This window comes from Sparus aurata, chromosome 4, assembly GCF_900880675.1.
Source record: "Sparus aurata chromosome 4, fSpaAur1.1, whole genome shotgun sequence".
NCBI lineage: Eukaryota > Metazoa > Chordata > Actinopteri > Spariformes > Sparidae > Sparus > Sparus aurata.
The window spans coordinates 29,903,525-30,047,703 of NC_044190.1; the positions used below are offsets into that span (position 1 = coordinate 29,903,525).

The following is a 144,179-nucleotide window of genomic DNA, read 5'->3' on the forward strand; positions in this document are numbered from 1 at the left end:
TTAAAGTGAGATCCAAAGAAAGTCGCTTTTTTAAATAATAAGGCATAAGTAGCATTCACAGTGATACAATTTCCAGTGATTTGCTATATTTTGAGAATATTCCAATGCTTGTGTAAAATATGCGTTCATTTCTGAAAAAATATTGACTGGAGGCACTGTATAAAAACTAAACGTCAGCACACACTAATCTGTACAGCAATCATGAATCTCAATAGGAATAACCAAGTTAAAGGGAAATGCCACGGATTTTACACATTAAAGTGTGTTTAAGGGTTTTAGGGGGTACTGCTGCAAATCTAAAAAAATTCTGCGTGAAATCTGATAAATTGCATTTTGGGTAATGTATTTTTCCGGATCAGGTCTCGGGCTCTCCTGCTTTAATCATTTGTTTTGAAACTGTCTATGAGTCCAGCTTCGTTAGAAGGGTTCAATGCTCAAAATTGGGTGAAGGCGGGGGTAATGTTACTGGAAGACTTATTTGACGGGAAACATTTAATCTCCTTTGAACAATGTACATCTAAGTATAATATCCCCAGAAAAGATTTTTGGAAGTTCCTTCAGTTAAGGAGCTGTATCACAACAGCAGATAGAAAGGTCAAATTTTCACCTGTCTCTTGTATTCAAGAGCTATGGCGATCAGGCTGGAAACTTAGAGGAGGGACATCCAGATTTTATGACATGTTTAGAAAACATCAACCCCCAAACTACGAAGGTGTTAAACTAGCATGGGAAAAAGACCTTGGGGCACCTATTGATTGCGATGTCTGGAAGGAAACAATCAGGTCCTGGTACACTATAGCCCGAGACATGCAGACACGGCTTATTTCATTCAGGATATTAAATAGGAACTACTGGACTCCAGCAAAAATGTCCAGGTTGGGACTCAGGGAGAATGATAAGTGCTGGAATGTAAGAAGGAAAGGGGTACACTGGTACATATGTTTTACGAATGTGAGATGGTACACAGCCTCTGGGTGGCTGTTATCCAATGTATCAATAAAGTACTGAAGGTAGAGTTCAGGGAGGGGCCAGCTTTATGTATCCTGGGTATTTTGCCGAAGAAATCCGGCCTACACACACAAATACACATATGGGTGAAATTAGCTATCGCAACAGGAAACGGTAGTTTTGAGACACTGGAAGTCAGAAGAAAAGATTAGTGTTAAGGAATGGAGAGAGGAACTAACTAAGATAGCTTCTTTTGAACAACTTATTTATAAGATTAATAATAACTTGGATCTCTTCTCGAAGGTATGGGCTCCTTATTTGGAAATGATTGGAAAGTGATGATCATGATGGCTGATACCTGTACACCCCCCCAAGCACATTGTCATCCATGTAGGGCTAAGGAGTAGTCATACAACATTGGTTTGTGATGAATTTAACTGTCAAGGATGTGCAATTTATGAGTTATCATTTTATATTATTCATTTAATGACCATGATTATTATTATTAATTTTATTGGCTGTATTTTATTTTATTTTATTTAGTATTTTAAGTTTCTTTTACTCTTACCTGTGCTGGTTATTGTTACGCTTGTTTTATTTTCTTAAAATGTTGACTTTATCATTGACTGCCGTGTTTGTATTAGCACACTGGTTGTGCATTGACATGTGTAATGAAAAGTCAATAAAGAAGTTAAATCAAAAAAAGTTCAATGCTCGACCTGTGACAGCCAGCTCTCAGTCCGAACACGTCAAATACAGCAACCGAGTCAGTGGCCTTACGCTTCTGAGTTTGAACCTGTAGGTACCCCTCCAGCATCTCTTCTTGAAGCACCACTGTAGTGCAGTAGTATAGTCGGTTAGCAGTATTAACAAGTCAATCACTGGAGATTGTGACCAGTAGTCAAGAGTGATTTGTCTTGGAGTGTTGTAAGTAAATTACATATTTCTGTAAGTAACGTACGTAAATGACATAACTTTGTGATGTAGCTCACTTAAGTTAGTGTAAGTTATGAGACTGAGCACTATTATTATTATATTAAGTACGAAAAAAGTATTTTTGACAGTTTGATAATGTTAAGAACAGTTCAAATTTATAATATGTCACAATGAGTGAACTGTTTGTCAGCATGCTTTATTTTGAAAGTCTTATCGGACATTACCACTGACCAAGCTGCTATTTGCACGTTGGGACTGGTGCCCTACACTACCCACGCTGTAACATAACCACTAAGTGATGTCACTGGAGGCAATTTATCAGATTACATGCAGCTTCTTTCAGGAGCCACAAAAGGTTTTATACAACTGTTTTCACATATGCAGTAGAACTCCCCAAGACCTGTCATTACATATAATGTGTAAAATTAGTGCAGTTACCCTTTATATGTGGTTAATTAAATTAAAACTTGATTAAACTCTGTGTGCAGCTGCAATGCAATATTTCAAACTCACAAAGCTCCTTTCTTCTTGGCAGCATTTCTTCTAGTAGTTCACAAACCTCACACCAACACACTGATAGAAGGGAATATAAATCACTTCACCGGGCAGGATATTTGTTTGTAGCATTACCTCCATCTGGAATCACATCATCAGTCTTTTTTGCAAAATTAGCCTTGATTTATTCTCAGTCGTAATTGTTTAATGAATTACTAGAGCTGATGATAATGAATTACGAGCATTTTAATCTGACTGTTAAAACGACTGACAAGCTCACAGCCAGCAGTCAGCCTTGTTGCCTCTTCTCTCTATTTCTGGAAGAGGCCTTGAAAGCCAAGCTGAACCTCTTCAGAGGGAATCTGAGCCCCTCATAACAGTTATTTAGGATCTTCAAGGCAAAGGGCAAAAGAGAAAAAAACCTCTTTCACCTCTGTGCTGATAAACATCTGTTTCACTGCTTCTTACTCCTCAACCTCTCTCTCCCTCTAACTTCAGTTTGACTTCCATCCATCCATGCTCTAACACTACTGTAGGTAAGATAAACACACACAGTCCCTCTTCAGACCACCTCAGCGGGAGCAGCAATGAATAAATATGTGTGCGTGTCATACTTCAGGGACTCTTTGGAGGCTCGGCACAAAGTGCGTATTGATAGCATTTTCTAACTCTGCCTGTCGGGCATTTTGCTCTCTGGTCAAAAATCACATTTTGTCAGCGTTAAAATGGAACATGTCAGAGGCAGATTGAAGCACGCTGAACAGGAAGTGGACCTTTCAGCTTTGCAAAAGGTGTTCCAGCTGAGCACCGTCTCAGAGAGAGTGGATCCGACCGCCGCAGAACAGAGAAACATCTTTTTCAGCTTTCAAGTGTTTCAACGATGTCAGCTTGACTTTTTTTTCCCGCTGAACATTTGAGGATTTGTGAAAAATGATCCATCAAGTACAATTTGAGGCGACACTTGATGTTTCATCTTCTTTGTATCAGAGTTATTGGGTTTGATGGAACCCCGTGTCTGCTGCTTTTAAAGGCCCTCAAATCTTTATTGTTTTTAGACAGCCTCCTTTTAGAAATAGACACACACACACACACACACATTTTAAAAGATATTTTCTGTATTGTTGTTTTGACACTGGTTTGAAGTGGATGGGGGGGCATCAATTACAATCTAACAGCATTTGAATGGTGAATGTGTGGTTGTTTGCTCATGTTGCCACACAAGTGTCAATCAAATCTGATCAAAAGACACCCACAGTTCTGTCGGAGCAGAGTTTTATAAATAATACCCAGTTTACTTTGATGGGTATGTGTTCTGTAATGATATTCATATATAGTTGGTGCTCTAGAGCAATAATAATAGACCGTCTCATAAACTGTATAGTGTAAAGACATGTGGCACAAGTCATCTGGTTCAAGTCTCAAGAAATCTTAAGTCATTTTTTTCTTGGGCAAGTCCAGTCGTGTCGTATTAATACCTGTTTCGTAGTGGCCAGTGATGTATAACTAAGTAAATTTACTCGAGTACTGCACTTAAGTACAATTTTAGGTGCTTTTTCTTTAATTAAGCATTCCATTTTCTGCTATTTTACACTTCCACTTCACTACATTTAAGAGGCAAATATTGTACTTTTTACTGTACTTTTAGTGATAACTTTAGTTGCTAGTTACTTTGAGCACAGCATGCTGCATTAGAGCTATTGGAAGAAAGTTGAAGCTGTGTCAGTTGAACAAACAAACATGTCAATATATGTATATTTTACGTATACATAACAAATACTTTAAGACTCCGACTCCAGTACGATTCATATGAAGTAACTTTGTTTTTATTGGAGAGCCTCTCTGTCACATGAAGCCTGCTGTCAACCCTGTTTAAGAGACTGAATGCAGCTGACCGAGCTAAAACAGACCCATGCCCACTTCTGGTTTTACTGTACAGAGAGGTGCTGCAGTCACTAAGTCACTAATGGTGACTGTAAAAAATGATTGCATACCTATCACGACTTCCTGAACCTCAGGGTGACGTCATCAATCTCCGTGTTTTGTCTCTAGTACAAAACCAAAAGATACTAAATGAACCTTGAGAGGAGTTTGTTTTGTCAACTAACATTTTCCGAGATCAAGAGTCAACTTTCATTCTCAACAAGGTTGAAGTCCCTAAAAAGTGCTGAGTAACATGGCAAGCTGAACATCTCCAATCTGACTGCTTTTTGTTGAGGATGTTGATGTTGGTCATCAATTCATTCATGACGGAGTTGTTCTCTATGAATTAAACTCTCCTTTAATAAAAACGTAGGCCTGTTTTCAGGAAGGAGGGGACAAAGTGAGGAAGGAACAAAGGAAGGAACCATGGGGAATGGATAAGAAAGGAAAGGAAAGGAATGAAGTGGAAAGGAAAGGAAAGGAAAGGGAATGAAGGAAGGAAAGGAAAGGAAAGAGAGGGAAAGGAAAGGAAAGGAAAGGAAAGGAGAGGAAAGGGAAGGAGAGGAGAGGAGAGGAAAGGAAAGATGTGGAAAGGGAAGGAAAGAAGACAAATGGAATGGAAAGAAAGGAACCGGAAGGGAAAGGAAAGAATAGGAAAGGAATAGGAAGGAGAAGAAAAGAAAGAAGGAGAAAGAATGGGGAAAGGTAAGGAAAGGACAGGAAAGAAGGGAAACGGAAAGGAAAGGAGAGGAAAGTAAAGGAAAATTGAGGACAGAAAGGGAAAGGAAAGGAAAGGAAAGAAAGGGAAAGGAACGTAAAGAAGAGTAAAGGAAATGAAAGTGATTGGACAGCAGTAAATGAGAAGTTAAACGAAACCTTTGTTTCCTCTTATTTGACGGGTGTAAAGTGTCTCTGGCGCCTCCAGCGTCCCCTCGCAGCTGCTGCAGCTCGACGGCAGACAGTGAAATCATGTAGCATTATGATCACAGAGCGTCTCTCTCAGCTCGAAGACACACATAACTGAAATTTTACAACAACCATTTCCTACAGGGACTGTCCCCACCCCCTTCACTCGGCTTCAGCACGGTTCCGCACGGCACGGCTCGGCTCGACTCGCTGCCAGCCCCGGCCCTCCTCCAGGGCTGCCTGAGCCGGTGTTTGATTGGATTAGAGTCGGGTAGCCTTTGCCCTCTCACCCCGCTGATGTTGGCTGGCTGCTTCCTGCTCCCTCCGCTCCCCCTGACCGACTGACGAAGCCGCACGGCGAAGCGCCCTGCGCGGACACAGCCAACCGGGACAAGCCGCGACAGAAAGACCCGACGGTACCAGAGCCACGACGCACGGGGAGAGGCGGACGGAAAAACGAGGCAGCCATGCGGAGGAAATCGAGGATAATGTTATGCTTTGCCGTGCTGTGGGTGCTGGGGATAGCCTACTACTTCTACTCGGGGACAGCGCTGAGTCGAAAGGTAGGGCTTCCGTTCCTCGACTGCTTTTTTCGGGCTACACGGCGCGTCCGTGTCGTGCGGAGGTTTTTCTCCCAGGACAAAGCGAAGATGGAGCGGCGTGACTTGGCGTCGCGGTGCCTCTTTTTTTCCTGGGCTCTGTTCGGCGGCTGCACCGATGCTGTGAGGAATTTGATAAAGGGGCCTGCTAGTATCAGTGGACAGGCATTGATTCGGTGGAGATGAGTGTGGACAAGGGCAGCAGGGGTAGCGGTGGGCTGGCCGGGGCGGCGTGCACGGACCTCCCGCTGTGCCGGTGATCGCCTCTCCGTGGCGGTGGGAGCGAGGCACGTCCACACCGGGGGAGGGGGGGCGCGTGTTGTAATGTGGCGGCGCCGGTGAACGATAGAGCAGGATAAGAAAGGTGAAAGCATGCAGAGTGGTTGTTATTAATATTAGGCTGCTGGCCTGGCTCACAGGGCCGGGGTAAGCTGGGTGGGTGGGTGCTGGTGGTGGTGGGGGGTCGCCTATAGAGCACGTCAGCACAAGCTGCTGCTCCGAGAAATGAGCAGAGATCAGGAAGTGTGCAGATTAAAGCCGGGTTAAAGCTCTGATTCCACATGCTGTAGTGATGTAATTGTTTTCTTTTTTTAAGCCGGCTTTAGACATTAGTTCATTTTTATTTTAAAATCCAACTTGTGGGATCATCAACCTCTAGATCCACTTTAACCTGGCTGCTGTGACGCCCCATTTGTTTCTGATATACTGTCAGTCTGTTAGACACACCAGGCTACAACACCCCTGCAAACAAATCCTCTCGTATTGTTCAGTTTGAGTTGAAACTATGAGAGATTCAGTCTTATGTTTCTGATATCATGCCCCATTTTTACATTTATTTATTAATTAAATAAAAAACTAGAGCTGAAACAAGTGATTGATGTGTCAATTGGCAGAGAGTGACTACTCAGTTGAGTTATTTCTCAATCAATGATGTCTAATAGTTGATGGTCTCACCTTCTCAAATGTGAGTTAGCTGCCTTTACTTTTGTTAAATGACAGTGAGTTAAACATCTTCGGGTTTGTGCTCAGAAGTCGACCATTTGTCACCATGTTCATTGTTTTGTAGACCAAACCGTTCATTGGGAGAAATGACCTGGTAGATTGATCAGTGATGAAAATGATTGTAAGTTGCAACACATTTGGTTTCGACTCATAGTCTAACTCAACACGGCTCAACGGCAGCCTCCAAAATGGCCATACAGTTGAATCGACACCTCCTGAGAACAGTTTGAACAAAAACTTACCATGTGAATCTTTGTGATTGTCGAGGTTGATGCAAGGCTGCGCGTTAGGTTGCCTTGTACCGCTGTTTGTAAGTTATTTCTCCACCTTGTACTTTTCCTTACGCATAACGTATTTTTAACTGTGTAAGTCATGCAGTTGGTTTACAGCTGGTGGAGGCATGGATTCCATACATTATATGCCAGGCCCGTACATGCAACAGTATACCGTGCGTGAAGTATAAGTCAAATATCCTTAAGGTGTTCACATGTGAAAGAAGACACTGTACACACATATTCTTTGTGTGTGTGTGAGGGAGAGAAACTGAGCACAGTCACTTTCTTGTGTTGGGGGAAACATCCTGCGCGTGTGTATAGTGACTGTGTGTATGTCTGCCACTGTTAATGTAGGCCAGTGTATCCTGCTGTGTGTATGTATGACGTGAGCACAGTACGCTGCCTCTATTAGCCCTCAGGACTTGGTTGGAGTGTGTGTGTGCGTGTGTGTTTATGTGTGTGAACGTCCTGTGTGTATTCCACCTGTCTCTCGTCTCGTCCTATCTGTCTCTCTGTGTTTGCTTTGCTCCAGTCAACCAGAGCAGCCCTTTTACTTTTCCATTAGGCTGATAGCTCTGTGTGTGTGTGTGTGTGTGTGTGTGTGTGTGTGTGTGTGTGTGTGTGTGTTTGAGGTTGTTAAGGGGGTCAAAGTGGTGCTCCCTTGATAAGTAACTTTCTCTGGAGTTGGATTGCAGGCAGCATTAATATGGGGCCTGGATGATCAGCAGCACCTGGCTGGTGTCTGTACACAGAGATTTAATCCGTTTAAACAAAGGTGCTGCTGCACAGTCAAGGTGTTGTTTTCCATCTCATCCCCCTCCCCCCCTTTTTAAAGTGTCCTCGCATTTAATAACTTCTTGTGCGGTCAGGAAGTCAACTTTGTAGCTGTGGTTTAGTGCTGTTTTTCAAAAGCACCCAAGGCGTACACGTAAATACACTCGATTCTTTTCTGCACTGAGGGCCCATGAAATAACAACAACCTGCTGGTGATTGATTCAAAATGTTGAATGGTTTTGTTGTTTTTTGTTGTTGGTACAACTAACTGTTATTTTCATTATTGATTAATCTAGGAAAAAGTTATTAAATATGCTCGTAATTTTGTAGAGCCCAACAAGATGTTTTGAAATAAGCTTGTCCAAAAACAATAGAGAGGCTAGTCAAAATTCAATGTTATAAAACTTGAAAACAGTTGATTTGTACGAAGACTTTTTTGCATGTAAAAGGTCATGAAAGTTGAAAAAGCTCAAAGTCTGTGCCAACGGGAGCTCCTCTCTCCCACAGACAACACTGTTCCTGAAACGCCTCGTCATTAGTCCGGCCTTCAATTCTTCAATTCCATGTCACACATTTGCCAAATATATGCCTATGTCCATGAAAGAAGTGAAGCTGATCGGAAGCTTGAAACACGACAGAGCCAACTATAAACGCAGTGAGTGGTGCAGGTTCAGGCGTGTGTGAGCTGACCAATCAGAGCAGACTGGGTGTTCAGGAGGGGCAGCTTTAAAGAGATGGGAGCTAAAAGTTAGCATGGACAGTATGAAAAAACTGATGTTTTTTTAGCTTAAAGGCATGTAAACATATTCCAGTAATAAAACCTAAAATAAAGTTATAAACCTGAAAATTACCATAATATGTCTGCTTTAATAACCGAGAGGCTGGAACTGAAGAATGTTTAGAGGGTTTCTCAATAATTTACCTAAACCATTAGTCCATTCGGTACAAATTTTTGGGTCCTTATTTTATGTTCATCGAGTTTTTGCTTCATCAATTATTAGTTTCAGTGCTGGCACGCTTCCCGTCAAGTGTTTCCCTGCTGTCGTTTTACCTTTTCATCATCCTTCTTCTCTAGGCAACAAGAAGGTGAATTGAAAGGTTGCATACTCAGTGATGTAATAATGTTGAAGCTGTTTCCAAATATAGACAAATGCTCCTCCTTGGGACTTATGTTCAAAGTGTGATTCACAAGCTTGTACGTTCATTCATTCATTAGTCAGACTCGAGATAACTGCGACTTGCAGGTGTCTGGAGAGTGTTTCGCGCTCTGGAGAAAATCAGATAATTTTCAAAGGAACTATTCCAAGCTTCAGAAACTGAGGTTATTTATGTGCAGCACACAAATTCAGCCAGCACTCCATCGGCCTCCTCTTACTGTTCACAGATAGCGCCTGCATCCAACATTACACCTCACAAAGCTACATGGTGTTGTGTCATCGCTGCATGGAGGCACTGTGGTGATTTCAGACTCCAGCAGCTTCGTGCCTGCCAGCCTGAGTAGGACTCGCGCTGTCATGGCAGCTAAATCAAATGCCCACTCCTCAATAATCTGAAGAGGAATTAGTTCAACTTACTTCTCGGGCTCAGACACCCATGATACTGTGGCTGTTAAGATCAAAGCGCTCACCATACAGCTTTTCTATCAACAGTTCCCAAATACCCTATTTGGAAAAGTGTCCCTCTTGTGTGAGTCTGTATGCTGATTTAAAGACACTTTATGAGCACAGTATTCGTGCCTGTAAGCTATCACATCGCTAAAATGTCAGAGACGTTGCCATTTATTACAAATTCCGTGCAAGCTTTTTTTTTTTGTGGGTCTGGCAGTGAAAAAGCGACTGAAATGTCACCACGGCTCTATAGGTCGAGAGCAAACCTTTGGAGAAAATGTTCTTCATATCTTCAGTCATAAATTCAGGTGTGTCACTGCGGACGCTTGCCTTTCTTTTATTAGAAAGTGCACAGTCACACTGAGCATCTTGAGCATTTCTCAGGTTTACTGTCCTGAGTACACTGTTTTAGTGGCCCTGACACGGGAGGCTGAGGTCCGCCATTAGCCAGTTTCTGGGCCGTCGATGATCGTCAGTGGCCCACACAGGCTGTGGGCTGGTTGGATTGGTGGTGGAGTCCGTTGGTGGTACAAATCGCTCTGACTGGCTGTTCAGCCAAGCGATTCATGGCATGAGAATAGAAACAGAAGAAGAAAGGGAAAGCCCCTTGAGCCTGTTGCTGTAGCTCCTTTACCAATTCCAGATATGATCTGGATAATGACTACCTTTATCAGCGAGAGGTGTAAAATGATGGCAAATGCTGCTTTATCAACCCCAATGGTTTGTTTATTCTAATGTGGTCCTTCCAGTTTGTCCTTAAAACTGACTAATAACCACTACTGTTACCTGGTGGTATACTACTGTTATTTGTCTCACGCAGGCGCAGAATGTACAAGGAAGTTGTCAGTCAGCTGTAGTCTGCAGTTTGTTTATGTGCAACTTTTTGGCAGAGACACAGGCAACGCATTAGTCGACCTTTGTCACTACTACTTTTTTGATGTCGGTATGGTGTGTCATGGCCCCTACATTGTAAAATGAGAGGAGGTGAGACTTGTGCACCGGTCAACAACCTATTACCTTATTTTGGTGGCTCTAAAACTGAGGAAGTTTAGTTTCATGTTGTAATTCATGGAACATCTGAGAAATGTGAATAATGTAGAAATATAACGATATAATTGTCATGCTTAAGGCCCATGGTTTCTTATAAAACCATTAATATCATCTGTCTCTTGGCGTCTTTCTGCAGTCTTATGATAGATGTGAGAAATGTCTTCCTGCAGTGTGTAGATGGTGAGCTGAAGGGAAAGTTTCCACCTCCTTCCCTCTCCCGTACACATGAATACTCATACAAGCACACGCAGAACAGCTTCGGGAGACAGCGAGCCACTCACCTCGGTACAAACCTGTGTCTGTAAGAGCATTGTTGTACACAGAGGAGGGTAATGTTGCAAACATGAGGCTGTCGGCTCACCAGGATGCCCATTAAAGTCTCCCTCGTTGGACAGACCTCAGAGGGCTTTTCCTGCCAGCTCTTGAGAAAACCAACGTCCCACTGTTGAGTCTACTTTCCTGCTAATCAGCGGTGTGAGAGGGGAGCTAAGTGGCAGATAGAGGAGGGTGGCACCGAACCAACACAGACTTTATTAACAGAGTTATAAGCTGTTTGAGTAAAGCTGCACACTGACGGTAATTGGATTTCATCCAAGGGGTAGGCTAAGTTTGAGGTGTGTGGCATGTGTTAAGATATAACACGTCTCTCTTGTGGATCTCGTGTGGATCAGCACAAACGCATTTAGTCTTATCATATCCTTCAGTCACTGTATATACTTTGCCAGATATTTGGGGCAGAGGGAAGTATGAATCACATACACATGTGGTAAACACAGTCATGCCAGAGTGACTCATGCACACATTGTCCACTGTTGATATGGAGCTCAGCTCTCACCCAAAGGTGGATCACAGTATTGAATTGCAAGCATTTCTCAGCGTGTTATGATTAGCCAGAGGTTTGGATTAGTTTCCAGTTGGTGTCAGAGGATTCAGAAGTGAGTTCGGTGCTTTTTCTTCGAGCAAACTGTGGAGAGGAGAGGAACGCACATGAATCCGATCAGCAGGGACTCCGAGAGGTTTTAATGCTGGCTTGAGTGAAGTTACGGTCTCTGTTATCGGCAGCTCTAGGCGCTCAGCTCCTGCCTGTCTGTGCATGCCTCAAATTTTCAGCTTCATCAATACATCTGTCCGTCATCGTATAAAGTGTAGCTTCAGTGGCTCTGAGCTCTTTGCTGTTTTAAAGTGGAAAATGTTGGGAAAATGGGGCACTTGCACGCACATCACGCTGTCAGTGAGGGTGAAGATGATGATGGTAGTGGCAAATGGACTGTATTTATACAGCGCTTTTCTGGTCTTTCCAACCTGTCAAGGCGCTTTACATACAAGTCGGCATTCTCACACACACAGACTTGAGGCTACCATGCAAGATGCCACCTGCTCATCATGACCAATGACCTTTCATACACACTGATGGGAAGAGCCATGCGAGAGCAAAGTGGGGTTCGGTATCTTGGCCAAGGAGAGGGGCCAGGGATCGACACACTCACCCACTGATTGCCAGAAAACTTCTCTACCTCCCGAAACACAGCAGTGACGAGTGTGCTTCATCTTTGACCTGTTATTTAGTGGGTAGTACGCAGGATGAGGGGATCCCTGCTGCGAAACACTATCTGCTCGAGTACGACACACAGACCCTACAGTGTATGTTTAGTCTTTACAGGCAAGTCTTTGCTATATATGCCTTTCTACGCACACACGCATGCACACACACACACGCACACACAGCTTTCCTCATAATACTGATTACATGTTTAAGAGTTCCTGTTGCTGTCTCAGTGCAGAACAATCATCCAGCCAAAGGGATTGTGGCTTCAAAACCACTCGAGGCCTCAGCGGTTCAATATGTTTTATAATGCCAGACTGCATTGTTATTTCAGCCAGGGAGCAGATCCATTGTTGCTAACTAACTAAATGCAGCTCCGCAGAGCAAACACTGAATCGATGAAAGGCTCAAATTAAGCTGGGCATCCCCGAGTACTGAAACCTTCTCCCATATCCAGTTTTTGTTTGAAGTATCGATGTGTGTGTGTGTGTGTGTGTGTGTGTGTGTGTGTGTGTGTGTGTGTGTGTGTGTGTGTGTGTGTGTGTGTGTGTGTGTGTGTGTGTGTGTGTGTGTGTGTGCGTTTCTTTTAAGTAACGATCACCTCTCACAAACGCTTGGCTGTTTCAGAGTGTAGATAGAGATAAAAGAGAAGAAGTCACCGGCGCCTTTCAAGGATTTATCTTCAGTCGGCATTATTCTATTAAAATAATCACTGCGACACAGTCACATTAGAGTTACACAACTTCATAGCTGGGAGTCCCAAGAGAGAGACATTGTTGTTCTGCTTAAACGGCTCCACCTGTGTGTGTGTTGCTCAAGGGACATTTGACAGCGCATGTGTAATGAAAGAAGAAGCTGTTACTGTTTCAGCTGGCCCCCCTTCTTGTAGCCCTCGTCGACGCACGTGTGCTGACTTGGCTCGACTGGTTTTGACCTGGTGTGTCGGACCAGCACGTAAGGGAATCGCAGCACCATTACAACAGGTGTGTGTTTAACTGAGGATGCACTCGTCGTGAGTCGACGATGTTGAAAAGGCAGTGTAGCCGCGACTACAAACGAAAGGAGCGGCTGTAAAATGAAGTGTTTTTCCATCAGACAGCCCGACGGGTTAAAGAAGTTGTTTACCTGTCGGAGGTGAGCTGTTTGCATGGCCTGTTGTCTGCAGCTCTTTGGCAAACATATCACTGGCTGTCTCTGCTTGTACTTTTCCTCCCTGCAGCATTATTGAAGCGAGTTTTCCCAGGTGATGTCGCGTTTGCTAAACCACTTTTCCGCGCAGAGATTGTTCAATCATAGCTTAGCAACTTTAAATACTGTCCTGTCAAGCTTTATATCATTTCAAACATTGAAACTCGGCGCAAGGGGGCTGATTTAAGGATGATGCTACGCATTTAAACGGCTTTGAGAACTGCTTGGAGGGTCATATCTTGGTTTTTTTAGCCTTTCCAAAATCACAAACATGAGGGCATAATGTCAGGAAACTGGCTTCAGCTGCTCTAACGTAAGATGCAGTTGTTAGCATGTTTGGCTAACTGCCTTGCATGTATCACAAAAAACTATTTTTTTGTGATACTATTTATACCTTAAGCTGGTCCTGCATGCTATATCAGTGTCTAGGTTAATGTTCGCTTCTGTGTCCTGCTCTCTATTGGATTGAGGAAGGTTTACACTCAAGCAACCCCAGCCAAACTTGTTATCCATGATTGCATTAGTCTTTATCCCAAAAGCCCCTTTTCTTGTAACGTAGGCGACTGTTTGAAAACATGATAATTGATAGCTGTTGTCTTGTTCGTGTGATTATGTAAACTAAGCTAAGCCAAATATTGGTCACGTTACCGGCCTGACCTCATATTTTGTCCTTATCATACTAATAATAGGCTGTTATGACCCGGCTCAGGAGGTCATGGGGTTTGAGATCTGTGTGTGTCACCAGCTGGTCGCCAGGTCTTCCTGCTAAACGTTTTTATCCCAACTGGGGTGGATTAGTCAGCCCTGATGGGTTCATTTTTCTATGCTAACTTTGGGTTTTCCATTAGTGCCTTTTTCTGTGTTGCTCTTTCTCTCTCCCTCTTGATTTGCTTTGCAGTTCTGGTTGCTAAGCTGTGTGGAGGGGGCTGTAAGGTGCAAAAAAGTCATACACAGGCAATGCAAGGCAACATGCTTAACCAAAATATTGTAGGGAAAAAGGAGGCAGAGGCGTAAATGACCTGGGAATATACCGAGACCCTCAGGTGAATCCCCCAGGAAACTCAAGATGACAGTGGAGGTCATTACATAGGCCTACTATAACCTGCAATGCAAGAACGATGCTGCTTTCTTTATTTCCATGTTCTCTACATGGATCGTCAACTGATGAAGGCTCTGAGGACCATTGGCCTGAGACATGCAGCTTCAGTTTTTCGTGCAGTGTCACATGTAACCATCAAAAGAATTTTTATGACCATTTTACAAGGTTTATGTGTACAACAATTCAGCTATAGCCATTAAAAAAAATCAGCCGCAGACGATGGTTTCAAACATCTCATGGAGCCAACATTCGCTTCATTAGCGAGCTCGCTACAGCTGATAAAATCTGTCCCATAAACTGGAAGTGCCTCTGTCTGAAATGAATGACCCATTGTTTAAAAAAAATTACCAAACTTGAGTGGTAAATCTTCCACAGACATCACTTTAGGGGAGCATTTACATTGCCATGCAAGACTGGAAAGCTTGACTATCGGGGGGGGGGGGGGGTGGGGGGGGTGGGGGGGCAGGACTTGGCAAATGGTCAGTTATACCACTTACTGTAATTTATGCCCTGCAAGAAGGACAAAGATGGAGCGGTTGATGACGGAAAGATGAAGAAAGAGTGATGAGACAGAGGAAAACGGTAGTAAAAAATAAAGAGCAACTGGATCCAAAACAGGAGACTGGTTGTGTTGGTTTGGCAGCTTTCGTTTCCACCAGTCGGAGGGAGTTAGTCCGACCTGCAAGCCCGAAAACCCAATGACTGACTGGCTGTGCCGAACAGACAAACAGCTGTGGAGATACTAGGAGATAAAAAACTGAGACTGTGCCAAGAAGACAAAAAAGCAAATTGATGGTAGCAGAAAAGTAGATGTTTTCTGCTCGCCCATCCACTTCATCCTGAACTGATTTTTTATTTTCTTCATTAATTCTTCATCTCATTGTACCCTCCCCTCTCAGAAATGTGTGGGTTTGTTGTGGTTAAACACAACAGCATGTTGCATCTGAGTGTGTGCTCAAAAAGGGGATCATTTGCTTAAGATGAATTTCTCCCTTGGCAGACGACGGGCACTCATGGAAAAGTAGAAAGAAATGAGGATGTCCATTGTTCATGGGGCGGGTGCTGAGATGAGAGCTTTGCAAAGAACAGTTTTTTTATTTAAACATAAAGAGAAAAGGCCTCTTTTTATTTAATTCATCGCTGAGAGGCAAGCTGCTGTAGCTGTGTTTTATGACATTGACGCTGGTCAGGTCAGCAGTAATCTGTGTCCTGTTATCAGGCTAAACTATTCAAATGGGCCCGATAGGGAGCGCAGGTGGCTGTGATGGTTTGCCTGTGCCCGGTCTGTGGGAAGGGCATTCAAATCCTGCAAGAAATGACAAATGATAAAAGTATTACATGTCTAATCGCAAAAACCACCCATGACATTTAGCTGGGGCACTTCCAGTTGTGGCTGGAGTGTGTAAATGGGAACAGTGCTTTCTGTTTTTCGTATGACTAGTCATTTGCCAAAGAGAACAGAATGAAGAAAAATATTCTTTTCAAATGCACGTTTTTTGCCATTTCGCTACGGAGGTAGCTGCACTCGCAAACCAACTGAAATGTCTGAATTAGAATTCACATTTTGAATGTTGTTTTGATTATGAACCACATGAAGGACAACAAGCTGCACTTACATTATGCCAGATGACTCATAGAAGTTGTGTGAGCGAAATTTGCCATGCCGATTTAGAAAATTAGGGGAAAGCTCTACCAATCATGGGTTTTGAAAAAGTAAAGATAGTTGTGTGTGTAGTTGAATTGTCTGTATCCGTGTATATAATCCCCAAGCAAATAAAAGACAATCAGTTTTTTTAAGGATACAGAATCTCTGTCTAGACCTGCCATCTGCCCCTCTCAGCTGTTTGCTGCCGACTTGCAAAACAAATCTAACACAGGGCAGATTGAAGTACACGCACACAGGCATCCTGACCACCCACGTCATCCTCATCCTGAAACGTTCACAGTAGACGAGTGCGGATCTGTCACATTTGGGTCACAGGAGCCTGATGCTGATGTCGTGCATCAGCCTCAACCGTAAATGAACCGCAGATCCGTGTTTACTCTTTTCCGAACAGAATTTAGAAGATGAATCAGACGAAATAATCAGAATTTCTCATGAAATAACTGGAGGGGGTGATGAGGCTCTTTCCATTAGATGTGTTGTATGGAGAACAGCTAAAGTACAGAAGTACAGAAAAGGACCGCTCTGTGTTGAATCTCAGTAACTGACTTTTAAAATGGAAGTAATGTCCAAATGATGTCAGGCCATCTGCCAAAGCGGTGGGTAGATAGTTGTTTCAACACTGATCTGGTGGGAGGTGTTAATTTTTTCACCCTGCAATCACATCAAAGCCATTCCATAATGAACCGGCGTTCGCTTTCAGCTACTCAATAAAAATGTCCTGTCGCAACTGTGTGCGTTAATAACCAGCTACTGGTAATGTGTGTCGCCCTACAGGTCCTTTTTCAATTGACTCTGATGGTTTAATCTGGGTGTTATCTTAATGTTTTTACTGTTTTATTGCTATTTAATCTTGGTTTGGCAATGAGGGAATCCAGACCTGGAATGAACACCCATCCTGAGCAATCCAATCACAACCACTTCTTGATCCCATCTCATTGTGCAAATCAACATTTACATCACTGAATCACTCGGACACAAAAGAATGTCCTTGGGAATTACATTCAGTGAATTTACGAGAAGAAGGCCCTTAAAGTTAAGAATGTGATGTAAACAGTCTGAGGATTTAAGGGAAGTTGTCCATATTAGTTACTGTTTAGTGTATCTGTCACATTCGACATGTTTATAAAATGTCAATAAAATGTCGTTTCCTTTCATAAATTTAGTGTTAACGAGGAAATCTGTTGAAACAGTGAGTTCAAACGGCTGTTGGGAAGACAGGCTGGTACAGCGGTGTGTCGACAAACTGCCACAAGGAATGATTTTACAAGGAATGAATCAACTTAATGTTTTGCATTTAATGTCGAGTTTACAAGGAGGCTCGCATAATTTCAAAATTTGCTGTAGTAATTTGGCAGAGCGTGTTAAGATTCCCCTCTTTCAACAAACCTCAAATTTCGCAATTTATTAAGGAAGTCTGGAGATGTTGCAGTTCAGTGTTGAGCTGAAACAGACGGTGCGTTTACAAACATCTGCTGCTATCGTTGTTGGTTTGGTTGGAGCGGCCCACAAACTTCAGTTACCTTACTATGAGAATCAGATGGTGTGTAATCTGCTCTGCCTGTTGTTGTGGCATCTCTTCCGTGTTGTATGACCTCCTCTGAATGTGTTCAGAGTGATCAGATCTCATATGTCTCTTTAATCCGTATTGGGGATATTCACTCCAATGATCACCAGTCAGTGCACCTCGGACTCCAGGTTCTAATGTCGGCCTGTTATGATGATAATCGGGGCTTTCTCTCATGCCATGTCACTGATTACACGGAGGGAAGAACATGCGGTATAACCAATTTCTTCAGCACAGCAGCATCAATAGACCAGAGTGCAATGCAGTCATAAGACATGTATTAAATGTGAGGGCAACCTGCAGTTGACTGCTGCTGACATGCCGCCTGAAGGTTGCCTCCAGGAACTCTGGGAAGAGTCGGAAATATGCAATTCCAGTAAAGTGGAAATGCAGATTTAGGAGAATAGGTCGCAAAAAGGCAAATGGCAACACATGATATCTTAAACAACGATTCCCGTAGCTAGTAGATTTGAAGATTGAACTGATTTAAGTCCAACATATGTGTACTAAAGTGACAGACCCTTACTGCTGCGACCCATTTCCCCCCCACGCTTGTAAAGCCCACACACTGTCAGAGATCCTGCTGTCGTGCTCGAAATGAACAAACCACAACACACCCATAAAACGGTCCAAAGTCCACAGTAAACCCTGTAAGGTTATGGTCAATGCTAGTAAAGAAGAGCTTACAGTGTCTTTTTACCGCGTGTTGAAATTGGTTTTAGGAAGCAGAGGTGCTGACTCGGCTCCACCGGCTTCTAGGTTTCAGTTAGGAAAAACATTAACGACAAGAGTGAATGACTGATTGGCTGCTTGAGTAAGCTGTAAAGTAAAGTAAAGTGAGTTTTTCTACAGTCTGTGGGAGACTCTTCTGCTAGTTTGTGAAGAGTCACGACACAATGGATGAAAGTGGATTAAAGGAATAATAACAGCGCCTTGGTATGTGTGTGCGTGCGTGAGTTTGTCTTTGACCACATTTCCTGTGGGATCGTGTTTCCTCACAGGGACACGTCAGCAGACTTTGGAGGTTTAAGTCTCAGTTGTCTTCTGTTTCTTAACCAAACTACACAATATAGGAGACAAACCCCCCCCCCCCCCCAAAAAAAAAACACGGTCATCCCTTCAAGATAAGTTGCTGTGTCTGACCCGGATGATTTGGAAAAAGCAGTCAAAAGGTAGCTTGAATGCAGCATGAATAGGAGCCATCTGTCCGAGTGGTGGAAATTCTGAAGGAAGCCGCCTGAAAATCGTACCATTTACAGAAAAAGAAAAAAAAAGGGCTCCTGAGACCGCAAAGCAAGTCTGGTGTAAAAACAGACTTCTGTATGGCATATTCCTCCGGTGACAGGAGGCCCGGATGGTGGTTCTGTAAAAATAGACACATGCATTTATACGTTTGACTTGATTGTAAAGTATGCCGGTTTTAACATAAACCCTCCATTTGAACATACACGCCGGCCAAGGCCCCTATCAGCAGAGGTTTATGTGTAATGCATCTCCTCAACGCCACGCTAGTTCTGCTGCCTCGGGACTAAACAGCCTGTGCCAGTTGTAATTGTATGAGTTCATGTACAGTGATTTATGGTAGGAAATTCTGTGCTACTCCAAATAAGCCGGTGTACCCGTCAGTTCAAGTCGGGATTACCAGCGCTGCCAGCAAACCGTTATTTTGCAGCTCAGCGGCAAAACAGATTTGAGGCTTCCTTCTTTACTGCTATGGCATCATAGGCGACGCACCCTCGTACATAAACGCCTCAACAGGTCGATAACTCCCAAAACGACATATAATATGTCACTGTGCCTAAAACAACATGACCTTAGCAGCTACATACTTACTGGACCATTGATGTATGGTCGCAGTTTGATCATGTTTAGGCACTAAAACTACTTGGCCAGGTTCTGGAAAACATTGTGGTTTGGGTTAGAATCACTACGTTACTTCTGTAACTTCAGTACAAACGTGTACGTGTACATCACCTACGTTACCTACTATTAACTGCCAGCTTTACTGCGTTAGTAAGTTTAAAAGGACTCACTGATGACTTCTGGTTTCACACCAGAATAAAAGTCCTGTGCTTGTTGAACCCAACCATCACTATTTATATTACTTCTTCTCACTTCCTCTTTTCTTGCAAAAACAATTACTACAGATGCAAGAGGTCAGGGACCCACTGAGATATTACCCTGTAAATATATGTGTCTGGCTCTATCTTCTTAGTTAACTCGACTCTTTATTACTTATGATTGAATATATGCTGCAATAGTTTTGGTGGTTAAGGTTACATAGAAAAGCCGCTGTGTGGGAGCGGCTCAAATATATTATTTGTGACTTCAAGCAGCCCCTTCTCTTTTGAAGTTTACTCTCCACCCACCCCAACCAAACTATTCGTATGAAATAGCATTATGGTCTTCAAACACATTGATTAATAAACTAAAAGCCTTTGCTCTTTGAAAAATATCAATAATTCAGCATAGCTCTAACCTCTTTAGCCCACTGGTGTCCGAGTTATCATACGCATAACACCAGGGGTACTTACCTTTTAGAATGACTATTTCAATGTCTTCTAGTGACCTTTTTACCTTTTTTTCACCACCAAAATTCGACAGTTTTCGCAGACTAGAAATGAGAAATCTGCTTTTGTCCACCTCCTGTTTGAAGTCGAATACCCACTGGGTCTGAAAATTTCAAATGACCTTTCTGTAATTCTGCAACGGTTGGAGAAATATAGTTGAGTTTGACACTCGTAGACCTTACAGTAAGACAGATAGAGCTTAATGAATGGTCAGTTCTCCCAATATGATCTTAAAGATGGCTTTGACTCCGTGTGTGACTGTGTGATTGTCTGTGTCTGTGTTTAGCGATGCGTGTTCCCCTGACTCAGACGATATTTCAGTGTGCGATGATGTTTAACTCTCCAGTTCCCTTCCAGCAGACCATATGGTAATGCACTCACGTCCCTCTGTCCCTCCCACCTTGTCTCTTCCTGCTAGATTTGCTTTCTTTGTGTTTCGGTCTTGTGAAAATATACTTTTGTCTGTTCTCATGCATGCATGCTTGCTTACCATCCATCTTAGATATTCTTATTTAGTTTGTTTGTTCTTTTGAAGTAGGGCAGATGTTCAGTCGGTCACCCTGGGAGCCAATTATGGAAACACAAAATCGTCATGTACTGTCCTACTTTGTACTCTAGCTCACAGCTTTAGAGAACTCTCATAAAAACAGAGTTTCAGAACATTCTCAGCTCTCGGGCCAGAAGGCCTTATGCCTTTTCACTGCATCCATGCCTTAAAAGGTAGGTTTGATTTATCTGTGCTTTTTAGCTCAGTGGGGGTGGAGCAGATGTGATTGTGTCAGACCCCGTCAAGTCGGTGCTAAGAATAGCTAGAGCCATCTAACACCTTAGCTTGGCTTTGGTTTGAAATGGGATTGTTTAATGCTCTCTGTGCTGCTTGTTATTATCCTCCGGGGTCTGACGTCATTTTGGGGATGAGGCCAAGTCTGGTGCTAACGTACAGATGCAGGTACGGCCAGCTGAGGCCGGACTTTGGAAAGAGGAGGAGTAACTTATGCCACGGTAGGTATACTCTTCGTATGTCTGCTCACTAACAACGTGGTAGCCGCAAAGTTTCAGATGTTCTCAAAGGTCAGAGTTCACCGCCCCACCCCGCCATAAATAATTGACCCGACAGCGTTCAAGACCTGCAGCCATGAGCAGAGAGCAGAGATGGCTGCGTGCACAGCTCACGTCAGCCGCCTGATTAGAATGTATGAACGCAGCTAAATGAAATTACACTATAACGCAGGATTGAGATAAATGGTAGCACCAGGGAATTTGTATTCTGGTTGGACTGATGTCTTTGCCGTTTTCTGTTGTTGGCAGATTGCTGAGCTTTCTCTCCATTACTCACTGTTCTCGCAGTTCTTAAAAGAGCAGCACAATAGACATGAAATCAAAAATAGTCTGTATACACACTGCAACTGGGTCTGTTCGCTGTATAACTCTGTGGACGGTTCCTATATGGCCATAGCACTGTATCCTCTCTCAGCTTCTGGCACTTTCGATCGTTTCCTCTTGCAAATGAGCATTGGCGAGAAAAACATGTCAACAAGGGAAATATACCACAAGCATTCAGCCCAAAGGACACATTTAAAATGCATTGCTGAGTAGTTGCAGGTGTATGGTGTACGGTGTGGGGGGGAGAGAAAACCCCCTGTTGAATTTTTAATCAGTTCGGCCTCTGAAAATTGAACACTGTGGCGATCCGAGCGAGCGGGCATTATTGTCCTACTGTGACAACACATCAGTTACTTCAGCTGTGTTGTTGGAGAGTTTTCAGTTCGAATTCCACAATGATAGGATCAAGACAAAACAAACATGACACGAGAAGACACGGAATGTGATGAGGGAGTGTGCTCAAGTTCTGTTCTGTTCTGTGCGCTGTAAGCGCCTGTCGTCTTATAATTCGCTCCCTCCTCCACAGCACTACTTGCACGTTTTACGTTTAGCAGACGGGACCGCCTCTTCGTCGAGTTCTCTGCCCTGATTGGATCGAGTGGGGTGGGATACCTGAAAATTTCTCTATTACTGCATCAACAGGGGGAAGGAGAGACATGGGTTACTGAGCAAACACTCTTCAACAGTGATTACCGTTACTGAAAACCAGCGCTTTGTTCAATTTAACACTCTTTTAATAATAAGATAACACTTACAGCGGTTGTAACTGAACAAAATACCTCACATATCCTCTTCCATGACTTGATGAATGAGCCGGAGATGGATTATTTTTTTTTTCCTGCGATGGTTCTGTGTACTGCAATGCTCACATGCTTTACTTTTCTCTCGAATCATTAAGCAGTTCTGTTGTTTGCATGTCACAGATGTAACATGATGATAAGGACTTCATTTCAGCAGCCTTTCCAAACACACCCTAAATGTACACACAGCTGTTAAAGATGGCTTGATAAAGGTCTGTAATGTGTCGCTGTCTTGTTACTGAAACTATAGGTCATAACTCAAATGAGATGCATGCCTTTCCCCCCGGGGAGAGCCGCGTGATGAGAGCAGCAATTTGTTTCAGAGGGCCTGTGTCCCATTACGGGGAAAAAAAAAAAAGAACTCCTTTGTGTGCCAAAAAAGTTACAGAACGAGAGTTGGAGTGTGTAATTAGCCTTTATCAAACGTCTTACATCTGGTCCCTTTCAGCCTGTTCAACATATCTGAGAATTTAAACGTAATACAAGCTGAGACGATGTCATGATCCTGCAGCGATAAGACTGAAAAGGCTGCTCACTCCCGCTGTCGGAACAGACACAACAAACATGACCACACACACACACACACACACACACACACACACACGCACTCATCAACGCGGACCCATCGGGAGCCCACCAGCCCGTGAGAAGTTTCGTCATGTCTTCTTTGGCTCTCGAGGAGCCTTCTCAAGGCTGAGAAACTAACCTGATTATGTCAGAGATAGAAACCGGGCGTGTGGAGTTTGAAAGATGGAGTGTGTTTACCAGATTGGAAGGGTCTAATGAAAGAGGGGTTTGAGCTGCGTCATGGTAATTGCAGTATCTAGTGACTTTGTAGCTTGGCGCATAATAGGAAGTATGTCGAGGCATTGAACCATTTCCTTTTTTCAATTGCGAGTGAGAGCTGAGGGAAGGATTTTGGTAGAATTTTGAAATCTTGATCTTTTCTGGACACGGTGCCCCCATGTTCTGAAAAAAACCTCAAAGGGCTTTCCTGAATCCCCCCCATTGTAGATAAATCATGATAAATTGCCCTCCAGGTTGCCCTTCCAGTGAAAAAAACACAGTGAAGTCCCCTCTCCTCACTGTAGATATATTTCTGTGCTCTGGTGCCGCCCACATGTATGTGGTGCCCCCCTTTTTTTTCACCCCTGACCCTCAAACAGCCTCAGTCCACCACTGACCAGGGCATGAATTTGCACCAAATGCTGTTAAAATATTTAACTGGCTGGTGGATTAGTTTCTCTGACCAGCCAGAAGTCAAAAGGTAATCTGTTGAGTGGCTGGTAAAACTTGAACATGAACTCATCATTTTGCCAGTGGACCAAAAAAGTAAATTTCGCACTTTGGTTCTAACATTTGTAAGTTGACATCTTCGTACATTAGAGTTTGAATAACAGCCTCCTGCTGATGTCATCGCACTCGATCCATAGGATTGTGTCATAAGTGTGTGTAGTTACAGAGAGGCTGCTTTACTTATAGATGATGTTATTGGTGTCAGGCCAAGGACAGTAAGAGTCTGGTTCGTGTCCAAACCAGAAGTGTGTCTCTTAACACAGAACAGTGGGAGTTTCATTTAATAACAGTATAGAAAGGAGTAATGTGTCTGGAATCTATACGTTTATTCACAGGCACATTACAGCATAATGTCTCATGTTGAGGAATGACAGATTGTGAGGGTGTAGAAATCTTGTGTTTGCTTTCACACACACGCACAGCAACATACACACACATTCTCACATCCATACATGATGATACCTGCTGGCTTACAGAAAAAATATCTCCTTGTATGGGAAAGAAAATATTTATAGACTTAAACCTCCTTCCAAACACAAAACACACACACACACACACACACACACACACACACACACACACACACACACACACACACACTCCGGTGGTATGAGGTAACATGTGCTGTGTTGCCTTTTCAGCGCTGTAACATTGATGACCTCAGCATCGTTTGGAGGCGGGGGGTTTAACTGTAAATCCAACTACATCTTTCCTAAACTGTTGTCTGCAGCGTCCGTCCCCCCCCCCCCCCCCTTTTTTCTTTTTTTGCACTGGAGCTGCAACTCTCATAAATCCCAATGATTTCCACATAATTAACAATATAATGAAAGCACTTGCCGACATGCAGATTGTCTTCAAGCGAGAAAGAATCTTTTCGGCGGTGGTAATCACAGACCACCGCTGTGGTTCAGGAGGGGACAATCATTTACTGTTAGCAGGGAAGAGGAGGAGGAATTAAGGGAGGCAGTGAGGAGGGGGGTGCAGGGAAAGAAAAGAGAGGAAGCAAGTGGTTGATGAAAGAGTTTGTACGACTGAATTGGGGGGTTTTAACATTCCCACCCTCTGCTCCCCACCACCCTGGCCTACTTTCCCCCCCTCTGCTGACACACTCGGATGATTCAGCACTTCACTCCATCTCCCTCCCAGCTTCATCCTTCTCCCCTGCTCCTCTCTCCTTCTCCCTCTCGCCTCCTCTTGTTTTGCATTCCCTCTTTCGCTGTCTCCAGCAGCGCCTTCCCCTCTCTTCGGAAAATTGAATCTGAACTTTCCCCATTATCAGGAGCCATTTGTTCAAATTAATTCTCGAACTCCTGCCGACTAACAGCAGGTAATGAGCAGCTCTCACAATGCTGAATAGTCATTACCAACACGTGACAATCCGACATTAAAAAAAAAAGGAAATCAGAATTTTGAATTTAAAAGTTTTGCGTTCTGTCTTGTTTTTTGTTTTTTTTGGTTTTGATTTGACTGTACACTGTCTCTAGATGGGAGCGTGTTGTGACTCCCTCGAGTGCTTCTCAGTTAACGCTCACCGCTTATCTCCCATCGCTCTTCCTTTTCATTTGCTCCCTCTTGTTTCTCACCCTCGCAGATCTCCTCGCTGCTTCTGTCAACAGCCGTGAATCAGCTGTACTCACCGGCTTTCTTGTCCGCATTCTTTCTCACTTTTTATCTCCTGCTTTTTTTGATGCTCTTTCATGTCCCTCTGCAGTCCTGGACAGAAACACAGAAGGGTCCTGTCTCTGACCCTTCTCACTCAACATGAAAAGAGAGTGTGTGTGTGAGTGTGTGTGAGTGTGTGTCGTTACTACAGTGCCTCAACAAAAGATGTAACGGACACCACGAAACCGTGAACTGGAGCCTTTGTAGATTGTGTGTGTTGAAGCGTCACTGACAGGCCGGGAGACGAGATGAGAGACGGGCAGGCCAACCGTAAAGGAATACATTAGCAAGATTTGGGCAACATCTGTGCTAAATGTTCCGCAGGAAGTTAGCTCGATGTGTAATGAGGGGCTGTACAGTAGGTGTGCACTGATCCAGGAAGTTCGATTGTGATCAGCCTTCGTTAACTCCAACAGCATCAGCGATGTTGGAACTTTTTTCTTTAACAGAGATCCTTTCTCGATGTGTTTGTGAAGATGATTCACTCGGGACACATTTTGAGAAGCCAAACTTTCTAATGGATGGAATTTTTTTTTTATCTCTTCTCGGTGCATTTTTGGATCCCTGACGGGTGGTAATTTTCAGTTGAATATTATTTGAAGTTGTCAAATGCTAAACTGCAAAAAGCCACAACGACAATAATTTTTTTTTTTTTTTGTCAGGGCATAAAACCAATGATCTGTTGATGAGACTCGCAGTCGCACAGCTGTCGGTGCTGTAAAACACATTTTTTAATCAAATCCTGACCTTTAAAAATTGGGAGTGAAATCAAATCATGGGTTTGGTGAATCATGACACCCTTAGTTGCAAATACTGTTAAAAGTATACTCTGCTGGTGTGGAGGAGTATCCAGCAGTCCTCCACTTCCCTCCCCTGTTGGTGAGCCATAGCTGTGGAGAATCACTGCAGCAGAGAGCTCAAAAGCTTAAAACTCGATTTCCCCTCTGGGAAATATATTCCACTCGGTGCCTGGGTTTTTCTGACTATGCTCAGTTTGACAAAGCAGTGGGAGATGCAGAACTGTGTGTCCTACCAGCAAACAGTCTTTGTGTAAGCAACAGGTAGACGGCTGTGACGTTGTGGATGAAGTTGACCCGTTCACCGGTTTGCCCTCTGGACGGCAGGCTGAGCGCGTAAACTCGCATCCTGGACGTCTTCATTTGTGCTGATTCAGATGTCACCCACCTCAGCAGGTGGTGGTGAACTACAACCAGGAGCTGGAGATAATTAGGTAGATTTTTGGTTTATGTGCGTGGTCGGACCATTTCTTGGTGTAAGTGTGTGTGTGTGTGTGTGTGTGTGTGTGTGTGTGTGTGTGTGTGTGTGTGTGTGTGTGTGTGTGTAGGATGCAGATGGAGTTTTGGGAAAGGGGCCAGCCCACACAATTGCTCCATTGAGCTGTCTTACGCCCCCCCAAGTCTCTCTCATTCTCTCCGCCCTCTCTTTCACTCGCTCTGAAACACACACACACACACACCCTGGTGAGACTTGTCACAGTTTGCTCAGTGCCGTCTGAATTTTCATCCGACTGAAAGTTTAGGAGGCTTCAGGGTTGAAGTCTTGTGGATTTTACAAACAGCTCCCCCCCTCCTTTTGTTCTCTCTCTGTCTCTCTCTCTTCTGTGGAGGTTTCAATATAGAGTGACTTATTTAAAGTTATACGCAGCCTAATGAGCTCCTTTGTAGCAGAGCAGGCATAACCTGAAGCCATGCATCAGCAGGAGAGAGTGTGTGTGTGTGTGTGTGTGTGTGTGTGTGTGTGTGTGTGTGTGTGTGTGTGTGTGTGTGTCTGACACACTTTTGATACTTCAGCGATGTTTTGGATAACTTTCCCTCTCTGTCATGCCTGATTAAATGTCAGTGAGACAGACAGACAGAGAGCTGTACTGTTTGTCGTTCAGGGGGAGGCTGACTGAACAGCGCCAGGCTTCACTCTGCATATATTACATTACTGGGTGAAGACCCGGATAGATTTATACTCCACCTCCACGTATATCCGCTCTACGGACTGCACTTCCTTTTGCTTCTGGTGCCGATCTTAAAGTATACGCGTGTTGTTATCTCAGTAGTTCTTCATGCATATCTTAGTTAAAGTGATAATATGGTGGACAGTTTGTACGTGTCACACCTCTCAATGTGATATCTTACACACTGAAAACTTTCCCCAGGTTTTAAGATATTTCCTTTCTGGTCTAAGCTCCTCATCCTCCATCCTGCGAACGATAACTCAAGCAGCATTATTTACAACGCATCACCCAAGAAGGAGCAACGTGACAGAGGACTTTAAATACTGCGTGTCTGTGACTTGACTGAAAAGTAAATTGTGGATGCCTTCAAGATGGAGCGCGATCTAAAATTGACTTTCCTTGACACTTCCGGGCATATTTTTTTTTTAACCTCACGATGGATTGTTAATTATGTTTTTGCTCTCCAGCTCCTTCTGCGTTAATGCGGGCTTGTGTTACGCAGCGTTGAGCAAATAACCGGCTAAAATTCAAAATGCTAAGTTTGTGACTGAGGAAGAAAAACAGATGGAAGGGGGGAGTTAAAAGACTGAGATCAGAGCTGATCGGTGGAGGGAGGGAGGTAAGGGGGGAGACGGGAGGAGATGCCACCACATGACAAAGGAGTAGAAGGGAGATGAGATGCATTAAAATGAGATGAGGTTAGGAGGGACTGGAAGGAGGGGGGAGCTGGCAGGTGAAAAGTTCAGTCATATGTAATTTGACAGTTTTATCCTTAAGTTTGCTGCTGCAGAGGTACAAAAACAGTCAGTTTCAGCAGGTTGAACTTCAACACCATATTGCTGGAGAGTTCTGATGGGAGGCAAAACAAAACGACCACAAATGTCAAAATCCCATCCGTCTGCATCCTCCCCCTGCACATAACCTCGCTCTCCTCCTGTGTCTAATGACATCCCAGTCCACGGCTGCTTTTTAGGAGTTTAAGAAGGTCTCGGTAACAAGCGTCTTTCACTCCTTTCATGTTGAACCACTGCCAGATGATAGTGTGTGTGTGTGTGTGTGTGTGTGTGTGTGTGTGTGTGTGAGAAGCCTGAGGCACAGTGCTGTGATTAAAGTGGAGGAAAAAAGTGTGACTTGTTCTAGATCCTTTCTTCTCCTCGATAAACAACTTGCAGCGCGAGATGGGCGAGGATGGCATCACCGTAGGGAGCCTGCATCAGGCACGGTAACACGGTCACACAGTGAGCACATGCAGTCTCACGGATGAAGTCACATTTTTCTGAACAAAGTACATAACGTGTTTCCAATTTTGTTGTTGTTCCGCTGATACATTGAGAGAGTGGGGAGGATTGTTCTGAAGAAAGAATTGGAAGGATGCAACCTTTAGCGTTTTTAGTTGTCTTATAGCAAGCACGACGCCCTGATTTTTCTCTTGTCTGGCCATTTGGCGCTTACTCATTCACGTCTACGCTGCTTTATGAACTGAAGAACTTCAAAGCTCAAAAAACTGTCATAATCCCTTGAGCAAGTATTTTTTAACCGCTCCTCATGCACTTTAAAGATTAGATAAATTGGGAGGAATAATTTGAAAAAGTGGTGTTTTTATGGTCTTTTATGCTTCAGTAATGACTCCTTTTATCCCCACTCTTTGGTAAACTATGTCTTTTTTAGTTGTTAACCATGCTAACAGGACAGCATTTATCCTTGCCAAAAAATGTCATTGACATTCATGGAACTTGTCATCCGGTGCTGATTAATGATGTTCCTGTCAGCCTCAGGTATACTTTGTATTTTTTGCTAATAAGCAAATGCTAGCTAACATGTTAACATGTTCATCTAAGATGGTGAACACAGTAAACAGTATACCTGCTAAATATCAGCACGCTAGCATTGTCATTGTGAACATCATGTTAGCATTTAGCTCCAAACGCTGTGGTGCTACTGTGCTAGCATGGCCGTAGACTCACAAAGACATACACAAAGAGTTCTTGTGTGATAAATTCCTCCCTTAAATATGTCTCTGTTCTTCCTCCTTTCTTTTCATCTGTGGTCATTTATTGGTTGATCCCAGGGTCCGCTCTGGTTTCCTGAGGTTTAGCATCAGGGTGAGTTCATTTCCAGGTCAAGTATGAAGGAGTTAAAGGCAGTCTGCCTCACACAAGGCTTTGGGTGAAGTTATTCTTTTGACTTTTTTATGTTTAACTGACCGGACAGGCGGGTTATATATGGCTTTTACATTTGAAAACCTTCTCTCGTGTATCTGGAGACTGTGGTTTGGTCCCCCCTGGGAAAAACAGAGCTGTATGACATTTCTCTTCCCTCCTCAGGGAGGTCAAAGGTCAGGCTCAGCCTGCCGCTGATACGGATTCAGTATCTTGCTTAAGGACACGTCTGTAACACAGATGCTGTCTGTCACTGGGGCTTGAACCTGAGCCATCTACTTGAAGGACATTTTCTCTAATCAGTGACAGCACTTGCTGCTGCACGCTGCCCTGAGGGAGAAGGCTTGGACCAAGTGAAATTTCTTACATATTGCAACTTGAAAACCAGCAATAAAGCTCGATCCACTAACAAATGGGAAACATTTAATATACCTCTAAGTATCTGGGCTGAAGTGTGAGGTGAGGTGAAGTGTTGTGATGTATTTTGAGCTATGCTAGCAGCATGGCTCCAGGGATGACGGTCGACTGAAACATCTCAGTAACTGTTGGATTGATTCAGATCACAGTTTACACTCGGCTATGATCCCCAAATGGTGAAGCTTATTGACTTCGGTGGTCTCTTGACTTTTCCTCTTGTGCCGCCATGAGTCTGAGATGCTTCGTTTTTTGTGAGAAGTTTCAACAAATATCTAGTCGATTTTCGTCATCATTTAATTTGTCCAATAATTTGGTTTATAACACAATACCAGCTAAACTGTTGACATTACAATCTAAACGCTCTGTGAGGGGTTTAAAGCCTGCAGCTGCCCACCAGTTGGTTAGAACTGAAGAAGCCTCTTGGGTTAGAGGTGAAACGTCTTCAAGAATCTGAAATGAGTCCAGTTGCCCACGATGTAGTATTAGTAGTGAGCTAGGAAGAAGTGTTTGAATGCTACTGTTAACTGTTGTGTAACATAAATAAAGGGTTATCAAATACGTTGTTGTACCTTTTTAAATATGGCCTGATGTCACTCCAGATTTTAACCACGCATTGTTTTCAGTTGCTAATCAATCCTGAAGTGGTGAAATGATGACACTGTCAGACTGCATGAGTTTATATGACTTGAAACCTGGAACACAGCAGGACAACATTTGAGGTTTCCTCCCTGAGAGTGATGTCAGAGGGAAATGGCTCCTACATCCATTGAGCGAGGGCTTTAACCCCACCTGCACATCAGACTGTGTTTGTAGTGGGCAGTTTGCAGGTGTGAATGTGTAACTGTGTAAATATGATCAGGGAGAGAGGATTGTTGTCGGTGAACCCTCCCTGAATACATAAAGGTCACCGAAAAATGCTGATGTGAGCACGCAGCTCAAAGCGCCGCTGTGACAGCCTGACGGCTGCTAGCGTGGCTGTAGACTCTTAACCTTGTGAAGAGGTAAATTAGCTTAATTAAGAAGCTAATTTAGTTTTGTTCACCTCTCCCTGTTGACAAACAGAAGTGGAGCACAGGCCTGTTTTTTCAAGACAGTTCAGCAGTCCCTCGGGTGTACAACCAATATAAGATGTGGCAGCATCATACAAAACAGTGTAACAAATTCAATTCAAGCTGGTTTTCAGTAATCGCGACCTTCAGCAGCATATTGTGTCATCGCTGTGTGCTGCTGTCCATCACCGTGTTTCATCGCCTCCTCTCCCTGCTGCTCTCGGAGCCTGATGTACTGTACTGTTGTCTCTGGGAGGGATTTTGTGATGAATTAAGCTTACGGAGCGAATCGGAGCACTGGCACTGCCTGTTGTAAGACAAACATGGTTTAATCTGAATCTACACTGTGAAATCAAAACCAGTTGTGGCTGGAGTTTGAATTTTTTGCGGCGAAAAAAGTCCCAAATATCACAAATGGACTACAGTAAAGACTCTACACACACTTCTATGTATGTATGTACTTGAGAGCGGCGTGTCATTCATATTTCATTAACTCTACTTGGATAGATGTCTGGATTCATCCATGTTTCTGAGCGAACGCAGCCTGCAGGGTGCTCTACATGTGTGCTGGTGAACTCTTGGCTCCTATCTGAGGTAATCTATCAGTGGATGTGATCAGATTACTGTGGATTACACTCTTGACTATTAGAGGCTCGTCCAAGAACGGATCAAACACACGCACACACACACACACACACATTCACTCGCAGCCAGATAACCATCCGTGTAACCAGACTGACACACTAATGCATGTGAGCTCAAAAAAACCCCCACATACACAAATATGAGCTGACACACATTAACACACACATTCATGCTTGGGCTGGTCTGTCAGGGGCTTAAAGTCCATCCCATTATCACAGAGGCAGGTGTGAGAGCGCACATCCTTCTGTAGGACTCGCATTCGTTTAAAAAAAATGTCACTCTGATTTGACTGAAAATGTGAGGTCTGTCTATTCTTACTCTGCTTCTTCTCTATTTATGTGAATTCCTGAAATGTTTGTTTGTTTTGCCTTAACTGAAGGGAATCTCAGTATCTTTTAGACATTGCTCGGAGGAGAGGTTGAAGAAGGGCAAGCATGAAGTCACGACATGAAGAAGACAGAGATGCGTTCAGCACAATCAGCTGTAAAATGGAGGATTGGAATTTGTTTTTGATGTGTGCAACAGGCGGATTTATGCTCAAATCCAATACGCGGCTCTGACATTTGAGCATTAAAATTCATTCTGTAAGCCTCAGTGTGAATTCATACTTAACTGCTATTCTGCACAGCGTCTACTTTTCCTCATAACCTGTCAAATGTTATTTTCTCACTGGCCCTTTTAATTTCCTGTCACCCCGTGGAGCAGCATGATATAAAAATCAAATCATCCTTTCTTGATGACTATAAACTATAAATATATAAAGCCGCCCTACATAAACAAACAACAAAGCACGGAGAGAATACACACCACAGGTACACAGACACCCACGAGAGTTGTTAGGTGGCTCACGCCAGGAAAACAAACCCACCGCCCTCAGGAGGAAAATGTTGAAAAGGCAGATTAAACAAGTCTAGAATTTAACATAAATGCCTGAAAACGAAGTTATGGCTCATTTGGATGTTTAAAACCAGACGTGCCTTTGGAAAGAACTTCATCAGGCAATTCATTATTTTCATGAGATTGTCTTCAGCTCTTCTCCTGCTGACCAGAGAGCTGGACAGAAACGGGCCTAACACCACAGTGACAGACACAAATCAAGTGTGAATGAGCTGTGCGTGTACGTGTGCGTGTGTGTGTGTGTGTGTGCGTGCGTGTGTGTGTGTGTGTTTGAAATTCAGATTGTGTATGAAGTTTGTCTCTTTGCCTTGATGTGTCATGACCATCTGCCAGATGGCAGACCACGAAAATTGCTCTCACTGTGACACAGCAGAACAGAGAATTATGAAGAGTCTTTCTGAAAAACAGAAAAATGGAGGGAGAAGGATGCAGTCAGAGAAGAACTAAAGAGGGCAAAAGTGTAAAAACATTGATGATGATGATAATAATGATAATAATGATAATAATAATAATAATAATAGTAATAGTAATAGTAATAATAATAGTAATAGTAATAGTAATAATAATAGTAATAATAATAGTAATAGTAATAATAATAATAATAAGTGTTCCCCAGAACTCAAAAAGATGAATCCTCCATTGCGTCAAAAGGTCCTAACCTCAAAGTATCGAAATTCCTGTTATATGAAATAAACAAAACAACAACAAAAAAAGCTGGAACAACTCACTTCAGCTCTGAAGTGGATAGAAGAAATAATAATCAGTCATTTTCTGGTATGTTTAGAGAGGGTTAGCTGGCTAGCTTAGCTTAGCACAAATACTGGAAAAGGGGGGAAATAGCTAGCACGACTCTGTCCAAAGCAGTTAAATATGACAAACAAGATCTTGTAGATTAGCGAGGTTTCAAATTCTTAGTGGGTTTTGTTATTATTAAAGAGGGCTAGGCTAGCTTTCCCACCCGTTTCCAGTCCTTATGCTAAGCTAAGCTAAATGCCTGCTAACTGTAGCGAAGTGTTTTCCAAATTTATTGAGCCATTCCTTTAAACACCACTTACCTGGCGATGGATCAATCGTTACAAACTCTCAATTAATGTCGATTAAAAAATGTTAATATATTTTCACCTCTAATGTTTGAACGTGAAGGGTTCAACAGTCAGTTCTTTTCTTCTGTGACTTATATCTGTGGGTGTAGCTGCGACGTTGATGTATGCGTTGTTTGTGCTTTGCGCAGTGCGTGCACAGTTTGAATCAATTGTGTTTTTGTGTGGCGGAGAGGCAGATACAGGCCGGAGCCGTTTACGCCTGGAAGTTCTCGGAGCTATTCATGTGATGTGGGCGATAAAAATAGCTCTCCCAAACATCTGCTCTCTGTTTAACCTTTTAAATCATGTCCCAATCAGCCAGAAGTCATATTTATAGCAATCGTCGGTTGATAAATCATGTGTACTGGTCCTCAAAGCACTGCATTGTTCTCATCATCTCCTAATGCTTTCAGTCTTCAAGCTATCTGTGATATACTGCAATTCCCGTAAATCACGTGCAGTTGTTTTTCAGGCTGCACAGCTGCAGCTGCGAGCTCCGTACTTTCTCCCCCATTACATTTCTCCCATTAACTTTTTTTTTATTAAGTTTCACTTTTCTCATTTCTTTCTCCTGTGTCTTTCTCTATTTTGCTCCCTCTCCTTTGCCCTTCTGTGACCTCATTCTCATCACCCCTCTAATTAAAAAAAAAAAGTTTTAAGAAGTAAGAGTGGACACAGAACTGCAGCGACAAAATAACTATTTGGTATTTACAGGCGCAGCAGGAAGAGACACTTGCTGATCTGTTCTCAGCACTGTAGCTATTCATGAGTGTGTACACAGTATACAAAGGCTTTGGGCTTGAAACAGACTTTTGAGTTTCCAAAATAAAACATGGAACTTTTTAACATATTAAAAACAATGTTGTAAATCTGCCCACTCAAGTGGAAGTAGAAGAGAGAGTGATGCATTCCCTACAGGAGACACTTTATTTTGATAGGCTCTCAACACTCAATAAAATACTTGATGTCCGACAGACTGTCAAGAAAATCATTGCTGTTTTTTTTTTTATCTTATTCAACCAGCTGTGTGTCATTTAAAAGGTCTACTCATAAACTGATCTTAAATTGAGAACAGCTGCTCAAACTATCGTACGTTTCCTGTTGGTAGCCTGTCAGCAGCTCGGAGTTATACACTGCTCAAACCAGTAACTTTAACTACATTTTCCATCTAGTTATATCATAAAAGTTCAATTTAAAGGGTCATGTTCAATGCAAAGTATTTCTATCATGTTGAGATAATTCTCTTAACTTTATATGTTATAATAGAATAAACACACAAGATTTATGTATGAGGAACTTAATCGATTCATTCACATTGAATTAAGATAATAGAAAAACTCAAATTTGAAATTTGAACTGGAACTTGTGTAAAAAAACAAACAGTTTCAGGACATTTATTGTGTGCACAGAGGTGGTACAATGGAAGTAAACTTAGGTTGATACTGTACTAGCCCTTTAGTCACAGTGTGAAATAATATTGTAGCTTATAACGAGAAACAACATACAACCACATATATTTAAAAAAAACTTAATTCTAACCCATACAGGTGCAGTTTGCCAGCAGTGTATATGTTAGTTTTCGGACTTGTTTTTGTGTTTATAGCTGCGTTTCACGTCCTTCCCACCGGTTAGGCTGTACCTCAGTTCTTAATACACAAATATTATTCAACAAACGTGTCAACAGACGTGAGTTTTTGTCGCTTATAGCCACAGGGTTATTCCACAAGGTGAATGGAGATGTTTCGGCTCCAGGAACTTGGGCCATTACGTTTGATCCTTGACCAAACCTGACAGCAGATGTGGGTCACTCAGTCACTGCAGGTTAGATTGTTTACATTAAAGATAATCTGTGTTCTGCTGGCAAACTGTTAAAGTGGGTGGAGGAAGGTATCCGTATGATCCATGCTGCTGATCTTGGTGCTCACACCTGACAGCTAGTAGCTACTGATGAGCTGTCACTTTCTGCCAACAGTTCTGCGTAACCTCCAAGACACATCATCGGTGTATCCCAGACATAAAATAAGTCTATATTTCAAGCCAAACTGTGATAATGGCTTTACTGTCATCTCAGACTTTAATGTTAAATTCAACTGCTACACTTTATGCTTCAAATTCGACTTTTGACACAGAGGACTTGTCAAACACAGGTGTTACTGCTAATATTAATATCATCTGTGTTACATGTAAGTGTTGCCAATATTGTTCTTCTATCAGGTCACAGTAGGAAAATCACAGGTGGAAATTATAAAATGAATGGTGGCTGAATCCCGTTTAGCTGCTTCAGTTTCAGGGTCCTGGTGCTGTTTGTGCTGGCTCGTGTCACATTGTCATGACTTCACTGGGACACTTGAACAGAAGAGAAACATTGTGAACGTTATTTGTGACATCTGTTCTTTTCGTACGCTGCTGTGTAAAAGATGCTGGCTTCACTGGTATAACGTACTGACACACCTGCACGGGCCAGAGCCTTTATTGGTGTAATGCTCTGCAGCTGTGACACACTTTCAGATGCCAAAGAAAGTCTGTAGGATGTGATGTCACTTCTGTTCCACAGAGCTGATGTCTGGGTCATATATTTAACACAACTTCAGTCTCACTGAGAAGTCGGATGATGAAACCATTAATATTTCAGTGCTCATGACAGTCTGTTCTTCTATCAGGGCTTTAGACCTCGTCTATAATATGCTCTCAGAAGTGTGTGTGTTTGTGTGTGTTTGTGCGCCTGGGCATTAAAGTACACATCCCTTAGCATCCTCGATGTCTTTATCCGTTTGCCCATGTCTACATTGCACATTTGTTGTGGCATATGAGCACAGGTGCTTAGGGGAGGTCAGTCCTCATGAGATGCAGAGTTTCCACAACACTTTTTCTAGACGTTTCTGCAGAGGCCCTGAACTGTGGAGCACGAGGCAGCCAGGCATGACGAGAGGCAGCTGAACATTAGCTTGATGACGCGCAAAAAAAAAGGTGGACGTCACGACAGACGTGATCACCCTGATCTGAGAAATGCACACTTTAGCTGACTTCAGTTAATGTGAGTTCGTTAAAGGAACAGTTCGCCCGAAAATGAAAATTCAGCCATGATCTGCTCATCCACGTGTCAATGGAAAGTCGGAAGAAGTTGTGCAGTCCACAGAGCATTTCTGAAGCCTCGCAGCAAGACAGCGGTGCAGCATTCTCCTCAACGGCTGAAGTAGATAGGGACTTGTTTTAAACATTATTGATTGATTAATATGAAATGACTCCATACAGCTCGTCTGGTTTAATCCAAGTGTCTGAAAGCTCCAAGGTCCCAAGTTGATGTGCAAAGACTTTATTTACCCCTCATTCATATTGTTATATATTAGTGGAAATCCTCACTGTAGCGTCTCAGTTTAAAATGTTAGCATGCATCCCATCTGAAGTTAGTGCACGACTTTTGCCGAGGGTGTATATAGCATCCTTCAAAATCAATTTGAGCTTTATCAATCTTGGTATACTGAGTGTACTTGCTGCATGTTTATTGAAACGCTGTTCCTCTGGTTTATAATCGGCACACGATAGAGCTGGGCACAAAATCTTCCACCTTTACGGCTTAAGTGCAGCACCATGGAACATTTCAGTCTGAGCTGACCGTAAAATGTCAGCAAGACAAAACAGGCCATCGAAGCGAGAGTCTGAAGCCAATTTGGAGCTTTATTTTACCTGAGAATATGTCCCGCTTCCCCCCCGAGAGCCTGTCAAAATGTATTTCTGCAGCGTGTACGCTGCCAGCTTTGGTTTTCATCCTACACTGAGCATTGCCATCTGAGTGTGCACACACACAGCTGTCATGAACACTTATAGAAATTGATTTTATGTAGAATTTTTTTTTCAGTAGTTGTGGGTGTTGGATGGTCTAATCTTTTCCCAGGCATGAAAAATGAGTATAGTTTGAGGACGGATTGACACGCTCTCTGCAGTGAGATGAATAGAAAACGCTGGCACAGAGTGAAATCATGGCTGAGAGGCAAAGAAAACAACAGCGGCTATTTCGTTGCTCAAAATGCAAAGGCCTAAAAAGCATAAAACATAAAACTGTGACAATCCTTTTTCTACACTTTACCACTTCTCCGAAGTGTAGAAATAAACTGTTGAATGCTGTTCGTGTTCGTCCCCGACGTCACACTGTCATTGGTTGCTCTGAGGCCCTAAAGAAAACAGATCGATAAAGCATTTTAGAGGGGCTGAAGGTGAATGGGAACTACAGAGCAAATAAGACAGCTGGACAAAAGTTTTCAAAAGTCAAGGGCAAAGGTCTGGACAGGGAATGAATGGTGCTAATTGCTGTGCCTGCCTGCGTATTGATCCAGTGGGTTTTAATGGTAACGTAGATGGACAGAAGCTGGGATGGCTCGGTCATCTGTCCATTTGTGTAAGTGGTGGAGGGCACTGATATGACTGTGGCTCTCAGTACACTGATGAAGTCGATTATATGTGATTGAATGGGATGAAACACGTGTATTAATTGATTTATTCATTGAGTGCTTTGCTACAAGACTGTTTTGATTTAGTTTTCTGGAAATCCTGACGACTAAATGGAGATGGAGCATGTTCCCTTACACTAGGAGAATATAATCTGTGGGTCAGGGTCTCTTTGTAGCACCACAGTGCTTTACTTATAATGGTATGATGTCACTCATCTCACCTTTGCTAAACCTGAATGGACTGCTTACTACTATGGATTTGATATCTTAAGTTGAAAGTTCAAGTGGATGAAGATCTCAAAAGTTTGGTATGAAATGTGTAGATGCAGCTGTACTTGTTCTTCGTGTCCCACTCAAGTCTTTATTGTTTTGTGAGATTACACAACGTCTTTCGTCTCCCTGCTCATATATATAATCTGTATTATAAGAATAAAGGTATATAGACCGTATTCAACACTCACCTTCAATCAGGGCCTGTCTTAAGAGAGCCACAGCGAGTTACCTATGCATCAGTTTCCCTTTAATGTGCCTTTCAGTTTGTTTTCCTTTTTAATCAGGATTTTTCTCCTAAAGTTGACGCCATGGCATACTTCTCATTTGCATAAAGAAGCAGAAATTCATAAAGAAAAAATACTCTTAGTAGCATTAGTATAAAATTAATACGGGTAAACAAATGAAATGCGAAGGGAAACTAAGAAATTGAAAATAAATGGGAAAGGCAAGAGATAAGAGAATTAATTCAAAGGTGCAGAATACAGGAGATAAATGAATTAACTCTCTCTCGCTCTGCCCTCCTGTTTACTGATTTTTAGAATAACTGTGTGCATCCATTCTAATGTGTGTCTCATTATCCGGTTTGTTTCAGGATGATTGGGGCTCCAGTGACTCATCAAGTCGGAGCAAAGCTCACAGCTCTGACGACAATTCTCACAGCATGGAGACTCTGCCTCCAGGTAGGAAACTTCCATACCCATCATGCACTGTAATCACGCTAAGCCTTATGTACGGGGATGTTTGATGAGGGTGGGAATGGTTAACATGCTGCGGGTAATGACATTCATTTGAAGGAGAAGGAGTGATGTGTTTTTACCAAGCTGTCGCATGTATCTCTGTCAGAGCTCAGTTTCCCATTGTTACATCCCAGCTGTGAAGCATGTGCAGCGCAGACACAGTGCACCACTGACATGTATCCAGAAAGTCTTCCACATCCTTTTCCCACAACCCCCAACCACTGTGAAATGTGGTACAACAGTGGCACAGTTTGGAGTTTATTACCAGCAGAACATGAACATCCTCTGCCACTTCAACCTAACCGTGTTAAAACAACCGCAGAGAAAGAGAAGACAGTCCAATGCGGCCTGCAGGGTGACACAACCTTTAAAGAATTAGAGCTGCAAATGTATCCAAAGTAATTCAGGGATCCATTTTTAATCTCGCCACAAAAACCCAGCTATGCGTCTCCACCCAGGCTTTGAGAAACATTGTTCCCTACATTGTGGAGCCAAGCAATAAAGTCGCAGCAGAAGGAGCATCCGAGCAGCGAGGATTTCTCATGCAGCTCTCATCCTCAGCCCGGCTCAAAGCAGCCGCCCCTCCTTCACAAGCCCATGACCTGCGAAAGCTGAACACACGCTCTCTTATCTGATCCGGCGGTGGAAATGGAATCCAATTTGAATGTTGAAGTGGGGGCATTTCAACTTCAGGGTGACTTTACACGATTACAACAGCGGCTGGCGCGGCAGGCGCAAACTCACAGAAGAAGAGAGACAGTGGTGGAAAAAGAAAAGAGAGGAAATGGGAGGTGGAGAGAAGAAGAGTAAAAAATTTAATAGAAGATGGACGATAAAGTCATGAAAGAATGAGAAGAAGAGGGGAGTTAGAGTTGTTCTGGAGTGTTTGAGTGCTCTTTCCGATTTAAAGTAGTCGCAAGAATAGGAGCCCGTCTCTGTCGCCGTGTGCATTTTAAACACGGCGATGCCCCGACTGAAGCTTATTACAGTGAATATCAGATGGGCTTTGTTTGACTGTTTGCTTTTTTCCCATGCTGTTTTTTAAAGTTGTGCCCGCAGTGTAAACACAAAAACTCCCCCGTTGCTCCGAGCCGGTCAGCTAATAGGGCCAGTAGCTCCACGGCGAACTGCCAAAGACAAAGATTCGGCCAAAGATAGCTGCAGCGATGAGCACACCGGGCAGCAGTTGGCAGTTAATTCTGGTGATATGGTGCCTCCTATTTGTTTTGGAGTAACTTTCGACAGGTGGCCACATCTTACACGCTGCACCTTTTTTTGAGATTGAAAAATGAATCCACTTTACTGTAACTGCACCCCTTGAAAATGATTCTGCTCATCTCCAGCGGTGTAAGGTCTCGCTCTGCTGCAGTGATGATGTAGAGGCGTACCTCAGGACCCCCTGAAAACAAAGCACATATTGAGGGATGCTGCTTTTCGGCCTAGTGTTGAATTCTTCTTAAAAAGTTGTATTTGGATCATCTTCAGGAAGTGAATCAAATAAGAATGTGTCTGTGAGTGTGTGTGTGTGCACAATGAGCGTCGGCGTTCTCCAGTTCTCTGAGCTGGTAGGCGGAGAGGGTTCATGGTTCAGTACAGATCGCGGGAACAGTTCCGAGTGCCGGAGTTACCGTTCGTCGAAAAACAGCGTCGAGGGATTTTCAGAAAATTATTCCAACAAACAACAACAAGCAGTCAGCGGCCGCTGCAGGGGGGGCGAACAGCTTCGTGACAAGAGGCTGAGGTCGAGCGAGAAAGTGTTTCAAACCAACAAGCCGCACGAATCACCAATATACAGACCCAGAAGCAGCAAAACCACCAGCTCAGTCACGAAGGGTGGACCTGCTGAAGTGGCCTGAGAGAGTATTGGAAAAATGTCAAGCGAATGAGTAAATCCCGGTGAGAGAGACAGTTGGATCTGCTCTGGATGTGTGTGTGTGCAGCGTACAAAGAAACCAGGAGGACTGAAAAAATGATCCTCTGTCTCCCGCGAGTCTGAGCTGAAGACTCGCGAAAGGTTGAAACATTAATTTTCTCCACATTAATTACTTGCTGCCACTAAACAGAGATATCAGCGAGGACATCACGCGCTCTGACACATGCGGCAGTGTCTCGGAGGCGCCGTTATACAGTCGCAGGCGGATCATTGTGCGCTTCAGCTAATTAGCATGCCAGACACTTTCACATGCTGTCAGGGTAGACGCACGCACACATACACATACACACACACGCGCACATACAGACACACAATCACTGGCTTCCTCCTCATCGTCAGGCTCAGTTTCTCTCTGACTGTCTGTCCGTCTGTCTGTCTGTCATGCACACACTCATCCATACTGAGAGATAGTGTAATCTCACGGTGCCATATGCTTAACACAAGTCATTAGCATAGCAGCTGCACCCGGCTAATTAGTTGCATTATTATTCGTGAGTGTGTGTGTGTGTGTGTGTGTGTGTGTCAGTAGTCAGAGATAAACTGTGAAATTAAACATGACAACTCTCTGTGTTTAGCGAGCAGTGATCTCTGTAATCTGGCCAGACAGACACAGTGTGCTCCCGCTGTGTGTAGGCTTTAATAATGTTGAATATTGTGTTTTCCAAACTTCTGTTTCAGGCTGCAGTAAATGACTGAAGTCAGTAGGATTGATTTTGTGCATAATAAATGTGTTTTTTTCCAGCTTTTGCTGAAGTGCTCTCACCTCGTTTTCTGTCTGTTGTTTGGATTCTGTTCTGCACGGTTTCGCATATGAGCAGAATAAATCTCGTGTCAGCTTTCCTCAGTGCCGTGTTGCCGCCTTGTCAAGCAGCAGCTCGACGCGGCGAGGTTTCCTTTCCCGTCAGGCGTGAGGGATTCTTGCATCAGCCGGGCTGCTGCCTACATTTCATATTCCCACTGATGTATAATCCCATTCATTCCTGAGACACATTTTCAGCCTTTTGTGGGGGTTTAACTTAGTCGTTGGTGGCTGCTTTTATTTTTGGATATGCCGTGTTTATTTAACACATATTTAATGTGTTATTTAACCGGTCGCATTGAGAATCTGCTTCTAATTAAAAACCTGGACATACAATGTGTTCTCTGGTGGTTTGGTGTTTATCCGGTCGTTGGAACATTTAGAGGACTGATTTTTTCCCTCTTTGTCATCATAATTTAACATCCAGATCTTGTTACAGGGTTAAGTAGTGTGTTTTGTGCACTAACACCCAGTTTACTTTTTCCCAAAATGCCCTCTATTGCTCATGGAGGCTGGATTTTGTGTATTTTCAACAATGTTCAGCCTTTCCCTCCATCTTTTTCACTTTCCATTACAGTTAAACCACAAATCTGGTGAATACCACAAACAAATAACACTGGTGTATCTTTCCAGCTTGCCATGTTTATTGGCTGTGTGTCTAAAATGCATCTTGTGTGTGTCTCCAGGTAAGGTGCGCTGGCAGGATTTCGACCAGGATCTGTACGTTGGAGCCACGGTCGTCCGACCGGGTCAGGATCCGTACGCCAGGAACAAATTCAACCAGGTGGAGAGCGACAAACTCCGAATGGACAGAGCCGTGCCTGACACAAGACATGACCAGTATGTTTCTCTTTTAATTCTTCCATCAGCACACATGCACCGTCAGATGATGTGATGGGACCACAGTTCAGTCCCTCTTAACGTTCATGGTTGCATGTGAAGCTGCAGTGGATTGTGTGCGTTCATGCTGTCCTTTGCCGTCTGTGTGGTTGACTAATTGGTACATGACTGGATAACATCTCTTGGAAACTCCCTCTATTGTGGACTATCAGATGAAACCAGGAAGTAGTCGCAGAATAGACACGCACTGTTCACTGTTGGCTCCATTCAGAACACAGACCACTGCTAATAGCTGCCCATTGTTCTGCTAGGCAAACTGGTGAGGAGGCAAAAAAAAATAAAAAACCCGGGGCACAAAATCTCACCATAACTGATATTATTCAAATAAAAGGGATCCAAAAGATAGACTCCTCTGTCTGCCAAATGTTCTTGTTGTCTTACTAATTATTATGCAGGATATCAGTCATACCCAAAGAAATCAAGCTGCCTTTTTCGATCCTCGATGCTATCTCAGTTCTTATCCGTTGAAGTTAGATTTGATGAACTTTTTAAAGCTCCCTGATGTCAGCAGTGACCTGGTTTGATCTTTGATCAGAGTGTGAGTTTTGTCACATGCCACAGCTCCTTCTCTCACTCATTTTTCTCGTAACTTCACGCTGTCATATTTTGTATTTAAAACATTAAGCCCTGCAACTAAAGATAACATGGCCCTTAAGAGAATGAACTGAACCTTCACCTATTTCCTATCAGGAACTCTTTCCAAAAGTTGCTGAAAGTGACTGAAGTGGATGTATGATTCAGTGTGTGACACCTGCTCTGTGTTGATTCTTGTGGTGTAGTCTCTGTTTCAGTGGTGTCAAGTGGTCCCAGCGGTTAACCCAACCCGGACGCTCTGAAACACCCTGAACCTGTCCTCACAGGATATTAATTCTCACACACTTGAGTCAAAGGAACATGTCCTCACTGCAGTGGGCTTTTTATTCTTAGCTGGAGGAGAAGGGGGCCTGCACTCCCTTCTCCTCCATGGAGAGGGATGGACCGCCAAAAGGTGCGGTGGGCAGTGATTGTCTGCTGCGTTTAATCCAAAACCTGTGCTTTCCTCTCCTGTGCTAAGGAATCTATTTCTGCTGTTGGCTTTACGTGTTTCAACAACAAAAGCCACAAATGAAAAAGAGCACAAAAAAGCAAAACTGTGGCTAAACTGAAGGAGCTACTGGCCACAGCATTTGCACGCCGTCAAATTCCAGAAGATTTTCTGGTACTTTTATTTTTCGAATGGGTTTGAATGACATTCACAAGCCTTATACAGACAATCTGCCTTTCTTTACAGATGGAAAAAACACATTTCTGTCTTGAAATCTTAATTAATTCGGAGTTTAATTTTGCACTGATTTAAAGTGTTCTTTTTACGCTTAATTAACATTGACAACTGAAACCTGCCCTCTGACGGAGCGGAGCTGCCGGCACTGTCATGTTAAGACAGCACGTCATCGTATTCAGCCAGTTTAATTCAAAAACTATTCCTATAAAGGCAGCGGTGTGGCCTCGCTGATGTATTGACCTAACAGAGACAGCTAGAGCCATTAGCCCACTAAAAGAGCGGGGATGTGTCTCCTATTGATCGGGTAGTGATGTGTCATTTGCACAGCTTGCAGCAGCACTGATTGTGACCGGTTGACCAGAAATAAAGAGCCTGGCTGAGGGGCTGGGGGGGTTTCAAACCAGGACTGCTTCATCAGGGCTTCAGCACAGGATCAAAAGAATGTGTAGGCTTATTCAGCTTTTAATAACACACACACACACACACACACACACACTGCCAGCACAAGAAATGTACATGTTGATCCAAGATTGATGCAGCTGCAATATTGACTGTTTCAAGGCTTTTTAAGGTGGTGCTGCTTTGACAGGCATGGTACTGGGACAAAAGGACTGCACACATCATGCACACACACACACACACACACACAAACAGCAGAGTGTACTGTGCATTCACTATTTATGTGCTTTTGTACACTACATACTGTACATCTGGTATGTGTTGTAACTCGGTAGAGAAGCAGTCCCACAGTGATAAATGCCCCATTTTCTCCTCTTCATCCTCTGCTTGGCACACCGTCTCATGCAGAGTCACCCATGTTCCTCACTTTTAATTCGCGGTGAGGATTTGTCTCTGCTGGACACACACACATACACGGTCTCATGGGATTTTTACCCTGCGGTCTGTAAAACCCACTGTCAATCCCAGCTTCAGCAGAGCATTACACTGTGTGTGTGTGTGTGTGTGTGTGTGTGTCTGTCTCTTCATGTAAACGTGTGTGCCGGCGTGCACTGGATCCTATTTACTGTGTATTCAGAATCTGTGCAGGGAGTGGTTCCAGCTCGCAGCTTTGCTCACACGTTCTGCTGTGTGCTTACTTGCGTAGGAGTGTTTGTGCGCATTCATACACGTGCAGGCATTTACGTTTTCGCTGTTTGATTTTTTTCTACTTTCTCTTCATTCCTAATTAATGTGGTTTCTTCTTTTGTTTAGTTGCAGACACAAACAATGGAAGTCAGAACTGCCGGCCTCCAGCGTCGTCATCACCTTCCACAATGAAGCTCGCTCGGCGCTGCTGCGGACTGTGGTCAGGTAGGTTAATGGTGTGTGTGCTATACACTTCAAAAACTTTCAACTTTGATGTGTAGGCTTATGTTCTCCTCTTTAATACCTCCTATCTATTCCCTCTCTCTTTCCTTTCATTTAGTGTCCTGAAGAAAAGTCCTTCTCACTTGGTCAAAGAGATCATTTTGGTTGACGACTACAGTGACAACCGTGAGTAATGCACGCAGACGAACCTGACAAGATCAGCATGTAAATGCGATATGTGCATCATCAGTGTGGTATCTGCTTTTGCGTGCGTTTCAGCGGAGGACGGAGCGCTGCTGGGGAAGATCGAAAAAGTGCGAGTGTTGAGAAACGATCGCAGAGAAGGTCAGTAGGAGAAGGACGTTTTCTGTCATTTTCATCTCAGTGCAGTTATTTATCCGGTCTTTATGTGTTGAGGGGGGAAATCCTCCTGATGGGTTGCAAAAATGGTTTTATCTGACTTCCTGTTTTTTTGTTTTTTTGCAACTGGTGCCGGCCTCAGGACTGATGCGTTCGAGGGTTCGTGGTGCAGACGCCGCCACAGCACCAGTCCTCACCTTCTTAGACTCTCACTGTGAATGTAATGATCACTGGCTCGAGCCACTACTGGAGAGGGTGGCTGAGGTACAAACACACACACACACACGCACGCACACACACACACACAGGTCAATAGATATTTCTGTGTTGTGCAGTTGAGAGAGACACACTTTCGGTCAAAAGTTTAATAGTTCCGCTTCCCTCTCTCTATAAAAAACTTACCTCAAGTCATTAATATATATCTGTTTAATTTTTGTGGTTTTCTCAGTCTCCATCAGCAGGGTTCGTGTACTTGCACAAAAAGTTGCACTTTAACTCTATTGTAAGTGGACCCAATTAGCAAAATGCGAAAGAAATGCCAATAAAACAGCGGAAAGGATTCACAGTGGAAGGATCCCGAAGAGGCTGTCTCGGTGTTGTAGAAGCCTGCTTGTAATTGCTCCACAGTAGTGATAATGTTATTCATATCTGCAGAGGGATTTGTTTTTCCTTCTCTCTTTCACATGGAGGTCAGAGGTCTGCTACACAGCGGCACCCCTGGAGCGTGTAGTCAGTCATTGTCTTGTTAACAATCATGTGAAAAACAAAGGAGCGCGTGACAAAGCTTCAATAACGCAGGGACTTTTTGACTCTCTTGGTCTTAAAGCACATTTTTACAGCTGCAGAAAATCCCATTTCGCTTTTCTGATCCGACATGGTGCAAAGAATATTGCTCAATCTGAATTAAAATGTGATGTTGTAAACAGTAAGCATGTAAGACAGTTATTCGGTTGATCAGAACTTTTATTTAGGTGTCTAATAGAAAACATTTATATACATTAATGTTGAGAAAAGATGTTATTTTTCCCATATTTTCCAATGCTGCAACACTGTTTTAGCTCCTGTCTCTTTAAGGCCCACTCTTTTCTAATTGGCCAGCTCTCACAGGCCTGAGCAATCACCACCATGTTTAATGCATCTTCTCTGCTGCCGTTTTCGCAACCATGGCCAGGCTGAGAGTGGTGACTGTATAGTTGTGACATCACAACCTTACAAATGTCCTGACAGCTTGTTTGAAAACAGTTTCTGACTACTGACTATCTGCATTTCTTGGTGGATTGAGCGTATAGATACTTTCACTGTATTTATAGCTGCTTTCTAATCAGAATACACAAGGAAATCTATATTTCTTCAACAGGGGGCCTTTAAAAAGACCAAAATCTCACATGTTCCTTACTTTCTAGCCCCATCGAGCTGTAAAAGGAAAAAGCGAATCAACGCAAACCGAGCTCTATCACACATTAACAGTGCAGTGATGAGTGAAGTGAAGTCTTTCAGTAATGACTGGCAAGGGAACAAACGTCCTGATCAAATGTAATCTCAGAGTGAAATGGGACACTGTGTCTAAAATGGAGGTCACTCCTTAAATATTCATGTGATATGAGTGAAAATGGTCTGATTCTGCATTTGATCCTCCCAAACGCAGTGTTTTGTCATTCCCAAGTTAATAAATGCCTGCATGCCAGCTCTAAAGCATTTTGCTGTCAGAGTAATTGACTTTGCTTTCCTTTGCTGTAGTTGCACTTTTTGAATAATGAATCACTCGATGCAGAAGAAGAGAGCGAGAGAGAGAGAGAGAGAGAGAGAAGGAGAAATGAGCTCTGTGTGGGTGAAGCCCTCTCGTGTCATTTCAGACCATCTCAACCCAAAATAAACAAACTCTCTCAGCACCTGGAAGCTTGTTTCTGTCATCGTTTCATACAGGCCATTTGAGCAGTCGTTGCTCTGAACTGCTGTGTGTTGTGGCTCTGTGGGTTTGCGCTCAGGGTTGGATTTGGTGTGGAGGAGATGGAGCTCTGTAAACAGTGATAAACTAAACATATGAATCACTGCTGTTAAGGGCAATATCAACTTCTCAGTCGTCTGTAGCTGCTTACGTGGGTCCTTCTGTTTGACGAGACTTACAGTGAATATTTATCCATGAGCCAGATATCCTGTTGCTCTGAAGAAGTCCTAATTAATAATTGTGTCTCTGCCCTTCCCTCCCAGGACAAGACCAGGGTTGTGTCTCCAATCATCGACGTCATCAACATGGACAACTTCCAGTACGTAGGAGCCTCGGCCGATCTGAAAGGAGGTACAGAACACAAGTAGAACACACATGTGACGTCCCGTGTAGGTCAGTGAGAAGAGCTCCACAATAAGGCTGTGTGTTAGTTAGATTTTTAAGACAATTGGCTTTTTTGTAACAGTTCTAATGGCTCCGCTGTTGTGTCACCAGCAACATTAACACCCATTGTTTTGGCATCCAGCGCTGTATTTCATAAACAGCTTTCCCTTAAGGCTGCTGTCGCTGTTTCTCACAAGTATACACTTAGCATGTTTAGTCTAACAGCTAACTGGGTATAAACTGTCTGCCATACTGCAGGTCTGACTGGATGGTTTGACAATGTGGTGCTTTCATAAAGAGACCAGGTTAAATATCCTCTCCACACATGTATACAGGCACGCAGCAACTTTCTAATGTGTGACTGACATGGTTTTCAAAAGAAAAGTAATCACCCCTGCATTAAAGTCTTTAAAATCACTTCTCCTAACTCCCTGTAGGCTCAGTTCTCTATGTTTGTGCAACAGAGGCTTGAAGTTTTTTATGTGTGCTGAATTTTGGACCAGGATCCGTGTACACTCTATCTGTGATCTCACAAATCACACTCATAGGCTGAGAAAAGGTTGTTCTACGGTCAAATATGTCAGTAAACATTTTAAATTTGCTGTACGTATGGACACTATCATCCCACAATGCAATGCTCAGCTTTAATGGAGGAACTGGTCAAAGGAGGGAAGAATGAAAATGACTTGTAACATCCACAACGAAAACGTACTGCCATAATCTGTTGTGGAGCACGTAGCAGCTAAATAGCCAGATATTTCCCTCAGTTGTTGGAGGGGATGTAGCGTTCAGGTCCTGTTTGATTGACACCTGACGACACAAGTAGTATTGTTTTTGGTTGGTACAGTACTGTAAAGTACATGAATTTGTACACACCCAATAAATTCACAACGCATACTGACACTTCATTCACAGCTACATTCAACTTCAGCATGTTCATGAGCTTTCCAGTTAAATGATGTGATCACAACATGGAGGCTGCAAGATGTGTTGTTGCTCCGAGCATTTAAACAACATGTTGATATCTGTTTGAATGTTGAGTCTTTACATTACAAAGTGCTTTTGTCCAGGTTTTGTTGCAGCACCAGTATATTACTTCAAACCACCAAAATATTGCTGTACCTAACTTGTTTTAGGGTTACCACTGATCAATAACGTTACTAACTGATCAAGCTCTCTCTACATGTACAAAAACATGTGAATAAAACACTCAGAAAAAGGCGAAAGGCCTCAGCAAAACATTTGCTTTTATCCACCATGTCACAAGACAAGTCGTGTTCCAAAAATTCGGCAAGTTTTCAAGTTGTTCTTCCAACGGTTGAATTTACTCAGTCAGGAACACATTTTCCAATTTTTTCCGACACCACCTGAATGCAGCACAGTGTCTGTCCTCTAAGGTGACTATCCCGTACTATTTCCTTTGCTTTATGGTACTAGTATATGAAAGTGTGACAGAGCTCCATATACTGTCAGGCTCGACGGTTGGACTCTGCTGACACAGTAAAACATGCAGACAGTAGCTCAGCCAATGGCAGATACATCCAGACAAATCTAATTATATAACCAAACTGCTGCTTAATCCCAACTAATGTTCATAATTGTGTGTATGTCTGTGTGTGTGTGTGTGTGTGTGTGTGTGTGTGTGTGTGTGTGTTTGTGTGTGTGCGTTTTTCTATCGATAGGTTTCGACTGGAATTTGGTGTTTAAATGGGATTACATGACTCTGGATCAGAGACGAGCCCGACAAGGCAACCCAATTGCCCCCATTAAGTAAGACTGACACTGTCTGAGATAAAAAGCACTCACACACACGAGTGACACACTTTTGTTTGCCAGTTTCTACCAACTGTTAATCTCACTCTTTCCCCCGCTCCATCCCCCTGCTGCCCCCTTTTCTCTCTCTCTCTCTGCCCCCGCAGGACTCCGATGATAGCAGGTGGTCTATTTGTCATGGATAAGGAATACTTTGAGCTACTGGGAAAATACGACATGATGATGGATGTTTGGGGAGGAGAAAACTTGGGTGAGTGCCGCTACGGTGGAAATGCGGGCGGAGCATGAAGTCAGTAGAATCGCAGCAGACAGATGATGGTGGTTAGGAGATGACATATGACACAATAATGGACGTCAGAGGAATAGGAAGTCTGGGTCAGTGAGAGAAGCAAAATTAAAGAGTGTGTTAAGGAGGAGAAAGTAAAATGGTAGCGACAGAAAATAAACTGCTGTCAGCGTTTATCTTTAATACACTCGGATGCTGTGATGTGTCGCACCCTGACTAAGCAGCCTCTAAATATGACGGATGTGTCAGAGGTTTTATTAGAGGCATTAAAGGCCTCATATTATGCAAATTTTCAGGTGGATACTTTTATTTTGGCAGTCTACAAGAAAATGTTAACAGGCTTCAATGTTCAAACAACACACATTCATCTTTCTTGCGAGAGTTTAGATGAGATTGATAGCAGAGATCTCTCTCTCTCTCTACAGGTTCATTTCAAGTCGCTTAAATTAAGAGAGATGCAAGATGAGATAAGACGTACATTTATCGATCCCTTGAGGGAAAATTCAATTTGACACAGCAGCACAGGAAAAGAAGAAGCAGTAAGGGAGTAGAAATGTAAAAAAAAAAAAAAAAAGATGAAAACAGACCCAAAATGATCTGCAATTTCCGTGTAAATGTGCAATTTTCAAGTGTTCCTGGGATAAAAGAAAAGTGGAAATGTTTTTCATGAGTAATTGGGCGTCCTTCGCACTGAAGAGTCATGTGGAACAACATCTACCATCTTGTTTGAGTGGGCCAGTTGTTTGTACAGCTGAAAGTCTTCCTGGAATACTGCTCTTGTTTATCCACACTAATTTATTTTATTTGTCTTACTTATTTGACCTTTATTTAACAAGGCAAGTCATTAAGAGCAAATTCTTATTAACAGTGGTGGCCAGGCATGGAGGGGAAAAAGATCAGTAATTAACACTAAGCAAAAGTTTGAATCTAAAGATAATGATCTGTTGTTGTTTTTATTAACATGGAGCTATGCGTTGGAAAGAGTCGGAGCTGCTCCACCCGGCGGGCAGTCTTTATGCTAAGCTAAGCTAACAAACTACTGGCAGCTTTATATCTAACAATCAGAAAAGTGATATCGATCTCCTCATCTAACTCTCAGCAAGAAAACAAATGAGCACATTTCAAAAGTCTTTGCAATTTCTTTCCATCGTAACGGCTTTTGGCTCAAAACATTTTTAAAAATCACTTATAGAATCTGCACCTCTCTTGAGACTTGATGCTGAAATGGCACAGATGATCCGTCTCACACTGTGATTAACTCATGAACTCATCTTTGGTCTCCATGCCAAGAAAGTGATCAAGAAGAGAAAACCGTTGAGTACTTTAGTGGTCATATCTGGGGGAACGACTCCTCCAGACTTCAGTTGATCTCAGAAAATTACAGTGTTAATGTGATAATGATTATAGTCAGTATTTAGGGGAAAATAACCACAGTGTACACAATGGAGATCATTTGCAAACAGTAGAAATGATATAATAACAGTCTCCACGATGCTTTTGTCTGAATGCAGTTGGGAAATCGCCGAGTATAAACAGAATGATTCACGCTCCTCTGGAGACGGCACAATGATTCAGAACTGCATCGACACTTCAGATACTGGTGTCTTTGTGTGCTCATTTAGACGACACTCATGCAAATGCCGACAATGAAACCTGACAATATGAACACACCAAAAACATTTATGAGGTGCAGGTGTCCTGAGTTAGCTTTAGCACAAGACCTCTCTTCTCACATCCTGCTTATAAAAATGAACTGTGACATTTTTTCAGAAACAGTTTGTTGTAAGTCTTATGATCTGTGTGCACGTGTGTGTGTCGGTGTGTGTGTGTGTTTGTGTGTTTCAGAGATCTCATTTCGTGTGTGGCAGTGTGGTGGCAGTCTGGAGATCATCCCCTGCAGCAGAGTTGGCCACGTCTTCAGAAAGCAGCATCCATACACCTTCCCTGGTGGCAGCGGGACTGTGTTTGCAAGGTAATGCACGCATGCACGCTCACACACACACACACACACACACACACACACACACACACACACACACACACACACACAGAGGAGCAGGGTGGAGCAGTCAGTCACCATTCAGGTTCAACACATCACATTCATTCATTTAACTGCAGGATAACGATATTTCTCATTTAGACCTTTTGTTGAGTCTATACTGGAAATCTGGTGCTTCTCATAAAATAGTGATTAAATCATGACTACGCCTCTAATGTGTGTGATGTTAGTGGGCGGCTGTTCAGCAGGCCTTCTACTAATTGGAGGGTTGGTGGTTCAATCCCCAGCCCCACCCATCCACATCAAGGCTACTAATCGAATTTCCCAAAATGTCTGATTAGCTCAGTTGGTAGAATGGGCGTCCCACGCACAGAGACTTTGTCCTCGCTGCAGCGGACCTAGGATTGAGTCTTGGCCTATTTTCTCAAAGTATTGGTCATCCCTTCAACATTGTCACAAAATCACTTATATATATTAAGGTATTAGGGGAAAATGTATTGATGTTTTGTTTTGTTGCCCAGTGTTTTTGCATTTATGAAATGCTTTTGAGAAGGTTTCAAATTATCGAGATATACTCTGTGTACCGCTATACAACCAAAAATACACCGAAACTATTTAAAGGGAATGTTTTTTCATTTCAGTGATTACATCTAGGGCTACACAATACCTTGAAATATAATGGAAATCAAAATGTGGCCCAGTGCAACATCCAAATCATAGAAGCTACTATTCTTTTTTTTAAAAGATAAAGCATGTGACAAAACAGCTTTATAATGAGGTACTGTAGAGCTGCAGAGATGCAGCAATCAACTTATGTCAAATCATTAGGATGAGTTTTCAGTGGAAATGAAAACTATGTCTCAAAGATGATCATAACAACTGATCGTGCATCACATGGTAATCGTTATATGTCTTTTAAAATAATTGCAATATGATTTTATTTTATTTTTTTATGTTTTACCGTAACACGCAGCCCAAATGACTTTCCCTCCGTGCAAAACTATTAAGACGTTTCCTTTTACCTCAGTTATTTCTGATTTTGGTAGCCTCGTCCCTTGTACCAAGTGCTGTTGCGTACACTGGAACATAAATAATTAATTTTACTACAGCTTTGAGAATTAAACCGGTGTTGGATAATTAAAACCAAGCACTAACAATTAAAAAGCAATTAAAAAGTAATTACAGGGAAAAAAATTGTCTTCAGATTTTGAAAGAATGCTCTTATTAAATATAGAAGATGTGTTTTTGTCTCTCTCTGTGTCTCTGTGTGTGTGTGTGTGTGTGTGTGTGTGTGTGTGTGTGTGTGTGTGTGTGTGTGTGTGTGTGTGTGTGTGTGTTGCCCTCTAGTTCTGATACATGTGACAACATAATCACTTAACATCAGTCCTTGGGAACATGATACGTGGAGAGATACGGATCTCCCTCCTTGAAACTGTCTCTAACCACAAGTATCCACCCCTGGAAACGAGCCCAAGAAACCCACACGGCCCTGATTAAGAGCATCAACAACCCTGATAACAGGGAACAGGGAATTTAAAGTGCTTATGGTTTCTCTGGAATAACAACATGAAGCCAAGGGGTGGAATAAACCAATACGTGGAGTATCTTGAGTATCAGCTTATCGCTGTCTTAAGTATGTGTTTGAAACAGGCTTTCTGAGATGCTTACAGATAATTGTGATGCCTCTTTTAATAGGGGTGTCACAAATGTTTGACTCTAAATGAAATATGAAAATGACTAAATGTTTCCTGACAGCTGTGACCAACAGAGATGCTCAAGATGTAGAAACGAATCCAACAGCACGCAAGAAAAGAGCACGAACAACTTAACACTACTTGACTGGGCCCTCAGCCGGATGAAACCAAAAAGAAAAGACTGAGTTTGAACTTCAAGATTAGATTAAACAGTGTCAGGGCCTTTAAAGCGTGTTCACTCTGGATATGACTCAGCTCCAACGCCTCCTGTTGACCAAGGTCCCAGTATATTCTTATCAAACCGTGTCTCAAAAGTAGTTGCATAATCCTTTTCCAGCACTTCAAGATATCGTTCATTAATTGGTTGGGTGCGGTGATGTCCTCAAGCATCAGCCTCAACAATGCAGAGCAGCTTGTCGGCGCTTTCAGGGTGCTTCAGTTGAATGTCTCACCCTTCAGTCTGAATAAAGCGGCAGACACCCTCTCTGTGTCTGCCGCCAGAGACCCTGGGGAGCTGCCAGACAGCGCATGGTTTGTCTGCTTGGACGACTTTATAATTGTTGTGGGAGTTGCATTTCCCAAATATACAGCTTAAGAACATTGGACATGTGGAAATGGGACCAAAGTGAAGAAAGGCCCCTCCAGACCTCTTATAAAGCTCCCAGTAGAGCACATTGCCTCTGTTGATGGGGCACAGGTGGATCAGGATGAAATGCAGAGATTCACAGCTGGTTTCATGTTGAAAGCAGTTGTTGTAAAAAGTACTGAAACAGCATCTGGTGTCACCTCCAATGAATTTTTAAGTTCTCTGATGTACAGACGTCAGTGTCCGTGGTTTGGGGGATTTTTATTCCACTAAATGGTTTCCAGCAAAAGCAAGTCTGCGGCGTTTGAAACTGAGATATTGTCTATAGCAGAAGTTCACTGTGTTGACATATTATATATTTATTGTTGCAAAAAGCTCCCAAAAGGCATACTATAGTAAAAGTAAAGATATTTTGTTAAGATAATACTTTTTTAAAAGTGAAAAGTCACCCATACGACTAATACTTGAGTAAAACTCTTTTTGAATTAAAGGCTGCATATTGTAGAAAGTGAGATCCCTGTCTCTTTAGATAAAACGGGAAAGTGTCAAAATCCCCAATCGTAAGGAAAAGCAGCTCTGCCTTTAAAGGAGCTGCCAGGACTCAACAATCCAGCATCACCTTCAGCCCCCAACACAACCTTTGTTGCAAAACTACTGGCAGACCTGAAGCGGAAAGTCGGTGGGTGGTTGCTGCTCAGGCCTGTTGGAGTTGACCAATCAGAGTAGACTGGGCTTCTGAGGAGGGGGTTCTTAAAGAGACAGGTGTGACAGTATGTGGAAAAAAAACCCAATTTATTTTCTAAGCAGTTTAAGTGTGAACCTGAAAATGAGCATGGCCCTTTAATTTAATAGTGCACTACTTTTGCTCGAATGCAATTTATGTAATAAATGAAGTAGAGTAATATTACAATATTTGTTTTTAAAGTTAGGTGGACTAGGAATATAAAGTACCTGAAAAATGAAATATTTAAGTACAAGTTTGGTCTGAGCACCAAAACACAGTGTTCTGTCTGGCTTGTCTGTAAGAATTTATATTTCCTCCAGTACAAAACGGCGAATCGCAACACTGTGGTTAGTAATTTGTTCCAGAAGTGAAGGCAGCTTTCTGGACACATCTGCAAATACAAGTTCTGTACCTGTCTGGAGCTGGATACGTTTTAGCTGTGTTTGATGACTCGAAAGATCTTTTCCAGCAAACCTGTCATCTAGAAAATAATATATGGGCATGTCGTGTTCGGCTCCAGCTGACACGCAGTCTGACACCACTGTGTTAGATCATCAGAAAAAAAAAGGAAAATTCAACAAAATGTTATTGGACTTCATCTCAACACCTTGCTGTGCTTGGCAGTGTGCTCGCACACACACACACACACACACACACACACACACACACACACACACTTAAACGCACACTGTTGACCAATGTCTGCAGTAACTGGAAAAATAAACACACCTTTGTCTGTTTAACCAGTGGAACTCTGCCCTCTAATGGCTGCAGAGATTTATTAAAAAACTATCAAGCGACAGCAGGACTGCTTTGTTCCAGATCCCATACTTTTTCTTTGTACCTTTTAACTTGTGCTGCAGCAATCAGGACAATGTACTTTGTCATAACATCAGGCCCCCTTGCTCATACATCATCTCAGTCTGACGTAGTGTATTGATGAATTAATTACGCGCGCCAGACACAATAAATGTTTCGCACTTTCACTTGAGTGCAGTGTCATCTGTCACTGTGGCGTCTGCCATCTGTCAATGAGCTGTCATCTGTCTCTGCTCTCTCAGCGGGCTCAGTCAATGTGACCTCTCGTTCACTGCGTGTAGGATTGTGGGTCAGAATATCCAGAAAAGGATGCCGGCTTGCATAATGGAAAATGCGACCGGATGCAGTGGGACATCCCGGTAGTTTTACCTCCGCCAAGGATGTTATCTTTTCTACCGTGTCCTTTTGTTGGCGGGTTGGTGTGTCAGCAGGATTACACAAAAATCTACAGAATGGATTTCCATGAGACTTGGATAGAGGATGTGTCTCAGCCCAGAATAGATCCCATTAACATTGAGGCGTATCTTTTGACATTTTTGTTAATGATGAAAAAAAAAAATCAGGTGGCTGGTATCTCCATTTTCTCCCCGTCACTCACTCATCTTTCATTTCTCTCCTCTCACCTCTATCTCAGGAACACGAGGAGAGCAGCAGAGGTCTGGATGGACGAGTTCAAAAACTTCTACTACGCTGCCGTCCCCTCAGCGCGAAACGTCCCCTACGGAAAGTGAGTACCATGAAGTGTGAGCCCCACAGGAGTCAGACAGCATGATATAACTAGATCATAAAATCAAAAAGGCTTCCACATGAATGGGCATATTAATTGGATTGCCAATTAGCAGCAGTGTCGGCTGTAAACGAAAGTCAGTTACCCTTTTTATACATGTGACACCAGGAAGTTAATGTGGTTTGAAAGAGAGCAAGAAGTCGGAGCTTGATTTGCACCGATCAAAAGACTGCCATATTATTTGACACGCTTTAGGGATTAGGCAGTTAATTATGACACGATATGCCAAAGCGGAGGAACATGATGGACACAAATGGCGCTGCTGAGGAGTAGCGAGAATCAGATGGCAAAGCTCCATGAAAAAGTGGTAGATGGATATTAAACTGGCTTGTTAGAGGTTTGAGGGCTTATGAATATCGACATTTTTGCACGGCCATACATGGTTCTCAGAGGAGGAATCTGATTTGATTCGGGTATATAAAAAGGCTTATATCCAATGTGCAGCTCATCAGACTTACTGTGTTACTGGATCAGTCGATTTTCTATGGTTGATTTCAGTTACTTTGCTGCTCCGTGCCCATTTCCACTTTTTGCACTTTTCTCAGCTGAGGCTACAATAGAGTAGGTGCTCTCACATTCATACAGTGCATAAGTGCATGTCCATAGCTAGACAAAGATTAAAATGCTTATTATGTGACCTTTTGGGAGCACACTTGGCATCTCACTCCAGTGCCAACCTAAGCTGTTATTTTCCCCCCAGAGGATGCAGCCTCAGACGTGCCCTCGGCCTCCACCGAGTAGGAGGGCTATAATTCAATCAGTGTCGTTTTGAAAACCTTAAGCGATCAAACCTCTAATTCTCTCGGTGCGTCACCGTCTCTTTCTCTCTCTCTCTCTCAGTATCCAGAGTCGTTTGGAGATGAAGAAGAGATTAGGCTGCAAGCCATTCAAATGGTACCTGGAAAACGTCTACCCTGAACTGCGGTAAGAAAATTAGAGACTTTGCTGGAATATGATGGGGTACACAGTGTGACACAATATATAATCTTGTGTAAGCAGACCGAAATGACATGTAGGAAACCGTCTCACCTGAACTGAATCTGCAGTGTTACGAGGACGCGGTTTGTAGGAGGTCACAGCTGTGCCAGGAGTAGCACTGTGACTGTGATCTCCTCTGTGCTAATGCTTTACACTGTGGTGACACTAATGACTAACCCATGCTAGCAATTATGACTCAGGCACGTTATTAGATGTTGGCAGGTTTGCAATTTGTCACCTACATGAATGAGATTATTAGTGTCTGAACGTAGCACATCTAAATATGAATAATCTCAAATGTGATAACATAAAGGTTGTATCGTCCAATTTATCAGACGGAAATCGAACATTAACTTTCTATTGCTTTTTCTTCATCACTTGGCTTTCTTCATTTCCTGTTCAACAATTAAGTGTGTGTCTGTGTGTGCTTCAGAGTCCCAGATCACCAGGACATAGCGTTTGGAGCACTGCAGCAGGGAGGAAACTGTCTGGACACCCTGGGTCATTTTGCAGACGGGGTGGTGGGCGTCTATGAATGCCACAACGCTGGGGGAAACCAGGTAGCGTTACAGCGACAACACACACAGGTCAGCTTGTCAAACCTTACTCTCAAGACACCCGGGGGGCACTTGGTGGTGGTGAGAGCCCACGGGTGGTTAAAGGATTCAGCAATTAAAGGTTAAACACTACACAGACTGTAGGACCTATAAAGAGGAAATGTGTCTATATGTATATCTATAGAGAATAGTCTATATGTCAGTCCACCTGCAAACATAGCATGAGTGCTGAAAACTCGGCTTACATTCAAAATTGGATTTTAACATGATTCTTGGAGGAAGTGTATATTTCTTGGAACACTTTGAATAGGAGGGTGTACAGCACTGTGTGTGTGTGTGTGCGTGTGCATGTGTCCGTGCATGTGTGCAGTTTCTCAAATAGTTTGTACCTTGAAATAGAATGACAGGTGTGTACTTACTGGGAAAACTGCCATGAAGAGTTAAAGTCCATCAGCTTTACACGTCTGGTTCTCCCCTGTGCAGTTTTTCTCATTTTAGGAGCCAAACATGAGAAAATCTAGCTCGAAATCAACTGTAGCAGACAAAGATGCTTCATTAAATTCAGGTCGCATGTCTTGATGGACAATAACAACTGTCTTCTTGGGTGTTTGTTATGCTGAATTGAAACAAATTCACTGATCCGCACCACTATTATCTAGCTAATAATAGAGCAGCAGTATTCTGCTTGATTAGATCATGTGAAGAGGACAGGGCAGGTCTTAGTAATGGTAATTGTCTATTTTCCAATTTTTACAACTCTTCATATTCCATCAGCTGCTTCAAAACAAACTTAAGACAGCAATGCAGTTTTGCCCGTAGTGTAGTTCCTTCAACTGTCCTTTCATTCTCCTCAGATGCTGCTTCAAACAGATTAAAGCCAGCCGTGTAGTTGAGCATCAGCTTTTCAACAAACCTTGAAATGTTCCACATCTTCCAGACATTCCAGACAGATATTACTCAACTTTTGAAGGCAGCCGTGCAGTTAAACATCAGCTCTTCTACTTCGAGCATTCACAACACAATTTCTTCAGACACTGCCTTCTCTACTTGCAACCTGTCAATCTCATTATAATTAATTAGCACAAACAACATGTTTTCGACACACTCAAATTTGTGTTCTACAGAAGACCAGAGAACTTATAGAGAACGTATCTGTCACTATATTATGTTATGAAATAGAAAATCAGTCCCAGAACATAACATTGAGACTCCACATAAAACGACTTGGATTATCTCTCGCTCATAACATCCATAACCCCAGTGTGTTGGCATGCAGATGTGTGGGTGCAGTTATACTAATGTTTTGGCATCTTCTTTTGTAAAGGAGTGGGCCCTGACCAAAGACAAGTCAGTCAAACACATGGACTTGTGCCTGACTGTGGTGGACAGGACGGCTAGTTCGCTCATCAAACTACAAGGCTGTCGAGAGAATGACAGCAGACAGGTAAAGTTTGGTTGGACTGGGACTGAACTGAACTAAAAGCATTTAGCATAGTTACCCTTTACACTTTGTTTACGTCATGACATTGTTGTGTCTCACCAGAAATGGGAGCAGATCGAGTCCAACTCAAAGCTTCGCCACGTGGGCAGTAACCTCTGTCTCGACAGCCGCAGTGCCAGGATGGGCGGACTCACCGTGGAAGTCTGCAGCCCGAGCCTCAACCAACAGTGGAAGTTCACCCTGAATTTACAATCATAGGGGGCGCTAGAGACCCTGGGAAGAGTTGGATATTGGATAGAGACACAGACAGACTCTGAGGCCCGGATAAAGAGATGGAAACGGACTTGAGGAGAAAAGACAAAACTTGATGGATTAACGGATCCCTCTCGCTCTTCCTCAGAGATGCAGCCAGGCAGGTCTATACACCTCTCCCCCTCTGCAAAATAAACAAGACAAAGAGCCACACCCAGTGGGGGAGGGGCTTGTAGACCAAAATGGAGTAAACAGGAAACTGACTGTATTTGGTGGATGGGTGTAGACGGTGATGATCATGATGAGGAAAGAAGCTTTCCATCCAAACTACATACCTCAGTGTTTTTTCATTGATGGTTCCAGGTGAAAATGGCGAGTGAAATCTTTTCTGTTCTTTAACTTTCTTTAATGCTGGTGAAAAAATGTTTTTACTTTGTAATTATTTTATTTTCCTATTAATATTTTTTATTTCTTGCTGTTGATTCTCTATGGAGGTTTGCAGGAGCTCTTTTTTTTTTTTTTTTTTTTTGATCTCAAGAAAGAATTGGATTTCGGTGTGGTCGCTCCCCTCCGGTGCTCTCTCTGTTTTTCACCACACCTCTGTTGTGGTTTTCGTTGAGTTTTGGGCGTAGAGTGACGTGAAGGGAGGAAATGGACTTGATTCCTTGAGCTTTTCCTCTCGTTTTACTCTCATTGGTTTACAGGATCAACAGAGAAAAAATCAGCCGAGGTGGAGGGAATTAAAGCTGTGTGTTCTGCTTTGTTTTCTATACAGTCTTTCCTACAGATTGTGTCTTGGGGTGGGAGGGGAAGGGGCTTCAGGGAGGAGCTTCTCTAATTAGGATGGGGCCTGACACCGGATTGGCCGGAAGTGCAGTTCCTGAAACCAGGAAGTGTCTTGAAGCCCGCCCTCAGGGTTTACTGTTTGTCTTCACGCTGTGGCACTGGCTGCTGCAGCATCGTCACTTCTACACCGTTATGTCTCTAAACGAAACAAGAAAAAAAATCTCTCCTGTCTTTTTTGTTTACTTCTGTCAAAAGAATTATGGAACCAAAATTTCAGAAGGATGTTTTGTGTTTCAGGAACAAGAGAAGCGATTAAAGGAGTTCTCCTTCACATGATCGCTGCTCTCTGACGCTGCAGTTCAGTTTGTACATCTCCTTTTCCTGCACAGATAATTTTTCCATTTGCCTGTCTGTATTGGCTTAGTAGGAAGGGTCAACGTCTTATAATCACACTCAAACGGCATTGAAAGTTGCAGCTTTTTCCCTCGAGCCGACGGGTGTAGGCTGTAGGATCATATGCTCTCGCACGGCAACAGAAGGAAACACTGGTGCTCGTACGTGGCCAATATTGATATCCCTCTTTTTGTTGACAAAGTAAAGCCTTGATTATTCCAGCCTGAGAACAGATGTCATGCAAAAAAGAAAAAAGCACTGACTTTAGTCAAACTGTATGAAATGTGCATGCACATGTGTTCTGAAAAGCTGCATGTATCACCAAAAGGTTCCCACAGTTTCTCACAGTCAGTAGTCGTGTTTTCCATCCACGTGTTTTTCTTCCTCTTCTCTTAGTTGTGCCTGTTAGATGAGCCATCTGTTCAGAAGTGTGAAACTGCAATAAACAAGGTTTTACTGTTTGTCCTCGCTCTGTTTCTGACGGAGGTGAGCAGATTTCTTTTTGATTGCACACGCAGGACCGCTCGGAAAACTGAGAACGCGTCTTGTTTATTTTAGCGAGCCACTTTATTCTCATAATGATATTTCAGTGTCGCCAAACAGCATTGTGCCAGTTTTTTTCTGTTACCCCATAGTATTACTGATACTATTCACAGCGCACATGTCTGTTTACAACGCTAGTCTTTCCTTGGTTTCTGTGATCCTCTGTGCTGTTAGTCACTGATGAGTAACGATGGTGCCATTTGGGGAAATTGTTTTTGATTACATTTTGGAGCGACTCATCACTTGGCAGCTTCAAGGCAACTGGATTAACATAAAACGTCTTTTGAGCTGATTTACTGTACGACAGAAATCACATGTTGCAGCCTCAAGTGTCCTCTAATTTTAAATGTCCTCACACGATCCTTACTCATAAATACTCCTTTTATCTTTCTGGGGTTTTTTTTTTGTTTCGCTGTATCGTCTGACACTTTTCTACCCCCCTGATCCATCACCTGCCTTTTTTCTTTCTTCCCTTTTGTTCTTTGGACTTGTTATATACGCCTTGTCTTACACATTCATCCACCTGTAATGCATAGTGAGCAGTGTGGAGGGAGGTGCGGCTGAGACGGCAGCTGGTTGAATGGCCTATCCTGTGACTTGATAGGTTGCTGCATTGTGGGCCTGCGGGTACGAGGCCAAAGGACCCGAAGGTGAACCTAGATGTGAGGGAGAGTGTTGTGTTGCTGTGGTGACCAGACTCGTGGGGCCCCAAAGCGGATTTAGGGTGGTTTCGGTTTGAATTTAGTGCTAATCATGCGGTGAATTTACTGAGAAATAGTGGAAAAGGGTTTGTTTTTGCCATTCTGTTTTGGAAAAAAAAAAGAAAAAGTTGTCTTATCTTATAAAAATGTTGCAAATCAATAATTGTAATACTGAAGAGCTGATTGGAATTGAAGTGTGCGTTGGTAGAGTACACTGCACTACCACACATTATTAATGCTGCCATCTTTCCACACATTTTTTAAAAAAATGTTTGCGGTTTTGCTTTGGAGTTTGATTTCTTCTGATGCGTTGGGTGCAGGCACTATCATCTTAGTTAGTTGTTCCTTTACATCTCTTTCATATATATGATGTCAGATGTTGATCTGGTCATGAGGGTCAGTGGTGTCATTCTGACACTCCAGTATTAACTTTTGATTCTGAAACTTATTGTGAGAACCTCGTGTAGGTCAAAGGATCTGACCCCATGGTCCTCATCAGTGAGGATAACATGTTTTTATTGGTGTACAGCGCCCCCTGTTGTCACACTTCTTGTGGGGAACAAGTAGAAAACCAAAAAAGAAACAAAAAAAGGGACTCAAGATACATTTTTGATGAGTTTCAGACTTTTTTTATTAATCACATTCTTTTTTTGTCCTTAGTTTTGTTGATTAAAATCTGATTCAGCCCTTTTTTTAAAACAAACAGGCGGTGGGGACTGAACAGTCACACCTGAGTGGCCAACAGTTCACATGTGTTGTTTGAAGCCTTTCCTTTTTTCAAAAAATTGGTCTTATTCTTGTAACGATGAAAATATTGCTTTTTTAAATTTTTTATTCTTTTTATGTTCGACACAGAGGAAATGACTGTAGCCTCATTTTGGTTGGATGATTAAATGTTTACATCTTTAGCACAGTGTGCCAAAGCTTCCTTCCTATTTTTCTCTGTATGAGGACGAATGAAAGAGAGCGACGTCTCCGGAATTAATGAATGAGTGGCAGAGGACTCATTCGGCTACAGTTTGTTGTGGATTTCATCGTTCTTCCCAGTCTCAGTTCGACCTGTAGGACACACCTGGTGGCAGGACGACGCTCACTAGCTGATCTGGTGTCAGTTATAAAATGGACACACTAAATTTATGTCTTTAAATTAGACTGCAAAATGTCTTTTTAGGCACTTTGGAAATGGCTAATAGTATTATTTTAAAGAGAGGAAGAATATTGCCAATCCTGCAGAAGAGCATCATAATCAACACTAAGATGGAGCGTCTAACTGAACACCAGTCAGCGAACAAGAGCGTCTTCCCCACCGCACCAGTAGGACTTCATTCATACTCACTGTGTATTTGGAGGGAAACGATCAATGGTTTGATTTGATGGACTTTAACGACAGAGGATTTGTGAAGGTCAAGCTTTGTGTTCTCCCAGCTTTTTTCCTTGAAACAAGGAGAAGAGTAATGTCATAGTTTGAAGGATGTCTTTCCCCTTCAGACCACCTCAAATCCTCTTAGGACTGAAAGAAGACGAGTCCCCCCCCCCCCCTCTGATGTGTGAGAAGCCCCGCTGAGACATCCAGTTCAGGACTGCTTGAGCTTCTCCATCTTTTGCTACGAGGGACAGTAACGTGTGATCGAGGGACACAAGAGGGGCTTAACATGCACATAAGACACTATACTGTACGAGTCTCATCAACCAGTAATGACTGATAACATTTGAATCAACAGGGAGGGACATGATGTTAACGTGGCTTCACTGAATGATATGGCACGAGGGGTCGCACATGTAAAAGTGTATATTTTTGTATATACCTACATCCGTGTGTGTACAGTATGTACATATATACACAGTGTACTCAGCTGCGGTTCCTAGTTTTGTTGTCAGACTGTACAGCGCTTCTAACTGTTTCCTGTTTTATAGATACTGCAGAAATTCAACTTTGAATGAGGAGAAATGATTAACTTAAATAAAAGCATTTATATATATAAACTAAGCGGTGTCGAGTCTTTTGGTCTGCCTCAGCGGGTTGATGTTGCAACAGAAACATATGCACCAACACAAGAAATGTGGAGTTACAGAGAATATTGATGTTTCTGTTTTTGTCAGTTGCAGTTTTTACAGTTATGCAACAATAAATCTGGACCTCTATCTGCAAAATGCTCTGTTGTTCAGGAAAAGGAAGATGTGGCAGCTAAACGAGAAATTAATGTTTTTTCTGAGATGTTAATGTTTAAAGAAGGAACTTTCTCCATCCATCAGTCAAATGCTGTCACTCTGGGTAAGATGTTATATTGTAACAAAAGCAGACTGACCTCCAACCAGCCAGATGCTGTAACGGAACGTAACGAAGTACATTCACTTATTGTACTTAAATTTTCGATGTTTTGAAGGCAAATATTGTACTTTTTTTCCCAGTCCATTTATTTGATAACTTTAGTTTATAGTTACTTTACAGGCTGCTGCAATAGAACCAAAGTATAACCCTTTTAAATTATTTTATTGTATCTGCAACTGGATTAAACACTGAGAACACTGAGTCTGATTGTCAGATGCTGAATATCCGATTGGATCATCTGACAGGCTGATAATGTTCGACCCATTGTACAGTGGCTATTTTAGAATGGTCATCATAATGGATTGTCTTTACTGATGCATTCATGTGTAATAGTACAACATATGTTTTTATATTACATTTTGCATTGTTAATCTGGAGGGGATGAGAAACTGTTATTGTTTTTTATTAACTGTTATTAATAAATGTAGTGGAGTAAGAAGTATTCTGAATTGTAGTGGAGCAACAAAAGATGAAATATAATTACCTCAGAATTGTACTAAAGTAAATGTAGTTCATTATTTTGCACCTCTAAAGTACTCTATGTCATAAAATAATTTGTATCAGATATTCTGTCAGTGCAATTTGTAAACTGTGACAGTTTTGCAGTCCTATACTGGCGACATCTTTTGCATGTCTGCAGAGGGATCTCCCTCCTGTGTGGCTCTTCATGAGGTTTCTTCCATCCTTTTTTATCTCTCTGTTAAAATGTTGTTTTTTTAATCAATTTGGCAAGTTTTTCCTCACTTGAACCAAGTGTCTAAGGACACCGGATGTTGTTCACTGTGCAGATTGTAAAGCCCGCTGAGGCAATGTGAAGGGGATTGTGGGCTATATGAATACAATTAATTTTATCTGATAAATAAAACACACAACATGTAAGACAGGAGAAAGCAGGCTAAATTATTAAGGAATCAAAGGAGTGAGTAAAGTAGGACACGTACAATGCAGAGAATTAATACAAAACAATGTTAAGAAGACACAAAGTCCAGGTAGTTTAAACATGACAACGTATGTAGTACATTACAATATGTAGCATTCAAAATCAAGCTTTAATATTTTTATTAATATTTATTTTATTTTAATCTTATTTTTTTAACATACAAACATATTTTTAGCAATTACATACAACCTCATGCATGGATTTATGTCTCAAATGTGAGGAAAATTTGCTAAATTTTTTAAATGCATAATTTTCACATTTTGCACCCCACAAGCAGAGACACATGCAGGATAAAACCGGTCCAGAGGGGACGTGGTCTGACCAACAGAGACATAAAATCCAGGCAGAGCACACAAGCATACAGTGATTATGTGTGTTGGCATGTCTGGTCGCTTTTTGTATTGGGGCAGACAATGGTTGATTAAACGATTGGTGAATTGTAAGAAAGTTAATCACCAACTATTTTGAGAATGGATTAATTGTTTCAATCACTTTTCAAGCAAAAATGTCAAACGTTTGCTGGTTCCAGCTTCAGGATTTGCTGCTTTTCTTTCTCAAATTGGATATTAAATGAAGAATCTTAACATTTTAGAAAGGCTATTTAATGTTTTATTTGTTTTTTAACATGATGTAGCGGAATAATTATTAATAGAAATCATTATTAGTTGCAGCCCCAGTGCAGTCAGAGCCTGCATGCACTGATTGGATCGTGTCGTCGCGCGGCCAGCAGGGGGCGTTGAGAGCCGCACCGCGCGCACACGGGGAGCGCAGAAGAAGAAGCGGCAGCAGCTCGGACAGAAGCTGATTAGAGCAGTCAGCAGACACAGGTGGTGGTCGGTACTATCTGCCGGAAGAACCGTGAACAGAATAAAACCATGAAGAACGAAGGTATAGAAGGCACGGAGAGGTTCCTGAGCCCGGACAAAAACCGAGGCCTGCGGGCGGTGAGGCACTTCGCGGTGGGGGAGCTGGTCTTCGCCTGCCCTGCCTACTCCTACGTGCTGACAGTGAATGAGAGAGGAGCGCACTGTGAGAACTGCTTCACCAGGTAACATCCTACCTCTGGACAACTAGAAAACACACTTCTGTCACAGTCAGCCTCGGGCTTTCTTTCAGCCTAGCTTAATTAAAGCAGCAGCAGCAGCAGCAGCAGAGAGAAGTGATGTGTCCGGTCCAGAGCGCTGGCTAACCTCAGTACCTAAGCTAGGTTAGCTTGTGAACCTCTGGACACCTACCGAGCTGGTGCAGACTGAAATGGGTCAGTGCGGTGAGGCAGCTCACCTGACTGACACTGCAGCACTGTGTTAGGAGCACTGCAGAGTCCAGAGAGTCTCAAAAAGATGTCAGCATTCACGCACAGCAAGCTTAACGTGGTCGAAATGAGGCCATTAACATGCTAGTACAATCTTATCACATGTTCAAGTTGTTTACTCCACTAAAGGAACACTTCACTGATTTTAAGCCTTTTGTTTATGTACGATCTGTTGCTTTTTATGCACCTAGCAGTAGAAAGACTGCAGCTAGCCTTTATGATGTCAAGTCTGCCTCTATTTCAAGTTAAGAGTTCTGCTCATTCATGATAACAACATAATTATAACCCGAATTTGATCCGTGTGTGTAGTTCAAACAGTGTACGATGTTAAGTGGTTGAAAGGCCTGCCTACAACATCCAGAGAGTATTGACATGTGTAGGTGTGTGTAGGCACAATTAGTTCAAAACATACAGAAAGGTTAAACTGGTGCTTGTTGAGATCGCACTCTTTTGAGCCATTATGGCATCAAATGAACTCCCTCTCACACACTCAGCCACTCGCTTTCATACATGCACATGCGTCCTACCCAGGCTGCCATTCAGGTTTGTGGAGCAGTAAAAGGTTAGGGAGCTAAATATAGTTGTCCATGTGTCCTACGAGCGTAGAGGAGATGAGAAGGCCAGGGGTGCATGTGTGAATTGAGGGGGGTGGACGTCTTTGTGACTCCCGTAATCCTTTGTGGTTTTCAAAATGGCCCTTTTGTTTTATTAAGATGTTCTGTAAATGTTTATAGAGCTGGTGTGGAACTGATTTGGAGCTTCTTATTCAAAAGTATATCAAGCCATCATGAATAAATTCAAAGTTTTGGAAACAAACTAACTTCTGAAAGTGTTTGAAAACAAAACTGCAAGACTGTCTTATTCACCATCATGATAAAAACGACTGTGCAAAGTTCTTGTAAATGTGGGAAAAGAACGTTTTAATTTAATCCCACGTCAACCAACCGGAAAGCGTCCAGACAAAACGTCTCTCCAGATATTACTGCGGTGTTTCATGTTGGTGACCCAGTCCACTTCTGACAGCCGTTGAGGAGTAAAATGTTGTGTCTTAATGTCATTACAGGAGAGAAGATCTTTTTAAATGTGGCAAGTGTAAGCAAGCCTACTACTGCAATGTCGACTGTCAGGTAAGAGGGCTTGCTGCTTTTTTTTCGTGTGATGATGTGTGCCAGGTTCCACAAATAACTAAAGGAGCGGACTACATGTTACTGCTCCAGTAAACAGCCTTTTCCCTAGGTTTGTGGAAGGCATTCATGCAAGTATTAGTGATGAGAGGTTTGGAGGTCCAAATGTAGCTTCATGCACATTTCAGCTGTCTGTTTTCAAATAACACAAAAGGATAAGAATAGGCAGAGATAATGTTATTATTAATATAGCATTAATACAGTCTGTGCATGCACACACTTCATGCCTACTGTGTTCATTTAATTCTCTCTCTCTTTTACCCTCAACTTCTTGCCTGTTCTGTTTAAAGCAGTTGTTTCATGTATTGTCCTGCTGTAAGAACGGAGAGTTGCTAACTGTTGTTATTTCTGTCTTTTTGTGTTTATGTGTTTATGCAGAGAAGCGATTGGCCTATGCATAAACTGGAGTGTGTAGCTATGGTTGCCTACGGGGAAAACTGGTGCCCGTCTGAGACAGTCAGACTGGTCGCTAGACTAATCATGAAACAGGTAAAATAAGAAGCAGGTGTGAAAATGTTTCAGTGTTCAGATAATGGACAACATGTATGTCTATGTAGTTTCAGACAAAGAGAGAAAATATTAATTCAATACTGTGCCCTTTTTTTAGGAAAGCACATTTTAAACTTTTAAGAGTAGCACACTGAAAACGAAACAAAATCAAAGACTAAAGAGAAAAACAACTGGAAATGGAAAGTTATGTTTTGTTGTTGTTGTTGTTGTTGTTGTTGTTGTTTCATTTAAAGAGTATTCTTTGCTCTTTTAGCCTTTATATTGATAGGACAGCTATGAGAGTCAAACAATATTGTAATATTATGAATAATGTTAGTAGTTATACCTGTGAGGTTCATGTAATCATGAATGTAACGAAACTTAAAACTGCCAGCCTGTATTTGAAAGCTGCTGGCTGAAAGAAGTTATGTGAAATTCTTTAGAACCTTTAAACAAACTTTAAAGAAGATAAAAAGTCAAATAAAATAAGTGGTTGCTTGATAATAAGTTAATCTTCTGAGCGTAACCATATTTTATGCAAGCGAACAGCGATGTAATGACTTAACTCATCTTAGGTTCATTTGAATACCTTTGTGTGAATATCAAAGTCTTATCATGGTTGTCATATCATTGCTACTCACTTATTGGACTCCAGAAAGGACACATGTTAGATTGGACCTTTGAGCCACTTGATACAAACAGTTCATTAACACAAACTAACATAAGCTTGTTGTGTTGTGATGATTCCTCAGTTTGAATTAAAGTATAGTGCTTACCTGCTGTTGTTTTGTTATAGTGTATTCATTATTTCTTAATTGATCTTAAATTTGGTTATTTTGTATTTGATTTTGTGTGATTTGCGGTCTTGCCTTAACTGATCTCATGTGTTTGACTTTTCAGAGAGTCACAACAGATCGAACCCCTTCAGAAAGACTGCTGCTGCTCAAAGAGTTTGAATCTCGTAAGTATGTCTGTGTGTGTATGAATACATGAGCGTGCATGTTTAGTTACATTTGCGTGCACTTTTAGTTACATGGTGCAGTGTGTGTGTGTGTGTATGTGCGCAATCTTTCTGTGTCTCTGCAGTTGTAGCAGTGTGTCTATTAATATCCTCTGCTGTAGCCTCCAGTCCTCGTTCTGTCTCTTTTTATTCACTCCGATTCTGCAGAGCTCTGGGGACTCAAATCCCAAGCTTCTGGGTTCTGTAATTTCCATTTTCCCCTTCTTTAAAAATCACTGCCACTGTGCCCTTGAGCAATGTACTCAACCCTCTTCTCTGGGAGACTGTGATTGTACTGTGAAGCTCTTAGGTGATGTATTTGATCCATATTTATTATGTCAGCCCATAACTACAGTAAAGAATTGTAGAAAGGAAACTAAATCAGACAGCCAGATTTATAACATTATTACAGTGTTTTCTGTTTTGTTTCTATGGTGCCTTTTTAACCAGTGGCTCACTCAACTGTGGTATTCAGATTACAAAAAATATTAGACCTGAAAATACATGTTAGGCTGCTCCTAATAATCCTAATCATAAACTGTCAATTGATTAGATGTATGTATTTGTCAAACACAAACAAAAACAAGACTGTTGTTTGTCTAAGTGCCCACAAACTGTTTTCTCTGCTCCATTTGGTATTATCATTTAGTGTTAGCTGGCTCAGATGTGTCATCAGAGGATTGTCACAGAATTAACCTTCACACCTGTCTCTCATGCTCACAAAGCAAATCAGTGACCAGCTGCTGCCTGCTGCCAGCAGACTGCAAGTGTGTGTGACTGACAATGACACATGGCCTATAGCAACAGCATATCCCACGCGTTACGAACACTGAGTGGTTGTACTATATGCTATATGATTATGCTACACTAAATTATTATGATAGTGGTGACAAAACATATATAGATATAATTGTGGAGTAACATTTATATTTTGTCCTATTACATTTATCACCTGCCTTTTGAGTTATCCCATTTCCCCATTGATGGTCCTGGTGGGTCCTTGAAATCCTGTGTTTGAATTTCAGGCAACTTGGCCTAGAATATTTGTTAAGATAGACATTTCACCATTAAAAGTTCTTAAAATGTATATTACGCTAGAATAGAGTTTGAAGCTCTTTTGATATTTCATCACTGTAACTCAGCAGCACAGTTGAGAAGCATCTCTCTCTCCGTTTGTTGTCTGTGAGCTTCAGTAAAGCCTGCTAGTTCTCATTATATCCATGTCTCAGTGTTGTAACATCTTTCAGCATTGATCCTTGTCAAGCTATGCTGTGTTGAATTTTAGCAAATGGAAAGTCCTTAATTTGTCTCTTTCTTTGTCATCTCCTCTGACTCTGTTTTTCTGTCTGTCCATTGTCTTTTCCAGATTTAGATAAGATGGACAGTGAGAAGGATGAGATGAACCAAACAGACATTGCAGCTCTGCACCACTTCTACTCCAGACACATCAGTGACCTCCCCGACGATCAGGCTCTCACTGAACTCTTTGCACAGGTAAAAAAAAACTTGACAACACACCAGTGTAATCTCTATAGAACAATGTTCGCCAAATAACAACTTGTTTAAAACCTGTTCCAACAAGGATCCAGGATCCTGGGTGTGTTTTTCTTACTGTCATGTGATTGGTCAGGAGAGCATCAAAGGCTTTGGCTGACAGACAGACAGGTGTTGACCTCTCTTGGTCTGTGAAAGGACTTGCAAGGTTGCAAAATACACAAAAAACATTTAGACCCACAGTGTGCAAATATAACATGTATTCATGTGCACACTGCTCTTACTCTGTCTGCCCTTACATCATCCCCAGCTGTCCCTGCAGTTGCTGGCAGATATACATTTAAGCACATGTTGAAGTCAAACCAGGATTTACGTCACACACACACACACACACGGTCATCTGGTCAGTTTAATTCTGCAGTGTTTAGCTCTTTTAATTTGATCGGTCTGTCAGAGCTGCTGTCTCCTTTCTGTCCATGCTACACCATCAGCCTCTTCTTATCTCACAGCTTCATTCAGTCTCTTACTACCGGATTTCCTCCTCCTCTGTGGTGGGGATGTTACAACATAAGTGAATAAAAGGTGATGCAAGTTGTATCATCATGTTACTCACCCATCTTTCTTTCTTGCCACATCCCTCCTTCTCTTTCTGGCCTTTATTCTGTCTTCAGGTTAACTGTAATGGTTTTACCATAGAGGATGAGGAGCTCTCCCATCTGGGATCAGCTGTTTTTCCAGAGTAAGTATTCAGTGTTAACAACAGTTCATCCATTCATCAGTGTATTGCACTACTGATAGAATTGGAAGGAGCTGTATTTGACAATTTTAAATCCCCTCCTCAGTGCTTTATTTAATTTGCTTACAAAGGATGACTGATAGTTTCATGATTAGGGATGTCAATGGTTAACCATTAGTTCAGTAGTACTATGCTGTACAAGATTAGGAGCAAGCACTCTGCTGCCATGTCTGAGGCTCGCAGCCAAAGACCAAGTTGCTGCTGGCATAGAAAGTGTGCAAGCTAGCCAGAGCTAACGTTAGCTCCGAGAGGCAGCTGTTTTCTACATTTACACACTCAGTCTGACGGCTGGGCAGCATACTGACACTTCTTTTTCATCTTTGGGAGGAGGTTGTGGTCCAAGTGTGTCAAACTAGGTGAATGGGGCTTGTTGGCCAGTTTACATTTGCATTCTTAGATGGCAGCCATTGCCAATGTGGGTGTCTGGGCTTGTCCATTTTCTCAGACAGTGCTTTGATTGAAGGAGAAATACCACAAAACTTGTTAAATTAAAACCGTCTGTGTGATCACTCCATTGACCATAGAACAAGAGTTGTATAACTCATCTCCTTCTTTCTTAGGCCGTGAACTTATCAATCACCTCTTGTGTAAGACATCGACATCTGATTTGTTTCATTGTTTCAGTCAGCGTAGCATATACATAAACCATCATGTAGGCCCGCCTTTATTACAGTTCTGTGATTTCACAAACCCATCTTAAGCTATTGCGCCTCTCCTCTTTCCTCTCTTCCCTACAGTGTAGCGCTGATGAATCACAGCTGTAGCCCGAATGTCATAGTGACCTACAAAGGCACGGTGGCTGAGGTCCGAGCTGTTCAAGAGATAAACCCTGGAGATGAGGTAAGTAAACACTGTCACAAAGATGCTTCTCAGTGACAGCCAGTTTGAGACCACAAACATCAGGAAGAACTACAGATTCTTATACATTTGTAATTTTTGTTTCTGTCTTTCACCTCCTTCTCTCTCTGTGCACTGTAGATCTTCAACAGTTACATCGACCTGCTCTATCCGACAGAGGACAGGAAAGAGAGGTTGTTAGATTCTTACTTCTTCACATGCCAGTGTACTGAATGCACCTCCAAGTCAAAGGTACCTTTCACTTGTCAGACTCATACACCTTTATAATGTTTTTAATCATTGATATCTAGAATGTAAATGTGGCAGAAACTTTTTTGCTCCATGGAAGTGAGAAATATCAGTGTCTCATGTGCCTTCCTTTGTTTGAAATTTGACCTTATACTCTCAAACGAACTGATTAGCTGTGTCCAGATCCCATACTACATAAGCTAACATGCTAATATACTGTATATATTACGACTGTAGAAACCAGATGCTTCCAATTCAGCCCAAAATTGGGACAGAAAATAAAACCTGGGTGTTTTGAAGGATGTAGAGAATCAAAATACACCTTTAGAGTATCTTCTGTATTATATGTTACTACACACATTCCTAATCTGTTTCCTACTCTTCATGATTTCTTTTCATCCATTTCCAGGATAAAGAAAAAATGGAGATCAGGAAGCTGAGTTCTCCACCAGAGCCGGAGGAAATCCGATCTATGGTCCTTTATGCCAAAAATGTAATCGAGGAATTCAGGAGAGCCAAGCACTACAAGAATATCCTCTTCCTCAGCTCATAACTGTATTTCCTTTTCACACTCCTGTTTCCATTTTTTTTCTGATTCCCTTCCTCCTCTGCAACTTCTGTCTTTATCAAGGACAGCCTTTTACATCCCAACATCCTCTTCATTTAGCTACATTGTTTGTGTCATTGTGTCCTTGACTCTATGGCACCCCCCAGTGAGCTGCTGGAGATGTGTGAGCTCAGCCTCGAGAAGATGGGAGCGATATTTGCTGACACCAACGTCTACATGCTGCACATGATGTATCAGGCCATGGGTGTCTGTCTCTATATGCAGGACTGGGATGGAGCTATGAGCTACGGAGAAAAGATTGTTCAGCCATACAGGTAAAGTGATCTGTGAGGGATCTGGTGAAGATACATTAGGTCCTGTAAGATAAGTCAATCAGTTGTACAGCAACACTCTTGACAGTCACCCCATTTGTAAGAATTTGATCTCAATACAGATCTCTGACTTCTTTACACTTGATCCATTAAAATCAGAATAGATGAGCCTCTTTGCACTAGAAATGTAAACTAAGTATATTTCTGGAGGCAGTGTGATTTGATTAATGGTCCAGATGAATATTCAGAATTCAATCATTCCGGGCTTCAAGCTCTGTGCTTGTGGCTGAACCACAGTGGTTTGGACCAGTCAGCGTCCTATGAGGAACTACTTGCAGCTACGGATTTTTGTTGGTTGTGACAACCAGTGAGAGAAGCAACTGTTTGTTGGAAAAAAAACAGTAGCGGCTCTATTATGCCTGGGTCCCGATGCACAACTTTCGAAGTTGTGCTGCTCATAGTAACAACTATCTGTCTTGTTATCTCTAGTCTTGGAGTCTTGCTTCGCACAGTTCATGACTGATCAGTGGCAGGGGGGTTACACATTACAAGATCAGACACACGAGATGTGACACAGGAATGACGCAGTCCAATTAGTTTTTCATGTTGATTTGCAGCGAGAAAAAGAAAGAATAAGAAAAGAATATGAGTGAGAGGATGGATTAGGATGATGGGCAGCAAGGATTATTTTGGCAATGAAACCAAGAAACTGTCTGCAGAAACTGTGGTTCAGCAAGAAGTCACAGCTACAAATACTAACAGCATGTGTGTTGATATTGTCAAAACTATAAAGATCGTCATTGCGCAGAGCAGCCTCTGATCTTGGGCTTTTTGTTGGCAAACTGAACAAGATCAGGGTTTAAATTCTGTAGAGTGAACTTGGCATTAGAGGTTAGTGTAGCAGTGATATCAGAACTGGATTTTCTTTATTAAAAGAAGAGCAAAGAACAGCACTGAAGACTTTTTCTCAAAAACATGTTTACGCCCTTCTCTCGACTGACTTCGGCAAGAGTATGATTTACCACCTGGCTCTCTCCTACTGTTTGATTGGTTGAAGTTGGGCTGTAATAGAAAGCGATAAACAGATGGTTCAGCCAATCACCTGCTATGTTTTTTTTAATTTATTTTTAATGTGCCTGCCCTTTTCCTGACCGTTTCTAAGAACTGGTTCTGTTTCACAAACCATCTGGCTCCTCTGGTTACAGTTCCTCACTTCACCCCAGTTATGTAATGAGATTTGCTGCAGACCTCTATGAGGTTTAATTCTCTTTAATAATCTTTTTTAAACTGCACTTTGCAGCTCAGAATGATGTTGTTCATGTTTTACTGACATTTATATACTTATATGCAGCATAACCTATTTTCTCATTATTTGTTCTTAGTCCTACCTACAATATACACACTATGACAACGCTAAACACATTGTCCCTCTGTGGTACACAGCTTTCAGCCACATCTGGTACATCTTTTATCTTTTACTGCTGAACTCTCTCCGCTTGATATGTTCTAAATTTTTGTTGCACTACAACTAAACTAGATGTAGCATTAATTATAGATCTTATCTTGTTTCCTCTGGTATTCACTGTTAAGCTTGATGCATAAATTATATTCTCTCTACAGTGTTCACTACCCAGCCTACTCTCTAAATGTGGCGTCTATGTATCTGAAACTGGGACGTCTGTATTTGGGGCTTGAGAAGAAGACACACGGAATCAGAGCTCTGAAGAAGGTACATTTACACATATCTGGTCTGCTGGTGTATTAATAAAGACAAAGTGAAGATGGAGACATATGTAAATGTGACAGTTAGTCTTTGAAATGATTGTAAATTCAGTTTTCTTTCTGTCTACAGGCAGTTGCCATCATGGAGGTGGCTCATGGGAAAGATCACCATTATGTAGCTGAAGTCAAACGAGAAATTGAGGAGCAGAAGTAAACGAGGTGGAGCAGGAGGAGCAAAAAAGATTACGAAGAGAGATGCTTAACTGAGGAACCTCTCTGAAGACAACAAAATCACAACTGCATGCCACACATCTTATACCTCTGCCTTTCTGTCGCCCGCTCCAGTGTTTGTCATGCCTCTCTCTGGAGGGGTCTCTTTCTTTTCTCAAGTGTATTGTCAACATATTCTGGCTGAGGATGACCACGTTCTGTTTCCGTCTATAATACTCACAGTTCTAACCTTGAATTTCACATGTTGTTTTCTGTGTGCTGAAGCTCATTAAATCCATTCAACAGCTATATTCATATTTTCAAAAAATGTGATCACATCTGTGGAAAAAGAAGAAAAACCTAAATACTTCCTCTAAAGCTGCCTTTTGGACGAAACAAAGCTTTCATGTGACGGCTACAGAAACTATGTTCTGCAGTTTTCCTGGAATATTGCCCTTTTTTTGCGAGTCTGAAATCATTTAGTCCGTTCTGCGACCCATCAACAGAATGTGTTTCACTATTTTTCATGACTTTGGCAGCAGTTTTGGCCATACTGCTTTGCTCTATAGCAGTTGTTTAATGGTTTGGACTTCTGTACAAACTGGTTCATAGTTGTTACAGAGGGCATTACTACTTAGTTGCATCCTCTGCATTTTAATTTTATCAGATATTCAGCAACAGAGTTTCCAGCTTCATTGATTCATGTTTAAACTGTGAAAAAAAGACGACTGACCATGCATCAGGTACTCTGTAGCAACGGAGAGGAGAATGCAAAGAACTATATTCCTGACTGAATAACCAGTGTTTCGATGGGCTTGTCTTACAGTATGTTTTGCTTGTTTTAAGAACATGAAGAAGTGTTGCATGTTTTATTATTATTATTGTATTTTATTTTTTTCATATGAGGCTTGTTGACCAAAAGGGCCACGGGTTTGATTGACAAGGAACCAGCTATAATTCTCTATTCACAGTGTATCCTTAATCAAGGGTGCTGATTTGAGACCAGATTACCTCAGAGTGAAGATGTCGCGACTACGACATAACCACTGATCCTGGATCAGAGCCCCTTTGCTCTCAGGAAGAAAAGGCGCAACACTGTAGCTTTTGTTGCCTTTTATCAAGAGATGCATTATTGAACCTTTTTTAGTTTTTTTTCTCAGAAGCATCATTAAACCTGGGCATGAAGTCATCTTAGCATCAGTGGACAGAATATTGACATACAGTATGACTTTGCAGGATATGTATTTGACTATTCACACAAGTGATAATGAGGGGGGATATCATCCTCTTCAAACACTTAAATCTTTATGGTCAACAAGTGCATCTCCCTTTAATCTCTGGTTTAGTGCAGAGTTCATGTTTGCACTCTGAGATGATCTTAATATTTGACAAATTGTACCAACATGGCAACTTTTAAAGGAAGCGTTACCTCTGGCCGAAATAGACGCACATAAAATGTGTGTCAGTTAAATTAAGAAAATCATGTTGATCGCATGGTTGGTCATAAATGATAGAAATGTTGCCCGTGTTTAATGGTTTCACAAGACCCCGACCCTGAAATTATGATCAGGAGGAGGAGCACCTTTAAAGGCAACAGGACTTACTCTTTGTTGTTGCTGTTGTGAATCTAAAGAGTAGGCATGCAGTGTGTGAAGGAGGCCTTAAAAAGTTGAAGGTTAAGGCAATGCAAAGATCATCACCTGGGCCTTACTTAAAGGTTCTTGTTGCACTAAAATTTTGTACAATTTTTTGTGACAAAATGATGTCAAAATGGAAAACCAGTAAGCACATTTTGTTTCATTTTTATAAGTTTCTGAGACCCGACAGTTGGCCTGCCTCTAGTGACACAAGTCACAGATGTGATTATTTTATTCTTTATAATACCTGTAGCTTCTCCCTCTTTAAAGGAAAAGTTCACCACAAAATGAAAATGTAGTCATTATCTACTTGCCTTCGTGCTGACAGAAAGTTGGGTGAAGTGTCGTAGTCCAAAAACCCATTCATGGTCTTCACAGCAAAACAGCCTGGCAGCATTCTCCCTAAAAACTGAAGTAGATGTGGACTTGAAATGACCCCACACAGCATGTCTGGCATTCTCCAAGTCTCCAGAAGCCCTGAGATCCCAAATCGATTTGAAAAATACTTTATTTACACCTTTGATCAGTTCATGCACCCACTTTAGACATAGTGAGCTGTGATGCACACTGCAACTACAGTGAAGACTTCGGCTTTATAAAGGATGTAAATAAGGTCTTTAGAAATCAGTTGCCAGTGGTATGGAGCCATCTTATGTTTTTTTTAGAAGTTCCCGTCTACTTCAGTTGTGTAGGAGAATGTTGATATGATGTTTTGCTGTGAAGCTTGTGGACAACCAAACTCCTCCTGACTGTCCATCTATCTGAGGGTGAGTAGATGATGGTTAAATTTAAACTTTTGGCTGAACTGTGCCTTTAATATGGATGCAATTTTTATGCACCACATGAATGTGGGTTACTGCGGGTTGGAAACGGCCCGTCGTTACGAGTTGCCTGTGGTCACATTTGTAGCAACTCCTGAGCTGGCGACTCTTTGTGTCACCTGTAACTAAGAACTTGTCTGCCTTACAGCTTTTCATAGGTAATCCAAAAGCACCAATCAGCAGCTCTGTTCCACATGTTTACTTTCTGTGGATGTTTTTAAACAAAGGAAAGACACAAGGAAAAGACGTTTTGTAGGCTGGTTTGCAGAAACCAAAAAAAAACATCTTAACCTTCTGTTTGCCAGACTTGAGCACACATTTAATTTCTGGCCGTACTCTTAAGAACATGCATTTGATTTGTTTGACTTTTTTCTGTGTTGTCATGAAAGATGAAAACCTGTGGCACAAGGGTTAAAACAGTAGAAATCCATACTCATGCTGCATGTATGAAACCAGATGGAAGGAAAAACCCAGATGATGTTTTCTGCCATTTCTGTAACAAACTGTTTCTTTATCAGGCATGAATGTTGTGTTAGTGGAATGCAAAACAACAATGTGAGCCTCTGATTCTTTCTGTACCATGTCAGTGGATCTCAATAAATGACAGAATGACACATGCTTTGCTATGTGTACTTTTTTAAATCCAATACAGTTTTTCTTGATTGCTTTGACCTGTTTAAACAAACTGGAATCCACTCGGTTTTCATCATCACTGTCTCAGCAGAGCCCAAGACACCTCTTGCAAATGTGTTAACCCTTTGTCATTCAATTGACACATTTTCCCCACTCTTTTGCAGAACAGTTAACACGGATGTCATTTGAGCAGTCCAAACTCCATTGTTTTAGCTATGGTAACCAAACAGAAACCATCTGTTCCTAACTATTATAAACTACCTACATCAGTATGAAATCACTAAAGCACCTGTTTGACACTCCTTCACACAAATCTTCAATGAGCAATCAGTCTACAGGCCTTACAGTTTTTCTTGATTGCTTTGATGCAGCAGTCAATTCAAACCCAAAATGACTCATTTTGTTTGCAAAAGGCTCTAACTGCGCCAAAACATTTAAAATATGCAACAAAAGCTAATTTTGTCTTCAAATAACACAACTTGCAAACAAGTGTATGAGCTCTTCCAATCAACCATTACAAAGTGGACAACAAAATACAAAATACAGCACTCAGTGCGAATCGGTGCACCATTGCTTGTCATTGTGGCCTATTACTCTACGTAACTTTCATGCCAGTGCCATTTGTTGTCAAATTTGCCTTCTTGCAAAGAATTGAATCCAGAATCAGAAATGCTTTGATGCATTTTTTTCGAACTGTGGCTGAAAACTGAAATACTGTAATTATTACACAAAATACATGGAAACCAAAATAAAATCTATTAGAGTATAAGAAAATAAGAAAGCTGGTAGTCTCATAGTTCACAAAACATTTCTGCAGCTTCACAGCAAGCATTTTCCTGAACAACTGACCTGTTTTAAAACATAGAAAAGAAGTTAAAGATATAAAATATTACAGTAAAGTATAACAATCTATTACTGTAGAGTATAAGAAATAGCCACTATTTATACTCAGGATCTTCTGTCTTGATGATGGGGCCACATGGCCTCATCCACATCACATTCATTATCCTCTCTTGCAATGAACCAAGGGAAAAATCTTCTTGCATGCCATCCAACCTTGACATTCCTCTGCACCTATTTCTCGCTCTCATCTGCCTTAGACCTCTTCAATCCATGTTGGCAAAGAACAACACAGCCGCTGCACTTTTTAAGGCCTGCAGACTGATTGCTCATTGAAGATTTGTGTGAAGGAGTGTCAAACAGGTGCTTTAGTGATTTCATACTGATGTAGGTAGTTTCTAATAGTTAGGAACAGATGGTTTCTGTTTGGTTACCATAGCTAAAACAATGGAGTTTGGACTGCTTGAATGACATCCGTGTTAACTGTTCTGCAAAAGGGTGGGGAAAATGTGTCAATTCAATGACAAAGGGTTAACACATTTGCAAGAGGTGTCTTGGGCTCTGCTGAGACAGTGATGATGAAAACCAAGTGGATTCCAGTTTGTTTAGACAGTTCAAAGCAATCAAGAAAAACTGTAATAAGTGCAGCGGCTGTGTTGTTCTTTGCCAACATGGATTGAAGAGGTCTAAGGCAGATGAGAGTGAGAAACAGGTGCAGATGAATGTCAAGGTTGGATGGCATGCAAGAAGATTTTTCCCTTGGTTCATTGCAAGAGAGGATAATGAATGTGATGTGGATGAGGCCAAGTGGCCCCATCGTCAAGAAAGAAGAGACTGAGTATCAATAGTGGCTATTTCTTATACTCTAAAGTAATAGATTGTCATACTTTACTGTAATATTTTATATCTTTAACTTCTTTTCTATGTTTTAAAACAGGTCAGTTGTTCAGGAAAATGCTTGCTGTGAAGCTGCAGAAATGTTTTGTGAACTATGAGACTACCAGCTTTCTTATTTTCTTATACTCTAATAGATTTTATTTTGGTTTCCATGTATTTTGTGTAATAATTACAGTATTTCAGTTTTCAGCCACAGTTCGAAAAAAAATGCATCAAAGCATTTCTGATTCTGGATTCAATTCTTTGCAAGAAGGCAAATTTGACAACAAATGGCACTGACATGAAAGCTACATAGAGTAATAGGCCACAATGACAAGCAATGGTGCACTGATTCGCACTGAGTTCTGTATTTTGTATTTTGTTGTCCACTGTGTAACGGTTGATTGGAAGAGCTCATACACTTGTTTGCAAGTTGTGTTATTTGAAGGCAAAATTAGCTTTTGTTGCATATTTTAAATGTTTTGGCGCGGTTAGAGCCTTTTACAAACAAAATGAGTCCTTTTGACCATGAGTGCCACTGTTTCGGCCTGTGTGTTAACTGTTTTGAAAATGTGGAGTTTGAGTTGACTGCTGCATCAAAGCAATCGATAAAAACTGTAATAAGAGTGATAACTATCAAAGGTGTGCCGTATAAATTTCCACAATGGCGATCTGGCCAAGTGCTAACGGTTCCAAGTTAATGTTCGATGACTGTATTGCAGTGTTAATGTGATAAATACCTAATTGTTGACAAATGTTAACTGTAAGCAACACACAGATATGTTGTACACAAAAGCACATTTAGACATGCAATCTCTCTATAGCCAACACATGAAGGTTACAGTTTAATTCTTACTGAAAATGTCATCTTGGGATGTTGAACAAGTCCACACAAATGGTTTTATTTGCTTTTATAAGTATGACGTTTTTTTCCATGTTCAATTGATGGCATTAACAACATTCAAAATGTTCTCAAAATGTGTTGATTTTGTGTCATTTTTGTGTCTATTACTACTTGTTTTTTGATTGATCGTTATTATTAAATACATTGTTTTAATTCTCATGGGTACGCAACAACCTGAGGTATATATAGAAAGTATTATTTGAAACATGCTTGTCAAATGTAAAAAGTGGCTCATCTTATCCCATTCTCCCTTACTTCTGGACTCTAACTTGTGTATAATATCTTAAATATTTTTGGGCCTAGTGTCTTAAATATTTTAGTTGCAGTGTTCTCTCATATCGCTCATCAGTTTGCTGTCCCACCCTAAAGTTTGTGAGTGTCAAATGGTCTGTGACCTGCACATCCTGTGACATGGGTGCTGGGTATTTACAAAGTCTCACCACATATTGGCACTGCTGAGACGGGACCAGCGGCGAACCAATCGTGTGCGCTGCATGGCTGACGTCACACCAAGCAGCCAATGAGCGTGGAGTTGAGTGAATTGCGGTTTCCTCCTGTGGAATTTGAATTTTATAACGAGAGCAACCCAAACAGACGGTGTGTGTGTCTATGTGTGTGTGTGGGATAAAGGAGCATCGCGCCCAAAGTAAGTGCAGCTCATTTTGAATTTTGAACTCTTATAAGTTAGCGATTTGCTGCAGCATTAAGTTAACTTTGCTGCATGTGTCATTTAAGACGATATTCAATTATTTCCAGCCGCTAATTTGTGCTTAAAATCCAAACGATCGTTTTCTCAAACGTTAACGTCCAACACAAACAGTAGGCTGCTAAGGTAATGTTTACGGTCCACTGCAAATGAAGGTTAGCAAGTTTATTCATCTGATATGTGTTTTGCTAACGTAGATTAACTAAATACACCGAAACTAATATGGTAACATTAACAGTTATGTTAGCCACGATTAACTGAACGTAACGTAACGTTTTGCTAGCTAGCTCACATTTGCTAACTTCACAATGCCCTTACGTTGCTAAAAGAGAGCCAATTTATTTAATTAACGATAGTAATTATGTTATCATTGCTCTCATTACGTTACACATTTCTTTATAAAAGCTGTCATACGTTACATTAACAAGGCCAATTAACCTACATGATAATTAACGTTAGCTAGCATACTGACGTTTAACAATACACACTTTTTTTGTGGTATCAACGTTACAAGTTGACATTTTGCATTGTTATGTTGTTGGGACATTTGTGTTCATTTAATTACAATACAGAACTTAGTCACCTGATGGTAATTCAGTTTGCAGGTTAGAATTGTTTCCCCTGTTTTAATGGAGTTGATGTCAGTTTAGACAGGTCGTAAACCATGAGCTGGGCGGTGGAGGAGTGGAAGGATGGACTTCCAGGGAAAGCCCTGCAGAAGATCCAGGAGATGGAGGGCCAGCTGGACAAACTGAAGAAGGAGAGGAACCAGAAGCAGTTTCAGCTGGACTCCTTAGAGGCTGCCCTGCAAAAACAGAAACAAAAGGTGTGTTGAATGTGTTGAATTGCTACATCAAACTGTCTTTAAAATGTTGATGAAGGTTCTCGGTCATCCAGGTCATGGCAAAATAAGTGTTGTATCATTGGCAACTGACACAGCACCTAGATTGGTCTTGAAAATAACTTCTAGCCATTGAAGCTGTACCAGATAATGTGTAAATCATACAGTATAAATAGATATGTCTATCAATCACTTGTTTGTCTTTCTCCAGGCGGACAGTGATCGGAGCGAGACCTCGGCTCTGAAAAGAGAGAACCAGTCTTTAGTCGAGTCCTGTGACGCTCTGGAGAAAACCCGTCAGAGGGTCAGCCATGACCTCGGAGTCAAAGAGCAGCAGGTCAGTTGTTTCTGATGCAAGAAGTAAATATCTGCTGCCGTGTATTCCTATTGAGTTGGAAATTCATTCAGTACCGAGTGACAAAGATAACAGCTCATTGATAATTAACAGACACTATCAATTGTGGCAAATGAAAAACACTGTATTTTATTTTTATGGGCTATTACAGCTGTAATGTCAGAGAGTAGTTGAATACCCGCTCAGTGTTGTGTATAGAGCTGTCTAGTAAACAAGCAACCAACCACTGTGATGGCAAAAGTAAATTAGGCACAGCTTAGAGGAATTAAACATGATTTTTGAACTGTCTGTGATCTTGACTAAATCCCTGTCCTAAACTCAGGTGAGCTACCTGGAGGGTCAGCTTAACTCCTGCAGGAAGACCATAGAGCGACTGGAGCAAGAGCTGAAGAAGTGAGTTCAGTGTGTGTTGATAAGCATTTTTAAACAAGGAGAGAAGGTGAATTTACAAATGTGACTCCTGCTACTTGCTGCTATGTCAAATACTAAGTAAAACATGATTTGATATAAAATCTGTGACCCTTGAATGACTGTTGATGCTGTCTTTATCTGTCTGCTCAGGTATAAGAATGAGCTGGATCGTTCCCAGCCTGCTGGATCCTCCTCTTTGTCATCCTCTTCCTCCGAGCTTCAGCCCTACACTACTCCACAGAAAAGTTTTTCTACCCCAGCTCCTGTGGCAGCTTACAGACATCAAGGTATTTTAGTTTGTTATAAAACTCTGTGCCTCGAGTTCATGTTGAATGCATTTTATGGATTCATGTTATTAGAATTTCCTTTTTTATATGTAGTTCTGAATCTCAGGTGTTTGCTTTCCAAGTATATTCATACATGTCAGGCTGGTGCTAAGACCAATCTTTCTGACATTGCGGCATCTTGTCTACCTGGGAATTTGTATTTGAGTCAAACATGTGTGTATTTATTTTCTATAGATAACAGACTAGATGAGCTCCAGGAGAAATACAACCAGGAGGTAGAAGAAAGAAAAAGGCTGGAGACTGAACTCAAAGTCCTGCAAGTTAAAGTGAGTAAAACATGACTTATGTTATGCGGTATATTTATTTCTAGTTGATAATGATGTTAACCCATTTTCTCTCTTTCAGCTGTTGAGTCAGTCCTCAGTCAGTGTAAGCCACAAGGACATTGCTGCCCGCCAAGCTGGATCTTCCATATTCCCATGGCAGGATCAGGCCCACAGCCGCCCGTCTCAGGATGCAATGGAAACGCCTCTGAAGAGGCGGGGGACGTCCCTGTGGGAAGCCCACGAGGAGACGCCAATAAAAGCCAGGATGAGCTCCACCAGAGTAGCGCAGAGTCCCAGTGGATCCTCCCAGCAGATGGAGCAGCTAAATACCATCAACCAAGGTGGACTGCTTATTATTTTTCTTAGAATTGATATCTGGTGTAGCGTTTGATATTTTTTCTGTGAGATATTAGATGGCCTTTTATTGTGTACCTCCACCACCTTTTGAAAAATGTATTTGGCTCCTTTTTATGATTAGATAATCTGGTCATTAATTTGTACTGTTTCTTCATCAGAGCTGCGTGGCCGTGTGTCAGAGCTGGAGAGAAATCTGTCCACTCAGGAGAAGGAAATTCGCAGCCAAGCGTCCAAGCTGCAGGAACTACAGAGCCAACTAAACCAGGCGCGCAAAGAGCTGACTGAACGAGACCGAGACCTGGCCAAGACTAGACACGAGCTGACCCAGGCCACAGACAGGCACCAGCAGGTTGAAGCAAAGGTAGGTTCCATGAGTGATACAAAGACACTTAATTATCAAATTATGTTTTTTTTCTGTTATTTCTTAAAATGTTTATTAAAATAGGAACGATGGGTAAAAAATCTTTAAAAAAAATTCTGTTTCTTCAGTGTTCATCAGTTGAGCAGAAGCTGAAACAAGTCTCGGAGGAGATGAACTGTCAGAGACACAACGCTGAGAGCTGCAGAAGAGCCCTGGAACAGAAACTCAAAGACCAAGAGAGAAACAGTCAAAAGGTGCAGCTGCCTGCAACTTGCACCGTTCTAGATAAAAATGCACATTTTAAAATTTTTAATCAAAATGTTTTGTGCCTGTTGTTGTATTTTGTGTAGGAGCTCGCTCAGCTGCAGAGTTCTCACCAGGCTTTGGATCAGCAGCTGAACCAGACCAGAGCCAAACTAACACAGGAGCTCCAACAGTCCAAAAAAGAGTGCAACATGCTGCAGGCTGACACTGAGAAGGTAGCTGCGTCACATCTCTGCTCCGCTTCATCTGCTCTGATTCAGTCCCTCCTCACACAGCCACTAACTTGGATTAGTCCCTTTTTTCTACTGAAGGTTTAGGACATTCGTGCAGCACCTCTCAGCCTTTCTACCGTTCGGTTAGGTTTCTTCTCCCTTCTCTTAACTCCTCTCTCCTTCTGCTCCTTTTAAGATGAATTTCCAGAAGAGTCAGATGGAGAAAGAGGTGGAGGAGCAGAAACAGAAATTGCTGAGGTCAGAGCAGAGCCTTCAGGCCAGCCAGACCAAAGAGCAGGACCTCCGCAAGAAAATGGAGGTGGGGTTCTTCTAGTAGAATATCTAATAACTGTAACTGAACTGAGAACTCACTGGTATAGCTTTTATCATTGTCATAAATGGCACCAATATCATTTTGTTTAAACACTCTTCACATTCCTTCCTCCAGGAGCTGCAGAAAGAGAAGAACACGGTGACTGTTCAGTTGGACCAGAGCAGCAGGCGTCTGAGTCAGCTGGAGGAAGAGAAGAAGAGTGCAGACCAGAGCCTCAAACGCACCCAGGGGTTACTAGATGATATAAAAGGTGAATTAATAGGAGGAATTAATCACGAAGGCTAGCAGTTATTTTAGAGAATTATCTGAGGTTATCTCTGTTTTTAACCTGCTCGTCATTCTGATCTTCAGCAAAATCAGAAGGGCAGGCGGAGGAGCTGAAGAGACTTCAGGCTAAACTGGAGCAGCAGACTCAGGCTTCGGCCCGCGAGCTGGAAAACATGAAAAAGACCATTTCTGATGCAGAGACCAAAAATGACAGGTAAGCTGTTTTACCGTGGACAAGGAGGAGGCACAGTCAATCTTGTGATAGAGTAGAGCATATATACTATATCTATATCTGTAACTTGCTCATCATTCATTGTGAATACTTTTCTTGCACCGTAGATCTCAGAATGACCTACAGAAACAGAGGCAAGAGGCAGAGAAGCTGACCAACAGGCTGACGGTTCTGGAGAAGGAGAGCCAGGAGCTGAAATCCAATCTCACGGCGAGTCAGAATGAGTGTAAGGAACTGAAACAAGAGCATCAAGCTCTGCTGGAGTGGAAGAAAGAAAAGGAGACCTTGATTAATGAAACTGAGGCTGTGCAAAAAGACCTCACTGATAAAATTACCAACTTGGAAAACAGTCTCACCTCACTGAATGACGCTACTGATGAACTGAAGGTAAGCTGCACTGGTTTCCAATATGTCCCATATGATATATCTTCATTATAAGTGTTCTGAATATCTGCTCTAAAATAAGAAATAATCATCTCTTGAATACAAGTGACTTCAGTAATCTTTAAGGAGTTTACTTTTTAAATACTTTTTCTTTTCATTTTTGTAGAAGAAGCTTGTGAGCGTAGAGGGAGACAAGACAAGTCTGTCTGCTCACGTCGACTCGTTGAAGGGAGAACTCCTCAACAAGAGCATGGAGTTGGAGGAGAAGGAGCACAAGTACAACCAGCTCCAATCTAAGTTTGCTGAAACGGGGCAGAAACACACCAAAGACCTGGAGAATGTTGCTGTACAAGTGGCTCAGCTTGAAAAACAGGTGATTTTTCTCCTATTGTTTTGCTTGTTTGTACATTACAGGCTTGTGTGGGCCCAAATTTTGGTTTTGGTAACAGGGTAACAACGAACATTTTAAAACCTGACTAAATAAGATGTATATATCCTTTACTCTTTTATCTGAACAGGTCAAAGATCTGGAGTTACGTCTGCAAAAGGAGTCGGCTCGAGCAGAGCAGGCTGAGAGGACCAACACTGAGCTGCAGGACGAGCACCAGGCGGCCTGCGACCTGGTTCACTCCAAAGACCAACTGCTAGAGTTAGGCCAAGCTGAGATCAGCCAGCTGAGAGAGAGCCTCACTCAGGCCACTGCACAGCAGGAGGAGCACAGTGCCAGGTGGGACTTGGTGGTTGTTTTTTGTTCATAATTTGAATACAACAGCTATGCAATAAACCCTAACTTTATAATGTTGAGACTGGGTCTGGGAGGTGTTGATTGTACCCAGAGATTGGTGGGTTTAGGAGGAATAGATACAGCCACAATAAAGTACTTAAAAGTATGATGTAAGCATGCATAATTATTGTCTCCCCGTTATCTCCATGGCGAAGCAAGGAACGTTGTTCTTGACATGCATTTTTTCTGTCTTTGGTTTCTGATCTCTGCCAGGTTGGCAGAGGAGAAGGTAGCCCTGCAGAAGCAGTGTGAGGAGAGCGTTACTGCGAAGGTCGAAGAGACTGAACAGCTAAAGCTGCGGTTGGAGGACGTTCAGCAAGAGCTGCTGCTCGCCAAAAACCAGGTCTGTCTCAAACAGAGAGACTTCATTCTTCATTTCTTTGCACTTAACAATTTGTCTTTTGTGCTGTCATTTGTTCACGCATTGACTTGACATTTTGAGACACTATTTTGGGATTTTGTAATAGATTGAAATACATTGTGAGGCACAAAATAATCAAATGACCAGTGAGTACATTCTGATCAAAATATGTTTGCCAGAAGATGAGGGGAATTATGTGTTAGTATAATGGGTGCTTCTTATTAAAGTGTCCAACTAACTCTATCCTGCTGACCTTTATAATGTTATGCCTTCTGCGTTGTCTTTACCCTCTGATTTTATGCTTTACCAATGAGGGAACCAACAGATATTTGAATCCTTTATCCATGTTTCAGGTCAGTTCCATGGATCAGTGCCTGAAGGTCCAGGAGCAACTGGGCGCTGAGCTGCACAGACAAATTAAAGCACTGACGGAAAGTGAAGAGGAACACAAGAAACTGAATGAGAAACGGTCAGAAGAGCTCAAGCAGTTAGAGGAGGAGCTGAAGGATCTGCAGAGCGACACGGAAGAGATGAAGCAGCAGCTCAGAGATGCTGAAGCTCAGATTTTGTCTCTCGAGAAACAAAAGGCTGAGCTGGAAAATGCAGCTCAAGAGACTAAGAAGGAGGCTGAGGTAAATCTAAAATATTTCTCTCTTTAAGAAATGTATTGTGTTTAGTAGTTTAGTTACTTCTACGTATTTCATTGGCTGTACTTCTTACAAATAACAAACCCAAATCTGTTTCCTGTTAAGACCACCCAGCAGGCTCAGAGTGAGAAGGTCAACAATCTTCTGGAGCAGATATCCTCATTAGAAGACAAACTAACAGCAAGCAAAGATGCAGCAGAGAAGCTTCCAGTCTTGCAGAATGAACTGGACAAGGTCAACCAGTCCCACGCCGACCTCAAGAAGTGCCTGGAAGCGCTTGAGAAGAGTCATTCCTCCGTTACTGAAATCAAGACCAACTTGGAGAGTACCCTGACTGAGAAAACCAATCTGATTGTTACTTTGGAGAAAGAAGTCAAAGAGCTCACAGAGAAGATGAGCAAAGAGTCCGAGAGTCACGCTTTGAAGATCGAAAATGCCCTTAACAAAGAGAGGCGTCTCGAAGAGCAGCTGGAAGCAGCTAAGCAATCATTAACTGCAGCTAAAGCAGAATCAAGGTCTTGGCGGGAGGAGATAAAGACCATGAAGACGACTCTGTCCGCTGCCTCACGCGGCCTCGAAGAGAGAGACAACATGGTAAAGAGCCTGAAGGAGAAGCTGAATAGAGCGGAGGCAGAGCAGGCCAAAACATCAGATCTCCTGAAAGAGAAAGTGGTTGCCATGAACAAAATCAAGGTTGGTTACAAATGTTAGCTTGGTTATGATTCAGACAGTGGAAATGGTTTCATATCATAGAGAGGCCGCCATTAGACCATATTAAAAGAAAAAAATATAATAATATGCACAGTAGGTAATGGCAACAGTTTTTTGTTTTAACCTGTTTGAATTCTGGCATAACTACAGATATCATGTTTGTCAATTTAAAAGACAGTTTTGCAACTCACATTGGTTGTAAAATTGCTGAAATACAACACTGAAAATGTGTGATTTAAAAAGACTACACACTCAATCAACACTCACACAAGTAACATCTCATTTAACACTAAAACCCTGTAGAGTCGGTCATACAACTCTTCTTTCACATTGTTGCAGTGTCAGACTTCTGATTTTCTCCCTTTTTTATACATATTCTGCTACCAGACGACAGTCTGTAGTCATTTGTGATGTATATTGTTCAAGACGATGTTCACTGAGAAGTTTCAAACAAAACTACATGATACTTTTGTTACGACAAACTGTCAACATTCTTGACATGCAAAGTTATCTTCATAAAATTGACATTTAACATCATATGTGTAATTGATGGCACAAAGATCAAGAAGTTTTCTGTCTCTCTTCATTGAATACATTCATAATTCTTTCTGAAATAAAGTCCCAGAGGGGATCCCCAACAGGGTGGGTTCCAACTCTATATGAGTCTTGCCTGGCTGAGGATATTGTGACAAATAGTAGATCAGAAGAAATAATCAACTATCTCATAAGTGTGATGAAGTGTGTTTCATTACATGTTTCACATTAAGGTGCAAATGGAGATGCTGCAAATGGACCTGGAGGACAACGAGACGGCCATGAACTCATTTGACAGTCAGGTGGAGGAGCTGAAGGGAACCGTAGAGTTACTGGAGGCTCAGCTAGCTCAGAACCAGACCCAGATGTCTGACATGGAGGTCATGCTGGAGGAGAGCAAAGCCCAGGTAGAGCCACGATCTTACACAGAAAATAATTATGCTTAACTTGGTGTGGAGATTAATATTCATCACCGTGGAGCTCAATATTTTAATACATTTCCATAAAAATCTAAATGTATCTTATTATTTATTATTATTATTAATTTATTTAAACGTCTCAATGTCAGGCAGCACATTTCCAAATCTTTTCCATCTCCTGTACTCACTGAGTTTCTCTGGAATTGGATTTAAAGAAATACGTGCAAATATTGAAATCGGTAATCGATTCAGTTAGTTTAACATATCAGATTTTGCAAAAATACAATATTGTGGTTTATTAAAAGTAAATCTAATCTATTCTCAGGTCTCAGTCTTGGAAACCCGGTTAGAGGAGGTTCAGTGTCAGAACTCTGCACTGGAGTCACAATATTTCACAGCCAGGGAGGAGCTGATGGAGAGGAGCTGTGAAATAACTCGACTGGAAGAGGACGCTGTCAAACGAAGCCAGCTGGAGGAGGACATTGCTGCGCTTGAGTCAAAACTCAGGCAAAGTGCAGAGGAAAATGTCAAGTTAGAGACGACTCTCAGGCAGATGATTGAGGACAAAGAAAACAACCTTAAGCAGTTGCTACAGGAGAAAAACAACCTTGAGATCACTATGAAACAGTTGACCGATGACAAAGAGCAAGTCGACACTGAAATGATTCACATTAATGCACAGAAGAAACAGCTGGAAGCGGATTTAGACGAGCTCGCTGAAGAGAACAAACAACTGCAGAGCAACGTTGAGCAGTTTAGTGAAGAGAAGAAAAAGATTGATCGAATGACTGCAGAGAAACAGGAAGTTGAATCGACCCTTAGGCAGGTCATTGAAGAGAAAGCCAAACTAGATGTTGCCCTTAATCTGATGAGCCAGGACAAGATCCAACTTGAGGCTCAACTAAGCGAGCTAACTGCTGAGAAAAATAACCTGAATCGAGTCACTGAGGAAAAGCTTCAGCTGGAAGTTAACTTTAATCAGCTGACTGAGGAGAATGTCAAGCTTCAATCAGATGTGAGTCAAGTAACTGAGGAGAAGCTGCTGTTAGAAGAGAGCATAGAGAGGCGTGAAGATGAGGTGGCTACACTAAAAGAAGAGAAGGAGTGTATCCAGCACTCACTCATGTCCTCAGAGCAGGAGCTCCAGAGGCTGAAGGAGCTGCTCGAGATGACGGAGAAGAGGAGCGAGGAGGAGAACAGGGAGAGGTACGGTCCATCTTCATCTGCTTTCAGCTTTCGAGACTCATTTATAGTTTTTTTTTTTTCCTGCTAACGAGACTTTTATTTTGTGTCACAGGAGCCAGCAGTTTGAGGCAGAGCAGGCAGAACTGCATCAGAAGCTGGCGGCCTTACAGAAGGAGCTGGTGGTGTTGAAGCAGCAGTATGATTTACTGCTGCAGCAGGTGGGCCAACAACACAGCCTCATACAGCAGCTCTCAGAATCGCAGCCAACCCAGATCTCGGGAGACAAAATCAGCTGCATGGAGTCTGAGGACACAGAAACTGGTGGTGAGTTTAGGAAAAATGTGAATAAAAACCTGCTGTTACTTGAGTATGAATACATTTGATATCAAATTATCTGTGTTTGTTCAGCAGAAGCAGCAGGACAGACTGCACCAGAGCCAACACTTGATACAAATCCCAAATCCCCTCAAATGAAAGATGAGCTGACCCCGACGGTGTCCGAACAGGGCGAACTTTCCCACGAGTCTGACGAATCTTTCAGGTACGATGAGTTCTGTACGAAGCGCAAATGCACAAATATAGCTGTTTTGTTACAAGATGAATTATTCTGATCTCCCTCAACCCTTTCAGGGAGACGGAGCTGGTCTTCAAGGAGGACATCGATGAGTCGGCGATGATCCAGGAACAATCTGACGATGAGAAGGCGGCGTGTGTGGTCAATGCAGAGGAAATGGGTGGTAATGAGGAGGAGCAGCAGCGGAGCTTGGACCAGGTGGATGAGAATTTTTATAATGTGTATCTATGCATTTAGCGTACAGCAGCATTTTCATCTCAAACATTTTAAAATATTTTTTTTTATGCTGTCTATACCTGCTGTCTGATTGTTTTAGAAGTTTAATGTTCAGAGAATAATATTTTTTTGTGAATAAATAAGCCTTATTATTATTGACTATGTTTTTGTAATACCAACAGAATAACACTTTTTTATTTTGTGGTCTGTCTCGCAGCTTCCTGAGGACAGCTGTAGTCCCCCAGATGTTCTTGAAAGTGAACCTGAAATCTTCGGCCTTTCTCCACCATCTTCCTCTCTTGGTGAGAACAGACAGTTAGGATCTTCTGGTGAGTAACTAACTGATGCTTATGACTGCAGTTTCAATAATGAGGCCCCAATTTATAGTCAAAATTTCAAAATGTTCTCAAATAATGCTTTATTTGATAATCTCCGGCTAAAGTTCAGCTCAAAACGGTGCAACGCGCGGAGTAACTAAGACACTGAAACAATGGAATAAATCAATGTACTTGCATATTTAGATGTTCTCTTATGCACACTATGAATTGTTGCTATAAATCTGATCAAGGATGTTTGAGTAATTTGGGTGAATTCAACCTCTTTATCAGCGACAGAGTCACCCCAGGCACAAGATGACTTCCACAATTACAAGGAAACAATCACAAAACAAGAAGATGACCTCCAGACCCTGCGTGCCGAGTTCGACCTACTAAAATCCGACCTCGCACTGAGAATGGAGTTGACCTCCGAACTGGAAGTTCAAATTGACAACCTGGAGAAGAAAGCTCAGGCAGCAGAGGAGGCGGCACACGGTGCTACACATAAACTGAAAATCGCCCTGGAGGAGAAGAAAGACGTTGCTGACCAGGTAGGCAGAAGAAATTACAGAATGCCAAATACAACTTGAATAATAAATGCCATTTTATTTTACGGCCTCTTAAATATAACTGATACCAAAACTGTGTGCTCATTTTTCAGTTGGCTCAGCTGTCTGAGGAGAGGGAGACGTTAACTCTGCAGCTCCAAACGTCTAAATGCCAGCTGGCTGATGTGATAGAGATGCTGGAAGGACTGGAGATGGCCAAAGGTACATACTGAGCCAAAATATGATTTATGAAGGAAAACACAGAATTGAATAATTGCATTGTGTGGTCATCTGTGATTGATTCAATATATTTCTTTGGTTCTGTAGGTGGATGGGATGAGAAATTCCTTCAGCAGGAGAGCGAGCTGAAGAAGGTTCGCTCTGAGAAAGCCAACCTGGAGCAGCACATCCTTGGCATGGAGTCTGAACTGGACACCCTGCAGGACGAGAGGAGCAGGCTGAAGGAGGAGATGGAGACCCAGAGAAAGGCTTGTTCCGGCTTGGAGCAGCAGATAGAAACACTCTCAACAGAGGTGAGCTAAAACATCAAAGTGCTATATGTATAAAAGCTAAATTACTGTGCATGTGTTGGTGGAAAGGTAATGAAAGCATGTCAGTGTTTCCTTGTCCAGGTGTTGTTGAACAGTAAGTTGTTGGCTTACTGACTCATCTGTGTGACACAATTATTCTCACCATTCCTCCAGACAACCCAGCTGAGATCTGAACTCGTGTCCTGCACTGAGGAGAGAGATGACCTGAACCAGTCGTTGGGCCAGTGGAGGGAGAAAGTTTACAGTCTGGAGAAGAGCAACTGTGACACCAGAAACCTAATTTCCATCCTGGAGGATGACATCAGAGCAGGGAGGAAGGAGTATGAAGCCCTTCAAAGCAGCATGGAGAAGCTGAAGACGGAGAGGCAGCAGGTATGTATGTGGAAAATTCAGGAGATTGACACATGCAGGTTGGGAGAGTCTTGCATCATGTTAAGAAATGTGCATGAATCTATTCACTCATTCCCTCTTCTTCCACTGAAGCTGTTGGAGCAGATTAAGGCGCTGGAGCAGGCAGTATCCCAACAGAGCGGAGAAAGAGAGGAGCTCATCGGGCAGCTAGACAAGATCACAGAAGACCACACCTCAGCCTATGAGAACACTGAGTCCATGGTCGGCAAGATACAGGTGAGAGGGATTGTAATATAACTGAGTTCCTGTTATTACAATGCTCGCTCTTTGTTTTGTTGGGTAAAAACAAGATAAAGACTGACAACCACCCTAACATCCTCCTTAAGCATCTGTTAAATAATGTGTGTTTAAAACAAACCGGTGTGTGATGAGGATAATATAGATGCAGATAATCAAATAGAAACTCTAATGGACACAAACTTTGTAGCCCTCTCGTCAAAGATTCTTCAGAGCTCATAAAATGTTTGATTCTAATCCTTCTCTTTCCCTCCTGTTTTTCCTCAAGGCGTTGGAGGGAGAAGTGTGCCGTCTCTCACAGTCTCTTGAGGCCTCTCTGCTAGAAAAAGGAGAGATCGCCTCTCGCCTGAACTCCACACAAGATGAGGTCAAGCAGATGAGAACTGGTATCGAAAAGCTCCAGGTCCGCATCGAGTCGGACGAGAGGAAGAAAAAGAAGATGGGAGAGCTGCTCAAAGGTGACTCTTGACTCCCATTTGAAATAATCTTGAGTTTTGTGAGTTGGTGTTGGCCTAAATGTGGCTCTTTATCTATCTTTTTTTATCTAGCTGCACAGAGAAAGTCTGATTCACTGCAAGATCGCATTGATGCCCTGGAGCGAGAGCGGGAAGACGCAGAGCAAAGTCTGGAGGACGCTGTGCTGCAGGTATTCTGATGGAAACGCGTGTATGCTAGAAAAAAAAACAGGTATATTTTTGCCTGGATCAATAAATGGTCAACATTTTCTCACTTTGTTTTTATGCTCTTCCACAGGCTGAAACGGCCAAAGCTGAGCTGGAGGAGGAAAGGCAAAAGGTACCTTCATAATTATCTGTGTTTCTTTCCTTATGTTCTAATCGTAAAACATGAAGCAAAAATATTAACCAGATTTCTCCTCCCTTTCTTGCGTTCTGTCATGTTTATCCTTTCATCCCGACCCTTAGGTGGAGGAGGAGAAGAGGGAGCTCAGCGACAAACTATCAGAGCTCTCTGCCTCGCTGGACGACCTGAGATCTGAGAAAGAACGCATGGAGCGAGAGCTGGAAACAAAAAACCGAGAGATAGAAGAACTGAAGGCCGCCAAGGAGGAGCTGGAGAGAGGGCTAGAGAGGGCTGAGGTGGATAGAAGAGAGGAAGAGAAACGACAGAGAAACAGGGTAGAGGAGCTGGAGAAAGGGATGAAAGAGGAAACAGAGAGGCAAACGAGAAAGGTGGATGAGCTCCGGGCTGAGCTGGAAGCCTCTCGGCAGAGAGAAGTCACCCTCGAACAGAAGAGTGCAGAAGCTGAAGGGGACAAAGAGAGGATGCAGTCTCTGCTGGTGGAGACGGAGAAGGAGAAAACCTGTCTGCAGGCTTCTCTGGAGGAGTGGCAGACGGAAGGAGAGAGGCTCCGCTCTCAGGCAGAGGAGCTGGAGAAGGAGAGAAACAACCTGAGGACCAGCATTGAGTCTTTAGAAGAAGAAATTAAGAATCTCAAAACACTCATGAAAGCCAACGATGAAGAGAGGGAAGAATATGGACGTCAGGTAAAGGAGAAGGAGAAACTGCACTCGACCCTGTTCTCCCTGAAACAAGAGCGTGATGTCCTGCACGGCTCGCTTGCGTCTGTAGAAGAAGCGAAAGAAAGACTAGAACAAGAGCGGGCGACGTTGGCTGACGAGAAAGAGAAGCTTCTGTCTGACCTCTCCTCGATAGAAAAGGAGAAACACGACATGCAACAAAGTCTCTCTGCATTAAAACAAGAGAAGGAAAGAATAGAGGAGGAGAAACAGAAGTTAGAGGCTGAAAAAGAAGAATTGTTGTCTTCGCTGTCTTTGATAGAAGCGGAGAAAAATAACTTGTCTTCAGCTCTGTCTTCACTGCAAGAAGAGACCCAGAGAGCAGAAGAGGAGAAGGAGAAACAGTTAGAAGAGCAAGAGAGACTTCAGTCTGCAGTTTCCGCGATGGAGAAGGAGGTGGAAACATATAAACTATCTGTCGCAAAGCTCAATGAGCAGGTACACACACAAAAACACACACACACACACACACACACACACACACACACACACACACACACACTGTTAACTTTGACTTGTTTATGTCACTTTTAGTGACTTCAGTATGATCAACACAACTTGTTCTAAATGTGAGAGCAGCAGCATGTTACCACAAGCTGTTCGTAAATCATCCTGGAAATCCATTCAAAGGCTTTAAAAGTAAAATAAGAGGTCACTAACGTCGTCCTTAAAACGGAAGCTGTGTGGCTTACTTGGCATGTATCAAGTCTGAATGTATTTTGTATTGTTTTGAGGCAGAACTGAGTGCAGGTGATGACTTTTTATAATTTATATCCACACTTATTCGTCGCACTTCCTCTCCACCCATTTCAGGTGTCCGAGCTGACCTCTAACACCGCCCGTCTGTCTAAAGAGAAAGACTCCGCCCTGAGCAAGATGAATCTTTGGATGAAGACCTGCAAACAGCTGGAGCAGGAGAAGCAAGATGTGTTAAACAGCTCAGGTGTGCACATTTAAACATTCTGAGTGATTCTCCATTATTTTGAAAACTCGATGACCGTGATGTCGTTGTGTTTTATCATAAGTATCTACGGAGTAGTTGATCAAAAGAAGATTAATTGGCAAGTGATAACTGATGAATCGTTTCAGTCACAATTTTTTGACATTTTGTCGTCTAAACGATTAATTTATTGATCATAGAACTGGTTGCAGACCTACAGACTGTTTTTCTGAACCATAGAGCTATCATAGCATTGGTCTCTGTGCTAACATGTTGTCCATTTACCAAAATGATTTTAACTTTCAGAGTGAATACACGTTATTAAAATGTTTCCTTATAGCATGACGATGCTGCATTTTGCTCTGAGTACATGGATTTTATATCTTTTGTCTAGCTGAATCATTTTGTTCACATTCTCGCTACAGCTGACAAAAAGACCAGTGAGGAGGCACAGACTGAGGTGAACCAGCTCAAGATGGAGGCAGAGGAGAGAATGAAGGAAGTTGAGGGCCTGAAAACTGCCCTGCAGCAGAAGAGGACGGAGGCAGAAGAAAACACTAAGCAGGTGGAGGATCTTAAAGCTGCCCTCGATGAAAGGAAGAAGGAACTAGAAGTGACAACAGGAGAGCTGGAGGAGATGAAGAGTGAGTTGGAAGAACTCAACAAACTTGTGGAGGAGAAAAGCAGTGAGGCAGATGAGAGCATGGAGAAATACTGCAGCCTGATGGTTCAATACCACAAACTGGAAGAGACCAACGATGCACTGACGACGCGCCTGGAGCAGCTCACTGCCACCCAGCGTGCTAACGAAGCTAACCTCCACTCCAGCAGCACTGACTGTACTCGCCGCCGGCGCTCGGCGAGGAAGTCCTCCGCCAACCGTCAGGAAGGAAAGCTGAACGACAACACTGAGAACACGGCTCCTTCAACACCACAGAGGTCTCCTCAGGGCTCTTCTGCAGGGAAGCGGGGTCACCGTGATATCAGTGATAAAGACGCACAGGAGGCCCTCCACAACCTGACAAAGAAGATCAGAGCCAACGCAGTGACGACACCCAAACCAAAAAGTCAGCAGGAAGATGAGGAATTCAAACCAGAGGGACTTCCTGAGCTGGTGCAGAGAGGTACAAGTGGTTATTAAGCACTTGGCATGCAAAGTTTGTTTTATCTATATGTCATATTCTAATGTGAGGTCTAGATTTTACAGTCTGGCATTTCAGTGAAAGTGAGAGTGTAATTAGTTGTAATTTAAAGCATTTATTCATTACAAGAATGAGCACAAATATCACTGCTCCGGACCCTCCAGCTTTGTGTTTGAGACACAATTGTTTATAACTTTACCCGAACAGACAAATGTGCAGTTCACAAAATGATGAATCACTAGGAGGAATAGAAAACTAAAGTTTCTACATCTCATGAGTTTCAGTTGCTATAGCATTAAGAATAATGACATTATAATTTGTCCTCTCTCAGGGTTTGCTGATATTCCTCTGGGGGAGGCCAGTCCATTCATCATGAGGAGAACCACAGTGAAGCGCAGTCCTCGGCTGGCTGCCAGACAGGCTGCTTCCACACCTGACGGCAAGGTGAGCAGCTACTACCATCACACACACTCTCTCGCTCTCACACACCTACAGTAGAGGGCACACACAGACACAAAACAAACATACACACAGATTATAGTATAGCAACCCTCTCACAGACGCAGGGCCACTTTATTAGTTAAACTAGCGTGCACAGTTACTCAAAGGGCTCTGACTGCAGGCATCAGGCACAAAAAGCTGAACAGAGATGAATAGATGTCAGCTAGTGTATCTGGTGGTGGTGTGCGTCTTTCCGACTGTGCCACATTTTTGCAAACTGTTCGACCGATCAAGAAAAAACGTCAGACTGTGCTGAAATATTAATGATGCGGGGGGAAATGCAGCACAGTGTTTGTGGAGTAACTTCCTACAAAACCTCTCAGAAAATCCAACAAATAGAGACTGGGTGAACAACAATGTCAGGAGTAGCCAGACCTACTGGCTCCAGATTGAATATTAATATTACTGTAAAATGTAATGATGCACATTAATAAATGCTGCAAATGAAACTTTTTTCAATTGCATTGTTGCTCATGTGGCCATAAAGTCAGTGAAATGGTATGTTTGAGGTCACCGTTTGACATCTGAAGGAATCTTGAGAGCTAATCAGAGTCAGAGGTTGTGATCTCCACCACCTTTCTGGGTCAGTGAGTTGCATGTGTGTGTCTGTGTGTGTTGGTTTATGCTGTGGGGGCCCCTTATATGTCTACAGGATATCCTCTCACCTTTTCCAGGTCAGCTTCTAATCGCGTCAGGTCAGCTTAAGTGAACCAGTCGTGTTTTTAAAGGATGTTGAGGTTTCAGGTCAGAGAGGTCGAGGGGAAAGAATGTCTCACGTGTCACTTTTACTCGTGTTCATTTACACTCAAGTGTCACTTCTTTCTTTGATTCACAAACACTCCCTACTGTGCCGTTTTCTTTCAATCACTGTTTTCATCCCTTGTTGTCTTGCTCTCCCTCCACAGGTTTTGAGTCCCTCTGCAGACAACTCAATAAATGTAACGAAGACGCCAGAGCACAAAGAGAAACAACAGCAAGGAGACAACTGTCACGTTCAGTAGATCGATGTTCACACGCACTCATACACACACACACACACAGTCTTGCACTTGTGATTTATTTGTAGAAATACACACATGCACACTCGTAAACACAAAATATTACCACTCACTTTTTTTTTTCCTAAAGACACATTTATTTTAAAAGTAGGATCTATGCTGGAAGTGTGTAACACTTAAGATGCTGTGTTGTGTGTTGATACCTGTTTGTTCCTCTATCTACATCTCTTCACTTCTCTTTGTGTTCTGATCACTGGTTCTTCTTTATTTTCTTCTGTCCTGTTCTTGTTGAAAAATCTTTTGAACTTTGTACATACTAGTAGATATACAGCAGTAACCGCTATGCTTCATCCATCTGTTAGTCCTGTAACATGTCTGATTGCTAATGGCAGCTAAGATTTTGTAGATTTTCTCCTGACTGTTTTTACTTTCTAGATATTTTTATAGTCAAAGACAAGAAAAGAAATATGTTTTTAATTCACTTTTGTTTTGACGCTGTGCTTTCTTACTGATCTGTGCAGCAAAAGCTAAAAGCAGGTCTGTAATTTCACTTTGTTTTTTAGTCATGCACAGATCAATGCCATTGATCATTGTAAATAGTTCAAAATTGCCCTTTTTTACTAAACCTTTTAAACTGTTATTTTGTGTGGTGTCTTTGTCACATACATTGGTGTGTTTCGCCTTTAAAACCAATATTTGTTGACATCCTTTGAAGAGTTGCACAGAGGAGCGTGTGTGTGCAGCTGTTCTACGTAGTTCAGTCTGTCACCACAGGGAGGAGAGCCTGAGCCACATGGAGAAGAGCTTTTGGATGTGGGGTTCAGTGCAGGACACACCTTTAGGCTAACAAACATCATCTGTCAGTGGAGGAAAATAAACCTTTTTTAATGGTTCCTCTGCCCAGAAACTATAAAATAGTTGTAAACTATGTCCTTTCATGTTCTGGTTTGATTAGCAGCCACTGTAGGTTAGGGCGAGATGAGGGTTCTTGTCCTACACACTGGCTCTTTTTTTTTTAAGTATATTTTTTTGGCCTTTTGGCTTTATTGACAGAATAGCTGAGGATATGACAGGAAACAGGTTGAGAGAGAGGGGGAGTGACACGCAGCATAGGGCCCCAGGATGGGACTCAAACCCGGGGCCGCTGCAGCGAGGACAAAGCATCTGTACATGGGACGTGCATGGATTGCCAGAATGTTAGTGAAAAAGCTATTTTTTAAGAAATACCAGTGCGTATGTAGAAATAGAAATAGCGATTTTGATGCTAGTGTAAAAGTGCCCCAGCACTCCATTGAAAATTAGCTTGCCCGAAAACGAAACTACTGTAAATCTTAAAAGTGCCTCTTTCATCGTAATTATGCTTTTGCATGAAGGTTTGACTCGTATACATTCACAAATAAAGCCTTGGTTGCATTTGGCGAGAGTTTCACTTAAAGCGATCAGTGATCAGTTGGTCCGATGAGCCAAAACTACTGCACAACTTTCAACAATGATTTTCCACATCTGAACTTCAACTGAAACTGCCATAATAAAAATGCCCCCCAAAAAGCAGTTATTTTCTGTTCAGATGTGTATAACACAGTTCTGAAACCAGGACCACACACTATAGTTCTTGTCCCTTTTGCTTAGACCCAAGAATCCTCATCTGTAACTGTTGTCTCGATGTCTCTACTCGTGACTGAATTTGGAAGATTGTGTCTCCATAGCACAAGAACGACTCGTCTGATTTCTGTTCCTCACCTCTTAATTGAAACCAACAAATTACGTGTCGGTATCTCACAGCTCATATCGTCAAGTGTCCTTCATGCTGACTGCAACGCTATAAACTCACTGATGTGAATTGTCAAAAGTAATTAGTGGGACTTCAGTGGGTGAACCTTTACGACGTGTCTGAGGGACACTGCTTCAGATCAATAACATTGATCTTCTCTTCTGGTGAATCGATGTTAGTATCATTGATGTGTGCCGACCTTTTGACCCCACGCTCCTCTGACACATTAACATGGGGCCCGGTGGATCTTCATCAGTTTCGGGTGGGGCATCACTGGGGCTGTTCACATTCACCTGGTTTGTTCATACACTCACTTTGTTCTTCTCTGCGGGTGAGGGTGCAGCAGTGCATGCTGGGTTATGGGAACAGCGTGGGCACGACACAGTCACACACCTCAGAGCGGATTCAGTCCTGCTCTGATGTCTCTGGCTGGAGCTGTTAGCGGAAGCTGCTGTGCCAGAACCAACTGTGGAAGAGGACACGGGAAATGAGGGGATGGGTCCGCTGAGCTATGTTATCACTGGCACTCGGACTGGAGAGTGTGTGTTTGTGTATGCATGTGTGTGTGTGTCTGTCGTTAGGCTGGACGGACTGACGGACCGCCGATCCCCCCGCTGTATGCATGACTTGTCCCATTCTTCACCCGGCAACACTGTGTAAGCAGCAGCTCTCAGGGCCAGAGGAGAGTCACTGACAGGAAGTGTCGAGCAGTTTGTATGAACAGGGCGGAGGGGAAAGAGACAGCCACTGGTGGTGCGTTCGAGTTACTTTGAAAACTGAATTATGTAATCACGCTTTATCGATCGACCATTATCCATTATCCATTAATAGGAAACCCCCTTAGCTTACCCCTGTTTAATTTATCAGGTAGACAGTTTTTCCAAAGAATGGCTTTAAATAGATCCCTAAAGAATGAGTAAAGCATTTATTAGCCATTAAAGGAGCAATGTCTAACACATAGCCAGAATTTTAGTTTTTAGACATATGAAAAAAAAAAAAACTAATATTATCAACAGTCTGAAAACGCAACAGTGTTGATGTAATGTCGAAAACATCCTTTTGCTGTGCTGCATAGATGTCTACTAATGTGAGCATGCAAACCAGCTGCCTCCAGCTCATCCTGTCGCGTAGTATCAGTTTGTACTACAGGAGGCGAAAGTCAGACGGTAACACCTCATTAGTTTCCAGTAAGGAGATGTATGCAAACGGCAACTTTGCTACCTTTTTCAGCTTATCGCACTGTTTGTTTCATTAAAAAAAAAAAAAAACTAAAAATTCACAAAATGTCAAGAAATTAAATATTCTTATACACACTTGTCAGACTTGAAACAAGTGCACACCTTCTGAATGCATGTTTGCCTCTTTTATCCAACTCAGATGAGATCCATTGTGTCGTTAGTCACCATAAAACACACTTCATTCAAATTCAACAAAATGAGATTAAACTCTTGGTTTGTCTTTCCACAATCACCCCTGATTTTTGTTGAAATAAATACTCAATCCACAGTAAGATTTGAAAATATTCTAACTGTAAGCCTTTTTTCTCTTGGTTTAACCCCCATGTACCCAGTTTTTAACGTAGGCTACTTGTTACAAACATGAGATAACTCCTGTGAAGTCACTTGAGTAATTTCCTTAGACTTACAAAGCTCCTCCACAGTCCAAAGAAAGCATCAAACGCCTGCTGGCATTTGATTTATCAGATGCAAGTCCAACCAGATCTAAAAAAGAAACAAGGCAAGTCATCAGTATGATCTTTAAAGGTCATAGAATCTGGCTGTATCTGGTCTTTTTAGTTTTGTTAGGTGTGTGTGTTTGGGTGATGGTTTGGCACACTAGAAACCGCACCAACACCTGGCATCCGTGGCAGGTTAAATGAAGCACACGTCCTGTTGAAGCTGTGTCTGTCTGGCTGCTGTCGGGGGCGACCTGCCAACATGTCTGAGTGTCTGAGGCCTCCGTGAGAAGAAAGGCTTGAAACCAGTGGAGAGAAGAGCAGAGGGTGCTCACACTGAAACAGACTGGATAAATACATAGCTTGGAGAATATTTCTTCCTATTACAGTGTGTATTTTTTTATTTTTGTATCACTGCAGATATAATCTTCAATTACACACACACACGTGGAGATCGAGTCATTCTTGATATAACCAGTGTCCCCAGGCGTTTCTACAGCACACAGCACCTTTCTAGCAAAGAATCGCCTCCGCATGCACAGCGCTAAAAATAGAAACCCTGAGAATGAAATGAACATAAAAGCCGCAGAACGCTTCAGTTCATCTGAATTCTGTAGTTACAATGTTTTGAAACATTAACTCCCTTCAGGGAAATCACTTTCAAAAGGCTTGACCTCGACAAGGATACAAAATGGTTAATGCACACAACCATTTCCGCTCTGGGACACTGGCTCTGAGCTTTCAGTGACATTTCAAGTGATAGTGGAGGTTAGATAGTGTTGGATTTTTTATTATTTTTTTGCTGGGATTTTGAGGACTCCGCTGCCGAAATGTATTTATGTCCGGTGACCGAAGCAAAAGGGGGAACTCTCAGCAGCAACACGTCTTTTTGTCCTGTAGCGTAGTAGTGTCCTGATTACAGTGGATCACCTACTGACCCCACTGTGAACAGTTTTAGAGACAAAGTACTGCAGTAGATACTAAAAACTGCCCATGGGTTTTTTTTGGAAACTGGGTAATGTGACTTCTGAATGTGAAGGATACTAACCTGATGTGGCCCAGTGAGGCAACCTCCCAAAAGCCCAAGGCACTCTGCTCAGCTCAACCCAACTAATGTAAATACTAGAATAAACTTAAACAACTCTGTCTTGAATCTTTACTTATTTCTGTCTGACTGCAGCAAGCTACTCTTTAAACTCCCCGCAATCCTCATAGTTACAAATGTGTAAATCTGCAAAAAGATCCAAACATGTTTTAAAGCAGCAGTTCAGTCTTTAGATGATGATCCTGACACCACCAAAAGGGTGTGTGTGATTGGCTTTTGAGGGGAAGTGGCGGGATGTGTGTCGTTCCACTATCATCTCTGGTGTTACAGACTTCTCTATTTAAAATGCTTTCAGCTGCTTTGTCTCCTCTTTTATAATGTCTCGGTTCTTTCTCTCCTCACAAAAAGCAAATTAGTACGTTGGCCAAAATGTCAAACTTTCTGTTCTGCAGTGCAGAAAAGGAACACTCTGATAATCAGACGGTTTCTGATGAATGGCAAAATAGATTTTGCATTTAAATGAAACGAAATTGCTTTATTTTAGATCATCAATGAGGGTAGGCCATTTTTGACCCAGAGGACAAGGGCTGTATACAGAATGTGAAGACAACAGGAGGGTTAAATATGTGGAGGCACATCAATCAGCATCTTCTGTCACAGCTTTCACAGCCGGTGAACGACTCAGTAATTATTCGTGTTTAAACTTCCTGGAGGATGGAGTGGTCCGATGAGTGTGACTGGCCAGTGGCAGCAGGTCTTATGATGCGTGAGGTAAAGTTATCAAAGCAGGAAGTACAGACCAGAATCAACAGCGCACAGTCAGAAACATACAGTACGCCGGATCATTTCACCAACATATTCTCTCCATTGTAAGAGCCCATCTAGAGCCAGGGGGACTGTAGGGACCAAGGGACTGCTCATGGTTTAATTATGTTCTAAAAGAGAAACCGGTTCAAGGTAAAGACCAATTTAAAGGCCCCATTCAATAGAAATGTGTTGATTAGCGTCACTGTGTGTTGGTGAAAAATAAGGACAAACCACGGCTGAAACAACAGGGTCATTCCCTTTCCTTTTCCAGTTTCTCATGCACTGATCCGCTTAGCTGAAGAGCCAATCGGAGTGATTTCTCTCACTGATGGGCTCTGCTCTCACTTCTTTATGGATCAACTGGTGCAAACAGTGTGGGAAACACAGCGGAAACTGCAGTGATGTCGAAGTGTACTTCAGGGCATGTCAGTACATTGTGACACCACTTTTGGGTTTGGTCACACATTTATTTGATATCATCGTGTTGGTGTCGCTCCAGGAGCATTATCGATACTGACCTAAAGGCGACAGTGTCCACAGGATGAGCAAGCTGTTGTGGCTGAATGGGTTTATTACGGGACTGTCACCCAGGGGAGAGGGATTTATGTCCTGTTAGCAACATATTGTACTTTTCATTTATTATTTTCCCCTTTCCAGGTTTCTGTTGTAGTTTGTTCAGGTTTAGGCAACAACATACTTTGTTAGGTTCAGGAAAAGATGGTTTGGGTGATAAACAGACTGTATCACAAAGTTAACCAGGTGTTAGGAGGGATAACGTCTCACATGTTTATTTTTACAGTCTAAGTCACAAAGCCATTACATCCTAAAAATGTAATTGGTCTGTTGTAATGAAACACCAATATGGTGATTTCAGAACAAACTCATCAGGACTGCTCGATGGTGCCAGAGTTACAACAGAACTGAAACATTCATTTTGAGCTTGCTGTTACCATGACTGTTACTCTTGAAGTTTTGCAAATGTTTGCATCTGTGATGCACAGGGATATTTTTTTAATTTTTTAATTTTTTCTCTTCTCTTTTTCTTCAACTTTGACATTTTTTGGGGGGATTTTTGGAACAAGAGAGAGAGAAAATTAATCATAAGGCTGGAAAAATCAAGCAAAAACACATGGTGAGGAGGAAAATGGAGCTTCTGGAGTGGTGGAGAGCACTGAGGGTGAAGGTAAGGAGCCATCTTTGTCAGACCTGATGAGTATATTACAGGCCCACATGGGACAGCAGGAGGCCTGGGAAACAAGGCTGAATGAGATGACCGGAAGGCAAGAGAAACGTTTTAAAGCACTTCATCATCAATTCCAGCTTTTGCAGCTAGAAGTTCAGGCCAGAACAAGTCCAATACCTGACCCTCAAATTTCAGACTCTGACCACAATGCGGATACTCCACCATCTACCATGCACAGTTTTCCAGTGCAGGCTGAGGCCTCTGCAGGTCAGTTTCACCAACACCATCAACCCAGATTGGAAAAATTGAATGATAATGATGACATTGAACACTTCCTAGTCACATTTGAACGAATTGCTGTCGCTTGCCGATGGCAGAAATCGGATTGGGTTTTTCATTTAATACCACTGCTTACCGGCAAAGCTAGAGGAGCATATGCACACATGGATATGGATGACTCTCTCAATTATGACCAGGTGAAAGCAGCCATCTTTGCCAAGTATGATATTAACCCTGAGACTTACAGACAGAGATTTCGCTCCCTTGATGTTGATCTTAATGAGAGCCCAAAAGAACTGTATGCAAGAGTCAAGGAGTTGTATGGAAAATGGGTACAGCCTAAAGGTAAAACAGTCCAAGAAATAAGTGAAATGATGATCTTGGAGCAATACTTGAGGATGTTGTCCCCTGAGTTGCAGGTTTGGATCAAAGAGCATGCCCCAGGATCTGCAATGAAGGCCGCTGAGCTGGCGGATGTCTTTGTGGCTGCAAGGAAAAAAGGGCAACCATGGAGTAACAACACATGGAGAACCAAAGACAACCGAAAACCAGCTCAACATTACCACCCTGAAGCATCGGCCGGTTTCGGTAAGCCCCCAATAGAAGAGAACCAGCCGGCTAGCCGGCCAATCAAACACTCAAGTAAGAAGCCAATCTGTTATCTCTGTGGACGCGAAGGCCATACAAATCCCATGTGCTCCCAAAACTCAGTTAAAATGACACAAATGTGCTTTGTACCATGCCTTCATGCTGAAATTGAGCAAGAAAATGACCAGTCTGTTAAAATGAAAAGCATTGAAGTTAATGGAATTTCTTTAAGGGCTCTGCTTGACTCTGGGAGCGATCAGACACTGGTCCACAGGAAGTTGGTTCCACCTCACATCATCAGTAACCGTGAAACCATCCCTATTTGTTGTGTTCACTGAGATGAGAAGCCTTATCCAACGGCTGATGTGTATATTAAGATCGATGGTCAAGCTTATCTTCTGAATATTGGGGTTGTTGATAATTTGCCATTTGATGCTGTACTAGGAAGAGACCTACCACTTCTTTTTGATTTGTTGAAGTCTGAACATAGTCGAAAATGAAATACTGTTGTCACCAGAATGAGGGCTAAACAACACACAGAGTCCAATGAAATCCTCAGTGCCCTGCCTTTCTTTAATGAGGAGTTGGAGACCACACCCGGGAAGACTCGGAAAACCTGCAGTCAGAAAAGGCAGGAGAAATTCCACAAAACAGTGGTGATGCCATCAACCAACACTGAGCCGGATCTACCACTGGGTTTTAAAGTGCCAGAAAACATTATTGAAATGCAAAATAATGATCCATCTTTAGTGTCTCTTTTCCAGAAGGCTGAGAAAGAACCTGGAGCTGAGTTGGCCTTACACCAAGATGAGTACATCCTGAAAAATGACATGCTCTATCGTCAAAAAGGGTCAGTGTTGCAGCTAGTGGTTCCACCAGCAGCTAGAGATGCCATACTCACCTTGGGACACTCTGTTCCCTGGGCTGGCCATCTAGGTAAGCATAAAACCATAGCTCGCATCAAACATCATTTTCACTGGCCTGGCCTACATAGAGATGTAGCTCAATTTTGTAAAAGTTGCCCTCAGCATCAAATGACGTCTGCTAAAACACCCTCCAGAGCTCCACTCCAACCGCTTCCCATTATTGGTATCCCATTTGAGCGCATTGGAATGGACATTGTCGGCCCTGTGGAGAGATGCAAGGCAGGAAACCGTTACATGCTGGTCATAACGGACTATGCTACAAAGTACCCTGAAGTTTTTCCTCTAAAATCCATCAAAGCGAAATCAGTGGCCCTCTGTTTGGTGCAGTTTTTCTCCAGGGTTGGGTTCCCCCGTGAAATCTTGACTGATCAAGGAACTAATTTTATGTCTACGCTGCTGAAGCAGGTGTACCAATTACTCGGTATCAGGAGCATAAGGACCACACCGTTCCATCCTCAAACAGATGGCTTAACAGAGCGCTTTAACCAGACCCTGAAACAGATGCTGCGGAAGTTTGTGAATGACAGTGCAACAGACTGGGATCAATGGCTGCCCTACCTCCTCTTTGCATACAGGGAAGTACCCCATTCCTTTACCGGTTTCTCTCCTTTTGAACTTTTGTATGGACATCAAGTTAGGGGACCTTTAGCACTGCTGAGAGAGATCTGGGAGGGGGACAAGGAAGAGGGGGGATCTGTTAATATTGTTTCCCATGTGATTCAGATGAGAGAACGCTTGGACAAAATGAGTGAGCTTGCCCAGTCACACATGATGGAGGCCCAGGAGCAACAGAAGGCTTGGTATGATGGGTCAGCCCAAGCTAAGGTCCTTTGATCCAGGACAGAAAGTGCTCATGCTCCTCCCCAGCGATGACAGCAAACTGCTGGCCAAGTGGCAAGGTCCCTTTGAAATCTAGAGGAAGTTGGGGCCAACCACATACCAGATATCAACCCCGGGAAAGTCTCGCTCCAGTAAGGTTCTACATATTAATCTCCTGAAGGAATGGGTGCAGCGACCTGAGAGGAAAGCAGAAGTGATGCTGAAGAAGTGCTGGAGGAAGAGGAGGTGGATGAGCAATACTTGCCTCCCTCTGGTAATCCTGAAGGCCCGCACCTTAGCCGCCTCACAGAAGATCAACAGCTTCAGGTGAGATCTATCTGCAATTCAGAAATTTTCCAGGAGACACCGGGGAGGACAAATGTTGTTGAACATGACATTGTTGTGAGAGATGGTGCTTCTGTAAGAAGGATGAGTTACAGGATCCCTGAGCGCCTGCTGGTATCACTGAGAAAGGAGACGGACCTGATGCTGTCACTGGGAATCATTGAAGCCTCTAAGAGTGAATGGTGTAACCCAGTGGTTCTGGTCCCAAAGATGGATGGAAGCATACGATTCTGCATTGACTTCAGGTACCTGAATACCATTTCTCAGTTTGATTCCTATCCTACACCAAGAATTGATGACCTGCTTGAGAGATTAGGTAAAGCAGAATACTTGACCACAATAGACCTCTGCAAGGGTTATTGGCAGGTTCCTCTCACTGAGCGTTCCCGGGAGCTGACAGCCTTCAGGACACCTTGGGGGCTCTTCCAGTTTACAGTCATGCCATTTGGACTTCACGGTGCCCCAGCAACTTTCCAGAGACTCATGGACCAGGTACTGTGTGATGTTTCTAGTTGTGCTGCAGCATATCTTGATGACATTGTAATTTACAGTAACACCTGGGTGGAGCACATGGAACATCTGCGGGCTGTCTTGGATCGTCTCCACGCTGCCGGGCTGACTATCAACCCATCAAAGTGCGTCTTTGCTGCTGCGGAGACAGAGTACCTGGGCCACGTCATCGGCAATGGAGTGATACGTCCTCAGGTCATTAAGATCCAGGCCATTGAATCCTGTCCCTTGCCACAAACAAGGAAGCCGCTCCATTCTTTTTTGGGCATGGCAGGCTTCTATCACCGCTTCATACCACAGTTCTCCACCCGAGCAGCGCCTCTCACAGACCTGACAGGATCTCGGAGTCCCAACCAGATCCAGTGGACAGAGGAGGCAGAGGCAGCTTTTGATGACGTCCGACAGGCACTAAGTAAGCGACTTGTTTTATATAGCCCAAATTTTAATGAACATTTCATTCTTCAAACTGATGCTTCTGATCGAGGTCTGGGAGCTGTCTTACTCTAGGGACCACAGGGAGACCAGCACCCAGTCGCTTACATCAGCCGAAAGCTCTTTTCTAGAGAGGTTCGGTATTCAACGGTGGAGAAGGAGGCACTGGCCATCAAGTGGGCCCTGGACTCCTTCCGATATTACCTGCTGGGAAGAGAGTTTACCCTGGAGACGGACCATAAGGCACTTCAGTGGATGGAGAGAATGAGAGACACAAATGGACGGAATACACGCTGGTATCTGGCTCTTCAACCTTACAGATTCATCATTCAGCACATCCCCGGGAAGGACAACCTCACTGCTGACTACCTCTCTCGCTGTTCCAGCGAGGGTCCTGAAGGGGGGGAGTGTGTGATGGCTGCAGCCACACATGGGTAATGTCTGCCCACACCCTCAGTCATTTAATCATTCTCTATAAGTTGATTTAGTTTCAGTTAAACAATTTGTATCATTGAGATTTGTAATAGTTTATTTTGTTTAATCTTACATTGTTTGAATTAAGTGCGCACATTATTACTGTATGATTTAAGCATTGTGTTAATAATTATTTCTTCTTTCTGAGTTACCTGGCTGGTGGGGTGGTGACTCTGAGAACAAAAGGTGAGGCCAAGGGCAAGCAGCACCTCTATACTTCCATCAGCTGAACTGGACCAAACCACCTGATGTGATGTCATGGGGGGATTTGGGGTTTAGTTATTTGTGTTTCGTATTAGTTTAGTGTGTTGCCCATTTTGTTCATCCCCTTGTGGTTTATTTGGTTGGCCCAAGCCAGTATTTAAGGTCCCTTTGTGTCTTATTAAGGGAGGTCTGTTGATTCAGTTGCACCTTATTGTTTGCCAGTTTATTTGTAGTTATATTAAGTTGACCTCTTTTAGGGGCCCACATGTTGAGTTAAGCTGTAAGTTTGATTTTGCTGTTTTTTTGGGTAAAATAAAAACCCACTTTTTCTGAGAAATTGTTCCTGTGTTCTGTTCCTTACTGCTTGGTCCCTGACAGCATCCAATCCAATTCTTTAAATCCAATTAGAAAACCTAATATTTATACACTAGGTAGCCACTCGTCCATTCACAATTGTACACACTGCAATATTTGAGTAGCGTAGAAGCTGCTTTGGTCTAATTTAACTAAACAACTACAGAGTTTAAACATTTCTTGCACATGTTCTTCTCAACGTCCTGCACCAGCATCAACCGTTAAATAAGACAGCAAACAGAGGAATTATTGAAATCTTTTATATTTTCAAGTCATACATTGTACAAAAATCTTTGTTACATTGAACTTGAAGGTCCATTAGATCAGCTCTACAGACGTTATTATGACAGCGTGTCTTTCCAGACTCACATTAGTGTAGAAACTATGAGTACAAACATACAGTTTAGAAAAATACAGTTTTCACGATCGTCGTCATTAAAAAGCATTAACATATCTTGCACGTTAGCAGAAAACAAGAAAGAGTTAGTTTCACTTCAGCTCAGCTTAATAAGGTGTTTGTGTGACAGCCTCATACAACTTGAACAGCAAAGAGAGAAGGCAAAGGAAGACCAACCAGCCACTAGACAGCGTCAGGCCCCTACTGTTTCTATTCAGTGTTAGTACTGAACCGTGCAGACTGCTGCAGTAACAGTCAAAACATCTATGTCATCTAAATCAGACTTATTTCTACCTTTCTTTGTCACAACATTCACTAGGTTGTTGTCAGTCTAATCTAGCCACCAGATATAAACTGCTCATGTACGTGGGTGATAGTCTAAGGGTTAAGTTCTCTTGCTCGGATCGTTAAAGAAGAGAAGTCTGTGTGTTAAACCGTGTAGATGTCATTAATGCCACATAACCACAAAATCGAAGCCTTTCAGATTGGATGGACTGGTCAGCTGCTGAAGCTAGAGCACGTTGGTACGTTCAAAGGCTGTTTAATCAAAGTGCATTTTCAACGGCAGGCGTACACACTTGGAAGAAAACCCTTGTTGTGTGGTGTGTGTGTGCGTGCGTGTGCGTGCATGCGCGTGCGCGTGTGTATGTGTGTATGTGTGAAAGCTGGACATTGTTATTAACACTGAAACTTTCATGACCTGTAATGTGCAAATGCTCCAATCAAATGGCGACAATGTAAACAATTTTTCTCACACTCTTAGCAGGTCATACACATCCACAGTAAACTGATTAAACCAGAGATTCAATGCAGATCAGATACATTTGTCTGATTGTCACTTAGCACCACTCAGATACACAGTTCACTGTGACTTATAGCAGCTCTGGGTCGGTCAGCAACAGAAACATCTGCTGGAATTGCAAACAAAATGTATCAGAAGCCGATGTGATGCTTACAAGTGATTAAAATGCGCTGCACCAGAACCATGTGAACATTTTCTGCTGCCAGCCACGGAAACAGATAAAACAGTCAAGCCTAGAACATTCTTTACCTAATCCACTGAGCCACATCAGGTATATTACTATAAAAACCCATTGGATGAACACGGCAACGTGTGGATCAAGGCCAGCAGCACATCAGGAGTGTGCAGAACTCATTTATCATATGAACCAACAGCGCTGGACTTATAAAACATCTCATTTTACTCACAAAAGTTTTACTGATACATACAGTTATAAGTATTAATAACTTGTTCAGTTAGTTGTCAACCTCTCCGTGTGTTGTGCTTATTCTTGGTTTGGCAAAGTAAAGAATTTAAGGCACAGCCATATTTTCTACATCCAAAGTCAGAGAGACACACTTTGAACTGCATCTGCCGTCTTCCTCGTCTCTTAAACTGAGAAGATTTGGGGGCGAAAACCAAACTGATGTGAAACCACGGATCACTGGCCTCCAGTTTAAAGGCAAGATAGAGACATAAAGAACTCTTTAGTTCATCAATATCATGTTTGAAAGGTAGAAAAGTAAGTTGCATTTTCTGATAAAAAGAAAATAATCAAAGCGTACCTGTAAACAGCAAGAGAAACTAATTAAAATAAATGTAGAAATATGAACAGTAACCTACATTACATGTACATAAAGTTTTGAGGAAAACACAACCAAAAGTAAATCAAACAAATGTATGCGTTACATTACTGCTTTTTCTTTTTACTATTACAGTGGTTTGTGGTGATGATTGTAATCTTTAGATTACGTGAAACCACATACAAAAAAAATAACTTGCCCTAAAAGTTCACCTTCATCTGACACCTTCTGACCATCTTTACATTCTGCAGTCATTTGACACAACGTCTGACTCTGCCATCATCTTTGTAGTCCAGACATCCTCCTCTGACATCATCACATCCCTCCAGAAACATACAATACATCGCTTATCATGTCATTTGGAAACATGGCACACACAATGTAACTTAGCAGTCCGTGGTTTTGATATCAACCAGGGACCATTGTTGCATTTCATACCACTTTTTCTCAATAAAGAAAGAAAAATGCCAAGAAACCAAAACAACCTAGTTCATAAGATATAAAGCTGTGTATCAAAAATGTATCCTAAATTGTTAAAGTGTAATATATCAGTGTAATGCAAACAGACAGGCATCTTGGGCATTCATCTGACTTTCAGACTGTCACCAAATACTATAATCTTATGGAGACAGTATGTTGGAAACTTCTGTTATCCATTGCAGAGAGCAAATTGTCATCTATGAAAAACTTTGCTTTATTCCAAGATCTGGGTGAGATTTAGTTGACGAACACCCAGCTGCGGCAAGTTTCAACAAGATCAACTTGTGTTCTGTGTTCTTCTTCTCTGTTTCAGAGCGGCGTGAAGTGAGAGAAAAGTGTCCCGTTGTGGAAAATCCATGAAAACATTCTTGAGTACATCTCTGTAGAAGTGGAAAGATGGGCCTGCCTCAGAAAGATCTTAAAAAGGTGTTGGCCAACCTTCCTTTCTACTTGAGGTGTTCGATGACTGAGATGTCCCCTCTCTCTGGGTCCAAACCGTTCATGAACAAACCGCCGTTTCTAGCCAGAGGTGTTGACAGGCCCTGCATCCCGGCCTCCCTCTCGATCTTCTCCCGTTCGTCGCTGAAAGTGGTCCTCTTGGGCAGAGTGAGTTCAGGGTTAGGGCTGAATCCCAGATCTGTGGACAGTTTGCGTTTAATGGAGGCGGCACGCTGGAATTTATCGTAGATCTCGACGCTGACACGTCGACGAGTCTCTTTGAACTCTGCTGAGACGTTGGCCGTCCACTCTGCAGCGTGAGCTCGGATCTCTCCTACCTGCGAGGAGAGAGTCAGAGTGAGGTGAGTAGATGGTACGGATGAATGCACATGACGGCAGGTATATAATGTCTGTTACTGATGTCAGTGTCAGGTAAACAGTTAAAATGAAATGACGCATGATAGAGAGAAATACAGAAGAGGATAAATAGAGTAGAAGAGTACATGTGGACCTTTAAAGGGGCTTTGTGGTGGTTTTGTGTGAGGCAGGCTATTAACAACAGTGGTCTGCACTAGTGTACTGTCCTTTCCAGACACCCTATGGGCAGCTAATAGATTAGTCAGTTCAGTACAACATGAAAATGAACATCCACTTGAAGCTCAATTGAAACTTTCCATCACAAACTCTAATACTCAAGATATTCAAGGACTCTGATATCCAACAGTTTCCATATCACATAATCCCTTCTATGATGTTCAAGTTGGACCGTTCTTATTTTCCTTTTTCTCCACAACATGAACAAAGAGAAAGAAATCCACATTATGTTCCTTTAATGGTCTAGAGAACCGTAAGAACTTCATGTAGAGACGGTGAGTACTCATCGCATACTTGTGTGTCGTGTTTAGCCTTTAAGAGAGAGACAGAGTGACATGGAGAGGGACGGCGTCACTGAACAGGAAGTTAACTCAATTACATTAAAGAAATGTATTTTCAACTACATAGGACTGCACAGAGTCCGATTAATCAGCTGTGGAAATGTGACTCACACACACAGCTGAGTGCACTTTTAGATATCAAAATGGTGATCTACATCTATATTTCTGCTGGAACGGAGCATAATGTTACAGCAAAATTAGTCATTAAGCTGCAGACACTGACTCATTTATTATCTGACTTCCAGATCTAAAATATTTTATTATAAAAGGGTAAAAAAGAGAGTTATATTCTCCAAGAACTGACGGAATTTATAATCACATTTGTGAGATGTCCATTGAATTATATGAATAGTTTTACTCTGCTACATCTCAGAGAATTTTACTCAATATAACTACTGTGACACAAGAAAAACACTGCTTAATAATTTGCTGGGACAGTGAAACATTTTCTAGAATGAGTAACTGCCGAATTAAGGCGCCATGTTAAGAACAGACAGTTCTTCATTGTACACAACGTTATAAAACTTAATAGCAGCACAGGCCAGTTACTACAAATGAAAACAAACAAGTTTCTGATTGTTGCTTCTGTTTTCAGTCAGAGCAGACAAGTTAAACTGAAAACACAAAATAACAAAACCTTTTTATAATCAAGATATTTCTCTGTCTTACTGGGACACCAACGTGTTTCAGTTTGCTTCCTTCAAAGCCTTAAAGTTAGTCTGTTCTCAGTCAAAAACAACACAATACGCTCTCCACACAGCGCCTCATGATAGTAGCACATACACACACAAGATGATATCACAGCAGGACTTCAGCATGAGAACCCACAGGGGAGCATTCACACACACATATTCATGTTTAGATCCCTTCTGGGGACATTACGTAGACGTAACCTAAGCATAACAGCATGCTAGTATGCTGCATGTCTCATCTATAAAATGATTCATGGCATGGCTCCTCCCCCGCTCAGTTCTATTGTTAGGCAACGAGTAAATACAAATCAGATTACACGAGGAGTCACTCAAGAAAACTACATGATTCCCCATTAGAAAATCTGCTTTCGGCCAGTCAGCCTTTTCAATCAGAGCAGCTCATGAAACGCTGTACAAGTTCACATCAGGTCCAGTTACAAACATGGATTACAAGCTATCAAATACAGATGAGAACTTCTGAGATATTTACAGTAACATTCATTAATACGCACTGTCACTGAGAAATACTTTAACCCCATCCCTAAACTAAACCCCTAAAATGTAATGATTTATGTTGTGGGGACTTGTGTAAGGCTTTAGGAAGGCGAGTCCCCACAATGTCTGTAAAACATGGATACAAGTCTTTCTCCCAAAATCTCTTATAATAGAATATGCGGCAACACTTTAAAATAGCCATTATTAACAAATGATGAATTCATCAAACTTAGCTAATCTTTATTTCACTGGAGGATGCTTTTAAACCATTTTTAAGTAATTTTAAAGGTCCATAAATATTAGATTTAACTTTCTAAATATCTAAATAATGTTTATAGATGAACTACAGTATTTACTAACAATTACAAATGATCTTAAACATCAGTTGCAACTTTGCTACAATGCTTAGTAAATTGAATATTCAACATTTTATTGTCAGTATAATAACTAAATTCACTCTTTATTAATGATTGTCATGATAATAGAAATGATTGATGATTATGAACTGGCTCAGTGGCGTGACCGACTCTTTATTCAGAATCACCTACTGTATCACCAAAACTCACTCACACCACTGAAATCCAATTACAGCAACCGAACCTCCAGGCTTTTCAATTAAAGGCCCCTGAGAAAATTCCCAGACGTTATTTTTTTATTTACATAACCTGTGTTATATTTAGAGCGCAGACAGCTCCAGACACATTTAAGGACCTCATCACATATTCTACAGATCACCTCTTTCGTTTTCCCTCTGGAAATGCTCACAGTAACAGGCTCTGACTGTGGTTATGTATTTGGATGGCAGACAGACGATGAGATTAGCAAACAGTCTTATCACTGAAATGAAGTTAAGCAGAGGGCAAAAGTTGAGGCGGGAACGTGTCGCTGTTACCGACTAGCTTGGATAACCTGCGCGTCACTGTGCTCAAAAAGGGACGGAAGGAAAGAGACAAAGAGACGGAGAAGTTGGAGTATAGATCAACAGATGAACTGTGTGTGGAGGGAAAAATAAATAAAAAGTGACAGACAGGAGGTGCAGAAGACATAAATGGAGGAGTAAATGAAACCAGCAGTCTCATACCTCTTCTTTTGTCCTCTTTGAGATGACTCTGAGCCAGTCTCCTATCATGCTGAGGATGGCAGCAAAGTAGGCTAGTCCCACGAGAATCCAGAACCATACAACTGGTTTATAGTAATCTAAGTACTCTATTTCTGAACCACCTGGACACAGAGACAGAGGCAGACAGAGACAAAGACTGTGATACATCCAGGAGAAACAGTCTACCTGATGAATATACAGGCATGATGCAGAGAGACAAACAGGATTCAATAGAGTTGTGTTGTCATTCAGTCACTGGCTTTGTGTTCGTACCTGCCACAAAGTCTCCAAATCCTATGGTGGTCAGAGTGATGACCACGAAGTAAAGGGACTCCAGCGCAGACCAACCCTCGATGTGTTTAAAGATGGCCGCCGGGAGCGCCACAAACAGCAGGCAGCCGAACAACACAAACAGCAGAGTGGAGATGACACGGATCTTAGTCTGACTGATGTCCCAGTGCTGCAGGGGAGACAGAGAGAGAAGCAAAGACAATTAATAATATGAACAGTGAATTTCAATTCAGTTTTGTATGCATGTAAAAGATCTTGAAAATGAATAAGCTCAAAGTCCACACCGACCGGAGCTCCCCACTGCTCCTGAAACAACTCGTCAGTATTAAGCATTTAATTCTGTGACTTTGTGACATCACACTACATCACCATGTCACACATTTGCATTGTTTATGCCTTGCAGCTTCTTAGTTACCTAAGAATTGATTTAGCACAGCTGCTCTGTTGTTGTCAAGGGGGCTGGCTCAGGCATGTGTGAGCTGTCCAATCAGATCAGACTGCGTATAAAAAATGTTTCATCTCTTCAGTGGCCCCTGTGATGGTGCCCCGGAATAGTGTCAAGGGGAACTTGTTTGGCAAGTTCCGAGGCGAGCCCTGGTATTGAAGTGGCAAAATCCTGGCAAAAGAAACAGCTGCTAGTTTGTTTGTGTTTGTACTGTCAGTGAACAGGTTAGTGTTTGAGTAACTTGCTGTTTTCAGTGTGTGGGTTGCTAGCATGGATGTTGATGGTGTTTCCTGTAGCGACGGGGACAGCTAGATAGACAGAATGGGAGAGAATGCTGCCTGAAATAGTCGGCCAATAGCAGGCTTATACCCACAGTCTGTTTTAAGGTAGACTGACATTAGTGATAGTGATATAGTGTTTAGCAGATATAACGTTAAACATGTTCTCCATCCTTGTTAAGCCTGTGAACACGCTAACATTTGCTATGAACATGAAGTAAAGCAGAGAATGATGGGAATATGAGTTTTGCAGGTATTTACTCATAAATGATAGTATTGATGATGGTTTTAGATGACAAATCGGAGGATGAACAAAGTTATCACAATTAAGCCTAAACTGGACAAATTTTATACAATCCATCTAGTTGTTGTTATTGAGACATTTCACTCAAAACCAAATGTCACACTCAAGTTGGTGCTGCGTATCACCAGAGCAAGTACAATTTGTCCCTGAGGAAACATGACTGTCGGAAAAAAACTTCTTGGCAATATATATTTAAATGTTGTTGAGATAATTCAGTCTGCAATGAAGTGACGGACCGACTGAGAATAACTGATACAGCGTGACGCTGTTTAAGCAGTAATAACATTGTTCCATGAATGGGTCCCCTGGGTGCAGTAGAAAAGGAAAGACACTGGCAGTATTCACTGAGGATAATGCTGCTGTCTCACACAATCTGGGCACAGAGCAATAAGGCAAACACACACTAACACAATGTCCTTTGTCCTCAGCCTGAATCATAATATTCATTACTGAGTCCCTCGGGTGCCCTGACAGCAGCAGGGGGAGCAAATAATTCTACACTCAGACTTCTGCTCATTTCATTTGAGACTTGAAGGTAAATTATTCACAACAGCAACTCCGACTTTAAAAACTTAAAAAAACAAAACTTTTAGGGCTAATGATTGGCACAGCCTTCAGAGAATCTGATCCTTTACTATTTTACATCTGGGATTAATTCACACTGTCACTGTTACGACTCATGCAGCAGAAACAGTAAATGTAGGAAACTATGGCACTGCCAGGTCTTTGTAATAAAAGCTTCAAAAAAGGACACATGTCTGAGGTACAGAGTCCACCTGACCCCCTTATGGTATTATACTGCATTTTTCTAACAGTGTGACACATCAGAGCCCAGCATGCTTGTTAAATCAGCTGTTGGACTCGGTAAATATGATCTAAAAGAGCTGGTGTGGGTGAGAAAACTGTGGAGAGTGCTTCAATGTAAATTATGCAGGATAGCCTATAAATAGAATCGACCCCCGCAGACAATAAACTTTTACAAACTCACATTGTGAAAGTACAGTATGTGTGTTCATCCACTCTACAGGACGTGTTTGTGTGTGTTACTCCGGACTTACCACAAACATTCTCTCCACTCGGGCGATGCCCTTGCCGAATATGGTGCCGAGCTGATCCCCTACACCTGCCAAGAGGAAGCCGAACAGAGGTATCCCGAGCAGCGCATAGACGATGCAGAAGATCCTTCCACCTTCTGTGTGGGGGGACGTGTTCCCAAAACCTGCAGAGAGGTCAGGAGGTAAAAGAGACTTAGAAAGGTATCAACTTTTCATGCTAAGCCCAGCCCAGACGATACGTTCACATCTGTTTGTGTCATAGACTTGTATATGTCCTTCATGTGTGCATTACATATTTTTCATATCAGGAGGTGATGGTGGATCTAAAGGTGAGATGGCCGCCAAGCCAGCAGTGTGAAACCACTGGATATTGTCAAGAAGATCTCGGGGTGATTTCCAGCCCTATTTGTGGCAACCAAAACAGGTATTCTATTCTAAACGATGAGCTTTTCCTAACCCTAACCAACTGGTGCTTATGCCTAAACCTCACAAGAGCAAAAGTTTTAACAAAAGTTTTAACATTTCCATGATTTGCAGGAACAGTTACTGTGGTGACTGTGTTGGCTAAACCATATTGAAAGCAACAGGTGAGATGAATCACTTCTTGTGTACCTGTGATTGTAAGTGTGTTAGATGAGTTTTACATTGTACCATCTGATTGAACCTCTGAAGTAACAGCTTCAACAGCAATGCTCCTGCTAATGGATGTAATTGAGTGACTGTCTCTAAAACACACACACACAAACGCATGCACGCACGCATGCAAACATGCACACACACACACACACACACACACACACAATGATTTAAGCCCATGGACACAGCCCAGAAAAGTAGTTTGATATAGAATCAGTGACCTCTCTGCTTGTCACAGCAGGAAGTCATGTTGCATAACCGACTGTAACAGTTTCTTTAAGAGGAGTAAATGGACACATCAAACATTCATTTACTTGAAATTTACCAGATACACCTGCCAGGGCTCAACCAACACAAAAAGCCAGTCACCATATAAACTACTACATGTTGAAGTTCTTTAAAAGGGCTCTAGGTAACTAATGCTGTCAATGTACACGTATTTATCTCTTTTTATTTGTTGACTGTAATATGATGCAAAAAATTTGACCTTCCCCGTCTCTCTTGGTTGTCTATACAAGCCTGTGGATGATCTGCTTTAGGTCGTTCACAGCTGGTGGACTGTGGAATTCTTTGTGAACGACCCGGGTTGAATTTTCCCACGATAGTCCAAAGGATGAGAGCAACAGTAGCCAACATTTCTCCTCCCTTCCTTCTTTCTTTCTGAGCACTGTAGACTTTGTCTTTCTTCTAGCACAACACAGAGGTTCCGCACAGTTCCTTTAATCAGTCTGAACCACTGATGGTCTGAATACACCCAGAGACGCTGAGTGTGCATGCGTCCTACCGATTGTTGTGATGACAGTCCCAGCGAAGAAAAAGGCAGAGCTCAGGTCCCACAGGCTGCTGTGGTTGGTCAGTGTCCCTGCAGGGTTCACTCCTGAACGGATCGCAGACGCGACTTGCTGGAGGGGAAAGACGGAGAGAGATTTGTGTGAAAAATTATGTTTCACATCAAAAGTTATCAAAGCATGAATATGTGGCACTTAAAAAACACATATTTGGTTGCTGCCTCTCTCCGCTGTAAATAATATTATTATCAAAAATTTAAGAAGGTGCTTTTGAGACATGTATTTCCTGAAGTGGTGCAGACAGAAAAAGTGTGTTTGTGTACTTTCCTCTCTTATGAATTAAAGATGGAAATATATCAAACTTAGATGACTGTGGATGAGGGAGGAATCTGGAGCTGTCAAGGAGAATACATTAAGGTGAACGTAAGAGCCCCAGCAGGGTTCAATAGTTTAGAATCAGGAACAGAAGGTAACATTTACTCCTTCTTCTCCAGTCAGGCTGCAGCCAGGAGCTATCCGTGGTGCTGAAACCACTGTTGTTGCTGAGTTAAAACTGTGTGCAACACATTCATAACTTAAACCAGTCTCACCTTAACAAGCTCCTCAAGCTGGCTCTGGTTTACACAGGAGTGTCTGGACAGGAACTCCAGCTTCTGGGTCAGGATGGCCAAACGCTGGGCGCTGTCAAGGAGCACGAGAGAGGAAGTTAATGAGGATGAGAAATGACAGCTTCTTAACTTCTAAACACTTATTTGAAAAGGACTGCAAGAGAGATAACAGTTAGTGTTGTTGATGACTGTCCAGCACAGTCTCCTAAAAAAAGAAGTGCGGATATAGATTAAACTGTGTGAAATATACTCAGCTTGTGATGGCTCTCAATCATTCAGTGATTATCAGACTTTAAACTCTGTTCTCAAACTGAAGCCATTGTAAAAATTGAAATGGGACTAACAGGCGCAGTACTTCCACACTGCCGTTGTCTATTGGAGTTTAAGTTTTTTGTGTATTACAGTCAAAGTCGGATGTTGGAATTTACTAGTCTAAATTTCCTACTAAGACCTCCAAGCAGTCCAGGTGCACAACTTTAAAAGTTAGTGAAAAACTTGGCTGACCCGAACAAAATAATGTCTCTTTGGCACACAAATGAACCCTCAGCAGTGCAGCCTCCTTACATAATATAAAAGAGGAGGAAATGCAACATATGAGGTAACAGATTCATGTTATTTCTCTGCACTTTTAAGTCCAGTTCAAACTATACATTTGTAATAAGACAGAACTGTTTTAGAACGTTGCAGGGGAAAGTTGCACACTGTAAATTTTAAACGCTGACTTTACTTTCAAAAAGTCAGGAAACCTAGTACCTCAGAATTACCAAGTAATCTATTAAATTTAAGTTGTATGAAATCAAATGTTTGAACATCTTAAAATGATTCTTCTTTACTTGAGGTAATCAGTTTGCACAGTTTTTTAGGTAAACTCACTTTGTCACATTTTACAGTGCAGCAGTGTAAACTTGACCATCTCAGCATGTTGCCTCTTTCAACAACCAATCAGCACCTCTTAGGGAAATTAGCTGGAACACTGTAAAATCTTACGAAGGTGACTTTGGGATTCACCCAGTGAAGTTGAGTGATTTTAGCTTGTACAACTTCAATATAATAATATACTTCTTGTGGTAATTCTGAGGTTATCAGTTCCCTACTTTTATAAATTTACAGTATAGTTGCAAATTTTGGGGTGCCGTTTAGCTCAGTTGGTAGAGCGGGTGTCCCATGTACAGAGGCTTTGTCCTCGCTGCAGCGGACCTGGGTTCAACTCCCTGCCTGGAGCCCTTTGCTGTGTGTGACTCTCCCTCTCTCTCATCTTGTGTTCTGTCACCTCTTGAGCTGGTCTATCAATAAAGCCATAAAAGGGCAAAAAAATACTTCTTTATACTTGGAGACAAATCTAAATATTCCATGCAAATATTGTCTTCTACAAATACACCCTACCCCTCCCCATCTCAGACAACTGCTTCTTCATAAATACAGGCTAGGTTTGCCCTGACTTTGACTTTGAGTCAGAAAATGTCGAGTTTGAAATTGTCATCGAATGCAGCATCAGTCAAGTAAATCTGGATGTCTTTGGTGTAGATGGAGAGAGAAATCTCCTGCGGGATTCTGGTTTAAACCATGCAGACATTAAAATATGGGGGCCCGATTATAAAGCCCTGGGGGACTCCACATGTTATTGTGAACAGAGGGTGGATAAATGGGTGGAGGGCTCTCTGTTAGTAAGGCAGACAGACAGACAGACATAAAACATAACCTGCTCACCTCTCATGAGGCTGCTCCAGGGATCTGAAGACTGCTGCCCCCATCACCAGGTACAGAACCACCAGGAAAAAGATGGCTGACACTGTCTTCCATTTCATCACTGTGGCAACCACCTGCAACACCATCAGCTGATCAATCAACTCTCATACATACAGCAATCCTCCTGAACTAACATATATATAGCTTTGTTCTCCCCACTGTGGAATAATATCATGAAATATTAAGTAAAGAAACAACTTTTAAAATCTGGTCCTCCCTCACCTCACTCTCCTCCCGGGGAGTCAGTGTGATTGGCTTTGTGGAGAAGGAGAGGCGGGGCTTGGTGTTGTGAGTGGCGGATTTAGGGTCCAATAAGTCTGGAGCTGCCACTGTCAAGGGGGAAAAAAAAGAGAAAATGGCAATAAGACTTTTTCCCCCCACGCTTTTCTCTCCTCCCTCTCTCTGCTCTCTTGCTCCAGTCAAACACATTTAGCTGCTAATTTTAGAAGTCCTTATAAATAAATCACCAAAAGGGCCTTTAAACGGCCTTTAAATCCTGACACTGGTGAAAGCATGAATTAAGCACACGCATTCAGTCTTCAGGCACTTTCTCCAGTTCATGCTGCGGTGTGTTCGTGTGTGTGTGTGTGTGTGTGTGTGTGTGTGTGTGTACAATACAGCAAGTATTGACAATAAAAGGTTCCATGAAAGTTGTGTGCCTCTTTCATGTCAGGGGACAGATATCAAAAATATAGCAGATATGAGGAAAAGAGAAATAAAACTCTACTTGGATTAGAGAGTGCTCAGTTTTATATCTGTTGCTTAGTTTTGATTTTGTGTCAAGTAACAGACCGAGACGAGAGACATTTTATTGGAGACGGCGGCGGTATGTTACAAGTGTACTCACTTTGTCCAGTTAGCTCAAAGGGGCAATATGTAAGAGTTTAGGTTGAAAATATATATTAAAAATAAAAACATGATCTACTTTTGTCTTTACTCTTAGTGTCTCAGTAAACATCCCTGCTCAGCTTCAGCAGAGAGTTTGTGACAAAGTTAAAACTATGGGAAATTTAAAGCAACTGATCCTGAGCTTTACACATAGTTAAACATATTTCTACATTTAAATCAATCAATCAATTTAAAACATTACATCCAGTACAAAAGAACAGCTGAGGGTAACTACAGAAACTCCTGATGTTTAGCTGCTTTCGAGAAACTCTTATGCAGGTTGTCCGACAACTTTAAGTATTCTACTTCAATACATATTTAATGGATTGAAACAAACATGCAGTGAGTGCAGCTGTGCAGGAGGCAGTGCTGCTGGTGTCAAAGATAATCTCCCTCTCTCTTCTGCATCCAAGAAGTGGTGAGACAAGTGGAACAACTTGCGTACGCCTCAAGAAGATGCCTTTAATAGATTGCGTTAAAAAATAAAGCGTTTTTTTAAAAGTGCAGACAGCAGATGAGCTCTGAGACCTGTTCACCCAGCTGCACCACATGATGAAGAGGTTTGTTGTACTCACTCCTTGTTGTTGCCTATCCAATGCCCTCCGCTCTCCTCTTCTCCTCATCCGGCGCCCTCACTGCGTTTAGGGGAATCTTTCCTCCTCTGCGTGTCTCCTCCCGGCGCTGCTGAAGCGGGGGGATGAACAGGCGCTCCGTGTTTCTTCTGCTCCTCTCCTCTAACCCTGACCGCTGATCGGACACTGACAAAGCGCCTCGCTTGCTGGTTTTTATGCCTCCACTGCAAAGAGGTTTTTTTTTTTCTTTTTTTTTTTCCACAGAGCGTTTCTCTCTCCGTGTGCGTCCTCCTGCTCTATCGGCTCTCCAGCATCCACTGCGCTCCGGCTGCGCTCTCGCTTTTGAGCGCACCGGTGGAGAGACGGGATAACACCGAGAGGAAGGAGGAGGAGGAGGAGAGGGGTGGAGAGAGGAGGAGTGGGGGGAGGTGCAGGAGGTGGTTCCCAAACCGTGGTCCACTGAGCCATGGGAGGTGATTGATGAGTGAGTCCCCATCTAAAGACAGTTTCATACTGTTGTACTTTGTTTATGTTTGGCGGACCCTGCCATCTTTCTAGCTTCATCTAGTGTTCTGAGGACCTTATTTTCCTCTGAGTACAGTTATGTAAGAAAAAAAAAGTTCTGAGTTTGTTTTATTATCTCATTCATGTTGTAAATATCAAAACTCTGAGTTTGAATTTCTTCTCCAAAAACTACACAGTGCCCTTTTAAAGGATAAGTTCACCCAAAAATGATGAAAAATCATAACTTATCCTCATGCCAGTCGAAAGTTTGACAATGTTTTATAGACAACAATAACATTTTTGGAGCATCACAGTGTTGCAGCATACTCCTAAATAACTGTAGAACATGGAGAGTTGTTTTAAAACGTAACAAAACCCAACTGGATAAGATGCATAACATGGGTCTGTGGAGCTTGTCCAAGTCAGCAGAAGCCCCAAGATCCAAAATTGATCTGAAAATATTATTTACACCTTTTTTAAAGCTTAAATTACTGTAGAAAGTACAGTACTACGCTAAAAAGTTAGCACATGCCCTGTCCAAAGTGGGTGTATGAGCTCACCTGGGCATCAAGAATGTAACATCTCTTCAGAATCAATGTTGTACAGAAGCATTTTATGACTTTATTTTCCATTTTGCATGAGGATGAGTAGATACTGACTGAATCTTCTCAGTAAAAAGTGGCAAAAAGTGGTAAAAAATCAGCTCGTCATCAAGTTCTGCTGAAGTCTGATAATGACCCATGCATCGGAATCAGGTGTGTTGGAGCAGGGAAACAACCAGGATTGAAAATCACTCACCTTACAGTGAGTCTCTGTAATTGACCCTCGTTGCGCAAGGTGTCAAAAGCATCACAGGTGTTGTTGTTGTTGTTGTTGATGGAGGAGCAGGGCATGAAAGATAAAGGTATCATGATATTTGCACAAACTTTCTTGAGTTGTAGATCGATCCAGTGAACCACTGACATACAGCACAAAGCTAGTTTGAAACATGTCTAACACTGATGGCCACATACCGGCTGAAACACAAGGACTGAAATGTTTCTTTATATGGAACATACAACTAGAATGACTTCTATATTTTATTCATAATCTGTACCATTTTGTATGGACTTCAGGCCAGTAAAGCTACAATTTTACTGACAAACTGCAAATCAACGTGTGTTTATACTGTAGGACATACACAATGGAAACGCTCTCTAAATAGTTAACCGATATATGTACTGTAAATCCACTGAGGGAACACAAAGCTGGTTTATCAACATACTCATTCCCTGCAATCATACACATTTTATTTGCTCAAGTATATTGTCCTATATTACCATGGCTACAGTTTACAGAGGTCATATTGTGCTCTTGGGTTTATGCCTTTCGTTCATTGGGTTACTAGCAATGAAGCAATTAGCATTTTTTTTGCATGTAAAAAGGTCTGTAAAGGGAGTAACTCTCTCCCACAGAAAAAACTGCTCCTGCACTGCCTGAAATGCCTGGTTTGGAGTTCGGCCTTTACTTCTGTAACTTATGTGTGTCACTATGTAACAGGTTATATAGATACATATTTTCATGTTTCTATCATACAATATATACACTCTGGTCAGTCAGCAGACATACAGTTGCTGCTAGTGTAGAAGTGTTATTTTAGATCACACTACCTTGATTGGCAACATCCCGCTTGTTAAGTGATGCGCATGTGTAACCCTCACCAAAGATTGAAATGAAGCGAGATGTCTCAATTTATAGCTAAAACAGAGCATTAAAGTGTGAAAAGGGATGCTGCAGTAATGCACCATATGAAAAAATAATGTGTTTTTTGAAAATCAAAGTATGTAAACACTTTTTTACTTGGACCCCCAAATAAAAGTATGAACCTTAAATTTAGCACAATATGACCTCTTTAACTCCAGACTATGAACCCAGAGAAGAGAAGAGAAGAGAAGAGAAGAGAAGAGAAGAGAAGAGAAGAGAAGAGAAGAGAAGAGAAGAGAAGACAGGCATGATTGAAAGGTAAAAGCTGTGTTGATGACAGGCGTTTTCATCCACTGAAGTGATCAAATATGCCAAAGAAGGCCATAAATGTAAGCTTACAGCTCCAAAGTAGGTTTCAACAAGAAACACAGGTGGCAGCTGTTGGAGCCTGTTCAGAGGATCAGTCTCCAGTTTGGCCCTCTCATTAAAACCAAGACCTTACTGCTGAGTTAAAGATTGCAGTCTGTGTGTGTGTGTGTGTGTGTGTGTGTGTGTGTGTGTGTGTGTGTCTACTTTTCACAGGCTAATTAATGTCATTCCCCTCCATGCATGTATTACAGCTTGTGTATTTTTAAACACTCACTCCACACTCATTCCCAAAACGACTTGCCTTTAGGTGTCATCAATCTCTCGTGCTCAGCTGCTGCGCTCTCTTTTCTTTTCTTTTCTTTTCGATCCCTCCCACTCTCTCCATCCGTCTCCCTCTTCCCTCTTCTCTCCATCTCTTGGCCCCATGATGAGAACTTAATAGCAGTTTAAATGTTCGTGTTTTCACCTCACGACTCCAACTTCTAAACGTTAATTACACGCCTATTTATACAGCTAAAGATAGATACTGTGTGGGACTGTGTGTGTGTGTGTGTGTGTGTGTGTGTGTGTCTGTGTGTGTGGGGGCAGATATGATGTGTGTCGCACATTAACCCCTTATTAGTTACTGTCTGTCTGTCTGTCTGTCTGTCTGTCAGTCAAATATCTCAAATCGCTGATCAGATCTCCTCCATACTTGTCAGACGTAAGGCTGGTGACCGGAGGATGGGCACTGTTGAGTGTGAAGTTGTTTGTATGAGAAAAAAAGAAAACACCCATCGATCAACATCGATCCCTCGAGTATCGCTGCCACATGCTCACATACAGTAGCAGCCTATTGGGCAGAAGTGTGGATCAAGTCATTAAGACAAAGACCCGCTCGATGACTTGCAACTCAACAAGTTTTGTTTGATTCCATTAATTTCACTGAATATCAATATAATACAAATTTAATTCAATGTTATACTTTTTTAACAGGTTTGGATAAGTTGGTCAATGATGTCATCATGATGTCAAATGTAACTTTCTCAGGTAGGAAAAAGTGACTTGATTTAAGTCAAATGTCTACTATCAAGTGTTGTGTTTTCTCCACAACTGTTCATCAGAGGGCAACTTCACACTTGGCAAGTGTATCGATGTGGACGTCGGCTCTGGAGAAATGTTATCTGAGGTGATTGCAGCCTGTTAGGGAGCATTTGAAGGCAAGTTCATCAAGCCAAACTTACTCTAGTAGCCTGAGAGGGAACTGAATATCTGAAACGTTTGCTGACCATTGTTTCAGATATCAGAACTCCTTCCAAGTTGGGTTGAGTTGTGCAATCCATCAGAATGAACATCAGCTTTCAAACACAACCTTCAGAGATCAGAGAGCAGGTAAAAATGCACTGATAGCCACTCATGACGCATATCTTAACCACAATGCATCTTAACTGTTTCCTATGAAAAACTCAAAGCAGAAAATCAAGTTTAAGTGAAAATTAACATATATAGTGTTGTTGGAAATGTGAAATGACAGTTCAAACAACGCCACTGTTGTTTTCTAGGTCCTGACGTGCCTCACATGCTCTTGAGTCGCCATCACCGATACTTTAACCTCTCATGTAAACTCATTATCTCATATTTGCAGTCTTAGAATAGGTAGTTAAAAATACATATCCACTTTTCTGCCAATCAAATGAATCTATTCTGGACATATTTTCACATGTTCTCGTTGTCAGGGTGGTCCTCTGAGTCCTCTGCTCACAAAAATGCTTGATGGAAATATTATTTCAGTTGTGTGTTACGTGCCAGTGTCTGAGAAGTGTCTCGTGCTCATTTTAGAAATTGATTGCTTAATGATAGCAGTCAGTCTGGTGCATGATCATCAATGATGCTGATACTTAGTCACAGTCAATTAACACAGCAGTGACCAAATATAGAACTCTCATTTGAGCTTATTTTCCCATCATTCGATATTTGTGTTATGCATTCTGTCTGAAGGCTAAAAACAATACAAACGCAAACATTCTCCTGCTGTGGAATGAAACCAATAAAAACTCATTCGCGCTCCGCTGCTTTGAATACAAGAAACAGTGTATTTTCAGCAGTTTTTGTTAGTTTTAAAAATGTTGTGGATCATGAAGCTCACGGTATCACTGCAACCTTTAATTAGGAAATTAACAAAGACAAGCCAGTTTCTGTCTGCATGCAACATGTGTGCAGCTGTTTAAACTCTTTTATTAGCAGCTGTTTTTCTCATTTCTACAGACACACGCAGGATTTATCTTTAGCCTGTTTCTCAACATTCTCAGCTGGAAAAGTTGACTTATAACTTCTAGTCATTATATGAGATCTGATCAGATGGAGCTTTGACATGTGAGCTCATCTTCTGTGCGCATAATCTAAACCCTCATGTGGAAAACAAGCATGAGCCCTTCTGACCTTTTCTGACATTAGCAAGGCAACATGACCAATTTAATTACTGCAACAGATTTTCCCACCATTTCTAAATCCCTTATTAGAGCATCTATACGTGACTTGTGTGTGTGTGTGAGTGTGTCTGTATTTGCCCTCTTCTGTAGGTGTGTATACACATGTATGTGCAGGTATATGTATGCGTATATAAGAAGCAGAGTTGCTCCTACAGGTGATTGGTCCTGACACTGTGGTGCCCCCTCAGATGCCTGTGGAGAACTGACCCTAGGTCCTCAGGACCTCATGTCCTGGCGAGACACAAGCCTGCAATTATGCACCCCTGAAGCGGAACTGCCCACTGTGTGTATGTGTGTGAGTTTGAGTACGTGTGTGTGCACAAGTACAGTATGTGTTGCCAGTGTGCAAGAGAAACATCCTGACTTGGTGAGAAACTGTAACAATGACTGTGTGTGCGTGTGTGTGTGTGCGTGTGTGAGTGCGTGTTTGTGAAGCCACTGTAACAGAATTAGTGCTTCCTCCAGTTTTTCAGCATTAATGACCTGGACCGCGGAGGAATTAGCTCGTGGAATGTGACAGCAAGTATTTCAAAACAACCTGTTGACACATTGTGGAGACTTCCCTTATTTCTTGACAAAATGCAAATCCCCATAATGTTAATCATTAAAGCGGCTACAAGGAACTTTCATTTTGTGTTTATTCCTTGGACAAAAGCAGAATGAGCACCACCTCCTGATGTGTCCGGACTAGTTACAGGGGTGCATGAAAGAAAGACACCACATGTATTAATTATTTTTCTTTGTTAAACAGCTGTTGTGAGATGAAGGCAATAAGGAAAAACAATTGATATTTCACATAGCATATGTGCATGGATTGATATTCGCATGGACTGGCCGAAGGGATGCCCCTCTGTGATTGGCTGTTCTGTCAGCAGTTACCTCGCATTAAAACAACAAATCATATGAGCACAGAAGAAGAGTTTCTGATTTTCATTTGCTTCAATGTTTTTGGAGTTGGTGTCAGGAAAGGCAAGTGGTGGTAGTACACCACAGTTCACACAAAACTTTCACCTATACACTTTGTGTCACTGTGTAATCTAAATTCAAGTTGACAGTATCAAACGCACTTTGGGCTGTAAATGATTTCTGCTTGTTACACAGTTTTTGAGACAGTTATAAGCTGTCAGTGTTGGATTTAAGCTGCATGAAGCAGCTACGATGACTGTTTTCATTAAAAGTCGGTTTGTGGGATTTTTTAAAGGTTGTAACATCCATCTTTACTTGGAATCGCTGAGCAGCAAAGTTCTCAGTTGAACTTCCCACATTAAAATGGGACCTCACAAGTGCCACTAAGGCAGAGTGTCTGTGATTTTCATTTGCTCTGAATGAATATTGATTGATTTTCATGGCTTAGCAACGAGCTTCACTTCCAAGAAGTAAAAACTGATGAGCTGAAAATAGTTCCAGATTGTGCAGCATGGCTTCAAGTTGGAGTCTCAGATGTGTGGCTGAAGTGAAAAAGGTTGCTGGTGTTATGGGAGGCCCATGCGGTGAGTATCAGTGTTAGGAGGACATCTCCACATTAGCAGCAATGACCGTAAATTTTGCCATTTTTACGGGAAGCGTCTGTTGATATTATATCGGGGTCCAGGGTTAAAAATAGCTCACATAGTTTTGATTGTTGGGGCCACAAAATAGGGGAACCTAATCCTTGTTACATAACTGAATGGAGTTATGTGTGCGGGGTGGGGGTTATGTGTCTGCCAGTGTACGTGCTCGTGTGAGTATGCATGTGAATGCACTTGGGCTATGCTAAAGACAAACAGAGCCATGCAGTTGCGTGACAGGAGCTGGAAAATGCAATTAGCGGTAAACAGCAAGTGAATCGGTCAGATTTTTAGAAGGGAATCCAATCCCAAAAATACTGCCTTATACTTCCCTGCTCTCTGTTCTGTATGTGGGCAAATAAAGTGTCTGTCACATGCTGCATCTTCAAATTAAATCACTGTCCACCGTGCGGGAGGGTCAGGTGCTGATTTTTCAGTATGTTTCCGTCAAATTTCAACTTTCAAGTGATATTTTGTGAGATTCCACCAACTGGATTAATTTCATGTACTGTTGAGATACAGTAAGGGTAGATGGTTGAAGTGTAGTGAAGGCTCTGTCCTCTCTGACTCAATCCTGACAGAGGTTGAAGGGATGGTGCATGCTGGAACATTACTATGGTTTCCAAATTTGGACAAAAATAGGACTTGAATGATTTTGGCCCATTTTTCTGAAATTTTAACATTATGGACTGAACTATTGCTAATTTGTGGTTTGTAGTTTTGAAGAAATAAAAAAAACATGGCTCTCTGAGAAAAAAAATACAATCTTAACAAATAACAAAAAATAAAAACAATTTTAAGCAGCTGAACAAGATGTGCGCAAGGGAGGAGTGTTGTACTAAAAAAAAGAAGGTCGGGAAGAGGAGAATGGGAGCTGAGGAGAGAAGGTTAGAAAGTGCAGTGTCGCCATCGGCACTGACAGGAATGATGATCAAAGTAGATCCCGCGAGAGAAAAAAAAGTGAGTTAAAAATAGAGCAGAGTAGTTAAAAAAAGAAACAGTATTCACCTTTTTCGGGTTGTGGCAACAGAGGAGGTCAGCTACAACAACAGAGCAGAGATAATGTGCTCTATACATACAGTATGTTCTGCTGTATACACACCGGTGACACCTACACAGGTGTTCTCACTTATTTTACCTGATTAGATCTGGACTGTGTGGGAGTTTACACTCTGCTGTTGGCATCTGTCTGACATCATACGCAAAATAAGGATCCAGGGAATTAGAGGCCAGATAAAGCTTTGAAAACTTTGCGCCTCCGTGCTGTTAAATAGTAATTAATGGCACAATTTCAGTGCAATTACACACTGGAACTCTGCTTGGGTTCACTCAGTAGTGTTTAGCTCTGAAATGATGTCTTTTAGATTCAGGCTCATTCCCTGCTGCAGACTATAATGGAGCATCTCTGTGGACTTATATCATTGTCACTATTCTGCAGCGACCCCTGATATCTGCACAAAAAGTGTCCCCCGCTCTCATTAACTGCTGGAACTGCAAAGACAGTGACAAAGGTACACTAAAAATCCTGCTCATCAGCAGTTTTGGATCCTACTGGATGAGAACTGAATGCTTTCACAGCCAACTAAAAGTGACCATGGACCTGCATCTGTGACTGGAAGCTGCCTCAGCCTTATTAGGCTCGTGTTTTTCTCTTTGACCAAAGTACACACACAAACTCACTCACTCACTCACTCACTCACACACACACACACACACACACAGTCAAGGCAATTGGACTCTCATGTTAACAACAACAGTACATTCTGTGCGGTGTGATCTGTAAGAACAACATCACTGCCTGATGGTCCAATTTTCTGCATCATGACTCTGTCTTTCTGTTTGCCCGCTGTGCGTGAGAATGAAAAGTGTTTTTTAAAATGAATTGCCATTACACACACACACACACACACACACACACACACACACACACACACACACACACACAGATACAAGGCCGTAACTCATGTTAACAATTAAGGTGTAATCTCTGTTCCTGTAAGTGAGTGTCAGTAGGAAGTTTGTGCAACAGCCAGCTGTGAAATAATGAGCCACTACAGTGCAAAGCCACTCAGTGAGTCACGCATGGAGATGTTTCAGATTATTCATGTGCTCATGTGAGTGACTGTTGTTCAAGTCTGGTTATAAAGCTGTGACTGGTCTTTCCTGGTCAAAGGTCCAAGTCTCAGAGTCTATAGTGCACCCAAAAACTTCCCTCTTTGACCTTCAAAATATATGTGCAACTGCACATATAAATTTGCAATTTGTTTTAATCCATTTGAATTTCCTTTGTTTCTTTCTGTCTACAGTGATCACAGAGCCAAAAGAATTCTATAAATTGAGACCCACCCCAGCCACAGTCAGTACACCCTGCTGCCTTCTGGCAAAAGATACAGAAGTATCTGCTGTCAGACCACCAGACTACAGAGCAGCTTCACTCCCCAAGGTGTAAGACTCCTGAAATTCTCCTCAACAGTCCATTGTCTAAAAAAGTGTAGCAAGACTCGAAGACTCAGTCATTATTTCATTTTTTTAAACAATGAAATGTACCTTGCACTTTGCACTTTGTCTCACTTTGACTGATTTTGTGAATTAATGTGAACTAATGTTTTATCTCTGTGCAGTTGTGAGTTGGTCAGTGCTTTATTCACACTGCCAGTCAGTGCTATTACTTAGACTCTCAAGTGCTTTATCATAGGCAACTGGATGTGTTTCAGTTCACCCTGCTGCCTTCTGGCAGATGATACAGAAGTCAATGAGACACGTCCAGTTGCCTACGCTACAGCACTTAGAATTACCCTGACCTGGATAACCTTCATCAACATCTTTCGATTTTTTAACATGGACTTTAGCTTCACTTTTGAACACAGTCAGTGGAAACTACAATGTCCCATCATCTCAGAAAAACACTGACCACTTCACAGTAATGTGAGGTGACAGAAGCGGGACAGTTATTAGAGATACTGTCCTTCAACCACTAAAAGATGGATTTATCCTTTGGGATCAACAAATATCCCAAAATGAAGAGATCAGGTAACAGCCCAATTACACTGCTGTGCTGAACAAACCTGTTGTGCTCAGCTCATATAGATTGGATGGCTTGGACATGGGAAAGAGTATTTGAGTGTGTGTGTGTGTGTGTGTGTGTGTGTGTGTGTGTGTGTGTTTGTGTGTATGTGCGCACACACAGTTCCATGGGTAATAGTCCAATCATCCGGTTGAGTAAAACTACAATCCAGACACATCTGTACAAACACACACTGCCTTGTATCAATTCTTATACCAAACTATTTCTTCTGCTGCTGCCCTGCTTCCATCTCAATTTCCTCTTTCATGTTTCTCAATGCAAACTTCACTTGTTTCCATCTCTCTAAGAGCAGTTTTTTTGTATAGGTGCCTTTTTTTTCTATAGTTTTCTGCAGGTCCCCTCCCCTTCTCTCCCTTATCCACTGCTTTTCACCCATAGAACCCTAAAGAACTGCAGGGAGGCTGCAAACGTTTGTCCTGGTAGAGTACTGCATGTGTGTGAATGTGTTTGTGTATGTGTGTGTGTTCACATGCTTCGATGTTTGCATCTCAACAGAGTTTTTCTATGTTTAGCAAAATGAGGGTAAAGTCTGGCATTACTTCAGATGGTGTTAGAGATATAGACATGCAGGAGAAAAGCAGATGGGAAAAGGATAAAAACAGGCAAGGAATCCTACATTTTTTATCTCAGAATAAAACTGTGTCAACTGGTTTTCAAGGAATACAACTTAATATGTTTCGTCATTTACCTCCTTTTTATAGCCTATAGCCTTTGTCAGGTGTTTAAATGTCTGTCTCACTGTGGACAGATTCTGTCAGCGCACACGTGTATGATAAAAGCCATCTGCTGGGTAAGAAGTTTTCTGCTGTTTCAGTGTTTGGAGACAGCAGCCCGGGTGCAATTAAGAATAATTTTCCTCTTGGGACTAATGAACACTGCACACTTATCATACAATACTGGGACACTTGCCTTGACCTGTGTGTGTGTGTGTGTGTGTGTGTGTGTGTGTGTGTGTGTGTGTGCGTGCGTGCGTGTGTGTGTGTCTTCATTGCTTGAACATTTGCAGCTTTCCACAAATTGAGCTGATGTTTGAATCCCAGCCATCAGTGTAAATTCAAAATTAAATATTTAATATGTTTAGTAGAGCCATTTTTATTGAAGTTTAGCCAAACCATGGGGCTACTGAAACCTGATGCGAACTGTCACAAATGTTACATCATGCAATAACAATGTGTCACATGTGTGATTGTTTTACTTTAAGTTGTGCAGTATTAAAAAACAAATGCATATAAACTGTTCAATAGTCTCTTAATTTGTAATCCATTCCATACAAGACTCATAATATATTAATAATGAGACCGTTTTGCACATACAGTTTATTATAATAACTTTTTTATCCTTATCTTCTTCCTAATTGATTCTCCAGATGAGTATGATCACTTTCTGCTCGGTAACTCAGAGGAATTACTTCAAAATAAAGAGTTAGTGGGACATCTTGTGGACATCTACCAGCAGTGCACACAGGACATTTTCTTAAACATTGCTATTTTGGTAAATACAAAAAAATACATTTCATTTTTTATTACAATTTTATGTTATTAATGAATCCTTATGACATTTTATTCAATTTTAGTGACAAGGCCAATATAAATTGCATCACAATAATTATACTGAATGGCAAAATACAGGCTCTAGATGAGAACATAAAGGCAATGCTTTTAAATATGAAATATTTAAATTTTTCTTCCGGGGGACCCCCCAAGAGGGGTCACATCCTTCTCACCTTTTCCACCCCTGACCCGTTTTCATGCCTGAACTTTAGAGAGAAGAAATGAAGCTTATAGTCACCTATATATTTGTATCTTTGCATATTTGAAACTCATGAAAAAAAAAAAAAAATCTTTAATTGTTTGTCTCTCAGGGAGGCATGTGCACTGCTCTATCATTGTGTTTGCTTAAGTTTCTGCTATGTATGACAACACTGATGTTGTCAGCTGTGTAGAATAGCAGTGAACAGAATCTGCAGCTCGATTCGCATGAGTCTGAGGTACAGTCAGTACAAATATTTAACTTGAAAGATGAGAGCTGTAGTATTTTGGCCACGTTGCTTTGGATGCAAGCTCTGCTTAATCTACCATTTGGCCTGTGCATTGGACTGCAAAGCAGCTGATTTAAAATTGTGTCTGCAGGTGACACATTCAACTTTCTTGAATCCCAAATTTCACAAATGTTTAAATAAAAATAATAAAAATGCCACTTAAGGGACTATGAAGCTGAAATATATTTCTTCCTTTTACCACCACCTCTAAAGTTTACAAAATTGAATAAAATGAAAAAAAGTGAAAGGTCTATGAAGGTGCTTGGCTCTCAAAGGGTTTAATGAAGACAAAGTAAATCTGCAAGTGCCAGTGCTCAGACTTTACCTCAATCAGGTCGAACAACAGACTGAGGAGAAATCTCATCGGGCCTAAACAGACCAGATTTTCTAGCTTACTGTAAAATGAGATCTTTATATGACAAGGAAGGACTCAGAACAAAAGTGGGTTGGCACACCCTGAATAGCTATGAGGGAAATGCCCCAGGCTGTTTGTCAAACAGTATTTAGGAGCTGCTCTCCACACCTTGTACAACAGTTGCCCTGAATTTATTGCAATTCATCCAGAGGGATTTTGACATGTAACAAAATAAAAAATATAGCAATCACCAAAAATGTGACTGCTTCTTTATTTTCTTCTATACTGTTCTTGTTGTTGAGAAATCTTTTGAACTAGTAATACTAGTAGATATACAGCAGTAACCGCTTTCTTACTGATCTGTGCAGCAAATGCTAAAAGCAGGTCTGTAACTTCAGTTTGTTTTTTAGTCATGTACAGATCAATGCCAGCCATGCCAATGCAATCTTTGTCACATACATTGGTGTGTTTCATCTTTAAAACCAATATTTGTTGACAACCTTTGAAGAGTTGCACAGAGTGTGTGTGCAGCTGTTCTACGAGCATGTAGTTCACTCTGTCACCCCAGGGAGGAGAGCCTGAGCCACATGGAGAAGAGCTTTCGGATGTGAGGTTCAGTGCAGAACACACCTTTAGGCTAACAAACATCATCTGTCAGTGGAGGAAAGTAAACCTTTTTTAATGGTTCCTCTGCCCAGAAACTATAAAATAGTTGTAAACTTAATTAAAGATTCAATATGCAGGATTTAGGATGATTTATCAGCATTAATTAGATATGATATTCATGATTATGATCTCATTAGTGTATTATCACCTGAAACTAAGAATAATTATTTTCTTGTCTTAGAATTAACCTTTTGTATCTCCAGAGGGAGCCGGTCCTCGTCCACGGAGCTGGCCATGTTTCTACTGTAGCCCAGAACAGACAAACTAAACACTGAGACCTAGAGAGGTCTTTTCATATTCTTGTTTGATTAGCAGTCACTGTAGGTTAGGGCCAGTTGAGGGTTCTCATCTCATCATATTTCTGTTGGGAATGAGCATTTTGATTAATGCAGCATTACATTACCTACAGTGTTGACGTAATGTCAAAAACATCTTTTTTACTGTGCTGCAGAGATGTCTACTAATTTGAGCATGCAAACCAGCTACCTCCATCTCATCCTGTCGCGTAGTATCAGTTTGTACCACAGGAGGCTAAAGTTTGACAGTAACCCCTCATTAGTTTTCAGTAGGGGGATGTATGCAAATGGCAACCTTGCAACATTTAACAGCTTATTGCACTGTTTGCTTCACAAATAAAAACTTACAAAATGTCAAGAAATTGAACATTCTTATAAACACTTGTCAGACTTATAACAAGTGCACACCTTCTGAATTTTACCCAACTCAGATGAGATCCATTGTGTCGTTAGTCATCATAAAACAAACTTCATTCAAACTCAGCACAAACAAGATTAAACCCACCAGCACGGACTTGGTTTGTCTTTCAACAATCACCCCTGATTTCTTTGAAATAAATCCTCAATCCACAGTAAGAATTGAAAATATTCTAACTGTAAGCCTTTTTTCTCTTGGTTTAACTCTTTCAAACCCCATGTACCCAGCTTTTAATGTAGGCTACTTGTTACAAACATGAGATAACTCCTGTGAAGTCACTTGAGCAATTTCCTTAGACTTACAAAGCTCCTCCAGAGTCCAAAAGAAAGCATCAAACGCCTGCTGGCATTTGATTTATCAGATGCAAGTCCAACAAGATCTATAAAAGAAACATGGCAAGTCATCAGTGTGATCTTTAAAGGTCTTAGAATCTGGCTGTATCTGGTCTTTTTAGTTTTGTTAGGTGTGTGTGTTTGGGTGATGGTTTGGCACACTAGACACCGCACCAACACCTGGCATCCGTGGCAGGTTAAATGAAGCACAAGTCCTGCTGAAGCTGTGTCTGTCTGGCTGCTGTCGGGGGCGACCTGCCAACATGTCTGAGTGTCTGAGGCCTCCGTGAGAAGAAAGGCTGGAAACCAGTGGAGAGAAGAGCAGAGGGCGCTCACACTGAAACAGACTGGATAAATACATAGCTTGGAGAATAATTCTTCCTATTACAGTGTGTATTTTTAGAGGAAATCCTGCTTCATACTGCAGATATAACATATGTGGAGAACGAGTCATTCTCGATATAACCAGTGTCCCTGGGTGTTTCTGCAGCACACAGCACCTTTCTAGCAAAGAATTGACTCTGCATGCACAGCGCTGAGACCCTGAGAATTAAATGAACATAAAAGCTGCAGAACGCTTCAGTTCATCTGACTTCTGTAGTTACAATGTTTGGAAATAGAGCTGCACGATATATCGTTTGCGCATCGCCACCGCGATGTACGTGTGCGCAATAGTCACATCGCAGGGCCTGCGATGTAGGAGGCAAATGAACTCATCTAACTTCAAGGGTACCTGACACACACTGCGCATGCAGACTCTGCATGCCCCTGCACATGGAGTGAGTTGCTGGTAACAACATTGAAAAATGAGCAACGAACAAGAGAAAATCGCTGAAAACAAAGACTTGTTACCAAATAGAAAAGCAACGTCAGTTATCTGGAATTATTCCGGCTACAAAAAGGATGATATTAACCAAACAGATGTTCTGTGTCGACGATGCCTACATCTGTTGCCACAACGAGAGGTAACACAACTGATTAGTTTGACCATTTAGGCCAGTACAACACAGTTCAGTATGACCAAAACAGGTAAGATCAGTGCAGGTTAATTGTCCACAAGATAGCAGCAGTCAGCATAACATAAAGTGGTGTTCAGGTCATCTGATGAAAATTCCTGTATTTTTTTCATATTGCAATATATATTGCAGGGTTAAAAAAAAAACCTTCAGGGAAATCACTTTCAAAAGGCTCTACCTCGACGAGGGTACAAAATGGTTAATGCACACAACCATTTCTGCTCTGGGACACTGGCTCTGAGCTTTCAGTGACATTTCAAGTTATAGTGGAGGTTAGACAGTGTTGGATTTTTTATTTATATTTTTTGCTGGGATTTTAAGGTGTCCGTTGCTGAGATGTATTTATGTCCGGTGACAGAAGCAAAAGGGGGAACTCTCAGCAGCAACACGTCTTTTTGTCCTGTAGCGTAGTAGTGTCCTGATTACAGTGGATCACCTACTGACCGCACTGTGAACAGTTATAGAGACAAAGTACTGCAGTAGATACTAAAAACTGCCCAAGCTGGGTAATGTGACTTCTGAATGTTTTGGATATTAATCTCATGTGGCCCAGTGAGGCAACCTCCCAAAAGCCCAAGGCACTCTGCTCAGCTCAACCCTCATAGAAATTGAACAGCAAAAGAGAGAAGGCAAAGAAACACCAACCAGCCACTAGATAGCGTCATGCCACTACTGTTTCTATTCAGTGTTAGTACTGAACCGTACAGACTGCTGCAGTAACAGTCAAAACATCTATGACACCTAAATCAGATGCAGGACGCATTCACAACATATGTTCTTCTGTTCATGGAATTCTTTATTTGAATTTTTCTTATTATTATATCTTCCAGGTCTGAAAGTTTGGCCCTTGAAAGTTCCATATTATGAAAAACAAGTTTTCTCTGGTCTCTACATATAAGCTGATCCTCTCTGAGCCTTCCAACTCCCAGAATGAGGAAAGCAAACAAGTCCTGCATGGTCTCTGCAGCCTACCCACTGGTAAAACGGCGCTCCTACAGGCTGTTCAGATTCAGCTCCTGTCTTTACGTAACGAAAGGAGAGACGTACATAGGCCGGCCCCCTCTGCGCGATGACAGGAGATATCCAAGAGGGGGACGTCCATCCCGAGGTGAAGTTTGGTGTGTCCAGCGGTAAGATAGAAGTGTTTCGCAATGTTATCACTCAGAGCTAGACACACAAATTGCTCTGTTGAACTGAAAAAAAAAAAAAAACACACAAGTGGGTCATACAACTGTGTATCATCTGCATAGCAGTGGAAATCAATATTGTGTCTGTGCATGATTTGCCCCAGGGGTAACATGTAAACAGTGAATAGTAGGGGACCCAAAATAGACCCCTGAGGGACCCCACAGAAGAGAGGGGCACAAGAAGAGGAGGCTTCTCCAAGCCTTACAGAGAATGACCTGTTGGACAGATAGGAGATGAACCAATCCAGAGCCACATCACTGATACCAACTTCATTTTTCAGATGGCTGATTAAGACATTATGGTTCACTGTGTCAAAAGTTGAGCTGAGATCAAGGAGAATTAATATTGAACAGTCGGCAGCAAGCAGTAAGTCATTGGCGACCTTGATCAGTGCAGTCTCAGTACTATGAAGGGAGCGGAAACCAGATTGGAATTTTTCAAAAATATGATTGTCATTCATAAGAGAAATCAGTTGAGTGGAGACTATTTTTTTTTCTAAAATCTTGGATAAAAAAGGCAGCTTTGAGATTGGTCTAAAATTACATAAAAGAGAGTGACCTAGGGATGGTTTCTTTAAAAGAGGGTAAACAGTGGCATGTTTAAAATAGGAGGGGAAGGTACCAGTAGACAAAGAGCAGTTAATAATGGCTAAGATGTCTGGACCAACTATCTGGAAAACAGCTTTTAAAAACCAAATAGGAATGCAGTCTGAAAGGCAGGTGGATGATTTTGAAAGTGCAATAGTACATTCTAGGGTAGACAGAGAGATTTCACTGAAGTGGGTTAAGGTTGAGAGTGGGCAGGAGTCAACTACCATCTCTCTGAAGTCAGTGTTAAAATTCTGCCGAATCTCCACTATTCTGTTAACAAAGTGATTAAGAAATTCTTCACATTTGTCTGGGGAGGATTCAACTGGCTCGCTGGGTGGGGGACCAACCACAGAGTTAACTGTTTTAAAAATAATTCTGGGATTATGACCCTGCTTGGCAATCAACTCAGAAAAATTGTTGTTTCTTGCTTCTCTGATTGTACACTGATAAGTGAACATTAGCTCTTTGAGAGAAGCAAGAGAGACACTGAGTTTGTCCTTTTTCCATTTTCTCTCTGCCACCCTGCATCGTCTCTTTAAAATTGTTAGTCCTTCGTTCAGCCAAGGCAGAGAATTTGGTTTCAGCTTTTTGAGTCTGACTGGAGCTATAGAGTCTAAAATATTTGTGCAAGAGCTGTTAAAACCATTTACAAGATCATCTATTTTGAGGACATGTAGTCCACCTGCATTAAGAATCGTGCTTGAGGACATAAAGGCTTGGCTGAAACGAGGAACAGACAGTGAATTTAGGGGACGGGAGTGAATCAGTGTAAGGGGGTTTGGGGTCAGGAGAGAGAAGCGGAACCTGGAAAAGCACTGCCTTGTGATCGGAGACGACAAAATCAACCAAATTCACTTCATCCACACAGAAACCATGGGTGAGCACAAGGTCAAGTGTGTGCCCTTTGTCATGGATGGGCTGCTTCACATATTGGGTCAAACTAAAAGAATCTAAAAGTTTCATAAAATCTGAGGTAAACGAGGAGGAAGAAGGGCAACAGACATGGATATTAAAATCACCAAGAATAAGAACTCTGTCATATTGTAGCATGATGACTGATAAAAGGTCTGAAAATTCCTGAATAAAACCGGAAATGAGTTTAGGGGGTCGGTAAATTAAAACACATAGAATAGGTAATTTAATCTTTAAAATACAGCTAAGACACTCAAAGGTAGAGAAGCAGCCAACTTGAGACTTGAGAACAGTTAAGATAATTTCTGTGTATTACTGCAAGCCCTCCCCCCTCGGCCTGTCATTCTAGGCTGGTGGAATCAAATAATCTTATTTGCAAGGGACCTTACATCGAGTAAGCAGAATTGAACTGATTTAAAAGCAGAGATTAAAGAAGTGGTTTTAACTGTGATGAGGTTGTTTCTGTGTGGACTTTGAGTGGATGTTGGTAGTGCACGCTGCCTTTCAGTGATCCTAACAGGAATAAGTGACTCGATAAAACCAGCACCACCAGCACCTGCACCAGGGCTGACAGAGGATTCAACGTAGGTGAGAGAGTCAGTGGAGGAGACAGATCCAGCACCAGCTTGACCCGCACTGTCAGGGACAGGGTTATGGTATGCCAGGTTAGGACACTGGGCAGGGTCTAGCTGGGCAAAGTGTCATTTTAGACTGAACACGGTGAATTTGATGAGATTGTGAATCAACCTGCTGGTGCCCATCCTATTTAAGTGTAACCCATCACGTTTAAACAGGTCCTGTTCAGTCCAGAAACAGTCGAAGTTGCTGATGAAGCCTAGTCCAGTGGCAGTTGTGAAGTTCTGCATCCATGTATGCAGGCTAAAAAGGCGACTAAAACGCTGTGAGCTTTTTGGTCAAAGCAGGAATTGGGCCAGACAGAACACAACATTTCCCAAGGCTCTCAACTGTATTGACCAAAGACTCAAGTTCATAGAAGAGTTTTGTGGATTGTCTAGACATGACATCATTAGTTCCTGTGTGCAGAAATACATAGTGAACGGTGGACTAGCTACGTGGTTAGTGAGATGATTGTTAAGGCGGGAAAGCCATTCACAGAAGGCGAATTTGTTAAAAAGTGCATGTTACAGGCTGCAAGTATAGTCTGTCCGGAAAAGAAGGGTCAGTTTAGCAACTTCAGCCTTTCTGCCAACACTGTGGCAGAGCGCATTTCTGACCTGTCAAATAACATTTATGATCAACTGCGTGAGAATGCCAAATGTTTCCATGCCAAATGTTTCCACGCCATCAATGACAGGGAGGAAAAATGGACTGGTGGCACTTGTTAAAAAAAAACTGGAAGAGGAGGGTGTAGAGCAGGCCATTACTCTGCACTGCATTATCCATCAGCAGTCCCTTTGCAGCAAATGCCTTAAGTTTGACAATGTGATGTCTGTCGTTGTGAAATGGATGTATCATATGGATGTATCATAGTCTTTGTCTCTGTCTGCCTCTGTGTCCAGGTGGTTCAGAAATAGAGCATTCAGACTACTATAAACCAGTTGTATGGTTCTGGATTCTCTTGGGAATAGCCTACTTTACTGCCATCTTCACCATGATAAAAGACTTGCTTAGAGTCATTGCAGAGCACCAGCACAGACAATTTCAGGAAAAGTGGGAGACGCAATATTTCTTTGTTGAGCACAGGGGCCCCCCAACCTGTCTTATTTGCACAGAGAAAGTTGCGGTGCACAAGGAATACAACTTGAAACGTAATTACTCAACTAGACATGCTGAGGAGTATGCAAAATACGAGGGAGATGAGAGAGCAAACCGGGTTGCCAATCTTAAAACATGTCTACTGAGGCAACAAGATTTCTTCAAGAAAGCAACCAAAGAGAATAACTCAGCAGTCAAAGCTAGCTACGTGGTTAGTGAGATGATTGTTAAGGCGGTAAAGCCATTCACAGAAGGCGAATTTGTTAAAAAGTGCATGTTACAGGCTGCAAGCATAGTCTGTCCGGAAAAGAAGGGTCAGTTTAGCAACATCAGCCTTTCTGCCAACACTGTGGCAGAGCGCATTTCTGACCTGTCAAATAACATTTATGATCAACTGCGTGAGAATGCCAAATGTTTCCATGCGTACTCCGTCGCTCTTGATGAGAGCACAGACATCACTGACACTGCCCAGCTCACAATGTATGTCCGTGGTGTTGATGACAATTTTGAATTGATGGAGGAGTTGCTCAGAGTAATTCCAATGCATGGCCAGACCACCGCTCAGGAGATATTTCGCCAGCTGTGTGA

General features: G+C 42.1%; 4 protein-coding genes across 7 annotated transcripts; 3 read left to right on the forward strand and 1 right to left on the reverse strand.

The window, feature by feature from the left end:
- Window positions 1-5,139: 5,139 nt before the first annotated feature.
- galnt2 (UDP-N-acetyl-alpha-D-galactosamine:polypeptide N-acetylgalactosaminyltransferase 2) lies at window positions 5,140-64,145 on the forward strand. Of its 2 annotated transcripts, none has more exons than XM_030414524.1 (16): window positions 5,140-5,768; window positions 38,809-38,896; window positions 42,372-42,525; window positions 45,059-45,157; window positions 45,273-45,340; window positions 45,434-45,499; window positions 45,657-45,778; window positions 47,723-47,810; window positions 49,526-49,613; window positions 49,763-49,866; window positions 51,748-51,874; window positions 56,359-56,451; window positions 57,352-57,435; window positions 57,923-58,076; window positions 59,371-59,490; window positions 59,590-64,145. In XM_030414524.1, exons 1-16 carry the CDS (start codon window positions 5,673-5,675, stop codon window positions 59,743-59,745), a joined length of 1,707 nt encoding a protein of 568 aa, XP_030270384.1. In that variant the 5' UTR covers window positions 5,140-5,672; the 3' UTR covers window positions 59,746-64,145. The 2 variants fall into 2 exon arrangements, with proteins under 2 accessions (XP_030270384.1, XP_030270385.1); XM_030414525.1 differs by having other exon boundaries at window positions 5,213-5,768; window positions 57,923-58,049.
- Window positions 64,146-66,174: 2,029 nt separating this feature from the next.
- Window positions 66,175-78,675, forward strand: smyd2a (SET and MYND domain containing 2a). The gene is made up of 12 exons (XM_030415070.1): window positions 66,175-66,479; window positions 67,807-67,870; window positions 68,306-68,416; window positions 69,317-69,377; window positions 70,783-70,910; window positions 71,582-71,649; window positions 72,444-72,546; window positions 72,685-72,795; window positions 73,202-73,322; window positions 73,500-73,674; window positions 75,292-75,400; window positions 75,524-78,675. Exons 1-12 carry the CDS (start codon window positions 66,307-66,309, stop codon window positions 75,605-75,607), a joined length of 1,308 nt encoding a protein of 435 aa, XP_030270930.1. The 5' UTR covers window positions 66,175-66,306; the 3' UTR covers window positions 75,608-78,675.
- A 3,197-nt stretch (window positions 78,676-81,872) lies between these two features.
- Window positions 81,873-99,905, forward strand: cenpf (centromere protein F). 3 transcript variants are annotated; one of them, XM_030414764.1, is made up of 38 exons: window positions 81,873-81,960; window positions 82,666-82,846; window positions 83,073-83,198; window positions 83,539-83,609; window positions 83,778-83,914; window positions 84,149-84,240; window positions 84,320-84,581; window positions 84,756-84,958; window positions 85,087-85,212; window positions 85,309-85,437; window positions 85,631-85,753; window positions 85,883-86,018; window positions 86,120-86,249; window positions 86,375-86,654; window positions 86,818-87,024; window positions 87,170-87,378; window positions 87,649-87,778; window positions 88,150-88,428; window positions 88,549-89,136; window positions 89,922-90,095; window positions 90,433-91,313; window positions 91,405-91,616; window positions 91,701-91,833; window positions 91,923-92,064; window positions 92,300-92,411; window positions 92,691-92,950; window positions 93,061-93,169; window positions 93,275-93,480; window positions 93,652-93,870; window positions 93,982-94,125; window positions 94,415-94,604; window positions 94,695-94,792; window positions 94,900-94,941; window positions 95,070-96,122; window positions 96,498-96,627; window positions 97,050-97,748; window positions 98,098-98,210; window positions 99,173-99,905. In XM_030414764.1, exons 2-38 carry the CDS (start codon window positions 82,685-82,687, stop codon window positions 99,266-99,268), a joined length of 8,403 nt encoding a protein of 2,800 aa, XP_030270624.1. In that variant the 5' UTR covers window positions 81,873-81,960; window positions 82,666-82,684; the 3' UTR covers window positions 99,269-99,905. The 3 variants fall into 3 exon arrangements, with proteins under 3 accessions (XP_030270624.1, XP_030270626.1, XP_030270625.1); XM_030414766.1 differs by having other exon boundaries at window positions 91,704-91,833; XM_030414765.1 differs by having other exon boundaries at window positions 81,891-81,960; window positions 82,671-82,846.
- An 11,093-nt stretch (window positions 99,906-110,998) lies between these two features.
- On the reverse strand, window positions 110,999-124,745 carry kcnk2a (potassium channel, subfamily K, member 2a). Its single transcript, XM_030413709.1, has 9 exons — window positions 124,412-124,745; window positions 123,171-123,277; window positions 122,910-123,022; window positions 121,185-121,275; window positions 120,591-120,708; window positions 119,174-119,334; window positions 117,071-117,257; window positions 116,780-116,919; window positions 110,999-113,914 (listed from the first exon to the last, which is right to left on the reverse strand). Coding segments are annotated over exons 1-9 (1,248 nt in total). The 5' UTR covers window positions 124,413-124,745; the 3' UTR covers window positions 110,999-113,584.
- Between the last annotated feature and the right edge of the window lie 19,434 nt (window positions 124,746-144,179).

Excerpts from the sequence above, each read along its gene's own strand:
- galnt2 (XM_030414524.1), top strand. The coding sequence starts at position 5,673 with ATGCGGAGGAAATCGAGGATAATGTTATGCTTTGCCGTGCTGTGGGTG. Across the intron at positions 42,526-45,058 it reads CCTGACACAAGACATGACCA|TTGCAGACACAAACAATGGA; the intron begins GTATGTTTCTCT and ends TCTTTTGTTTAG. Across the intron at positions 47,811-49,525 it reads CTCGGCCGATCTGAAAGGAG|GTTTCGACTGGAATTTGGTG; the intron begins GTACAGAACACA and ends TTCTATCGATAG.
- smyd2a (XM_030415070.1), top strand. The coding sequence starts at position 66,307 with ATGAAGAACGAAGGTATAGAAGGCACGGAGAGGTTCCTGAGCCCGGAC. Across the intron at positions 68,417-69,316 it reads CTAGACTAATCATGAAACAG|AGAGTCACAACAGATCGAAC; the intron begins GTAAAATAAGAA and ends TTGACTTTTCAG. Across the intron at positions 73,675-75,291 it reads AAGATTGTTCAGCCATACAG|TGTTCACTACCCAGCCTACT; the intron begins GTAAAGTGATCT and ends TTCTCTCTACAG.
- cenpf (XM_030414764.1), top strand. The coding sequence starts at position 82,685 with ATGAGCTGGGCGGTGGAGGAGTGGAAGGATGGACTTCCAGGGAAAGCC. Across the intron at positions 85,213-85,308 it reads AAGAGAGAAACAGTCAAAAG|GAGCTCGCTCAGCTGCAGAG; the intron begins GTGCAGCTGCCT and ends TATTTTGTGTAG. Across the intron at positions 96,123-96,497 it reads TCGCAAAGCTCAATGAGCAG|GTGTCCGAGCTGACCTCTAA; the intron begins GTACACACACAA and ends CACCCATTTCAG.
- kcnk2a (XM_030413709.1), bottom strand. Across the intron at positions 120,709-121,184 it reads AGCTTGAGGAGCTTGTTAAG|CAAGTCGCGTCTGCGATCCG; the intron begins GTGAGACTGGTT and ends TTTCCCCTCCAG. Across the intron at positions 117,258-119,173 it reads GAGTGGAGAGAATGTTTGTG|CACTGGGACATCAGTCAGAC; the intron begins GTAAGTCCGGAG and ends TCTCCCCTGCAG.